Source organism: Xenia sp. Carnegie-2017, unplaced genomic scaffold (genome assembly GCF_021976095.1).
Source record: "Xenia sp. Carnegie-2017 unplaced genomic scaffold, XeniaSp_v1 HiC_scaffold_20, whole genome shotgun sequence".
NCBI lineage: Eukaryota > Metazoa > Cnidaria > Anthozoa > Malacalcyonacea > Xeniidae > Xenia > Xenia sp. Carnegie-2017.
The window spans coordinates 2562924-2692729 of record NW_025813483.1 but is presented as its reverse complement, the minus strand read 5'-3'; the positions used below and the strand labels follow the sequence as shown (position 1 = coordinate 2692729).

The window sequence follows — 129806 nt, the reverse complement described above, 5'->3', positions numbered from 1 at the left end:
TCTCACAGGAAACCACAGGTTTCTATTCTGGGCCTTTGTTATTCTAATATATTTCAACGACTTGGCTAATGTGAATCAACTTAATTTAGGTGATGAGAACTTACAATATAAAGAAAGTTTATAATGCTTAGCACAGAAATAGACATTATTAATCTGAATGCCATTTTAATAAATGCTGCGTCGTTTATGTTCAAAATAGTGCGCGAAAATGATAAAAAATGAATCCTTGAGGATCAATTTTTCCTCATTCATGGAAGTTGTAAATGTCAAATAATTTCAAATATTGTCAAAGTTGAAAAATGAGACATCACCATGAAATATGTGATAGTCAGTCAACAAACCAGGAAAATCAAGTAGGCTTACCTTTTCATGTTGATGGAAAAATGCTCAAAAGAGTGAAAAGAATGCACGACTTTGACCGGAGATACAACGCGCATTTCACTTATTTTCTTCAAAATCACAACAAACAACATAACCTTCCATAGCTAGAACCTGAGATACTTTTTTTAAATATTTAAAACTGCAGTTATTTATTCAGTAATTTACACACACATCAGCAAGTAAAAGTTGGATTATCTTTTTGCAAAACACCCTATCAAGAACTTGGTCCCCAGACCGTGGGGTTCCCCTTTGGATAAATCAACTTAAATGTATATTTTATTAAATACGTGTATAATTTACTGAAAATAAAAAATATAATCAAAGTTATCAAGAATTCAGTCCTTTAATAACACCATGACAACTCGTAGCGTATAGCCAAGTCTACCAGTGCTATGAAAATAAATATTTTCTTGTTCAATTACTTTTCGTTACTCACCACACTACATATGAGATGACAACAGTAAATATGGGCCAGACACACACATAATTAAGTAAAAGCATTTTTCTTGGCACATCACTACCTAAAACTTACATAAGATAAATTACATTGTCAGGTGGTCTGTGCCAGATCTATCAAAACGCTTGTCAGCAAAGTTTTTATTATTGATTTGAAAGTCTTTGCAGAAAGGAATGGATTTGTGGCTCCATTTCAGGAACAAGATTCTTTTGTTAGCCCTGGCTTTTTGGGTATGTTTTTCTTTCTTTAGCTGACCATCAACAGTTGTCTTTTCAATTTCTGTGACAAAGGTTTAAATGGAGTGTGGATTTGGTTCTTTTGTTGTTTAATAAGAAAAATCTTAACATGTACATTATTTACATGTAAAATTTATAGTGCTTAGTAAGTTTTCACAAAAGCCCAAACACTGGCTTTGCTGTGTAACTATACAATTTCCGTTACTGTGATATTAATTGAAAATATAATTTGTATTTAAAAAAGAATTGTGTGTGTAGAAGGTCCAATAGATTTATTTCACCAGTTCAACATTTTTCTTTCTATTTATTTACGGTTGGGGGTTTACACATTAATTGTTGGGACAATGTTCTTTTTTCGCTTACATTTAAATGTAGTAGATCTCATTTTTAATTTATATTTGTTTTTCTTGGAATCAGACAAAACCACAACATTTTGTATTGTGATTTTGTGATAAAGTCATTTATGTAGCTGGGAGAATCAGTTTTCAAAGCAATGTAAGTATAAATTATAGCAAAGCAGAACATGAATGTCATAGCAATGAAAATGATCATTACTGTCCATATCAGTAGTAAAGAAGACACCAGTAGAAATGACTCATTTACTGTTCTTATCAGTTGTAAAGACATTCCAAAATGTATGGTCATATCATTCTCACTCCTGAACATGGATACATACTTTAAAGGAGGGTGTTGCCCTGAAATATATTCCTAATATAAACTTTTTATAGTTTGTTAGCACAAGTTCTCTAATGTTCAAATAATGTTTTGAAAAAAATAAGAAGTTCCATGCAAAATGAAATACTAACTGGCACACACAATGCCAGGAAGGCTCTTCAAGATGCCTGGGAATAAATGTATATGAACTCTTTATTTTTTGGAGTAGAGCATATTCATACATTCATGTTTTTTCTGCCACATTAAAGTTCCTTTAAAATTCATTGTTTTAAACAGATTAAAGACATGCATACATGAATTTGTGCCCCACAATTAACAGTATCCTGCGCCACTGCTGGGATTTTTATATATTAATAAATCTGGTAGTCTAAAATCTGGTAGTCGATGCCGTGTGGTTGCCGGCTTAAATTGCGCCAACGTATCCTCTGCGTGTCGTAAAGACGACTAAAAGGGTTGGTGTAAGGAAGGGCATCCTACCGTAAAACTTTGCTCCAACAAAATTCATGAACTTTGGAAAGAAGATGGCCCCAGTCCCGGCAGCCCTTCAGTGGGCAGGGGTGCGAAGAATCTCGGATCGAATGTTGGTGGAAGTGTCACCCTTCGGGTAGGCACAGTGAACGTTGGGACAATGAAGGGAAGGAGTGCAGAAGTGGCGGACATGTTGAAGAGAAGGAAAGTTGATGTGTGTGGGTTTCAGGAGGTAAGGTTTAAAGGTGAAGGTACGAGAGTCATAAAGGGTGAAGATAATGGAGCGAGATTTAAGTGGTTTTGGAAGGGAAACGGAAGTGGCACGAATGGTGTTGGCTTTGCGATAAGAGGATTGGGCGAAGTCGGTTGTAGCAGTGAAGAGTTTCGGACAGAGTCCTGAGAGTTGATGTAGTTATTGAGGCCGAAGTTGTGAGTTTCGTTGTGGTGTATGCTCCGCAGGTTGGACGAAGTGCGGAGGAGAAGGAAAAGTTCTACGACAGCGTGTATGCAGTGAGAGCAGACATTAGAGGGCGATGTGTGATGCTTGGTGATTGGAACGGTCATGTGGGAAGCGTAAGAAAAGGATACTGTGCGCATGGAGGTTTTGGAGTTGGTGATATGAATGCTGAAGGCGAGGCGATATTGGAGTTAGCAGCGAGTTGTGGGATGGTGGTAGTGAATACGTGGTTTATAAAGGAAGAAAGCAAGCTTGTGACGTATGAATCTGGTGACAGTAGGACGGTGGTGGATTATATACTGGTGAATGAAGAAGAGAGGAAAAATGTGAAGGATACAAAAGTGATTGCAGGAGAAGAATGTGTGATCCAGCACAAGCTGCTGGTCATGGACTGGAGAATCAGGAGGGTGAAGAGGAGAAAGGTTGAGGTTAAAGGCAGGCTTAAGCTATGGAAATTACGATCAAATGAAGGGAAGCAGTGTTTCCGTGACGAAATTACGACATTGAATGTTGAGGTGAGACGGTGGAGGAGCGATGGACGATGCTTGAAAAGGTGTTTAAAGGCAGCGGAGAAGGTATGTTGTAGAAATAAAGGCGGTGTAGTAGAAGAACAGGCATGGTGGTGGGATCAACGAGTCAGCGAAGTGATTGGCGCGAAAGTTGGCATTTAAAAGGTGGAGAAAGTCGCGGACTGAACAGATAGGATCGATTATCCGATTCAAAAGGCGCGAAAGGAGGTGGCTAAAGCGAAAGACATCAGAAAGCTTAAAAAATGCAGGAGAATGGACGAAAAGCGTTGTTTAGAACTGCTAGAAGAAGGAGAGGAACGATATTTTGGGTGCTCCGGCGTGCAGAACCGATGGGGAGTTGAAGGTGTTATTGGAAGACAGGTTAGAAGTGTGGAGGGCGTACTGTGACCGTTTGATGAATGTAGAGAATGAGTGGAATGGAGAGTTGAAGCGGATGAAGTTTTGGGCCGTGGGAAATAGTGACTGTTGATGAGGTGGCGGCGGCTCTGCGCAAGATGAAAGGAAAGGCGACAGGACCGAGTGAAGTGGGTAGCGAAATGTTGGACAATGAACTATGCGTGAGAGTTGTGTAATGTAGCGAACGAGGTTTTGAGGGGCTCAAAGATGCCGAGTACATGGAGAAAGAGTCTAGTGGTCCCGCTGTACAAAGGAAAAGGAGCAGCGACGGTATGTGGGAATTACAGGACTATTAAGCTGATGGAGCATGCGTTGAAGATAGTAGAGAGTGTTTGAAAGAAGGTTGAGGGAAGTTGTTCGGATGGGGGAAGAGCAGTATGGATTCATACCGGGGAGAGGAACGACGGATGCGTGTTTTGTGTTGAGGCAGCTGCAGGAGAAATTTTTGGAGAAGGACAGAGAATTGTATATGGTGTTTGTAGATTTGGAGAAGGCGTTTGATAGAGTTCCGAAAGGTGATCGAGTACGCGCTGCGTAAGAAAGGTGTGACAGAGAATATGGTTCGGGCAGTTATGGAGACTTATGAAGGTGTAGAGGCGGTGGTTACGGAGGAAGGTGTTAGATCTGGTGTTTTTGAGGTAAAAGTTGGTGTTCATCAAGGTTCAGTCTTGTCGCCGTTACTGTTTGCTTGTGTGATGGATGTACTGACAGAGGAAGTGAGAAGAAAAGGATGCTGGTGTTTGTTGTATGCAGATGACATTGTCTTGGTGGCGGAGTCGAAGCAGAAAGTCATGGAATGGTACCGAGAATGGAAAACGGCAATAGAAGTCAAGGGACTGAAAGTGAATGAGGCAAAGACGAAGGGCATGAGATGCTCGAGGCAGGTGGAGGTGAAGGACAGTGATAAATGGCCATGTGGTGTGTGTGGGAAAAGAGTTGGAGTGAATTCGATAATGTGTGGAAATGCAGTAAGTGGGTTCATGGAAGATGTTCAGGTGTCCGTGGTGCATTGACAAAGTAACTGATTTTGAGTGCGGGACGTGTCGAAGTGGTGGGCGAGTCGCGATTGAACGGTTTGAACTGGGTGACGTGAGTTTGGAAGGTGTATCGGAGTTTAAATATCTGGGCGATGTGTTAAATGATGGTGGAGGGTGCGAGCAAGCGGTGAGGAACAGAGTTCAAGCAGCGTGGTGGAGTTTTAGAGAGTTGTCGGGAATGTTGTGCGGAAAGTCGACTTCGTTGAAGCAGAAGGAGAATTGTATAAGGCATGTGTTAGAAGTGTTTTGGGATATGGAGCAGAGTGTTGGGCGCCGAAAGCAGAGGACCTGAGAAGATTGGCGTCGACGGAAAGGAGAATGCTTAGGATGATGTGTGGTGTAACGTTGATGGATAGGATTCGAAGTGAAGAGATTAGAAAGAGTTGGTGTTGAGTGTATCGAGAATTGGGTAAGACGCCAGCGTTTGAGGTGGTTTGGGCATGTGGAAAGGAGGGAAGAAAGTGCTGAAATTCGTAGAACGTTGCATATGAATGTTGATGGAGTCCGCAAACGAGGTAGACCGAGAAAGAGATGGATGGATGCTGTGAACAGTGATATGAAGGCGATGGGTATAACGAGAGATATGGCGAGAGATAGAGATGTGTGGCGTGGAAAAATTCATGGACCGGTCAACCCCCCTGGCGGGGATTAATACTGGCCGGTATATAAATGTTGTTTGTTTGTTTTGTTTGTAAAATCTGGTAGTCGGACAGTTAAAGTGGTTATATCACGAATTTTAGCCCCCCTTTTTTATTAGCTAAATTGAAAGACCTTATTTCAGTGATTTTAAATCTGCAATTATAATTGAAATTGGATTGGTGAAAGTGATTTTACGGACGTTCAAAGTCACGATTTTCAGCATTTTTTTTGCGAATTTTTTGATCGGTATGCTAATGAGTTGTGACGTAGATAGTTGAACACATATATCAACATGGCGTATTCTACTAGTAATCTTAATAAGAAACGCGGAGGAAAACGCTGTGTTGCTGGCGGACCTAATCAAATTAGTTGCGCCAATGATTCAAAACAGAAGGAATGTCGATGCATCTGTTTCCTAAAAAAGAAACAGAGCCGCAAAGACATAGAAAATGGGTAAATTTTGTGCGTAAACATAGACCGGGTTTTGAGGCTTCCTCTACCTCTTGTCGGTGTTCTGCGCATTTTGAAGATTCTTGTTTTGACCTTAATTTGAGCGTGCAAGTCAAGCTCAAAAGGTTGAAGAAACATGCTATCCCAACCATTGACGTGGCTGGGATTCCTGAACCATTACAGGACGAAATAACCGATCGAAAGCGCAGACAAGTAAGTTAACGCTTGTTTATGTTAATTTTTCTTTTGTCATATGTAAATTCGATATATGTTTTGTAGATTATTCGACATACTCTCAATAAGCCATCGCTGAAGGAAACATGTTCTCTCGATGAGGAAGTACCATCTACTAGTGATGGAGCTGAGCATGTTGAAGTATGCACTGGGGAAGCAAACGATTCGCCATTTGAAGAAGAACTACATGCAGTTGGTGAAGATATTTGTGAATCCCAGTCTCCATGTAAATCGTGCCATCGTCTTAAGAAAAAACTTACATCTTTACAAAAGACTTTAAGCTGGTATAAAAAGACAAAAGTATCTTTGAAGAAAAAGGCCCAGAAGTTGCAAAATGAATATCGACGCGAAATCAGGGAAAATCGTAATACATCCGTGGTTACCAGCATTGATATAGACGATGAAATGCAGGGGAGTGCTGAAGAACTTTTCGAAGAAGAATCATACATGGACTACTCCTCTTTCGAAGAGTCTAGTCAGAGTGAAGATTTAGATGAAGATACCACAAGTAATACAGTCAGGTATTTTATCTTATAAAGAATTAGATCTCTGTTGTATTTCATAATAATGAATTTTCTTAATCGTGTTACAGAATTGATGAAGGAGCAAGCTCGCATGAACAACCTATGTTCATGGTATTTTACATCTCATTGGTTGAGTTGTTTGAAAAATTTTGCTTTAACTGCAAGGCTGAAAATCCAAAGTACACATTAAAACATTGGTTCGATGGCCATTGTAGAGCAAAATTGTGGTAAATGTGTTGAAAAGAACTTTATGTGGAGAAGCCAACCTATGGTTTTAGGAAGATATCCAGCTGGAAACATTATGACTAGTTTTGGTATATTGATGTCTGGTGTCAGTATAAGTCAGGCCATGCTGATGTTCAAGCACATGAATCTCTCAGCAAATAGTGTGTCCACTTATCATGTGCATCAACGCACCTTCTTGTTTCCAGCTATTCTGAAGCATTGGGAAAGCTATCAGTTAAAGTTAATTGAAGATGTGAAAAAAAGTGATGCAGATTTCCAGACATGGTCAGGAGATGGACGCTTTGATTCTATGGGGCACAGTGCGAAATATGGAGTTTACACAATTTGGAGCAACACAACATCAAAGCTGGTTCATTTTGAATTGCTTCAGGTATTATCGAATGATGAAAATCATTGTTTATAGTGTTTTTACTTTCAATGATGGAAGCATTTTATTTTCAAACAGGCCAATGAAGTTGGTAGCAGTAATGCCATGGAACTGGAGGAGCAAAAGATCTTTTCAGTTTCTTGAGAAATCTGGGCTTACCATGGATGTTTTCATCAGTGACAGGCACAAAGGGATTGCAAAGTGGATCCGAAACGAAAAAAAAGAAACAAAGCACTTTAATGATATCTGGCATGTAAATAAAAGTATTGCTAAACAACTTAAGATGGCAGGCAAAGAGAAAGGGTGTGAAATAATCAATGAATGGTTGGGTGGTATTCGCCGACATTTGTATTGGAGTGCTCAAACTACTATACTTGGCTTTGAAGAGCTTATCATTGCTAAATGGAAATCTACTGTGAGACTCATGGCTAACAAGCATGATAACCACCCTGATGCATTATTCCCATCGTGTGCTCATGGTCAGATCCCAGAGCGGAAATGGATACCAATAGGTAACTTAAAATACTCAGCTAATGTGGAAATAGAATAGTACAAGGTTGTATGTCATACTATAGTCACAACTCTATACATGAAACACAATTTCACAACCTTTTAGGAACTATTGCATATGATAAGATATGCTCTATCCTACTCAAGCCAAGCATTTTGAAAGACATCGACAAACTTTCACCAGATGGCCAGACTAGTTGTCTTGAAGGCTTTCATTCCACCTTGAACCATTGGCATCCAAAAATGACTCATTTTTCATGGCTTGGAACATTTTGCAGGTCAGCATTTTAATGCCTTGAAATATATTTTCTCATCTGCTGCGGTATTTTTTTTTATTTTCTTAATTTTTTCTTGATAGACATGTTATTGCCATACTTCATTTCAATGAAAATGTTCATCGTGAGTCGAAAAAATCAAAGGATGGACAAGTGGTGTATAACATAAATTTCCCTAAGTATAAGTTGGGTGAGGAAGTATTGCGGGAAGTGTCTGTGAAGCCATCTTATGGTATGCTAATTTTTAGAATGTTTTGTAGAATATGAGAATTGAAGCATCAGTAAGAAATTATTTTTCATATCAATTTGTAGAATATGTTGAACAAGTAAAGAATGTTCTTTTCATGTCTAATAAACAAGAACTTTCAACTATAATGGAAAGATATAGAGGAAAAGCACCTGAACCTTTGTGCAGCCAGTTTCCCACCAAACGATCCAAGGCTGAGGCAATAAAAAATATGTTGCAAGGAACAAGCATGTCAGTCTTTTATCCGTGCTGTAAGTATGGGATAATGGTATTGTTTACAATTATTTTAGGATGTAATGATCTGCATTTTTTCCTTAGTGGAACAGCAAAGACAGCAGTTACAAGACCTAACAGATGATGCGGATCAAATATTAAATAGCGCTGGGAATAAAAGTACTCGCAAATGTACTAAATGCAAAGCTCCAATGAAAGGACATCCTCGAGGTCAATGCTCCACTGAAAAAGAATAAATTGAAGTTGGTAGATGATAGGGCAGTGGTCAGACATTGCTTGGAGCCTGTCTGGAATGGAGAAGTAAGGCACCTCCTTCCCACCACCAGCCTGAGGGTTCACCTTAGGCAAGTGATAGTACCCTCTAGCCTCCCTATCTGGGCACTGATATACACACCTTTCCTGATGATTACAGTATTAATATAACATTGAATGGTATGTATACTTGTCAGATTGAAGATGACTATCTCACTCGATTGTGCAACTAATTAATTTTATGAATAATTTTTTATTGTAGTTTAATGCTCAACATGCCCTTTGTGGTGCAGTGCACTCAAGTGCGAAGACCTTATAAGATAAGTTCATGTGGCTTGCTATTTTCCATTTTTACATTTATGCTATGATTTAATTCCATATAATTTTTCTTTTTTTTTTCCCAGACTGACATTGAAGAAAAGATTTTCTTTACCATATAGTGCATCCATGTATCTCCAATTTGGTTTTCATCTAGGCATATTTCCTGACCATTCTAAACTCAGCAAAGAAGGCCAACAGTCTCTACAGTGCACAAGTTAAAAGACCTTTCCATCATCGCCCCTCTGATGGTATGTAACCTGTTGTGTTACCACTTGGATATGCTTTCCGAATAAAGTGGTAAACACAAGCAGGTAAAGGCCGAGTATTCTCCCATCCCATAGACCCACAAAACCATCGCATCAACCATCTGTATGCCACAGCTCTCAAGTACCTGAAATAAATAGAAAGGTTGGACTAATTATTGTTGATGAAACAATGTTGATGATAACATTCTTTCTCATACAATTTACAATCTTACATATTTAATGATTGTGATGCTTGGCGGCGATAAGCACGTCCATTCCTATCTCTCAATAGTGGCCCGACGTTTTCAAGGACAGCCTCATGAACTAAAGGCCCAAATTTGGCATGCTGTGTTATGCATGATATTTTCTCAATGCTGCCATCGAATGTCATTTTCTGCAAAGCTGGTCCTATTTCCTTACAGCATCTGTACTCTAATGCGCCTTCTAACAAATCGGTATGACAGCATTGACAATTACACCTGAAACGTGGGAGCATTGTGGTTTATAAAGTAACTTTATGTATATTACAAACAGGAGAAAACAACAACTTACCATTCACCGAGTGGAATTACGCCATCACTTCGTTGTTCTAAGGTCGCAGGAGAATTCCATCGGGATCATCTGGAGTATGCACTTCATCACCATCTCCTGCGAGCGGTTCATCGTCATATGCGAAGTCGTTTAAATGCTCGACATAACCCACGGATTCCGAGCTCGAATCAGATACGCATTCAGACATCGAATTCGAATTATCTGAGCACTGATTTGAGGCCATACTTTCCGGACAACTTGTTTTTTAATATTTTATTGAAAATACTGCCATTATTTGTTTTTAACACAAGAAAAACGACAACAAAATCACCTCCTATAATATAATATTATATTGACGGAAACAGACGTGTTCAACTATCTACGTCACAAGTATCAATATGGCGTCGTAAAAAATTCGCAAAAAGTACCCGACTTTGGAGGCAAAATTAAGGAACTTATATTTATCTGTTTAAGTCCAGCGACATGTCATAGTTCTTCAAATAATCCAAATTTTCAATTAAGCTCATAAAAAAGGGGGGCTAAAATTCGTGATATAACCACTTTAAATGTGTCATTTTCACTTCTGTCAATGCTATGGCAATGATATCCTGCTTTTTCTTCTTCAGGTTATTTAAAACTTTTACTTTACATTGCCTTTATAGTTTGAACTATAATAAAGTATTATTGAATCAATCATTAAATAAATATTTCCTCCAAAGTAAAAAAAAAACAAACATTATCACAACAATTAAGATGTTAGTCCCCAAATCAAGTATGATTGAATCAAATAACAATAACTGCATGTTCATTTCAAACAACTACAATTCTCATAAATAGAAAGTATATTTTGTAAATTTTATGAATGAATAGAAATAAATATAGAAAAGACTGTATTCATACTTATATAGCAAAGCAAATCTTGTGGGCTTTTCAGCATTTCAAAAAGGGATGTTACATGATCATGGTTGCTGTAAGATCAGTATTTACTCTCATTATACAAGAAAATGACCCAACAACATTCATTATAAGGAACTTCACAACTTCTGAATTTCTAGATATTGCAAACTAAACTCATAAATATACTTTAATAGTTCTGTAACGTTGAACCGTATAACGGTCAGATCTGGATCCTCATGTCCCTTGGTATATGCACTTTCGCCAGGAAGTCATACACTTGCACGTATTGTTATTATTATTATATTTAATTATATGAGTTTACATTCAATTCTGCTATCTCTATACATCTCTGGTCTTGTCTTTATATAATAACTAAAGGGAGTGTTCCCCGTCATATCCTGCACGTAATAGTGGGATGACTTAGTTCTTTCTAAGCGCGTTATAGTGCTTTCAGGGCTTGTGTGGTTAGCTTGTAGCGCGTTGTTGTGCTTACTCACATCCTATATCCGTTGACGCACAACAACTATGACTAAGCTTGATTCGTCGCTACACTACCCCCTTCTTAGAGAAAGCATGTCCCATGCGCTGATAAAACTAGTATGTGATATATGTCTCCTAAATCATGCAAAATTCAAACAATTAAAATCATGTTGTCCAGAATATTCAGTTTATGTCTACGTCAAAGTCCGCCATCCATCCGGGAGGTCGAATTTGACGCCGTGGTCGGGACAATGAAGGTTGCCGTTCCTCATGTATGGGTAGTTCGCCCTCACGTATTGGGTTTGTGTACTCGAAGACAGGTGAGTCGTGGGTATACATAAGATCAGTTTCGTCCGGAACGTAACGCTGCTCGTTGACACGATGTTGGTCATCTTCATGAACACTCTGTCCACGCGTTGCTTGAGGGTGACTATTCTCCATAGACTTGATTGTGCAATGTTTCAACCGGTTGTATTGAACAATTTGCTTTCTTCCTTCTCCATTCTCTGCCCCAATCTTGTAATTCACGTCAGAAAGTTTGTCAAGGATGACAAACGGTCCTATCCATGGTGATCGTAACTTGCGTGACTCACCTTGTTTCGTTGTGGAATTGAGAAGCCAAACACGATCGCCGATACCAAAACCATCACCGGTCCCGCGAGCGTCATAATACCGCTTTTGCCGCTTCTGTGCTGTTTTCAGGTGTTCACGAGCTAGATCGTGCGCTGCCACGAGGCTGTCTCTCAACTCCTCGACGTACACGTGCACATCCTTTGATTGGTCAGGAGTGTTTACGAACATCACATCTGCAGGTAAACGGATTTCTCGTCCAAACATTAGCTGGTATGGAGTAAAGCCAGTTGATTCCTGCACACTCGATCGGTAAGCCATCATTACTCGGGGAAGATGTACGTCCCAATCCTTTTGATGTTTTGCTACATATTTGGAAAGCATCGCTTCAAGAGTTCTATTAAAGCGTTCAATCATTCCATCTCCCTCCGGGTGATACGCCGATGTGCGAGTCTTATGGATTCCCAAAAGCTTACAAACTTCTTGGAATAGTGAAGACTCAAAATTCCTACCTTGATCTGCGTGGATGGTATCTGGTGCACCAAAACGGCAGATGAATTCGTTCACCAACTTTTCCGCAACTGTATATGCTTCTTGGTTTGGAATGGCATAACTCTCCGTCCATTTTGACAGGTAGTCGCCAACCACCATGATGTATTTGTTGCCGTTTGTAGACACTGGTAAAGGTCCCAGTATATCGATTGCAATTCGTTCTAAAGGATAACCAGGGGGACAACTTACCAGTGGTGCCCGATTCCCTTTTGTTGCACCCTTACCTACAGCGCACTTTTCACATTTCATCAACCATTCTTCGACATCTTGACGTTGACCAGGCCAGTAAAATCTCTGTCGTACTTTCGAGAGAGTTTTTGTTATGCCCAGGTGACCGGAAGTTGGACTGTCGTGCAGACTTCTTAACACATCGTTCACTAAACAACGAGGTACTACCAACAGGGGCTCCGTCGTTGTGCCATCGTCATTTTCATAACGACGATACAAAACACCGTCACGAATTTCCAAAACGTCCCAATGTGAACACAAATTGTGCACAGCTCGGCTTAATCCTTTTAATTCCTCTTTTCGTGGAGGATCTACCTGGATCTCCTTTTTAGACAACACATAGGAAATCGTAGGGTCAGCTAACTGTAGTGATCGTAACTCAGCGGACGTCCACGTGGGACACCAAGCTTCCTCAGAATTCGTCCGTTTTTCAAGTTCTATATTTCCTACGTTATGAACTTCGATAGACGGGTTGGGCCGTCGTGACAAACTGTCCGCATTTCCATGTCGCTTCCCAGGTCGAGACTGCACCTTAAAGTCAAATTCTGCAAGTTTTTCTAGCCAACGTGCTACTTGCCCGTTTGGTTCTTTAAAGTTCGTTAACCAACGTAAGGCGTCATGATCCGTTCTCGCAATGAAACGCAGTCCGTACAGATAATGCCGAAATTGTTGGGTATAGAAAACTAAAGCCAACATTTCTCGTTTCGTCACTGAATAGTTACGCTCACTCTTACTCAATGTTCTACTAGCGTAAGCAATTACCTTTTCTTCGCCATCTTGTATTTGAGACAGAACAGCACCGATGCCGAAGTCACTCGCGTCGGTGTCAAGAATAAATTCCCCGTCCGATCTTGGATAGCCCAAGACCGGTGCGTTCACTAAACACGTTTTAAGCTCTGCGAATGCACGATCACAGTCAGTAGTACACACAAAGGTTTTCTCGTTACCGACAGTTAATGCATGACGTAATGGAGCTGCAATTGCTGCAAAGTTCTTGATAAACCGGCGATAGTACGATGCTAAACCGAGAAAACTCCGCAGCTCTGTTTTCGCGAGAGGTACCGGCTATTTTGTCACCGCATCTACTTTGCGAGGGTCTGTGGCGACCCCCTCCTTAGAGATGACATGACCCAAAAAAGGCAAGACTCTCCGAAAGAGTTGACATTTCTGCGGTTTAACTTTTAGTCCTGCATCGCGAAGCCTCTCGAGAACCATCTGCAATCGTTCGAGGTGCTCTTCAAATGTCGTACTAAAGATAATAATATCATCCAAGTACACCAGGCATGTTGACCATTGAAGACCTGTTAAGACAGATTCCATCAATCTTTGAAAGGTGCCCGGTGCACCTGTTAATCCAAATGGCATGACACAGAACTCGAACAGCCCTTGAGGTGTTGCAAACGCCGTTTTTTCTTGATCGGACGGTTCCACCTCGACTTGCCAATATCCACTAGCAAGGTCTATAGTTGAAAAGTACTTGGCTCCGCCCAGAGCATCAAGGGTCGAATCAATCCTTGGCAACGGATATGCGTCCTTTCGCGTTACTTCATTAAGGCGACGATAGTCAACACAAAACCTTGTGCTCCCGTCCTTCTTTTTCACCAGCACAACTGGAGAAGCCCAGGGGCTGGAAGAGGGTTGAACTATACCGTCGTTCAGCATCGACGCCAAATTCTTATCCAACTCGTCCTTCTGGTGAATGGGAACTCGCCTTGGGGACTGTTTGATAGGAGATGCATTGCCCGTAGGAATGCGATGTTTTACCCGATTTGTTCTGCCAATGCCCGATAAATCTTTTGACACAACATCCTCGAAGTCATTTAAAAGTTCGTTTACCCGAGATTTCTGTAAACTGCTAATGTCCGTATCGTCCCAGCTGAATAAATGTGACACTGCTGCACGAGATGCTTTTATCGATGGTGCTTTCGATCGCTTATGACGCTTACAGACGGATGTAACTTGACAATCGTTGGTAGTAGACTTTAGAGAGTGGCTCACCTCACATTGAGCAAATGTTCCAAGTGTGCATCCCTTATGTAACACTACTGGCTCCGGAGAAGGGTTGCATAACCTGACAGGTACCTGGTTATCTTTTGGTTGAGTTACTACTCGGGCCACCAAGACTGAGTGCTTACCCAAAAATCTTGGACAGGGCTCTATTAAACCAGTGACAGTATCACTTACCGCCCTAACATTTGCAGACATGATCATTTCATGTCTTCCCGGTATCGTAACCGTTTCCACCAAACTAACCCGACTACGTGTCCAATCTTCCCGCTTACAACCCATGACAACCTCTCTATTCCCAGCCTTAACTACACCAGCCTTAAAATCAATTAAGCAATTGTTTTTACCCAAAAAGTCAACACCGATCAAGCAATCCTGAGTAATGTCATTTGCAACTAAAACATTGTGGTTAGTGCTAATGTCTCCCAAACATAGTTTAACTTCACACGCCCCCAAATTTCCTAATGGTTGACCATTTGCTGAAATGACCTGTTCCTCTACGTCAGACATCTTCTTACCCTTATCAACCTTATCCAATATCCGCTTATGAATGAGAGTTACCGCAGAACCCGTGTCCAAGAGCATGTCTATTTCAACATTACCTACCCACCCAGGGACGTAAAGACTCGCGCCGTCATTGACGCTGTACGAACCTAAAACTTTGAGTATTGACACTCCTGCACCCCCTTCCCAGCTTTTGGAACCTGTTTTATGGGTCTTAGATGAATCATCGGCTGGCACGCGACCCGCGGTGCCAGCCTGGCCTAGTTTTCCTGTTTTTCGTTTGAATCATTGGTAGGGCAATTAGCTTTAATGTGACCTACCCCACCGCATTTCCAGCAAGTTTTCTTACCACCCCTAAACTTATTGCCTGGCCTATGGTTATTTTGGCGAATCTCAGGTTTAGAACGGTCAGTAAGTAGGTTTACGGCCTTTTCAAGTGCTGCAGTCTGCTTGCTGAGCATCTCCAGTATGCGTGAATCGCTAGACCTCTCGACCGCCTGCACCCGAGACGTCTTACTACGAGCAGCACTGTTTTCTGCCTCGTAGATTGCCTCAAGCTGGATCGCGCGACTTAAGCTTTCATCCAGCGTCTTTGGATTGCCTTCCCGCAGCCGAATACGAAGGTCAACATTGTCCAAAGACGCTATAAATCGATCCATAGCCAAACGATCGAGAATGTCTGTCGGTGCGCCTGGAAATGCTCTGCTGGCCATCTTACTTAAGCCTGCTGCAAGCTCACCTAACTTTTCCCCCTGTGCGCGTCGCCTAGCTTGAAACTCAGCTTTATATAATTCTAACCGCTCTGTGGGTGCGAATTTCTTACTGAGGGCTTCAGAAAGTACTTCAAAAGTTCCCGCCTGCGCTTCCTCTGACAAGGAAAAACATGTTTCCTGTGCAGCGCCCCGGAGACGAACGGCCAAGAAATCACGTTTCTCGTCGTTATCCCATTTATTTAATTTTGCGCAATTATTAAAATATTTAAGCCACGAAATCCAGTCTTCTTTTTCAGATGCTGCGAAAGCTTCTGGCATTACAAGTACCCTATGGGGGATGGAATTAGCGACATTGCTGCTACTAGCACCTTCTTCAGTCATGTTTCCGCTTATTTTATTAGCGAGTAACTCTCATTAATTATGCTTAAAAGACACATACGCCCAGACAAAGAACTAACCTAGCAACAGGACCTACAGTGCATATCCAATCCGTTCCTAAAGAATGAACACGAGCCCAGAGTAGCAACTGTCGGTTTATTTAAGCACAAACAGTTCGTCATCCACTGACTCTCTCACTTTAGACTGATTTCAAGGATCCCACCGCTGCCACCAATGTAACGTTGAGCCGTAGAACTGTCAGACTTGGATCCTCATGTCCCTCGGTATATGCACTTTCGCCAGGAAATCATACACTTGCACGTATCGTTATTATTATTATATTTAATTATATGAGTTTACATTCAATCTATACATCTCTGGTCTTGTCTTTATATAATAACTAAAGGGAGTGTTCTCCGTCATATCCTGCACGTAATAGTGGGATGACTTAGTTCTTTCTAAGCGCGTTATAGTGCTTTCATGCTTTGTGGTCGGGCTTGTGTGGTTAGCTTGTAGCGCGTTGTTGTGCTTACTCACATCGTATATCCGTTGACGCACAACAACTATGACTAAGCTTGATTCGTCGCTACAACACCTTAATTGTTGTGACAGTGTTCTTTTTTTGCTAACATTTAAATGTAGTAAATCTCATTTTTAATTTGTATTTAATTTTCTTGGGATCAGAGATAACCACAACATTTTGTATTGTGATTTTGTTGTTAATTCATTTATGTAGCTGGGAGAATCAGTTTCAAAGCAATGTAAAGTATAAACTATAGCAAAAGCAAGACATGAATGTCATAGCAATGAAAATGACTCATTACTGTCCCTATCAGTAGTAAAGACACCAGTAGAAATGACTCGTTTACTGTTCTTATCAGTTGTAAAGACATTACCCAAAAATATCTGGTCATGTCATTCACTCTTGAACATGGATACATAATTTAAAGGAGGGTGTTGTCCTAGAAATATATTCCCAATATAAACTTTTTATAGTTTGCACACAATATCTCTAATGTTCAAATTATGTTTTGGAAAAAAATAAGAAGTTCCTTGCAAAATGAAGTACAAACTGTTACACACAATGGCAGAGCTCTTCAAGATGTCCTGGGAATAAATGGCATAGCAGACTCTTTATTTTGGGTAGGACGCACATATTCATATATTCATGTTCTGCCACATTAAGTTCCTTCGTCATCCATTGTTTTCAACAGATTAAGAAGTGCATATATGAATTTGTGCCCCCCCCCCTCCCCCCCCCCATTAACAAGTGTCCTGCGCCACTGCTGGGATTTTTTATATATTAGTAAATCTGGTAGTCCAAAATCTGGTAGTCTGACACTTAAATGTGTCATTTTTACTTCTGTTAATGCTATGGCAATGATATCCTGCTTTTTCTTCTTCAGGTTATTTATAACTTTTACTTTACATTGCCTTTATAGTTTGAACTATAATAAAGTATTATTGAATCAATCATTAAATAAATATTTCCTCCAAAGTAAAAAAACAAACATTGTCACAACAATTAAGGTGTTAGTCCCCAAATCAAGTATGATTGAATCAAATAACAATAACTGCATGTTCATTTCAAACAACTACAATTCTCATAAATAGAAAGTATATTTTGTAAATTATATGAATGAATAGAAATAAATATAGAAAAGACTGTATTCATACTTATATAGCAAGGCAAATCTTGTGGGCTTTTCAGCATTTCAAAAAGGGATGTTACATGATCATGGTTGCTGTAAGATCAGTATTTACTCTCATTATACAAGAAAATGACCCAACAACATTCATTTTAAGGAACTTCACAACTTCTGAATAGCTAGATATTGTAAACTAAACTCATAAATATACCTTGATAGTTCTATACAAGTTTCTTAATAAAAACTGTTCCAGTAAATAAATGAAAGTTGAAAACTTGAAAATACAAATTTTTGAATATTTTCAATAATATATTTATACCTTTTATAAATATACAACTGTTGTTATTTGAACCTTTGTTAAAAGAAATCTACAATACAACTGTTTCTAATCACCTTTAGTATAAAGAAGACATACCTAAAATGAAAAGAGAAATTGATTTTCTTCTTCATTGAAAATGAGCTACAAATTCATTTCCTCTTCTTCTATCTCCTTGTACGTTTTCTCAAAAACAGGAGTATTTTAGCTTCTAGCAAATAAAAGATAAATAGAAGTCCAAGTGCTTTAGTTTTAATACCTATAGTTTGTTTATAACCAAATGAAGATTACTGTATATTATTGCAATACATGTTCAGGTCCAAATACTTTTTTTTCAATTTCTATCGCTTTAAACTGAAAATACAACTGTATTTTGTCCTTTATCTCGTGAAACGTTTCTCAAATACGAAATACTTTTAGCTGTTTGCAAATAAAAGATAAATATAGAGGTCAAATGCTTCACTTTCAAGTTCTGTCACTCGTTATAAACTTTATTGTGTTGGTTTTTCGCGTTTTTCCTATCACAGTAAATTACAACGTGATTGCTTTCTCATAATATTAACATGGTCATGTCCAAATGTTTTTGTTTCAATTTTCATCGCGCGTTCATAAAAATCTTTTGCTTTTTCGTACTCTCCCATATCTTTGTAAACCGAACCCAGATTCTTGCACGTTGACGCAATCTTAACATGGTCAGGTCCAAATGTTTTTGTTCTAATTTTCATTACTCGTTCATAAAAATCTTTTGCTTTTTCGTACTCTCCCATATCTTTGTAAACCGAACCCAGATTCATGTACGTTGACGCAATATTAACATGGTCAAGTCCAAATGCTTTCGTCTTAATTTCTATCGCTCGTTCATAAAAATCTTTTGCTTTTTCGTTCTCACCCATATTAAAGTAAACCAAACCCAGATTGTTGTACGTTCTCGCAGTATTAACATGGTCAGGTCCAAATGTTTTTGTTTCTATTTTCATCGCGCGTTCATAAAAATCTTTTGCTTTTCCGTACTCTCCCATATCCTTGTAAACAAAACCCAGATGGTTGTACATTGTCGTAATATTAACATGGTCAGGCCCATATGTTTTCGTTTTAATTTCTATCGCTCGTTCACAAATATCTTTTGCTTTTTCGTACTCTTCCATATCTTTGTAAACCAAACCCAGATTGCTGTACATTGCTGCAATATTAACATGGTCAGGTCCAAATGCTTTCGTTTGAATTTTTATCGCTTGTTCATAAAAATCTTTTGCTTTTTTGTACTCTCCCATCTTATGGCAAAACGAACCGAGATTGTTGTACGCTAACACAATATTAACATGGTCAGGTCGAAATGCTTTCGTCTCAATTTCTATCGCTCGTTCATAAAAATCTTTTGCTTTTTCGTTCTCTCCCATATTAAAATAAACCCAACCCAGATTGTTGTACGTTCTCGCAATATTAACATGGTCAGGTCCAAATGCTTTTGTTTGAATTTCTAACGCTCGTTCATAAAAATCTTTTGCTCTTTCGTACTCTCCCATATCATCGTAAACCGAACCCAGATTGTTGTACGTTGAAGCAATATTAACATGGTCAGGTCCAAATGCTTTTGTTTGAATTTCTAACGCTCGTTCATAAAAATCTTTTGCTTTTTCGTACTCTCCCATATCATCGTAAACAAAACCCAGATGGTTGTACATTGTCGTAATATTAACATGGTCAGGCCCATATGTTTTGGTTTTAATTTCTATCGCTCGTTCACAAATATCTTTTGCTTTTTCGTACTCTTCCATATCTTTGTAAACCAAACCCAGATTGCTGTACATTGCTGCAATATTAACATGGTCAGGTCCAAATGCTTTCGTTTGAATTTTTATCGCTTGTTCATAAAAATCTTTTGCTTTTTTGTACTCTCCCATCTTATGGTAAAACGAACCGAGATTGTTGTACGCTAACACAATATTAACATGGTCAGGTCGAAATGCTTTCGTCTCAATTTCTATCGCTCGTTCATAAAAATCTTTTGCTTTTCGTTCTCTCCCATATTAAAATAAACCCAACCCAGATTGTTGTACGTTCTCGCAATATTAACATGGTCAGGTCCAAATGCTTTTGTTTGAATTTCTAACGCTCGTTCATAAAAATCTTTTGCTCTTTCGTACTCTCCCATATCATCGTAAACCGAACCCAGATTGTTGTACGTTGAAGCAATATTAACATGGTCAGGTCCAAATGCTTTTGTTTGAATTTCTAACGCTTGTTCATAAAAATCTTTTGCTTTTTTGTACTCTCCCATCTTATGGTAAACCGAACCCAGATTGTTGTACGTTGACGCAATATTAACATGGTCAGGTCCAAATGCTTTTGTTTGAATTTCTAACGCTCGTTCATAAAAATCTTTTGCTCTTTCGTACTCTCCCATATCATCGTAAACCGAACCCAGATTGTTGTACGTTGAAGCAATATTAACATGGTCAGGTCCAAATGCTTTTGTTTGAATTTCTAACGCTTGTTCATAAAAATCTTTTGCTTTTTTGTACTCTCCCATCTTATGGTAAACCGAACCCAGATGGTTGTACATTGTCGTAATATTAACATGGTCAGGCCCATATGTTTTGGTTTTAATTTCTATCGCTCGTTCACAAATATCTTTTGCTTTTTCGTACTCTTCCATATCTTTGTAAACCAAACCCAGATTGCTGTACATTGCTGCAATATTAACATGGTCATGTCCAAATGCTTTCGTTTGATTTTCTATCGCTCGTTCATAAAAATCTTTTGCTTTTTCGTACTCTCCCATCTTATGGTAAAACGAACCGAGATTGTTGTACGCTAACACAATATTAAAATGGTCAGGTCGAAATGCTTTCGTCTCAATTTCTATCGCTCGTTCATAAAAATCTTTTGCTTTTTCGTTCTCTCCCATATTAAAGTAAACCAAACCCAGTTTGTTGTACGTTGTCGCAATACTAACATGGTCAGGTCCAAATGTTTTTGTTTGAATTTTCCTCGCTCGTTCGAGAAAATCTTTAGCATTTTCATATTCTCCATTGTCCAAAAGCAAGTCACCCAGTTCGTTGTACGAATATGAAACATCAATATGATCAACACCTAACACTTTAGTTTGAATTTCTGTTATTTCATAAAGTACTTCAGTTGCAAGTTTATAGTTGCAAAATCTTTCCAAAACATCTACAAAATATTTGGCAACTTTCCAATTGTTTTCATCAAGTTTTTGTTTTGATGATTTTACATCGATCAATTTATTTAGGAAATGTTGAAATGATGAATTTGTTATGAATTTAATTAGATGTGGAATTATTTTGATTTCATCTTCTCTGTCTTCAAAATGATTTAGTGCCCAAGCAACTAGACAGGCAAGATCAGATGCAGTATTTTTAGAGTTATTTTCGTTTTGTTTACAGCTAAAGCTCTGCAATGAATAATTTACGATGGCTTCGTGTACAACGCTGTGCAGGCGGATGTCGTTGTTTTCCGTTTGAAGGAATAAAGAACAATGCTTTAATTGAAGACAGACATCTTCTGCAGATTTTTGTGGATCAATGCTTTTAATAAATTGTATTATAACATCTTGTGGTAAGGGATCGAAAGATATTATTGAGAAAAGTTTAAAAACATGTTCCAACAAGATGGATTCTTCTGCATTTTTTTGTACTGCTAACATAACAGCTTTCATTCCTAAATAAGCTGAGTTTATTTTTTGAAAATAGCCATTTATGTTCTGTCGCTCTCCTTCATTCAACTTATCAAAATATTGCTCCCAGGTGAATGTCGGATTTACACTTTTTACACTACCTACGTAGGAAGCAGAATTTGCCAGGAACAACGGTTGACGATCTAATTTGTCTGATACATCCTTTAAGAATTTTTCATCTTTATCACGAATATCAGAAAAGACAGATAGAAGTTGTCGACATTCTTCATTGTTCATACCATGAGCAACTGAAATGTGTTTATTTAGATTTCCATCTGGTGGTATAGCATCTGTATTTTGGACAGTTACTATAATTTGACCATTTTTCCAACTATGATCACCAACTTGAGGTAATAATGGATAAATTTTATGAAGTTCAACCACGTTATCTACAACAATCCACCATGTTTGCCAAGATTTCAGTTGTTGTGTCAATAATAATTGAAAATCTTTAATTTTGTCTTCGCTGCTTTTTGCTTCTTTCAGAATATTTTCAATGACAGTTTTATCATTGCTTAATCGTTTAGAAAGGTCTTCATAACTTTTTAAAAGAGAGTCGATATCTTTTCCTTCAAGGGTCATCACAAATGTCGTATTCTTTTCCCAGTTAAACGAGTTATACATTTCTTCACAAACTTGTCTAGCTAATTCAGATTTACCACTTCCAGGATTACCAGAAATATAGTAATATGTTAGTTCATTATTGTTAGTACTGCGCAAGTCATTGAGATCTGCTGTGACTTGATTAAGTAACTTTGTACGTTTAACCACATTGTGATTTGGTTTGCAAGGAAGTTTTTGAAAAGATTTAAATGTGTTTCGTTGACATTTAATTTTATTAATTTCATTAAATGAAAATCCTAGATCTTTAAATGACTTTTCAATATCACAAAGCATTGTTTGAAATTCGTCATCAGCAACGTATCCTTTATTTTCATGGATGAAGTTGTTTCTGATAACACGAAGTTTATCTACAGCAGTCTTAGATTTGGAGTCAAGTTTTGTTCCAACTGAGTTGGAAAACAATATTGCTGCGAACAGTGTTGTACAATCCCACTTACTGGTGTCACCATCTTGAAATTTTGACATAATGTGTTTGTCATGAGGTTTAGGTTTCTTTTTTGTTTTTTCATTATTGAACAACTTCATGCCACTGAGGTTTGTATTTTCCCATTCTCCGTGGTATTTTTTGTAATGAGTGTTCCATTCTTGAATAAAAAGTTCAACAAGTTTCTTTTCAACAACATCTGTAAGTATTTCTTGCAGATACGAGTTATTAATTTTTTCTCTTGACTGCATCTAAAGGTCATAAAATTATTAATGTCAACATAAATTGGTTCTTTAATTTGAATTTATACACATCTAAAATTGTTAAAGATCAAACATAGCTACGTAATGTTACAGTTTTACTTGTACGTGTAAATGAATATCGAGGATGGCAGCTGAAAACAACGCAATTGGAAATTTTAGTTTTCCTGCATTTAGGCATTTGGCTACATTTTGGTAGTTGCGTCGCCAGGATTTTGAGAGTGGAAAGGCACAAAAATTGTTCTAGGTCAGTCACTAGCGAAATGGCGCTAAAAATTGCTTCTGCACTGGGAAAATTTTTCAAATATTTATAACAACATGAATAGTTTCAATTTTTTAACTTCCCAGTTTAACAACATGTTTGTAAATGTAGATCGTCCAGGTTTGTATAGTCCTGAGAAGGACTGTTTTTGTTGTTGTTGACTGACGTTTCGACAACCTTAGCGGTAGTCATCTTTAGAGTCAAATGAGGAGTAAACGTCAAGTTAGCCGTATTTGTTATCTGGTTCTTACGAGGGAATTCAACTCTACTGATGGACACAGGAGCTACAAGCCACATTATTAACGATAAGTCAAAATTTATAGATTTTGAAAGTAAATATGATAGGAAAGCGCATGTTATTGAATTAGCAAATGGCAGTAAAGCCAACGTAGTAGTCGGTAAAGGTACTGCTAAAGTCAAATTAGTTGACTTCTATGGAAATGCGCAGGATGTCTTATTAAGTAATGCCTTATACGTCCCATCTTACGATTAAAATGTATTCTCAGTAAATGCTGCCGTAGAAAAGGAGGCAAACGTCAAATTAGATAAACGCGATAAGCATGTACAGTGCCCTGATGGCAAAACGTTTGGAATAAGACAAAAAGGCAAACTTTACTATATAAATAGCATATCATCTTCAAATAAAAATGCATGTTCTCTTTACGAGTGGCCCAAGGTTCTAGGTCACTGCAACTACAAGGATATTTGGAAACTAAAGAAGGTGGTTAAGAGGATGAAAATCACAGACTTGAGGGAAGTTGAGTGTGAGGTTTGTACGCGAGGTAAAATGTGTCAGACGAAAAGTAAGCTGGAAGATAAAAAGGCGAGAGGTCCTCTTGATTTTATTCACACGGATCTTGCAGGTCCTATTGATCCGGAAGGAAGAGAAGGGTTTAGATATGCATTGTCGTTTTTCGATGATTATTCAGGATTGAATATGGTCTATTTTCTCAAGCATAAAAGCGATACACCACAAGCATTAAAACAGTTTTTAACAGATGTTGCACCTTACGGAAATGTGAAGCGCATAAGAAGTGATAACGGCACTGAATTTTCAAGCGAGAAATTCAAATCGATTCTTAGAGAAAACAAAATTAGGCATGAAACTAGTGCACCCTATTCGCCACAGCAGAACGGCAGAGTTGAGAGATCGTGGTTAACTTTATATAACATGGCTAGGTGTCTATTGCTAGAAGCGGAACTACCAAAGTCCATGTGGACATATGCCGTGATGGCATCTGCTTATATTAGGAATCGTTGTTTTAATTCGAGGTTAAACAAAATTTTGTTCAAAGCGTTTACAGGCTCAAAACCAGACTTGAGCAAAATGCACGTTTTTGGTTGTGTTTGTTGTGGTTATTCACAAAATTCCAAAAAGTTAGACCCTGGACGTAAACAAGGTATTTTCGTAGGGTATGATAAAAATAGTCCAGCATATCTACTATACTACCCTGACATTAACAAGGTAGAGCGTGTAAGATGCGTTAAGTTCTTCAGGGAGGGTAGCAGGGAATTGCCAGAACTAGATGATGAAGAACTTGCACCTCAGATAGCAAAATTGCATGAAAGAAACCCCAAAACAACTAACGAAGACATTAGTACTCCAGAGACATCTAGAGAATCAAGATACCCCACTAGGATAAGAAGTAAGAGTAAATATCTTGACAAGTATGTGACAAAAGAAGTTTCAGGGGAGGATACTGTCTCATATACCGTAGATTATTGCTATATTGTATCCAAAATCCTAACGACCTATTCCCAAGCAATGAACTCCAATGTAAAAGTAAAATGGCAAAAAGCCATGAATGATGAAATGAAAGCGTTAATTGACAATAATATGTTTGAACTTGTTCCACCCCCACCAAACAGAGACATAGGGGGGGGGGGAAATGGGTATACACCGTAAAAGTAGGGCAACATTTTGTAAAATAGTAGCGAGAGACTTGCCGAGCGGAAATCGAATTCGTGTAATAAAAATTAATGCCCAACATAAAGTTTTGATTAGAGCCATAGAAATAGACCAAAAAAATTGTTAAATTGATTTTATTGTAACGTTTCGTCTTTACTCAAGACATCTTCAGACAAATAATAAATAGGATGTTAAGACAAGATATTATATTTACAAAAAGGTGTTAAATTACTACTAAAGGAGGCGGTGTCAAATGGTTTATATGATAAGGAAGTTAGGAAGTAAAATAAAGAGAAATTAAAAGAGGTTAAGTGGAATGGAGTTTCCTTGCACGTTAAGTGAAGGCTTGTATTTATTGATTAGAAGGCTTTCATGAATGGAGAGTTCATAAGAATCGTTAGAAGAGGAGATTATTTTAAAGACGTCTAAGTTGTGGGTGTGTCCAGTTGCGTTAAGCCTTGGTCAAACGAGCGCAACATTTGCATCCAACATCCCCCAACTTTGTTGTGATATAATGTTGGCACCGTTTGACCACTATGAAAAGTAATGTTGGATGATGTTGGATGATGTTGGACAATGTTGGATGAAGTTTGACGCGAGTCAAATTTTCATCCAACATTTTATGCTAATTTTTGATGTTGTAATCGTTTGACCACGTGTGACAACATTTGTTGGCTTTAGGCATGCGTATTTGTCATTGAACTAAATATAACTGGAAGGCTACCTTCTGATATATCGGTAACACACGAAATGAAGCCAAAATTTTGCGTGATCTGACCTCCAGACACGCGTTTCTGGTAGTCAAATCACGCGAGTTCGGCCTCGCGATGCGTGATTGGAAGGAGTGAGTAAAGAGTCTGAACGAATAAACTACATGTTTTGGCCAAGCTTTAGAAAGGAAAATTACTGAATTTATTTAGTTTTGCTGCGTTTTCTTTTGATATTAATACAGGAAATTTCCAACGGGGCATTTCCAATGACTTCTGGTGCCAACTAATAAAAATACTAGTGCCTCAGAAGCCAATTTCTCTGTTTTATGATTAGGGAGTGTATCTCCAAGATTAACAAACCCTGAATACTGGTCATCTTCTGGATTCCATATTGTTTGTTTTCGTATTGACATTGCATCAATAACCAAACAGCAGTCTCTGGAATTTGGGGAAGCAGCAACTTCATTTGATAGTGATTGGAATGCATCTTTAATGAAACCAGGGTCACATTTCATGGACGCAGACCATTTTTTCATCAAAGATGGATTGGGTAGTGGAACAATGGATCGAACATATTTATAAGCTTTTGGAGAATAATATGCCTCTTTTGAATTGATCACCAACTTATCTTTTAAAATCTTGACAACTTCACCCATGGTTTCAACCTTTTGTTTTGTGCGTCTCAGTTGTTGTTGCAAGTTTCGAATTTTTTGTTGAAGCTTATTTTTAAACAAATCTCTTTTTTCTTCTGTAGATGTTTTGGAGATTTTTTTGGGTGGAGAAGTTTCATCAACGGAATCAGAGGTAGCTGCAAAAGGTCTTTTATTTGAAAGCTCGAGTCTATTCAGCAGTGCGTTTGAGTGGGTTGTAGAAGTTGAAACATTTTGAACATGCAAGCTATTGGACATGGATGGTATGGCATACTTTTTTAGTCGGCATTTGCCATTTTGTGAGGGGGGGACAATGTAGTCAGTTAGTTGAAAATGGTCACTGCATATGATGTGCACTTTTGCTGTCCATGGTACTTCAAGATGGTTTACTTGTTGAACAAAATGCTCCCATAATTTTATGGCTGCCTTGTTTTCATGGGAAATCTGTAATACATATAAATATTCATGATCTAGTATTTTAAATATTATACTTCCAGTAATTTCACTACAAATCCTTGTCCAGTTAAATAAAGTTGTAAGCCCTGTACTAACAATATGATACCAGTTATATCTACTTTACACTTTTACTGTGAAAAGTATTATTTTATTGCAATTGTGACCAGCGAAACAAATAAATACTGTATATGACTAAACTGTCAAAATATAGAATTTATATATGTTAGTATTTAACTGAATTTTATTAAAATTTCATTTTGTAGTTGAAGCATGTTTAATCTTTCCAAATTGCAGTTTTGTTTGATGTCATTTTTCAACTTATGTATTGGAATTTTACCTGTGAAAGCAACAGTTTCTGCACCTATGTGGTGAGAAATAGCCCTGTTCCTGCACCCAATTATCACACATGTAAGTGGCATGTTTACTGAACAATCCTGAATACTTATCTTTGTCCTAAAGACGACAATTATGCAGTGAAAATAACTTTTGTTTGCAAAATCAAGGAAATATACGCTCTAACGTTAAAAAAAGGACTGGGGTGAGAAGAAGCTATACTTGTTTTTCTTCGTAAATATTACTTTAAAACATAATTTTGCTAACGTTCTGTTATGTTAATGTCATTATTGGTTTAACGTTTTTTAAGAAATTTTTAAAACAATACCATGCAAATTTGCAAGATGTCAAAATCGCATTTGTCGAGGCTTGTTAAGTTTGTTTTTCAAAAGGGCACGATTGCTTGATTGATCTATTACCGTAATCAAACTTACTATAAATGACCTGGAAAATTTACATTTTTGCAATTTACTTCCAGTTTTTTCATAGTTTTGCAAAATCCGCTGTCAAAATGACTAAAACACTGACATATTTTGTTTTGGTCGTGTTTATCACAAGCGTGGAAAGACTGGGAACGATACTGTCGACTTAGGCTTCAAATTTCCGGGCGAAGGTAGCCTTCCAGTTATATTTAGTTCAATGGTATTTGTTAGTTTAAATTCAAGATGGCCGACGAAACAAATCACGATGTGTTGACAAATGAACAGTTTGAACTGCCTTTGACTGACAATGGCAGCCAAACAGGCCACGTACATGGACGCGATATTGTTATTAGACAAAGTCCAAAAAAGGCAGTTGCTAGAAAAAAAAATAAATCCAGAAAATGGACCACAAATGAAGTTGAATCGTTAATAGATTTGTTCGAGGAACGTGTCTGTTTGTGGGACATCTTTCAAAAAGAATATCATAACAGAGAAGCTAAAGAAAGTGCTTACACCGAGATAGAAGAAATTTTAGGAATATCTGCCAAAGAAATAAAGGCCAAAATTCTTTCCATTAGGGCCCAACTTGGTCGTGAAATTGGAAAGACTAACAACAAAAAATCAGGACAAAGTTTGAGTGAAAATTATGTATCCACCTGGGTGCATTGGGAGCGTCTTCAGTTTCTGCGACCGGTGATGAATGCTGGGAAAAGTAGAGATAACCTGCCATTCACATTGTCACAGTCAAAGGGCTTAAACTCATCCACCATCTTGGTCAATGACTCTCTTAATGAAAGCTTCGATTCAGAGTCGATCATATCATCGTGTTCCACTTCTTCCACCACTTCTAAAACAGCAAGGATGCGGTCCCAAACGGAAGAAAGAAAAAAGGAGCTCCTTGAAACTTGTATTGAAGTTTTAAAAGAACCAACTCACACTGCAAATGACACAAACCATTGTTCCTTTGCAATGTATGTAGCAGATAAGTTAAAAACAATGGATGCAAGAACCAGAACAGTTGCAGAGAAACGCATCCATGATATTCTCTTTGAAATAGAAATGAATGGTATTGGACCTTGTAATCAACAACAAGGATTTAATTTTCCAGTTCAAGCAAATGTTAGACAATACTTCACTCCTGAAAGGCATGATGGACATTCTGTTCCATACTTACCAGATGCTATTCATTTTAATAGCTAATTGCTCTTTTGCTGTTTATAAACTGAAGGTGGACATTTTTTAGTTTTATTAATATTTAATTTATTAGTTTTTATTAAGTTACATGGAATGAATGCTAAATCATTTATATCTATGTTGTTGTTCTCATGATACTGTTTAATAAAATTCAGATCATAGTTTAATAATATAGATGTCTACTCTGCATGAGATAACAATGCAGTAATATTGTTATATCTGTATGTAGTTTAAACTAACATCTGTTCCATTGCCAATCTATGGCACCATCTGTGCAAAAGTATTGCATGAATGATTGTCTGACTTCTTTTGCTTGGTTTGTAGAATTGTGACCTGATGAAGGCACACTAAGGGGTGCAAATGAAGTTGAGTTATCATGTCGCCACTGTCCAGGAACAATATTTCCATTTAAATCTTCAGTGTCATGTAGTCCAACTTGACAGTAAATATTTTTTGATGAGCTCTTGCGTAAATAGTTATGAAGGATGAGTGCTGTGTTTGTTATTGATTGGACTGTTTCTGGGGACAATTGAAGAGGTGTTCTTAAGAATCGCCATCTATTTGCTAGATCTCCAAACAGGTTTTCAACTATACGTCGTGCCCGGCAATGCCTGTAATTATATACTCTTTTTTCAACAGAAAGATTTTGCTGGGGATATGGCTTCATCATGAAAGTTTTTAATGCAAAAGCATCGTCTCCTACAAATACATATGGGAGGGATTCTGTACCACCTGAAAGTGTTTCTGGAGGGGGAAGAGTAATCTGATTTGATTCGATAGCCTTTGCCATACCACACTTATTCCAAACTCCTCCATCAGAAATACGGCCGTTAGTGCCAATGTCAGCATATAGACATTCATAATCTGGGCCAGCAATTGCAAGCAACACAATGGAATTAGTGTGCTTGTAGTTATAGAAATATGAACCAGCATTTGCAGGTGGCTGCAGCAAAATGTGTTTACCATCAACGGCACCAATACAATGAGGATACTGCCATCGGTTTTCGAACTTTTTGGCAACATGTAACCACCCTTCATCTGTTGAAGGGCATTTCATGAACACCGGTCCAACATGACGGTTTATCGCTTCACAAACTTCTTTAATTATGTAAGAAATGGCTGCCCTTGATATTCTAAATTGAAAGCTCAAAGATCTGTAAGATTCACCCGTCGCTAAGAAACGTAACGTCAGTGTAAGCCTTTCTGCAGGTGCAATAACTTTATGGCCACCAATCACTTGATGTGGAGTTATGTCGCGTTCAATATAACTTAATAATGTTTTAAAATCTTCATAATGCATCCTCATCATCTCTTTATACCCTGCAGAGTCTTCAATCGCTATTTCTCGCACAATATTTGTGTACAACCCCTTTTCTGCCCTTCTTTTCATCCATTTCCTCGTTTTCCCCCTTGTCCACTTTCTTTCGTCATCAATTACCTCCAATATGCACAAAGATGCCAAACAACGCCTAATTTTTATTCGTCTGTCATCCGCCATATTGTTTTTAAAATAAATAATATACTACCGGCCAACCCCGTTGATCGACCCACTCAAAATAGCAAAAGTTGGCCCGGTTTGACCAGTTCAAGACAACAAAGTCGCAACATCGGCCAACAAAGTTGCGTGATGTTGGATGCGAATGTTGCGCTCGTTTGACCAAGGCTTTAATGTGAGCAAAGGTGCTTGATAACGCAGGGTGGGAAACTTGGTTGCCTGTAAGGGGGGATATTCCCAAGGGCTCCGAAAATCTGGTGTGTAGATGACGTGTGGTTTGACCCACATAAGAGGCGTTGCAACTTCGACACTTGAATAAATAGACTACTCCAGATCTCAGAGGTTTGGGAATTTTGTCCTTAAAGGGGAAGGAAGAAGAGATACGTTGGGAAGGACGGAAAACAAATTTAATAGATATATGTGGGAAGGCTGCAGCACAAAGGCTATTGATTTGTGTACGAATTTGAAGGGGTATGCCGGTGAAAGGAAGACAAAAATAGTTGGGCATTTTGTGAGCAGTCAAGACAGGTGGTTTGGAGGTGTTGTTAAGGAAGCGACGTGTGATTTGGTCAATTATACGTGAAGGAAAACCATTTTTGGTGAGTGACTTTCTGGTAAATTCGAGTTGTGTATGAAAATTTTCGTAAGTAGAACAAAGGTTCAAGATGCGGTGACCACACGTCATCTACACACCAGATTTTCGGAGCACTTGGGAATATCCCCCCTTACAGGCAACCAAGTTTCCCACCCTGCGTTATCAAACATCTTTGCTCACATTAACGCAACTGGAAACACCCCCAACTTAGACGACTTTAAAATAATCTCCTCTTCTAACGATTTCAATGAACTCTCAATTCATCAGAGTCTTCTAATCAATAAATACAAGCCTTTACTTAACGTGCAAGGAAACTCCATTCCACTTAACCTCTTTTAATTTCTCTTTATTTTACTTCCTAACTTCCTTATCATATAAACCATTTGACACCGCCTCCTTTAGTAGTAATTTAACACCTTTTTGTAAATATAATATCTTGTCTTAACATCCTATTCATTATTTGTCTGAAGATGTCTTGAGTAAAGACGAAAGGTTACAATAAATTCAATTTTACAATATTTTTGGTTTATTTCTATGGCTCTAATCAAAACTTTATGTTGGGAATTAATTTTTATTACACGATTCCGTAAAAGCACTATTGCTAATGCGCATTTAATATACACGACAAGTTTTTTTAAAATAGACATGTTTCGACATCTCATGATGCTATCTTCAGCATGAGTGAAATAATAAGTGATACAAGGTTTATATAAGAGTAATATGATATTCAATATAATATATATTTTATATTACGCTCGGACGCTCCCCATTAATATATCTTATTTCCTTTTTATTGTTGTAACTTATGTATCATATTACTTTTATATAAACCCTGTATCACTTATTATTTCACTCATACTGAAGATGGCATCATGAGATGTCGAAACATGTCTATTTTAAAAACTTGTCGTATATTAAATGCGCATTAGCAATAGTGCTTTTACGAAATTATCCATGAATATCTTATTTCCTCTACTACCTCGTGACCATGCACATGATGTGTATCGATGTAGAACATTACTATTATATAGTAGAAATTTATTTCTTTTTATTATTATATAAAGATATATGAAAGTTAACAAGTTCATTTTCCAAACTTGATTCGAGCTAGTTCCAAATCTCACCAAAATCAACAAATTTATCTTTATAAAACATTTACATACGTACATAGCGCGGAAGTAGAATATTTTACAGAAAAACAAAATAATCGATAAATGGACATGAAACATTAAATCACAAAATCAAAATACAATACAACAACGAAAGGTAAAGTTTAAAATCAACATACCTTCACAAATTCAGAAAGATTACAAGACACAACCAACTACATGATATCTCAGGTGCGGCGTTCTAGTCGATTCTGTGGAATAATTTAAATGATTGACGCTTCCGGTCACGTGAGATATGATACCCTACCCCTAGGAAAAAGGCTCCTACAATATACCGGAAGAAAAACCCTTTCGTTTTACCAACAAACAAATCACTCCATTCGTCTTATGAGACGTGGCTAAAAGCCGGTAAAGTACGGGTACAAAACGTCGGCTGGTAGTCGTGGGAGATACATACGTTGTACTTTGGTCGTTTAACTTATGTTATTGTGTCATTGGTAATATCGATAATATTTTCTCATTTGTGATTTTCTTGCTGGTAATTTTAAAAGATGCCAAGGTACACCAAATAACGGCCTTATAGCTGTTAGACTTTTCAACATTTATTTTCATTTTATAGATTTTTATGATAATTTTTGTAGGAGCAATAAAAGGTTTAAAGCAACTGTAGCTGTCACATATCATGATGAGGATGGCCATGTTGAGAGAGAGGTGGATTTGTCAGAATTGGTTACTGAGGATCATAGAGGAAGCTGTTCTTTTAACAGTCCTGATAATTGTGGTGCATTGGAAGGCCATGAACTGGGAATGGAACAAGATAACAGTGATCTTGAAAGTGATGTTCACCATGATTGTGAAGAATCATCTTCTTATTACCAGAAAGTTGAAAGAAAACAAAAAGCATGGGAAAATTTGCGACATTCAATTATAAAGAATACATTTCAGTTTGCTGGCAAAAATTGGAGCAATCTGAAGTGTATTCATTGTGATAATGAAGCAAAGTTTAGGTGCAGCGATTGTGGTCCAATGGCAAAGTATTGTGAGAACTGTATGTTAAAGATGCACACAACCGTAAATATTTGTCATCATGTTGAAATATTTAAGGTAACCTTTATGAGCTAGATATTATAAAAGTGTTTACAGTTAACTCTCTCAACACTTGCAACAAAAAATGCAAAAATAAAATGAGAGTTTACATTGTGAAACATGCTACGAAGCACTAATCTAATATTTTTTATGAATGCAAGAAAGGGATTGATTACAACTAATTTCTACGAGGTTATTCATTGCTTTGTAGGATGGCATGTTTTGCCATATAAACTCATGAACATGCTGGTGTATGATTGTTCATGCCAAACAGCTCGTCACAAAAGAAGTGTTTCTGTTGTTGATGTTAAAGGTATGTTATATGTAAAATGTGCTGCAAAAGTTTTTTCATTTTAGCTGGGATGGTTCAACACAATTATAATTTTGGATCTTTTTCAATTTTAGGCACCTTTTGTACTGTTGAGGTACAGTTTTGCTCATGCTCTCCAGAGTTTGTTCAACTTCTGCAATTTGGCCTTTGGGTGGAACACCTACAAAACCAAGAATTGCATTTGCAATTGAGTTTTTGAATTGATTCATTCTGTGCAGATGGAATGCCAGGCATCAATAAAAGCATTTGTCAGTCATTTGAAGAGTTTAATCATAACCACATATTCTTCTTATGCAACACCAAAAATGTATCCTGTCATTATAGATGCTTTTGAAGAATATAGGTAACTGCATGTAGGTCACTGATTTATTGCACTGCTGTACTACGTATGAATTGCTGGGAAAGTTGCAGTGAATTTTATAGCCTAAGTATCTCATCTTAAAAGATGTATTTAATTGGAGGAAATCAAAATGATAAAGTTTATGATGGGAAAGGATTTTTCCTCAAGGATTACTGTCTTGCACTGCATTTTGTTTATGCCATTTGTTTAAAAGTGCATAATTGCTTTCTTTGTGTCATTGTTTTTTTCAGAATTTACAGCCATAAACTAAACATGTTGAGCTGTGTTATTCCTGAGCTTGATGAAGGAAATATCTGTCCTACTTGTCCAAAGTGAGTATATTCTTATTACTTGTTTAACAATGACAATTTAGTAAAAAGAACATTAGCAATGCTATCTCAAACACCTTTTTGACTGCATCATTTGCATCATTGAACTCAAATACATTGCATGATTTTATCCTTCACCATTTTATTGAAGACTGATGGTGTGATCTTTGAGTCTCTTGATGCTCTATTTATTGGACGAAGGAAAAAGCTGGGCAGAGTCTTGGAAAACCTCTATTTGGACAGCTGATGTTCTATGATCAGACACATGTTGATCAATTTGTTGCAAATTATACCTCACCTACATCAAACAAGGTCAATGTTGCTTTAATATACTTTGTTATTCTAATGAAAATTCAGGCATGGAAGTTACAGTGCTTTGAATATATTTGACTTTTTACATTCTCTACCACATAGTTTTTATTTTCAATAAATTTGTGCCATGGGCTTTAGGAAATAAAGCTCTTGTATACTTTTTGTTTGTTACATATTGATACTTATAGGAGTGTCATGGTTTTCTTGCTGGGAATGCTGTTCGATCAATGAATCGCTACAGAGCTCTTGATGAAACAGCAATCTTTGGGCAGGCTGTCGACATGAGTTTCCTAAAAATTCTTAAATTTGAAACATGGAGAGAGGTCTGTTACACACATTTTTCTCTATTTTTACCTAAATGTTCTTGGTTTGAAAGAGGTGGTTAGGATGCATGCATTTGATGGTGTAAATTTATTTTTTTCAGTTGGTTTGCTACTTTCAATGCTTTGTGCAAGTGCTGAAGCTTTTTGCATACATGTGGTTGCATTATTTAAAAAAATATTCTACATATTTTATAGATTGAGCTATGCAGTTTATGTTCTCCAAGAATTAGAGAAAGATAATGTTGATAATCCTGCACTCAAAATAAACATATTGTATGATGTTGCATACATGTTGGTGAAACACTTACAGGTAATATTCAATTGACAATAGTTGCTTTGTTACCTGTTTCATTTGTCAATAACTTTCCCTCAACACTTTTTTTCTTTGAAAAGGTAGTCTTTCACATGTTTTTCTTTATTTTGTTTTTTACAAAAGAATTTGGAGGATCCGATTGTTGACATTTTTCAATTTTCAATTCCAATTTTTCACTGCTATGGGCATGTTGGACGATGCCAAGTTAGTTGTTATTGTTTTTATTTTTCATACGTATTAACAGATGGTGATACCTATGCTATCATAACTAATGGTATTGTAGATGATAAAATGATAAAAATTCAATAATTGTTTACTAAATCTTTCTTGTAAAAGGTTAAATTTAGTCCCCGTCGTAAAGAAGGATTTGGCCTAACTGACGGTGAGATGTTGGAGAGATTGTGAGCTTACATTCGCAAATTTAGCAGAATGACTAAAGAAATGCGTCCAAGTCACAGAGTTGATGTACTCAGTGATGCTCTTTTACATTATGGAAAGAAAACGAAGATTAATTTAGGTATGGCTAGTTTTCTCTTTCTTTGTTTGAACATATACATAGCTAACATGTCATCATATTATGTAATAGCAGGTATGAATTAAATTTTGTTTTTTGAGGCAATTTGCTGATGGCAAGGATGAAGCGAGCTGTTGACGTGGAAGAAACTGCAAAATCAGATATTGAAAAGTTATGCAGGTGCTTTCCGTGTGAGTATATGTTTGTATTTGCTGTGTGATTATATTTGACTCTGATTTTGGATATGAACTATTTACGACTCACATGAAAGCAGTAAATTTTCTTTTTTTCATTATCTAAAGCTCACAGGATTTCAATAGATGATATTCGTGAGTGGATGAAGGACGAATCGACTTTTTTTGGTCGTGAAGTTGAGACTGGTTAGTAATTGAGAAACAATGGCTTGTAGCTAAGGAACAGATTTGACACATAATTATTGATGCTCATTATGTGGAAATGTTTTACCCACAGAAAACTTTTTTTAACAAATATACGTAAATCTTGAACAACTTACAGAAGAAGAAGATTGGAAATGCAAGTACGTTATATACCTGGACTTGTACGCTGATCTTTACCATCGATGGAATGGTTGCACTGATCCAAGTGAACTGACTGTTCCATTTAATCAGATGAAAAGTATGTTCGAAAAGTTCAACATGTTTCTAGAGATATTAAAGTCTTAAACAGTGTGAATTTAGAAAAATGAAGTGGGAAAATTTTGAAGCTATGAATGTACGTCGTAACATTGTGAATAATAAGTTGGAATATCGAATAAAAATTATTTCTTAGTTTTATACGTACGTACAAGTAGAGATGTATATGCAACTTGCAGGTGCTTGTCTGACCGTGCCTTATATTTGTAATGATTTGGTATTTACTGTTTAGAATTGACATGCAGTTGAAGATCATGGAAAGGGAAAACTCAATTTCTGCACGCTGTCAAAATACTGACTCAGAGTACGAAAATGCATAGGCTTGGTAATGTTTTATGTTTATATCAATTGTTATCCATTAAGATTTGTTGGGGATGTTAAGAAAGCAAAGGATAGCAAGGGATTGGTTGTGTTTGAAGCTACAAAACGGCGGGCGGGAGATAAGAAGAAGAGAGCGGATAAGGGAGGTCCTGGTGTGATTGATGGATACAAGGGTACGATTACTACAATAATGATAACTTTTGAAAGGTTATCCTACTATCTCTTATTCTCTGTTATCCTATAGGAGCATGGAGTATGTTTGTTGATGAAGAAACTATTGCTAAACCATCTGAGGTATTTCAATTGCCCAAATAAAGAGTTTTATAAAGATATTTTTCAAATCAAACAATTATTTTTCTAGCATTTTACCTTGGTAATTACAGGAAAAGTCGACAATCCTTGAGGAGTATGAATTATCGAAGAAAAACAAATCAAAGAAAGATGATATGAAACCTTCAGAAGAGAAATCCACATTACACAGTAAGTTAAAATTTTCATACTTTCTTGTAGTTTCCTAAACTTTACCAAATGTAATTATTTTTCAGTTAAAGATGCATATGACTATCAAGGAAGATCATATCTTCACATTCCACAAGATCTTGGCATTAATCTCAAGTCAGATACTCCTCCAGAACGTTGCTTTCTACCAAAACAACATATTCATACGTGGTATGTAAACAATTCTCCATTTAGTTCATTTATTCAAAATCAAAAAATGGAAGTTAAAATACCAGAAATGACGTTAAACACGCTATTGAATTTTAGTTGTTCTTGCTTTTGTTTGTTTTCTGTTACTTTACTGTAAAACAAAAACGGAAGAAATATGAAAGTTTACTTACTAAAATGTAATTAGAAACGCCATGGAACGTCTGACTTAGAGTCATCAATATGCTTTAAATTTTGTAGATTTTAAGGAAAACACGCAATAATTGAATTAAGTTTAAAGACAGTTTATGATATAATTCTTGATGGTATTGAGGAAGTTCAATTATACATTACAGTATTCATTAGAGAAAGCGTCTCATCCAAATATAAACTTAAAATATGAGTCAAGAAGGTTTAGGTGATCATTTGATATGTTTATAAAATCATATTTATCAGTGTATTATTTATTATAAAGTAATGATTTGTTCTAGTACTACGTACGTATGTTTGTAGATATTGTATTGGACTTCCTTAGCACTTGTTTTAAGAAACACGGCTAACCTGACATTTACTTATCATTTGACTCTGAAGATGACTACTGCTAAGGTTGTCGAAACGTCAGTCAACATCAACACCAACAGTCCTTCACAGGACTCTACTAACCTCGACAAAACGTAACGATACTTCCTGATGCAAATATTCACTTTATACAGCACTTTTAATAACATTTAAGTATTTGTTTTCCTGTAGTTCATCCTTCTACCGTCGTGATAAAAGAAAGCAATGGAGATATTCTTACTTATGTATTATTGTATTATTTTATCTTTCTCTTAGGTCTGGTCACACTAAAGGTGTTTCTGCAATAAGATTCTTTCCGAAATCTGCTCATCTTCTTCTGTCGTGTAGCATGGATTGTAAAATTAAGGTAAAAGTCATTTTCTCTGTCTTACATGTCGTTGTTCATTTTGAGTTTGGTTGTACATCGTTGAATGTTCCTCCAACATTACTGGAGGTGAGAATTTTAATAAATTACCATCACGACAAGCAATACATTTGAAACAATACATTTCCTTTCAGAAACTGCAAGATGATATTCATGTAAGCGCCAACGGCTCTGTTTTTGTAAAATCTAACATAAGACGAGGAATTTTACCCAGGTAATGTGGGATATTTCACATTCATTTGGTTACAGGTCACATTTTATTGATTCAAAAATTGTTGAAAAATAACATTTGCATTTTGTTGTATATTTTGCAGTGTACATAGCGTTCCTTCTTAAGTCTTTACTGTCCTAAATGGCTCTTGATATCTTTGGCTATTATATGTTCAATAAGTTTGATTTATTTTAGAATGTTAGAGGAGATATTATACACACGTATTATGGTAAAGAAAGCGATGAAAGATTGTAAAGATGATAAAGTAAGTTGGTTTTATTAAACCTTTGTTTTGAAGCGATCTTTGATGTTTTATAAGATCCAGTAGCTAAAACGTCATGGAGTTTTCATCATGTTCAAAAAAGATGCCTTTCCACTCTTCGTTTGTTTTCTTTAATCATTCAATATCATAAATAATTTACATTTTAGACTCTTCTTCAACTTCTTGATGCTCGACAACTTGCTTTAAAGTTGATTGCAAATGTCACTTATGGTTACACATCAGCAAACTTCTCAGGACGAATGCCTTGTGTTGAGGTAACTTTGATCTTGTCATGATAGAAATTTAAACAAACGATAGCTCTCCCCATTCCATCTAAACAGACCGTGCGCCGTAAACTTTGTATTCATGATAGAAATTTAAACAAACGATAACTCTCCTCATTCCATCTAAACAGACCGTGTGCCGTAAACTTTGAATTAATTGATTGTATCTTTATTATATATATTATATATTTACCAATACACATATATATTTGAGATACAATAAATATATATATATATATTTTACAGATAATATTAAATATATAATATATACTAATATAGATACATGTTGATTATTATGATTATCGTGAGCCTGGACTAAGTCACATGCTCAGATTGAAAATCTATCAAGTGCTTATTGTCATACTGGATTCATTTTACTCTTAAAACCATCTGAATATTCTTTTCTGTTTTTCATCAGATTGCTGACGCCATTGTTCGTAAAGCACGCGAGACCCTGGAACGAGCTATTAATCTCGTGAACACAAGGGACGAGTGGGGTGCTCGTGTGGTATATGAGGACACCGGTAATCTTTTTGTATTAGTAAAGGGTGACAGTAAAGAGGAAGCGTTTAAGATTGGAAAAGAAATTTTTGATGCTGTTACTGCAGAGAATCCTAAACCTGTGAAACTAAAGTTTGAAAAGGTTTTTATCTACTGTAAAATTGTATCTATTTGAGAGATTTGGACTTTAAGATACATTTATGTATAACTAGGGATGATTTTTAGGTATATATGCCTTGTGTTCTTCAAACAAAGAAACGTTACGTTGGTTATATGTACGAAACATTAGAACAGAAAGATCCAGTGTTTGATGCGAAAGGAATAGAGACTCTACGGCGAGATACATGTCCAGCGGTCGCTAAGGTATGGAACAATCGACAATATTTACTGTGTCATCCAATCATACAAGTATCTGCAGGTGGGGGGGGGGAGGGGTAGTTTTGAGTTCAAAGCAGTCTGTGATTTTATTTTTCTAACAGATTTTAGAGAAGTCTTTAAGGATTTTATTTAAAGAAAGAGACGTGAGTCTTGTGAAGAAGTTTGTCCAGCGGCAGTTCGTTAAAATGATGAAAGATAGAGTATCGATTCAGGATTTCATCTTTGCTAAGGAATATCGTGGAATGAAAAGATATAAACCAAAAGCATGTGTTCCAGCTTTGGAAATTGCAAGGTTCATTTTATTGTTGAAATGAAAAGTCCTTTTTAGCTATATTGTTGTCATGATTACAGTTTTACTATTTTTTTTATAGACGTCATTTGTCACGTGATCGTCGCGCGCAACCTCGCGTGGGAGAACGTGTACCTTACGTCATTGTTAACGGCAGTCCTGGACTACCATCGATTCAATTGGTTAAAGAGTAAGTTCAAATGTTGCCGTCTTTCATTATTTTACGTTATGTATCATGACAAAAGCTGTTGGAATGTTATTAATAAATACTTTAGTATAAATATGATTGTCTTCATTAAACAATCTTCTTGTTTTAATTTTCTTCAGTCCTATTGATGTGTTAAATGATAAAAATCTACGCCTCAATACCATCTACTATGTTCAGAAACAAATACTTCCTCCATTGGATCGAGTTTTTTCCTTGATTGGTGTTGATGTGTTTTCATGGTATACACAACTACCCCGCTATATCCCTCGACATCGTGTTATTGCAAGGAAACAAAAAGTTAGTTGTCATAAGTACATTCATGAATTGATGTAAAAGCTAAATTAATTTATTTGAACAAATTTTAGCGTTCGATTTCTCGGTTTTTTACAACTCTACACTGTCCTGTATGTGAACAATTAACACAGCATGGTTTGTGTCAAAGTTGTCGTAGCAACCCTCAAAAGTCTGTCTTTATTCTGGCAAGTAGAGTGGGGAACTGGGAAAGAAAATACAGTCATCTTAAAGAGGTATGCATAATAAATAACCTAATAATTATGGTTTGTCTTTTTCATGACATTTAATTTTTTTTCATATTGTAGATATGTTTTCAGTGTTGTGGAGCTAGAGATGAACAACTGAGCTGTATATCACTGGATTGTCCTGTTATGTTTAAACTAGAGAAGTTAAAACAAATATGGAATATGGAATGACATTAAGAGACTTTCAAAAACAATTGAAGAAAGTTATGGTCAGTCAGAGGTAAACAATATAACCACCAAACGTTGATGGTATATTATCATCGTTGAAATCTTGATGAAATAGAGATTTCACATTTTTCACTAGAGCATTTTCTTGGCGAAGCACATTTGTTATAGATTTAACTTTGTGAGGTTAAACCAAAGGCGGCCCAAAAAATCACTTAAATTGTATAAATAAACGATAACTCGCCCCATTCCATCATAACAAACCGCTATTCTGTCAAGGATTGCCTATATATATACAGGTATAAATAAATATGAAATATTTTTTCAATTTAAATTTGGATGTACTAAACAATCTCATTTCATATTCATAAAATTTGTTATTCCACTAACCATTGTTTCATTGTAACTCATTTTTCGATATCATTTATATGCCAGATGCATTTAAAAGAAAAGATGAGATTTTTCTCATTTTCTTTTTTTTAAATGCATTTGGTTCATGTAAAATGCGACGTTTGACAGAACCTTAAATTATGACAACAGCATGGAATTATTCTGAGACATTGCACTTAAGGCATGCCTGAATTTTTGATGAGGGTGGCTGAGGCATGTCTGCGATGTTTTTCAATGCATAATTCAAATTCAAATCGCCACAAAAATTTAGCGGCAGTTTGAATTTGACAAAATAGTACTTCGTAATTTGAAAATAGCGTTACTAACAAATTCCGGCCCTTTAACAGTCATTTCAAAATGCATCAAAGATGGGAGAGCCGGTTTGAAAAAAGAGAATAATTTGTATTTTACTCTTTGTTTTTCTACTCTGGACACAATTTATCATAAATAGCTCGATAGTTTCGCATTGTATCCATAAGTTTTATTTTTATCGTGAAGTGATTGGAATTGTTCCATTGAGTCTTTTTTCCATGTCCTGTGTTGAAAATTCATCCGCCATCTTTTTACCCAAATGCATGATGGGAAATCGCCGGTCAATCTGAGAAACGTTCACATTTAACATAAATAACCAAAATAAGTTCTGTACACCGCCGTTTAGCCGTCGACATGCCGGGAAACTTGAACACAACTCAACTTTTACGGCATTTCAGCGGTATACTGCAGGTAACTCCTACGACTGCCTGAAACATCATTAGTGTGTCAGCGATGAGTTTTTACATTTGCCTTAAGAACAACGCAGGCATCATCACAGGTATGCCTCGGTCATGTCTCAGTCATATGTGAACCAGGCTTTACGCAAGCAGCAAACCTTAAAAATTTAAGCGTTGGCTCATAAAAAATGAAAATAAATGAGATGCAATTAACAAGTCATTTTTACTTGTGTACCATGTAGAATTATGTACACGCCTAAGAACTGACCAATCAGAAAACACACGCTTTCCGCAACTTGTGGCATATTTTAAGATCAACTCAAACTTTCAATGCGTTATTTAAGTCTCTACCTTTCTACATACACCAAGAATATTTGCCGAAAGCGAAATATCTCTTTCACTTTTTGATAACATGTTCAGGTAAATATGATTTTCGATATTCGTGTTAGGAGAGAACTCTCTCTTTGATTGAAGTGTGAAATGTAAACGACAATATCTTTATGCAAAATGTGTGACCTAAATATACGTCTTCTTATAAAGTTTTCGTTTTTGTTAATGTTAATTCTTTGCTTTTTTTTAGACATGAACATTTTTCTGTTAATGCGATCAAGAAACATAGAACAAATGTTGGTGGTTTTAATTCACCATGATGGAGGACTTATATAAATAAAGAAATTGATTATTGACCACGATGAAAACGTATTTGGCTTTTGTTCACCATTCCCTTGAGGCTGAGCTATTTACGAACTGATATTCTACTTCGTCAGAACTGCTTTATAACTGAGGAAATATTAAGATGGTAAGTATCTTTTTCCTCCTTCATCGTTTTTGACAGTAATTTTACAAGACGTATATATATTGTGAGTCCACCAGGCCGTTTACATGGCAAGCTATGAAAGGGAAATTAAAAGATTTTGCTCTTTAGCGATGTTTCAATCTCCAGTGTCTCCAACGATAACACGAAGTTTATCCACAGCAGCCTTAGATTTTGGGTCAAGTTTTGTTCCTACTGAGTTGGAAAACAATATTGCTGCGAACAGTGTCACAATCCCACTTACTGGTGTCACCATGTTGAAATTTTGACAGAATATGTTTGTCATGAGGTTTCTTTTTTGTTTTTTCAATATTGAACAACTTCTGACCACTGACGTTTGCATTTTCCCATTCTCCGTGGGATTTTTTGTAATGAGTGTCCCATTCTGAATAAAAGGTCAACAAGTTTCTTTTCAACAACATCTGTAAGTATTTCTGCAGATACGAGTTATTAATTTTTCTCTTGACTGCATCTAAAGGTTATAAAATTATTAATATCAAATTGGTTCTTTAATTAGAGTTTTGACAACTAAAATTGTTGAAGATCAAACATAGCTACGTACAGTTTTACTTGTACGTGTAAATGAATATTGAGGATGGCAGCTGAGAACAACGCAATTGCACATTTAAGTTTTCCTGCATTTAGGCATTTGGCTACATTTTGGCAGTAGCGTCGCCAGGATTTCATGAGTGGAAAGGCACAAAATTTGTACCAGGTCAGTCACTAGCGAAATGGCGCTAAAAATTGCTTCTGCACTGGGAAATTTTTGAAATGTTTATAACAACATGAATAGTTTCAATTTTATAACTTCCCAGTTTAACTACATGTTTGTAAATGATGATCGTCCAGGTTAATAAAGTCCTGAGAAGGACTGTTTTTTGTTGTTGACTGACGTTTCAACAACCTTAGTGGTAGTCATCTTCAGAGTCAAATGAGGAGTAAACGTCAGGTTAGCCGTGTTTGTTATCTGGTTCTTACGTCATTGTATTGTGTGTACATGAAATGTGTATTGTCATTGTGAATGTGCGAGAAAAATCGCCAGTAAATTGAAAGACAAAATAAGAGAAATAAACGGTGAGATCGATAGAAATGAATTGAAACAATTACGAGACGGGTTAAATGATAAAATTGCAACATTGAAAGTCTTTGATGAAACGGTTATCGAACCCTGAGCGAAATAATGGAAGAAAATGTGGAAGAAGAACTGGGTAAAGTTATAAAAGATGCGGATGAGATACGAGCGGATTTCGAGAGACTTATTTTGGATTCAAACGATATCATCAAGGAGTCAATTCCCCCAGTTGAAACGGCAACAAGGACATTGAACGACACATTAAATAGCAGTTCGAGTAGTGAGACGCAAAGAGTTATTCGAGCAAAACTCTTAAAGCTGAAAGTAAAGAAATTTAGCGGACGGTTACAGGAATGGCAAGAGTTTTGGGATTCGTTCGACAGTGCGGTGAATAGCAATGATGGATTGGCGGACGTAGACAAGTTTGCGTACTTGAGGAGTCTTTTACTCGAACCCGCAAGATCGACAATATCGGGATTTGCGTTAACTTCGGCGAACTATCACGAAGCAGAAGAATTATTGAAAAGTAGATACGGCAAAAAGAACGTGATCCATAAAGCACACATCCAGGAGCTGATGAATGTTAAATCCATAACGGACGAAGGAGATATCGACAAGCTACGGCGGTTATACGACACCTGCGAGACGAACTACCGTGGGTTAAAAGGCCTAGAGTGGACAAAGCTGCGTATTCAGCAATCGTAGTACCAGAAGTTATTGCGAAGTTACCGGACGGCTTTCGATTGACGATTACAAGAGGTCACTATTTCGCTGAGTGGTCAATGAAAGATGCGTTAAATGCGATTCTTAAAGAGTTAGAGCTTCGAGAAGCTCACAAGCCGATCGGAAAAAGGAGCAAGGGAAATGACGGGGAGAAACAAAGAGAAAGATCGAGACATTATAGACAAATCGGGTCGGCGTCAGCGCTTCACGCAAAACACGAAGGTCGCAACGAAGGGTCAACAAACGATAAAGCAGCACGAAACTGCGTTTATTGTCTCGGGGAACACAGACCGGAGGAATGTAAGAAAGTCATTGATTTAAATGAGAGAAAACAGCTGATTCGTAAGTGCAGAAGATGTTTTATTTGCTTGAAGAAAGGACATGTCAGTAAAATTGTAAAGTAATGATAAATGTAATGCATGTGGGAAGGCACACCATAGATCAATTTGTGAAGCGAATGGGATTCTTTCAGGCGATGTTCAAACCAACCATTCTACTTTGGGATCTCATTTTAGGGTAGCATTACAGAGAGCACAGGCTTTTATTAAGGGAGATAAGGGAAGTGTTAGAGTCAGAGTCTTATTTGATTCCGGAAGTCACGAGTCATTTGTGAAAGGTAAGATAATACAGAGCAGGCATTCAGCATGAAAGCTAGAAACGATTTAGATAACTTGCACTCAAGTAAACATCATTGCTCATGAAAGCTCTAAATTTGGATATGAATGTCAATTGCTTGTGGGATTTTGAACTTTATGAATAGTTAAAGAGACGAGATTCACGAGTCTTTGAAGGATGCGAAGACAACCAAGGTACGAGTTATTCATGATGCGTCATGTAAAGAGTCACCAAAGATTCCTCGCTTATTGGCTGTTTGCATGTGGGACCCAAATTAGCACCATTGTTATTTCACATTTTGATAAGGTTTAGGGAAAAAGAGTTGCGTTAGTGGCAGACATTGAAAAGGAATTTTGAACATTGCAGTTGACACTTTGGACAGGGATTGCCTAAGATTTTCATGGGTAGATGATGTGAATAGTGAAAGGGTAAGACCTGTGGAATACCGGTTTTGTAGAGTAATGTTTGGGGTTAATTGCTCTCCATTTTTGTTGAATGCAACGCTACAGTATCATTTAGACTCATTCATGGAAGTAGATAGAGAATTTGTTAGGAAACTCAGAGGCAGTTTTTATGTAGGATGACCTTGTGTCAGGTTATCAATCGAGGAAAGCAGCAATCATGTTATATGAGACAGCAAGTAAGCAAATGGCTGCAGGGGGATTTAAGCTTAGGAAGTGGCTCAGTAATGATGAGAGTGTTCTTAAAGAAATATAAAGGAGAGAAGGAAGCAATTTAGAAGGAGAAAGGTAGATGTAGTTATGAAGAATGTGGTTGATGATCAAACTTACGAAAAGCATCTGTTGGGGAAAATAGTAGTAGTGGAAGTTTTGAGAAGGTACTGGGATTGGGATGGGTGTGTAAATCAGATCAATTTGTGTTTTGCCTGTGGAAATTGGCTGAAAGAGCAAAACACTCATTCCTAGTAAGCGAAACATACTAAGTGTTCTTGCAGGATTATTTGACCCGTTGGGTATTGTAAGCCCAATCATAGTTTGTGTTAAGTTATTGTTTCAGGAGTTGTGTATTGAGAACATTGAATGGGATAAAGAGTTGGATGGTGACAGGAGGAAATGGTGGGAGGTGTGGATAGAAGAGTTAGAGCAAGTAAGGGACTTAGTAATGACGAGATGTGTTTATGGTAGTTTTATTGGTGAGACAAAAGTTACTTGCATGGGTATGCAGATGCCAGCCTGAAGGCATACTGTGCAGTAATATATTTCGTAACAGAACTAAATGGGGCTTATCATGTAGAATTGCTTACTGCGAAAACTAGGATAGCGCCACTGAAATCGCAGACCATTCCCAGATTAGAACTTATGTCGGCGTGGATACTGGCAGTGTTAATGGACACAGTGAAGTCAGCGTTGGGAGGATACGTACAGTTTATTGGAACATACTTTTGGTTAGACAGTATGACTGCATTGTGCTGGATCAGTAATAAGGGAGAATGGAAAAAATTTGTACGCCATAGAGTTAACGAAATTTTAAAATTGAGCAGAAAGGATGATTGGAGACATTGCCCAGGTGTAGAGAACCCAGCTGACTTAGGTTCTAGGGAGTTGCAGCATCGCAATTAAAGGAAGTGAGCTTTGGTGGAAAGGACCAAGGTGGTTGTCAGGTTCACAGTGCAAATGGCCAAGGGCAAAAGAGGTTAATAATACAGAGGAAAGTCTTGCTGAGGTAAAAAGGACTGCATTAGTTGCAACACAGGTAGTAGAGAGTTCAGTGAAGTTTTGGGATTTTAGTGATATGAAGGACTTGTAAGGGTCATGGCATTTGTTCAACGGTTTGTAGACAATTTGAAGGCAAAAGTTAAGTATGAGGCAGGGAATACGGGAGCATTGAGAGTATCAGAGCTGGTGATCGCAGAGCAAGTGTTGATAAAATGGGCTCAAAATGAAGTAAGGAAACGTAGTGATTATGAGCAAATAGTCAGACAATTGAACATAGTGGAGCGTAATGGAATGATTAGATGTAAGGGTAGACTTGGCAATTCAGAGTTAGAGTTAGAAGCGAGGGAACCAATTTTATTGCCTAAGGATCACCACTTACCAGAATTAATCATTAAAGATTGCCATAGGAAGGTTCACCATAGTGGGGTGAGAGCGACCTTTGCTCAGCTAGACAGCAAATTTTGGGTGCCTCGAGGTAGACAGTTTGTGAAAAGGGTGATTGGTAATTGTATGATTTGTAGAAGGCATCAAGGCCAGGCTTACAAAACACCAGTGCAAGCAGATCTGCCAGACTTTAGAGTACAATATTCCCCTCCCTTTTCTAAGGTAGGTGTGGATTTTGCGGGACCATTGTTTGCAAAAGAAGGTGGGCAGATGGTTAAGGTGTACATTGCATTATTTTCTTGCTGTGTGACAAGAGCAATTCATCTTGACTTAGTGGATAGTTTAAGAGCACGTTGTTTTTTGAATTGCATGCGAAGGTTCACCGCTAGAAGGGGAACACCTTCGCTAATGGTTTCGGACAATGCCAAGACGTTTAAAGCAACTGAGAAAGCATTGAAGGGGATTTATGATAGCAAGGAGGTGAAATCATTTTTGGAAGTTAATAGGTTGGTGTCGAAATTTAATTTGGCAAGGACACCTTGATGGGGTGGATTTTTTGAAAGAATGAAAGCGTTGGTGAAAGGTTGTCTGAGGAAGATATTGGGTAATGCTAAATTGAATAGGGAAGAACTGTTGACGACATTAGTAGGTAGAAGGTACGTTAAACTCAAGACCATTGACGTATGTGTACGATGATGAAGTAAATGTGGATGTACTGACTCCTTCCCATCTCATGTTTGGAAGACAATTAGCATCTATTCAAGACGAGGAAGTTCAAAACGTTATTAGGGATGAAGATGAAGGAGAGATAAAACGTAGGTTTAGATATTTAGCGAAATTGATGACACATTTTTGGTCAAGGTGGAGGAAGGAGTTCTTAAAAAATTTAAGAGAATACCAAAAAGTCGGAATAGGAAGGGGTTTTTAAAGGGCAGCCAGCCTTTTACAGGCAAGATAGCTCAAAAATTAAAGATTTATAATTTAGGAAGTTAAGAAAATCGATAAACAGAGTTTCTCTAAAATTGTCAGCGTTCCAACTTTGAAACGTTGTCAATGAAGTTTTGTCATTTTGTAAACTTTTGATGCGGATAAACAAATAATTTGATCAGGGGCGTGAGAAGCAAGTAAAAGTTTGGGGCTTAAGTTTTAGGGCAGTCTTCATTTAAAAAGGGAATTTCAAAGTAATTACTCTCGAAGTCTCTAATTTTGAATAGTTTGTCACATCTCAGTAATCAGAGACACTTCATCATGCAAAGTTTTGTCATTTTGTGAACTTTTGACGCAAACAAATATTTTAAATAGTCTATCTTACAACAAGTTGAACAAATATAGACCAAAAATATAATCACGTGTACTATCACGTGAAAAAGTGATCTTTTCACTCCAATAAAGCGCAATTTTAAAGACATACCTAGCAAATCGTTTTTATGTCATCATCTGTGGTACGAATAAGATGAAGAGATAGATGACTGTTTAAAAGGAAAAAATTCTTCTTGATAAAAGCCATGTTATAAAAATAAAATCATTCCGCATTTATGAGATGCATAACTGAAATTCTGTGACGTGTCATGATTTTGATTCATCTTGTTGATTTTAGCCCTGCCGTACCAATGATATTTGAAAAGACTAGCAAAATTAATTGTTGGTGATAATGCAAGAAAGGTCAGTATTTTGAAATGATAAATTATCCAATGTGTTATTGGGAAAATCCCACCAAAATCAACAGATGTATCAATATAAAACATATGAAGCGCGAATTCCACCAAGAAAATGACATTCAGGTTTTAATGACAAATATAACAAAATTTTAGACATAAGAACAAACAATGACACTATGATAGGTAAACTTTATAATCAACATACCTTAACCAATTCAGAAAGATTAAAGAAGACACAACCAGCTACGTGATGCCCTTGCTTCTGCTTGATAATAAAGAAATCGGAATGTTCAATAAATGTTCAATTTTAATCACCTGCTGTTTTTATTGTAAAATATTGAATTCTGTTCATACCCAATAAAATATGAAATGCAAATTTTTTATTTTAGCTATGACTGAAGTAAACACAAAGAAGTTTTGACTTGGAAACTTTATGCCAATAAACCTTTAACAGTTTACTGTTATTTATTTCAATTATTGAACATCCGGACTTACATGCAAACTAACTGAAATAATCATAAAGGAAGACGGGCAGCCAGCCTTTTAAAAGTAAGATAGCTCAAAAATTATAGATTTATAATTTAGGAAGTTAAGAAAATCGATAAACAGCGCTTCTCTAAAATTCTTAGCGTTCCAACTTTGAAACGTTGTCAATGAAATTTTATCATTTTGTAAAGTTTTGATACGGATAAACAAATAATTTGATCATGGGAGTTAGAAGCGAGTAAAAGTTGGGGGGCTCAAGATTTTAGGGGCAATCTTTATTTAAAATTGGAATATCAGAGTAATTAATCTCGAAGTCTCTAATTTTGAATAATTTTGTCACATCTCAGTAATCATGGATACTACAAAACTGATAACGTTTGGACTTGACACTTCATCATGCAAAGTTTTGTCTTTTGTGAACTTTTGACGCAAACAAATATTTCAAATAGTCTATCTTACAACAAGTTGAACAATAATAGACCAGAAAAATCACGTGTACTATCACGTGAAAAGTGAGCTTTTACTCCAATTAGGCGCAATTTCTAAAGACATACCTAGCAAAACGTTTTTATGTCATCATCTGTGTCAAAATAAGATAAATAGATAGATGACTATATAAAGAGGAAAAATTCTTCTTGATAAAAGCCATGTTAGATAAAGTTAAAATCATTCCGCATTTATGATATGCATAACTGAAATTCTGTGACGTGTTATGATTTTGATTTATTTTGTTGATTTTTTAACCCTGCCGTACCAATGATATTTGAAAAGACTAGTGAAATTAAGTGTTGGTGATAATGCAAGAAAGGTCAGTATTTTGAAATGATAAATTATCCAATGTGTTAATGGGAAAATCCCACAAAAATCGACAGATGTATCAATATAAAACTTATGAAGCGTGAAGTCCACCACGAAAATGACATTCATGCTTTTTATGACAAATATAACAAAATTCTAGACATAAGAACAAACAATGACACTATGATAGGTGGACTTTAGAATCAACATACCTTTACAAATTTAGAAATATTAAAGAAGACGCAACCAGCTACTTGATGCCCTTGCTTCTGTTTGATAATAAAGAAATTGGAATGCTCAATAAATGTTCAATTTTAATCACCTGCTGTTTTTATTGTGAAATATTGAATTCTGTTCATACCCAATAAAATATGAAATGCAAATTTTTTATTTTAGCTATGACTGAAGTAAACACAAAGAAGTTTTGACTTGGAAGCTTTATGCCAATAAACCTTTCACAGTTTACTATTATCTATTTCAATTATTGAACATCCTGACTTACATGCAAACTAACTGAAATAATCATAAAGGAAAAAGGGGAACCAGCCTTTTACAAGTAAGATAGCTCAAAAATTAAAGATTTATAATTTAGGATGTTAAGAAAATCGATAAACAGAGCTTCTCTGAAATTCTCAGCGTTCCAACTTTAAAACGTGGTCAATGAAATTTTATCATTTTGTAAACTTTTGATACGGATAAACAAATAATTTGATCAGGGGCGTGAGAAGCAAGTAAAAGTTGGGGGGCTTAAGATTTTAGGGGCAGTCTATTTAAAAAGGGAATTTCAAAGTAATTAATCTCGAAGTGTCTAATTTTGAATAATTTTGTCACATCTCAGTAATCATAGATACTACAAAACTGATAGCGTTTGGACTTGACACTTCATCATGCAAAAATTTGTTATTTTGTGAACCTTTGACGCAAACAAATATTTCAAATAGTCTATCTTACAACAAGTTGAACAATTATAGACCAGAAATAAATCACGTGTACTATCACGTGAAAAGTGCTTTTACTCCAATAAGGCGCAATTTCAAAGACATACCTAGCAAAACGTTTTATGTCATCATCTGTGTCAAAATAAGATAAATATAGATGACTATATAAAAGAGGAAAAATTCTTCTTGATAAAAGCCATGTTAGATAAAATTAAAATCATTCCGCATTTATGATATGCATAACTGAAATTCTGTGACGTGTCATGATTTTGATTCATTTTGTTGATTTTTAGCCCTACCAAAATATTTGAAAAGAAAAGTGAAATTAATTGTTGGTGATAATGCAAGAAAGGTCAGTATTTTGAAATGATAAATTATCCAATGTGTTATTGAGAAAATCTCACGAAAATCAACAGATGTATCAATATAAAACATATGAAGCGTGAATTCCACCACGAAAATGACATTCAGGTTTTTTATGACAAATATAACAAAATTCTAGACATAAGAACAAACACTGACACTATGATAGGTGAACTTTATAATCAACGTACCTTAACAAATTTAGAAAGATTAAAGGAGACGCAACCAGCTACGTGATGCCCTTGCTTCTGCTTGATAATAAAGAAATCGGAATGTTCAATAAATGTTCAATTTTAATCACCTCCTGTTTTTATTGTAAAATATTGAATTCTGTTCACACCCAATAAAATATGAAATGCAAATTTTTATTTTAGCTATGACTGAAGTAAACACAAAGAAGTTTTGACTTGGATTCTTTATGCCAATAAACCTTTCACAGTTTACTATTATTTATTTCAAATATTGAACATCCTGACTTACATGCAAACTAACTGAAATAATCATAAAGGAAGACGGGCAGCCAGCCTTTTAAAAGTAAGATAGCTCAAAAATTAAAGATTTATAATTTAGGAAGTTAAAAAAATCGATAAACAGAGCTCTTCAGAAATTCTCAGCGTTCCAACTTCGAAACGTTGTCAATGAAGTTTTGTCATTTTGTAAACTTTTGATACGGATAAAAAAATAATTTGATCCGGGGCGTGAGAAGCAAGTAAAAGTTGGGGGGCTCAAGATTTTAGGGGCAATCTTTATTTAAGAAGAGAATATCAGCGTAATTAATCTCGAAGTCTCTAATTTAGAATAATGACAAATGCATATCAAACTCATCAACACTTTGTTACGCCACATGTAATTAAACTGTCATTGTTGGAGATGTTTTTATTCTTCTCCACAACTTTGTGTCTGCATATTTTGTGCATAAACATTGCTGTAGTATTTATGACAGACATTGTACTTCGTAGATTGAGGTAGAAGAAATACTTTAAAATGAAACTTCCAAAAGTGACACAAAATCAAGCGGCCAAGTTAAAGATAGCTTGATGAAATTGAACCTAGTTCATGTACCTAGCGTACGCTCGAGAGTTTTGGATGAGGACTTGTTGACCAATGAAAACACTCATGATTTCAAGCATGTTGACGACGATGAAAGCTCTAGCGAGGACGAGGCTCCAATGCAAAAACAACCATTAATACTAAGGAGTCTACTGAAGATATGTTAAAAAGAAATATCGATGAATTACATCTACAGTTTGGAAGCTAGTTGGCTCACATGGTATATAGTTGTGGGACCTGCTAAAAATATGTAAAAATAACTTCCAGCGTCTCTCCTTTAGGACGAAGAATCTGATTTGAAATTGAAGAGGAAGCTATCACCAAAAGAGATTTGCCAGAAAATTCAAAGTTTACTCCCCAAGGTTTTTACATGCAGATGGAGTATTGTGAGAAGAGTACTCTAAGGAATGTTATTGACGAGGATAGTACAAGGACCAACAGAGAATGTTGCGGCTTCTCTGGGAGATTGTAGGAGGATTAGTTCACCTTTATTCACAGGTAGAAAATTTCCATTACTGTTGTAGCCAATGTGGTTGTGCTACTGCTAGAAATAAAGTTGAAGATCACATTCAACGTCTTAAAACATTTAACCGTCCGCCTGTTGTGCATACTTGTGGTCCTTTACTTGAAGTTTTAAGCACCTATCAGCGCTACAATGAATTAGTTGATGAGTTTCATCCATTTTTTACAAGAAAAGTTCATGGACGTTTGATATTGTCTAGTGGGGACGTTAAAGTCATATCTTTGTATCTAAATATTATATGACATTGCAATATTGTATTTGTTGTTTGTGGTGAAATCCATAATATACTGTGGAAACCATTTATTTACCAGCTGATTGGTTAATTAACTGTATTATGTAAAAAGTATAAATACCTGCTTTAGTTTAGCATTCAGTCTGGATATTTTTTTGGCAACAACCATGTAGGATTTTTCATCACTTCCTTAACAGTATTGTAACGTATAAGAGTGCTTGTAGTTTTGTTTTAATAATTCCCACTAAAGTAATACTATATTGCTTCTTCCATCTTGAGAATGTAAGCTCGAAATATTAAACTGCCTGCAAATTGTGATGTAAACTGTCTACTTATTGTTTTGTCATTGTTAAAGTAAGCAGAATATGGACTGGCGTTAGTGTATTTCCATTTGTGTTCGTGTAGTGTACTTATGGGCCACCATGTCTACCACAGAACGTATCCTGATCTATTTTACCATTAACACCCGGGAATCGATTTTGCTCCACAAAAGACATTTTAGACTAAGGATTATAATTATATGACGATGCCACCGCGCGTGTATTGACCAAGGTAGGGCAAGGAATATATAAAAGTGTACCATTGTAATTTACTGCGTACAAACGTAGTTTTATAAATGCACTTGGTCTCACTCTGTTTGAAGTACAAATCAGTAGAAACTTTCCTTATATCGTCATTTCCTTGTAACAAATATTTGAGATCATGCTTGCCTGTAAATAATCACTTTGCTTAAATCCTTTGGGCTGTTTGTTTATATTGTACTGTCTGCCATCAGTTGTCAAACTCTTTGTATCAGGCAGTGGGGTCAAGTTATGCATGCTTTTTTACATTTTGTCCCTGGTAGACAGGGAATCAAGTTGTGGATGTGTGTTCACTCTCTTCATCTCTGACAGGGGGTCTGGTATGCATGCATTGTTCACACATTGTCTCTGACAGGGGGGTCAAGTTGTGCATGCATTGTTCACATATTGTCTCTGACAGGGGGGTCAAGTTGTGCATGTATTGTTTACATATTGTCTCTGACAGGGGGGTCAAGTTGTGCATGCATTGTTCACACATTGTCTCTGACAGGGGGTCAAGTTGTGCATGCATTGTTCACACATTGTCTTTGACAGGGTGGTCAAGTTGTGCATACATTGTTCACACATTGTCTTTGACAGGGGGTCAAGTCGTGCATGCATTGTTCACGCATTGTCTTTGACAGGGGGGTCAAGTTGTGCATGCATTGTTCACACATTGTCTCTGACAGGGGGTCAAGTTGTGCATGCATTGTTCACACATTGTCTTTGACAGGCAGCCAGTTCACACCACTTTGAGTACCATTATACATGGTGATGCTGAACATTTTGATAACTGTGCTCATTAATTTGTCACGTATTCACTTTGACTTTGGTTTATTAAATATGTAAGCTGATCAAAAGCTTATTCAATGTTTAATTTTAATGCAGCTGTTGTGGGTCATCATTTTGTAAATTAAAAAACCTTCAACATTCTTTTGGTTTATCATTTCTAGTCTGGTTTGGCATGGGCAAGAGCATCAGCTGCAGTTATTAATTTCAATTGCTTTTTAATTCTTCTTCCTGTCTGTCGAAACATGTTGTCATTTCTTCGAGGTGTAGATGTAAGTAAGTCAAATAGTTGTCATGGTTACAACACATAAGTAATTGCTAGCATATGTTCGATGCTCTTGAGAAATTATTTGTTAAGGTTATTTGAGTTAAATATACATAAGTGTAACATGATAAAATAGTATGAAGTTTAATGAAACTGGAATTTGAGAGGAAAATTAAAAACTTAAGGTTTTTAAAGAGATTTTAAATACAGTGGCTGAAGAATTTTAGTATTTTTATGTTTGTAGCGTTTCAGGAACTGTGGGGTCAGAGAGACATCCCACCCCCTTACACTTTTTCCATAGAACATATATTTATTGGTTAAAAGTCAGCATGTCATTTCTAAACTATAAAATATATTCTTATGCCTTTCTTTCCCCTCTTAAGCAACCTTCATGGTCACTTTATCAAAAGTTCATACCATTATGAAAAATATAAAGAAAATAAATTGCTCTACATGTGTAGTTCTGAGGATTAACTATTGTGTTGAATATAAATTTGAAGTATTACTCCAGTAACTTTACAAAGCTCAGAGCATCGATATGAAGTATTACTCCAGTAACTATACAAGTTCAGAGCATCCATATGAAGTATTACTCCAGTAACTATAAAATGTTCAGAGCATCCATATGAAGTATTACTCCAGTAACTATACAAAGTTCAGAGCATTCATATGAAGTATTACTCCAGTAACTGCAAGCAGAAGAACAACTGCAAGCACTATTAGACCAGGTTGTGGAAGCGAGCGCTGAAATGGGCCTGACTATCAACTGTGATAAAACCAAATCGATGGTAGTCAGCAAACTTGCAGAAAAGCCCCACTGTTACTTGAGAATTGGCAACGACCATATTGAGGAGAAGGAAAGCTTCAACTACCTTGGAAGTCTGCTGACGACCGATGTGAGATGCAAAAGGAAGTGAAGAAGAGAATTGCTGTTGCAAAATTGAAATTTCAAGAGATCCATCTTTGTCAACCGAAACTTATCAATGCCACTCAAAATACGATTACTCAAATGCTACATTTGGTCAATCTTGACTTACGGCTGTGAAGCCTGGACTCTAACTGCTGACCTGAGAAAAACTTAGAAGCAGCAGAAATGTGGTTTTGAGAAGGAAAGTGTCATTTATTGATCACGTCTCAAATGAAGAGGTTATGAGAAGAGCCGGTGTGAAGAGAGAACTACTCTCGTAATAATCGAGAGACAACTTCGTTTTCTTGGCCACGTAGTTCGGAAGGAAGGCCTGGAATGTGTTGCGCTGCAAGGAAAATCGAAGGAAAAGAGCACGAGGCCGTCAACGCATAACGTATTTGGACAGAGTTAAGAAAGTTACCGGAATCGCCAACACTGCAGAAATCTTTGCCTGTGCTCGTAACCGTCAACGTTGGAGAGACATGGTAGCCCAAGCATGCATCATGCATGGCACCTGAACAGAACAGAACTCCAGTAACTATACAAAGTTCAGAGCATCCATATGAAGTAAAGCTGTCAATGATAACCTAACCATAGAATTTAAGACATTTTTATGACATAATTTTTTTGTGATATTTCAACTTTAGTGTTGTGGAATGGGTCACAATTTACAACGTTTACTTGATAAAAATATCACATTTCATCGAGTCATTGCCTACGCGATTTGTTTCTTCACCAGTAAGTTGTTCTTCATGTATAAACTTTTACTAAATAATGGAAAAATCAAGACATCATGAAAAAGTTTTGAAAATAGAATTTTTGAAAAATAGGGTTTTGTTATTGGGTGTGGTATCTCAAAAGGAATAATATCCCCCTCCCCCTCCTCCCACCCCCTTCCCATATGGCTATTGGATACGTAAAGTTTTGTTTCATGTTTAAATTTAATGTATTAAAGTTGATTTAAAAATAAGATGATTGAAATTCTAAACATTTTTAAGTATGGAAAAATACTTTGTCTGTTTACATAAATTTCAGCCATTCACATCGGAGCACATCTTTTCAACTTTGAGAATCTTATTGATGCTTATGGTCGTGGCTCTAAGGATCTACCGTTTCATTTAAGTGATCTGGGGGATTCTGGGAATGATACTTACATAAACCCTATAAGAAAACAAGACGCAGTAAGACCGCCTGACGTCATCAATAATTTTATTCATCACGTGACCATTAACATAATATTACGTCATTATTTTTACAGGACCCTCCAACTGAAGTCTTAAGACTGGTAACTATACTTTTACTTACGAAACTGAGAACCTTAGATAACATGAAAACATGACAAGATTTACGCTGTGTAATTTAAAATTTTAATCTTGATTTGTGGGAAGAATTCGCTTTCCTTTGCACTTGGTGTAAATGCGACGTTGAATTTTAACCAAAAACAAGATAGAAACTTGTTTGTAAATTTTCAGGTTTCAATACTCGTTATTTTTGCTTATTGTATCATCTAAAGCTTTCTATAAATTGTGAAAGTCATAATTAACATTGAATTGTCGTTGCTTTAAAACTACTATTCACTTTTCCTTTTTTCATTAGTTGCAGGTGTTTCAGGCTTTATAATGACATTAGTACTGGTACTCATGGTAAAAAATTTATATATTGAACATTTTAGATACGTAAAACATTTGCTTTTACGCCGAAAAAAATATCTTTGTTTCATGATTTGATTTTTTTTTGTCAACTTCTGTTTGTTATAGCTACTAAATCATCAACATTTTTTGCTCATTCAACTCAATTCCTTTCCCTGACTTACTACGTACAACAGCTTTAGTTTCATCTTATGTCATACATCTTTATTGCAAATATATTTTGCCTAGATGGAAACAAATTCTTTTCATGAATACTACTGCACAACAATTAACTTAGAACTTTAAAATAAGCCCGTTACATATTACATAATTAACGGCCTTTTTCGAAATTTCATCTTGGGCATTCTTGTTTGATTCCTATTTTGATTTCTGTTTTCTAGGTTACGTCATCAACAGGACTTCTAAGGTGTGAAATGATTGGTTTTTTCATCCACCAATCATCTGCTCACAAACGTGAATTTCTTGCAGACGTTCGTATTTTGAATTCTTTTGGTTCACCTATCATTTATTTATTATTTTCTTTGTTGGTTTGATTGTTCATAGCATGCAGTAAGTTGGAAAAATAACATCGACTTGTTACTCTAAGGAACATCATTTGATCTAGTCCCCAGGCTCTTCTCTTGCAATAGCTCGTACTAATCTTTTTTTAGAGGTTTAATACGTCGACAGACAAATGTTAAGGATCACGATCCTGAATTTTGTCAATTATCACCAAACTGTCAAATTGATCCTCATTTTGAGTCCGCAGGACCACAGGTCAGCAAATCTGTTGTTTAAATCAACATGGAAACGTATCAAATAGAGATATTTTCTTATTTTAGTCGCGGAAGTGGATAGTAGCTCCGTTGTCATTATATTTCATTGAAAGATTTATTCGTTTTCTTAGATCTTTACAAACTGTCACTGTAACCAAGGTGACTGTTTTGCTGTCGTCATTAAACCATTCCACCAATACGACTATCCATTTCTTTATTGTTGTTGTTATTTAAAGATTGTGAAACATCCATCAAATGTTATTGAAATTCAAATGAAGAAATCTGGGTTTTCATATTTACCTGGTCAGGTTAGGTCATAAAATGTTCACATATTTCTTCATAACCGTCATTTTTATGCATTTTTCACTGCTTCAGTGTACACCAATAATGATTTTGTTGTGCAAAAATATTATGTTGACTGTCAATGGTTTGATTATTGAGGGACTGGGGCTTTCTTAATTATTGAAAAATAACTTTTTCGCTGTGATCTTTGATCTGACGTTCTACATTTATTATAAATTATTCATTGTCGTATTGTACAAAATGTGACATTTTGACATGCTATGGTCAGCGAGTTGTTGATTTCTCAGGTCAACGGTGTTCTTTCTTTAAATTTTTGGACCCCTTCTCGAGGCCTTCCCTGTAACCGACATCTTGTGGACAGTCATTCATTCATATGTTTTATAAACTTTATTTTACAGTATGTGTTTCTTCAATGTCCAAAATTTCTCATTTGGAATGGCATCCATTTACTTTAACCTCCGTACGTGCTTACATTTGTCGCTAACATAAAGTATTTGTCCATCGACGTATATGTACAACTATAAACTTTATTTAGAGCCCAGAGCAAGAGACGTTTAGCGTTCATATTCGCACTGCTGGCGACTGGACAAGTTTGTAGTTTGACTCTGAAACTTTTTCATCATTATTGACTAATTTTATGAAAATTCTTCTTTTGTGTAGTTGCTCTATCAAATACCTGCACTGGAGAGGAATAGAAACAAATAATCTTAATGTTGTACCAAAGTTTACTATATTCTTACTACAGGTATTGTTGTTATCTTTACAAAAGTTCAAAAATATTTTATGATTAGGATAGAGATGACACAAAAAAAACCCAATAAAATCACACTTCTAGTCAACTATTGTTTTGATCGACGAAAATTGAAGTCAATGACGAAAGATAAAACAAATCCATGTTTTAAATAATTATTAAAGCGTATTATATTTGAGATATAGAAACAAATTTAATGCTAATTAAGGGTTTCAAAATCTAGTACAACTTGATTAACAGCGGGTAAAACAGTGCTCTATGCTTTTATTTCTTCCAAATGCGTCACAGTGTAGTTAAACACCTCGATCGATTTCAGCGTAGTGAGCGTACACTTGATGATCTTTGCAAATTTTTTGTAATCAAAATATCTTACAATATGTCTCAAAAGAACTGGTCATCTTTGAAATCAGCCGATAGTTTGAAATTTGCATGATTCAGCGGCAATGATTGATCTCCACGCTAGGAGGTATAAGTGTAATTAAAATAAGTTTCTTGACTGGGATTTTTAATGCATTGTAGCTTCTATATTATACGTATGTAGTTATTAATTTATTATGTATTTAACTACGTTTAATTAAGTCTCCTTGAAGATCAATTTTTGCTGAATCATGGAAATTGTAAATGTCAGATAATTTCAAATATTGTCAAGGTTGAAAAATGAGACATCACCATGAAATATGTGAAAGTCAGTCAACAAACCAGCAAAATCAAAGTGAAGCACCTTTCATGTTGATGGGAAAATGCTCAAATGTGAAAGAATGCGACTTTGATCAAAATTTTTCAACGCGCTTGCATTTCACTCATTTTCCTTCCAAATCTCAACAAACAACATAGCATTCCATAGCTAGAACCTAGAACTCTTTTTTAAATATTTAAAACTACAGTTATTTATTCAGTAATTTACACACATCAGCAAAAAAGTTGGATTACCTTTTTTGAAACACCCTGTATCAAGAACTTAGATCCCAGACCGTGGGGTTCCCTTTGGATAAATCAACTTAAATGTATATTTTATTAAATACGTGTATAATTTACGGAAAATAAAAAAATAAGAATCAAAGGAAGATATCAGAATTCAGCCTCTAATAACACCATGACAACTCGTAGCGTATAGCAAGTCTACCAGTGCTATGAAAATAAATATTTTGTTGTTCAATTACTTTTTCGTTACTCACTACACTACATATGAGATGACAACAGTAAATATGGGCCAGACACACATAATTAGAGTAAAAGCCCCATTTTTCTTCGCTACATCACTACCTAAAACATACATAAAGATAAATTACATTGTCAGGTGGTCACCAATGCCAGATCTATCAAAACGCTTGTCAGCAAAGGATTTTTATTGTGTTTAGTCTACAGAAAAGAACGGATTTGTGGCTCCATTTTAAGGAGCAAGATGCTTTGTTAGCCCTGGCTTTTGGGTATGTTTTCTTTCTCCTTTAGCTGACCAGCAACAGTTGTATTTTCAATTTCTGTAAGCAAAGGTTTAAATGGAGTGTTTGTTTGGTTCTTTTTGTTGTTTAATAAGAAAAATCTTAACATGAGCATTATATACATGTAAAATTTATAGTGCTTAGTAAGTTTTCTAAAAAGCCCAAACATTGGCTTTGCTGTGTAAATATACAAATTTCTGTTCACTGTGATAAATGGTAAAATAGAATTTGTATTTAAAAGAATTGGGTATGGAGAGAAGGTCAATAGTTTGGTTACTTGATTCAACATTTCTTTCTATTTACAGTTGGGGATTTACACCTTAATTGTTGTGACAATGTTCTTTTCTCACTTACATTTAAATGTTGTAAATCTCATTTTTAATTTATATTTGATTTTCTTGGGATCACAGATAACCACAACATTTTGTATTGTGATTTTGTGGTAAAATCATTTATGTAGCTGGGAGAACCAGTTTCAAAGCAATGTAAAGTATAAACTATAGCAAAAGCAAGACATGAATGTCATAGCAATGAAAATGACTCATTACTGTCCATATCAGTAGTAAAGACACCAGTAGAAATGACTCATTTACTGTTCTTATTAGTTGTAAAGACATTAGCCAAAAATGTCTGGTCATGTCATTCACTCTTAAACATGGATACATACTTTAAAGGAGGGTGTTGACCTAGAAATATATTCCTAATATAAACTTTTTATAGTTTGTACACAAATTCTCTAATGTTCAAATAATGTTTTGGAAAAAATAAGAAGTTCCTTGCAAAATGAAATACTAACTGTTACACACAATGCCAGAGCTCTTCAAGATGCCCTGGGAATAAATGGCATAGCAGACTCTTTATTTTGGGTAGGAGGCACATATTCATATATTCAAGTTCTGCCACATTAAGTTCCTTGAAATCCATTGTTTTCAACAAATTAAGACATGCATATATGAATTTGTGCCCCCAATTAACAAGTATCCTGCGCCACTGCTGGGATTTTTTAAATATTAGTAAATCTGGTTGTCTAAAATCTGGTAGTCGGACAGTTAAATGTGTCATTGTCTCTTCTGTTAATGCTATGGCAATGATATCCTGCTTTTTCTTCTTCAGGTTATTTATAACTTTTACTTTACATTGCCTTTATAGTTTGAACTATAAAAAAGTATTATTAAATCAATCATTAAATAAATGTTTCCTCCAAAGTAAAAAAAAACAAACATTGTCATGACAATTCAGGTGTTAGTCCCCAAATCAAGTATGATTAAATCAAATAACAATAACTGCATGTCCATTTCAAACAACTACAATTCTCATAAATAGAAAGTATATTTTGTAAATTATATGAATGAATAGAAATAAATATAGAAAAGACTGTATTCATACTTATATAGCAAAGAAAATCTTGTGGGCTTTTCAGCATTTCAAAATGGGATGTTACATGATCATGGTTGCTGTAAGATCAGTATTTACTCTCCTTATACAAGAAAATGACCCAACAACATTCATTTTAAGGAACTTCACAACTTGTGAATAGCTAGATATTGTAAACTAAACTCGTAAATATACTTTGATAGTTCCATACAAGTTTCTTAATAAAAACTGTTCCAGTGAATAAATGACAGTTGAAAACTTGAAAATACAAATGTTTGAATATTGTCAATATTATATTTATACCTTTTATAAATATACAACTGTTGTTATTTGAACATTTGTTAAATGAAATCTACAATACAACTGTTTCTAATCATCTTTAGTATAAAGAAGACATACTTAAAATGAAAAGAGAAATTGATTTTCTTCTTTATTGAAAATGAGCTACAAATTCATTTCCTCTACTTCTATCTCCTTGTACGTTTTCTCAAAGACAGGAGTATTTTAGCTTCTAGCAAATAAAAGATAAATAGAAGTCCAAATACTTCAGTTTCAATTTCTATAGTTTGTTTATAACCACATGACGATTGTTGTATATTATTGCAGTGCATGTTCAGGTCCAAATGCTTTCGTTTTAATTTCTTTCGCTCTTTCTTTAAACTCTTTTGCTTTTTCGTACTCTCCCATTTCACGGTAAACCAAACCTAGATTGTTGTACGTTCTCGCAATATTAACATGGTCAGGTCCAAATGCTTTCGTTTCAATTTCTATCGCTCGTTCATAAAAATCTTTTGCTTTTTCGTACTTTCTCATATGTTTGTAAACCAAACCCAGATTGTTGTACGTTGTCGCAATATTAACATGGTCAGGTCCAAATGCTTTCGTTTCAATTTCTATCGCTCGTTCATAAAAATCTTTTGCTTTTTCGTACTCTCCCATATTATAGTAAACCGAACCCAGATTGTTGTACGTTGTCGCAATATTAACATGGTCAGGTCCAAATGTTTTTGTTTCAATTTTCATCGCTCGTTCATAAAAATCTTTTGCTTTTTCGTACTCTCCCATATTATCGTAAACACAACCCAGATTGTTGTACGTTGTCGCAATATTAACATGGTCAGGTCCAAATGCTTTTGTTTCAATTTTCATCGCTCGTTCATAAAAATCTTTTGCTTTTTCGTACTCTCCCATTTTACTGTAAACCGAACCCAGATTGCTGTACGTTGTCGCAATATTAACATGGTCAGGTCCAAATGTTTTGTTTAATTTCTATCGCTCGTTCATAAAAATTTTTGCTTTTTCGTACTCTCCCATATCTTCGTAAACCAAACCCAGATTGTTGTACGTTGTCGCAATATTAACATGGTCAGGTCCAAATGTTTTGTTTCAATTTCTATCGCTCGTTCAAAAAATCTTTTTTTTCGTACTCTCCCATTTTATGTAAACCGAACCCAGATTGTTGTACGTTGTCGCAATATTAACATGGTCAGGTCCAAATGTTTTCGTTTCAATTTCTATCGCTCGTTCATAAAATCTTTTGCTTTTCGTACTCTCCCATTTTTCTGTAAACAAACCCAGATTGTTGTACGTTTCGCAATAATATACATGGTCAGGTCCAAATGTTTTGTTTTAATTTCTATCGCTCGTTCATAAAATCTTTTGCTTTTTCGTACTCTCCCATATCTTTGTAAACCAAACCCAGATTGTTGTACGTTGTCGCAATATTAACATGGTCAGGTCCAAATGCTTTTGTTTGAATTTCATCGCTCGTTCATAAAAATCTTTTGCTTTTCGTACTCTCCCATATTATGTAAACTGAACCCAGATTGTTGTACGTTGTCGCAATATTAACATGGTCAGGTCCAAATGTTTTTGTTTGAATTTCTATCGCTCGTTCATAAAAATCTTTTGCTTTTTCGTACTCCCCCATATTATAGTAAACTGAACCCAGATTGTTGTACATTGTCGCAATATTAACATGGTCAGATCCAAATGCTTTTGTTTGAATTTTCATCACTCGTTCATAAAAATCTTTTGCTTTTTCGTACTCTCCCATATGTTTGTAAACCAAACCCAGATTGTTATAAGTTGTCGCAATATTAACATGGTCATGTCCAAATGTTTTCGTTTTAATTTTCATCGCTCGTTCATAAAAATCTTTTGCCTTTTCGTACTCTCCCATTTCACTGTAAACCAAACCCAGATTGTTGTACGTTGTCGCAATATTAACATGGTCAGGTCCAAATGTTTTTGTTTGAATTTCTATCGCTCGTTCATAAAAATCTTTTGCTTTTTCGTACTCTCCCATATTATCGTAAACCGAACCCAGATTGTTGTACGTTGTCGCAATATTAACATGGTCAGGTCCAAATGTTTTCGTTTTAATTTCATCGCTCGTTCATAAAAATCTTTTGCTTTTTCGTACTCTCCCATTTTACTGTAAACCGAACCCAGATTGTTGTACGTTGTCGCAATATTAACATGGTCAGGTCCAAATGCTTTCGTTTCAATTTTCATCGCTCGTTCATAAAAATCTTTTGCTTTTTCGTATTCTCCCATATCTTTGTAAACCAAACCCAGATTGTCGTACCTTGTCGCAATATTAACATGGTCAGGTCCAAATGCTTTTGTTTCAATTTCTATCGCTCGTTCATAAAAATCTTTTGCTTTTTCGTACTCTCCCATATTATTGTAAACCAAACCCAGATTGTTGTACGTTGTAGCAATATTAACATGGTCAGGTCCAAATGCTTTTGTTTCAATTTCATCGCTCGTTCACAAAAATCTTTTGCTTTTTCGTATTCTCCCATATCTTTGTAAACCAAACCCAGATTGTTGTACATTGCAGCAATATTAACATGGTCAGGTCCAAATGCTTTGGTTTCAATTTCTATCGCTCGTTCATAAAATCTTTTGCTTTTCGTATCTCCCATTTTACTGTAAACCGAACCCAGATTGTTGTACGTTGTCGCAATATTAACATGGTCAGGTCCAAATGTTTTCGTTTCAATTTCTATCGCTCGTTCATAAAAATCTTTTGCTTTTTCGTACTCTCCCATATATCTGTAAACCGAACCCAGATTGTTGTACGTTGTCGCAATATTAACATGGTCAGGTCCAAATGTTTTGTTTGAATTTCATTGCTCGCTCGAAAATCTTTAGCATTTTCATATTCTCCATTCTTCCAAAGCAATCACCCAGCTCGTTGTACGAATATGAAACATCAATATGATCAACACCTAACACTTTAGTTTGAATTTCTGTTATTTCATAAAGTACTTTAGTTGCAAGTTTATAGTTGCAAAATCTTTCAAAACATCTACAAAATATTTGGCAAATTCCAATTTCTTTCATCAAGTTTTGTTTTGATGATTTTACATCGATCAACTTATTTAGGAAATGTTGAAATGATGAATTTGTTATGAATTTAATTAGATGTGGAATTATTTTGATTTCATCTTCTCTGTCTTTAAAATGATTTAGTGCCCAAGCAACTTGACAGGCAAGATCAGCTGCAGACTTTTAGAATTATTTTCGTTTTGTTTACAGCCAAAGGTCTGCGATGAATAATTTATGATGGCTTCGTGTACAACGCTGTGTAGGCGGATGTCGTTGTTTTCCGTTTGAAGGAATAAAGAACAATGCTTTAATTGAAGACAGACATCTTCTGCAGATTTTTGTGGATCAATGCTTTTAATAAAATGTATTATAACATCTTGTGGTAAGGAATCGAAAGATATTATTGAGAAAAGTTTAAAAACATGTTCCAACAAGATGGATTCTTCGGCATTTTTTGTACTGCTAACATAACAGTTTTCATTCCTAAGTAAGTTGTTTATTTTTGAAAATTGCCATCCATGTTCTGTCGCTCTCCTTCATTCAACTTATCAAAATATTGCTCCCACGTGAATGTCGGATTTACACTTTTACACTACCTACGTAGGAAGCAGCATTTGCCAGGAACAACGGTTGACGATCTAATTTGTCTGATAAATCCTTTAAAAATTTTTCATCTTTATTATGAATATCAGAAAAGACAGATAGAAGTTGTCGACATTCTTCATTGTTCATACCATGACTAACTGAAATGTGTTTATTTAGATTTCCATTTGGTGGTATAGCATATGTATTTTGGACAGTTACTATAATTTGACCATTTTTCCAACTATGATCACCAACTTGAGGTAATAATGGATAAATTTCATCAAGTTCAACCACGTTATCTACAACAATCCACCATGTTTGCCAAGATTTCAGTTGTTGTGTCAACAAAAATTGAAAATCTTTAATTTTGTCTTCGCTACTTTTTGCTTCTTTCAGAATATTTTCAATGACAGTTTTATCATTGCTTAATCGTTTACATAGTTCAGCATAAGTTTTCAAAAGAGAGTCGATATCTTTTCCTTCGAGTGTCATTACAAATGTCGTATTCTTTTCCCAGTCAAACGAGTTATACATTTCTTCGCAAATTTGTCTAGCTAATTGAGATTTACCACTGCCAGGATTACCAGAAATATAGTAATATGTTAGTTCATTATTGTTAGTACTGCGCAAGTTATTGAGATCTGCTGTGATTTGATTAAGTAACTCTGTACGTTTAACCACATCGTGATTTGATTTGCAAGGAAGTACTTGAAAAGAATTAAATTTGTTTCGTTCACTTTTTATTTTGATAATGTCAGTGAATGAAAATCCTAGATCTTGAAATGACTTTTCAATATCACAAACCATTGTGTGATAATCAGCATCAGATAATTTACCATCTTGATTATGAGCGATTTTGTTTCTTACTTTACGAATTTCATCCACAGCATTTTTAACTTGTGGATCAATTTTTGTTCCAATTGAGTAGGTATACAATATTGCTTTACATAATGCTGTACAATCCCACTTACTTGGGTCACCATCTTTAAATTTTGACAAAATTTGTTTATCACAAAATTTTTTCTCTGACATTTCAATATTGAACAACTTCTGACCACTGATTGAATTATCCCATACTCCGTGGTCTTTACTGCAATGAGCGTTCCACTCTTGGATAAATAAATCAACAAGTTTCATTTTAACGACATTTTTGAGTATTTTCTGCAAGTAGTTGTAATTCTTTTCCTCTCTTGACTCCATCTAATGGTCATAAAAATGTTAATATGAACATAAATTGTTTGTTTAATTTGAATTTATACACAACTAAAATTGTTGAAGATGCAACATAGCTACGTAATGTTACAGTTTTACTTGTACGTGTAAATGAATATCGAGGATGGCAGCTGAAAACAACGCAATTGGACATTTTAGTTTTCCTGCATTTAGGCATTTGACCACATTTTGGTAGTGGCGTCGCCAGGATTTTGCGAGTGGGGGGAGCACAAAATTTGTACCACGTCCGTTGCTAGCGAAATGGACCTAAAAATTGTTTCTACACTGGAAAATTTTTGAAATGTTTATCACAACATGAATGGTTTCAATTTTTTAACTTCCAGTTTAACCTTGGCGGATTTGTACATTCTTCGTGTTATAACGTTACGTAGATTGATTATTGATTTTAATGAAATGTTTTCATATTATAATACTACAAGAATTGTAGTATTTTAATGAGCCTTACTCTTAGTCATTGCTATATTTGTTTTTTTTTCTGTTTCAAAACTGACTAACGCTTTTGCTGAGTTCGTCCAATGTCTGGACTATAGAAGTTTGTCTCTTGTGATTCGGGAGGCGAAAGACAATGGACGGAGAGCTTTAGAAATCCTCAGACATCACTATCAAGGCAGAGAAAAACCTTGCATTATCGTTCTTTACACGGAACTCACTTCGCTGAAGAAAAGTGACGACGAGACTGTCACAGATTATATATTGCGAGCGGAACGATCGGCAACAGCCTTAAGAGAAGCCAAGGAGATAATAAGTGATGCACTACTCATTGCAATGGTTTTAAAGGGTCTGCCAAGCACGTACGACGTCTTTGCTACCGTAACAGTTCAAAGGGAAAGACAAATGACATTTACGGAATTTAAGAACTCGTTACGAAGTCATGAAGAAAATATCAAACCACTGTCACAACAAACTGAGGTAGGTGACAAAGTTATGTTTGTAAAAACCAAAATTTGACGGAAATTGTTTCAAATGTGGAAGAGAGGGACACAAAATCTCACAAAGCCCAGTGAAGGGGAACAAATGGTGCTCCATATGGAAGACCAAGACCCACGACACGAAAGATTGCCGAAAGACGAAAGAAACGTCCAAGTCAGCTAAAGACGGATAGCGCTGTGCCAGTGAATGGCAACACTTCTTTTTATTCGTGTCAAAGGATGAAGAAGAGAACGCTGAAGCAGACGTGAAGGATAAGGATCAAGCGAATTTAACTCTACTGGTGGACACAGGAGCTACAAGCCACATTATTAACGATAAGTCAAAATTTATAGATTTTGATAGTAAATTTGATAGTAAAGCGCATGTTATTGAATTAGCAGATGGCAGTAAAGCCAACGTAGTAGTCGGTAAAGGTACTGCTAAAGTCAAATTAGTTGACTTGCATGGAAATGCGCAGGATGTCTTATTAAGTAATGCCTTATATGTTCCATCTTACGATCAAAATATATTCTCAGTAATCTCAGTAAATGCTGCCGTAGAAAAGGGGGCAAAAGTCAAATTAGATAAGCACGATAAGCATGTACAGTGCCCTGATGGCACAATGTTTGGAATAAGACAAAAAGGCAAACTTTACTATATAAATAGCATATCATCTTCGAATAAAAATGCATGTTCTCTTTACGAGTGGCAAAAGGTTCTAGGTCACTGCAACTACAAGGATGTTAGGAAACTAGAGAAGGTGGTTAAGGGGATGAAAATCACAGACTCTAGGGAAGTTGAGTGTGAGGTTTGTACACAAGGTAAAATGTGTCAAACCAAAAGTAAGCTGGAAGATAAAAAGGCGAGAGGTCCTCTTGAGTTTATTCACACGGATCTTGCAGGTCCTATTGATCCGGAAGAAAGAGAAGTGTTTAGATATGCATTGTCGTTTGTGGATGAGTATTCAGGATTGAATATGGTCTATTTTCTTAAGCATAAAAGCGATACACCACAAGCATTAAAACAGTTTTTAGAAGATGTTGCACCTTACGGAAATGTGAAGCGCATAAGAAGTGATAACGGCTCTGAATTTACAAGCGAGAAATTCAAATCGATTCTTAGAGAAAACAAAATTAGGCACGAAACTAGTGCACCAAATTCGCCACACCAGAACGGCACAGTTGAGAGATCGTGGTTAACTTTATTTAACATGGCTAGGTGTCTATTGCTAGAAGCGGAACTACCAAAATCCATGTGGACATATGCCGTCATGGCATCTGCTTATATTAGGAATCGTTGTTTTAATTCGAGGTTGAACAAAACTCCGTTCGAAGCGTTTACAGGCTCAAAACCAGACTTGAGCAAAATGCACGTTTTTGGTTGTGTTTGTTATGGTTATTCACAAAATTCCAAAAAGTTAGACCCTAGAAGTAAACAAGGTATTTTCGTAGGGTATGATAAAAATTGTCCAGCATATCTACTATACAACCCTGACATTAACAAGGTAGAGCGTGTATGATGCGTTAAGTTCTTCAGAGAGGGTAGCAGGGAACTGCCAGAACTAGATGATGAAGAACTTACACCTCAGATAGCAAAATTGCATGAAAGAAACCCCAAAACAACTAACGAAGACATTAGTACTCCAGAGACATCTAGAAAATCAAGATACCCCACTAGGATAAGAAGTAAGAGTAAATATCTTGACGAGTATATGACAGAAGAAGTTTCAGCGGAGGATACTGTCTCATATACCGTAGACTATTGCTATAGAGTATCCAACATCCCAACAACATATTCCCAAGCAATAAGCTCCAATGAAAAAGTAAAATGGCAAAAATCCATGAATGATGAAATGAAAGCGTTAATTGACAATGATACGTTTGAACTTGTTCCACCCCCAACAAACAGAGACATAGTGGGGGAAAATGGGTATACACCGTAAAAGTAGGGCAACATTTCGTAAAATAGTAGCGAGAGACTTGCCGAGTGAAAATCGAATTCGTGTAATAAAAATTAATGCCTAACATAAAGTTTTGATTAGAGCCATAGAAATAGACAAAAAATATTGTAAAATTGAATTTGTTGTAATGTTTCGTCTTTACTCAAGACATCTTCAGACAAATAATAAATAGGATGTTAAGACAAGATATTACATTTACAAAAAGGTGTTAAATTACTACTAAAGGAGTCGGTGTCAAATGGATTATATGATAAGGAAGTTGGGAAGTAAAATAAAGAGAAATTAAAAGAGGTTAAGTGGAATGGAGTTTCCTTGCACATTAAGTGAAGGCTTGTATTTATTGATTAGAAGGCTCTCATGAATGGAGAGTTCATAAGAACCGTTAGAAGAGGAGATTATTTTAAAGTCGTCGAAGTTGGGGGTGTGTCCAGTTGCGTTAATGTGAGCAAAGATGCTTGATAACGCAGGGTGGGAAACTTGGTTGCCTGTAAGGGGGATATTCCCAAGTGCTCCGAAAATCTGGTGTGTAGATGACGTGTGGTTTGACCCACATACGACGCGATGCAGCTTCGACACTTGAATAAATAGACTACACCAGATCTCAGCGGTTTGGGAATTTTGTCCTTAAAGGGGAAGTAAGAAGAGATACGTTGGGAAGGGCGAAAAAAAAATTTAATAGATATATGTGGGAAGGCTGCAGCACAAAGGCTATTGATTTGTGTACGAATTTGAAGGGAGTGTATGCCGGTGAAAGGAAGACAAAAATAGATGGGCATTTTGTGAGCAGTCAAGACAGGTGGTTTGGAGGTGTTGTTAAGGAAGCGACGTGTGATTTGGTCAATTATACGTGAAGGAAAACCGTTTTTGGTGAGTGACTTTCTGGTAAATTCGAGTTGTGTATGAAAATTTTCGTAAGTAGAACAAAGGTTGAAGATGCGGTGACCACACATGCGGTGACCACACGTCATCTACACACCAGATTTTCGGAGCACTTGGGAATATCCCCCCTTACAGGCAACCAAGTTTCCCACCCTGCGTTATCAAGCATTTTTGCTCACATTAACGCAACTGGACACACCCCCAACTTAAACGACTTTAAAATAATCTCCTCTTCTAACGATTCCTATGAACTCTCCATTCACGCATGAGAGCCTTCTAATCAATAAATACAAACCTTCGCATTAACGTGCAAGGAAGTTCCATTCCACTTAACCTCTTTTGATTTCACTTTATTTTACTTCCTAACTTCCCTATCATATAATCCGTTTGACACGGCCTCCTTTTGTAGTAATTTAACACCTTTTGTAAATATAACATCTTGTCTTAACATCCTATTAATTAATTGTCTGAAGATGTCTTGAGTATAGACAAAACGTCACAATAAATTCAATTTTACAATTTTTAGTCTATTTCTATGGCTCTAATTAAAACTTTATGTTGGGCATTAATTTTTTATTATTTCGTAAAGCACTATTGCTAATGCGCATTTAATATGACAAGTTTTTTAAAATAGTGTTTCGACATCTCATGCCATCTTCAGTATGAGTGAAATAATAAGTGATATGGTTTTATATATTAATAAAATAATATAGATAATATTATAACAAATATTGTATTGAATTTAAAACTTGAACTCAATGTTCTCAACCCTGACCTTGTTGAAGTTATAAATTCAATACAATATTTAGTTTATAATACGTCGGACGCTCCCATTAATTTATCTTATTTCCTTTATTGTTGTAATTTATGTATCATATTACTTTATATAAACCTTGTATCACTTATTATTTCACTCATACTGAAGATGGCATCATGAGATGTCGAAACATGTCTATTTTAAAAAAACTTGTCGTGTATATTAAATGCGCATTAGCAATAGTGCTTTTACGAAATTATCCATGAATATCTTATTTCCTCTACTACCTCGTGACCATGCACATGATGTGTATCGATGTAGAACATTACTATTATATAGTAGAAATTTATTTCTTTTTATTATTATATAAAGATATATGAAAGTTAACAAGTTCATTTTCCAAACTTGATTCGAGCTAGTTCCAAATCTCACCAAAATCAACAAATTTATCTTTATAAAGCATTTACATACGTACATAACGCGGAAGTAGAATATTTTACAGAAAAACAAAATAATCGATAAATGGACATGAAACATTAAATCACAAAATCAAAATACAATATAACAACGAAAGGTAAAGTTTAAAATCAACATACCTTCACAAATTCAGAAAGATTAAAAACGACACAACCAACTACATGATATCTCAGGTGCGGCGTTCTAGTCGATTCTGTGGAAAAATTTAAATGATTTACGTTTCCGGTCACGTGAGATATGTTACCCTACCCAAGGAAAAAGGCTCCTACAATATACCGGAAGAAAAACCTTTCATTTTACCAACCAAACAAATCACTTCATTCGTCTTATGAGACGTGGCTAAAAGCCGGTAAAGTACGGGTACAAAACGTCGGCAGGTAGTCGTGGGAGATACATACGTTGTACTTTGGTCGTTTAACTTATGTTATTGTGTCATTGGTAATATCGATAATATTTTCTCATTTGTGATTTTCTTGCTGTTAATTTTAAAAGATGCCAAGGTACACCAAATAACGGCCTTATAGCTGTTAGACTTTTCAACAGTTATTTTTATTTTATAGATTTTTATGATAATTTTTGTAGGAGCAATAAAAGGTTTAAAGCAACTGTAGCTGTTACATATCATGATGAGGATGGCCATGTTGAGAGAGAGAAGGTGCATTTGTCAGAATTGGTTACTGAGGATCATAGAGGAAGCTGTTCTTTTAACAGTCCTGATATTTGTGGTGCATTGGAAGGCCATGAACTGGGAATGGAACAAGATAACAGTGATCTTGAAAGTGATGTTCACCATGATTGTGAAGAATCATGTTCTTATTACCAGAAAGTTGAAAGAAAACAAAAAGCATGGGAAAATTTGCAACATTCAATTATAAAGAATACATTTCAGTTTGCTGGCAAAAATTGGAGCAATCTGAAGTGTATTTATTGTGATAATGAAGCAAAGTTTAGGTGCAGTGATTGTGGTCCAATGGCGAAGTATTGTGAGAACTATATGTTAAAGATGCACACAACCGTAAATATTTGTCATCATGTTGAAATATTTAAGGTAACCTTTATGAGCTAGATATTATAAAAGTGTTTACAGTTAACTCTCTCAACACTTGCAACAAAAAATGCAAAAATAAAATGAGAGTTTACATTGTGAAACATGCTACGAAGCACTAATCTAATATTTTTTATGAATACAAGAAAGGGGATTGTTTACAACTAATTTCTAAGAGGTTATTCATTGCTTTGTAGGATGGCATGTTTTGGCCATATAAACTCATGAACATGCTGGTGTATGATTTTTCATGCCAAACAGCTCGTCACAAAAGAAGTGTTTCTGTTGTTGATGTTAAAGGGATGTTATATGTGAAGTGTGCTGCAAAAGTTATTTCATTTTAGCTGGGATGGTTAAACACAATCCTAATTTTGGATCTTTTTCAATTTTTAGTCACCTTTTGTACTGTTGAGGTACAGTTTTGCTCATGCTCTCCAGAGTTTGTTCAACTTCTGCAATTTGGCCTTTGGGGTGGAACACCTACAAAACCAAGAATTGCATTTGCAATGGAGTTTTTTGAATTAATTCATTCTGTGCAGATGGAATTCCAGGCATCAATAAAAAGCATTTGTCAGTCATTTGAAGAGTTAATCATAACCACATATTCTCTTCTTATGCAACACCAATAATGTATCCTGTCATTATAGATGCTTTTGAAGAATATAGGTAACTGCATGTAGGTCACTGATTTATTGCACTGCTGTACTATGTATGAATTGCTGGGAAAGTTGCAGTCAATTTTATAGCCTAAGAATCTCATCTTAAGAGATGTATTTAATTGGAGGAAATCAAAATACTAAAGTTGATGATGGGAAAGGATTTTTCCTTAAGTATTACTGTCTTGCACTGTATTTTGTTTACGTCATTTGTTTAAGAGTGCATAATTGCTTTCTTTGTGTCATTGTTTTTTTCAGAATTTGCAGACATAAACTAAACATGTTGAGCTGTGTTATTCCTGAGCTTGATGAAGGAAATATCTGTCCTACTTGTCCCAAAGTGAGTATATTCGTATTACTTGTTTAACAATGACAATTTAGTAAAAATGCTATCAATGACAATGACAATTTAGCAATGCTAAATTGTCATTGATCAATTGTCATTGTTAAATTGTCATTGATGACACTTTAACAATGACAATTTAGCAATGCTATCTCAAACACCTTTTTGACTGCATAATTTGCATCATTGCACTAAAATACATTGCATGATTTTATCCTTCACCATTTTATTGAAGACTGATGGTGTGATCTTTGAGTCTCTTGATGTTCTATTTATTGAATGAAGGAAAAAGCTGGCAGAGTTTTGGAAAACCTCTATTTGGACAGCTGATGTTCTATGATCAGACACATGTTGATCAATTTGTTGCCAATTATACCACACCTACATCAAACAAGGTCAATGTAGCTTTAATATACTTTGTTGTTCTAATGAAAATTCAGGCATGGAAGTTACCGTGCTTTGAATATATTTCATTTTTTTACATTCTCTACCACATAGTTTTTATATTCAATAAATTTGTGCCATGGGCTTTAGGAAACAAAGCTCTTGTATACTTTTTTGTTTCAGCAACTACAACAGAAACGGGCTCGCCCGTTTCTGTTGTAGTTGCTGAAATTGTAATGCAATCTATAGAGGAACGGGCACTCATGACTTACAAACATGCACTACCTTTTTGGTTTCGCTACGTAGATGACACAATCACAGCACTACATGCAGACGAGATTGATGACTTCCATACTCACATCAACAAACAGAACAGCCACATACAATTTACCAAAGATGTCGAAGAAAACGGAACTCTTCCTTTCTCGACTGTTTGGTAAAACATGACAATCAAAAACTAGGAACAACAGTTTATCGCAAGCCAACACATACTGACCGACTACTAGACCAATCATCTTACAACCCTACATCACACAAAGCCACCACAATCAGAACATTAACAAGACGTGCACAAATCATATGTGATTCACCGGACGCTCTACAAAACGAAAACAACTATCTCAAACGTGTTTTGACAAAACAACTATAACTCTGACTTTATCAAACGCAACACTTACAAACCCAACGAACCCAACGAAACGAACAACTCAGTGACAACAGCAACGATACCTTACATCAAAGGTACGTCTGAGACTATCTCGCGTATCTTACGACCATACAACATACGTGTCGCACATAAACCAATCACAACATTACGACAAGTACTAACGAACATAAAGGACAAAGAACAACCCAACGAACGACAAGGTGCAGTTTACAAAATAAACTGCTCCGACTGCCACGCCTCCTATATCGGGGAAACTGGCAGGAACTTAAACATAAGACTTACTGAGCACAAACGAGCTACTAAGAAACAAGACAAAACTAATCACATTGCCGAACATCACCGAATCACAAAGCACAACATTGACTGGGACTCGGCAAAATGCATCACTTACAGTACTATAGACAACGGCTTACATTAGAAAGTTGGTATACCAACTTGGAACAAACCCCCCTGAACAGATCACAGCAATTACCGGCACCTTACAAACGACTTATTCACAATACAAACAAACGATCAACTAAAAACATTACACTTCAAACTAATTCACAATGACAATACACAATTGACACCCACACATTACAACTAAAAACGTCACACCTAAATCACACATCACAACTAAAAATAAAATATTTCACTTCACACTAATCCACAATGACAATACACATTTCCTGCACATTTCCTGTACACACAATACAATGACGTAAGAACCAGACAATAAATACGGCTAACCTGACGTTTACTCCTCATTTGACTCTGAAGATGACTACCGCTAAGGTTGTCGAAACGTCAGTCAACAACATCAAAAACAGTCCTTCTCAGGACTTTATTAACCTGGACGATCATCATTTACAAACATATAACTTTTTTGTTTGTTACATATTGATACTTATAGGAGTGTCATGGTTTTCTTGCTGGGAATGCTGTTCGATCAATGAATTGCTACAGAGCTCTTGATGAAACAGCAATCTTTGGGCGAGGCTGTCGACATGAGTTTCCTAAAAAATTCTTAAATTTGAAGCATGGAGAGAGGTCTGTTACACAAACTTTTCTCTATTTTTACCTAGATGTTCTTGGTTTGAAAGAGGTGGTTGGGATGCATGCATTTGATGGTGTAAATTTATTTTTTTCAATTGGTTTGCTACTTTCAATGCTTTGTGCAAGAGCTGAAGCTTTTTGCATACATGTGGTTGCATTATTTAAAAAAATATTCTACATATTTTATAGATTGAGCTATGCAGTTTATGTTCTCCAAGAATTAGAGAAAGATAATGTTGATAATCCTGCACTCAAAATAAACATATTTTATGATGTTGCATGTATGTTGGTGAAACACTTACAGGTAATATTCAATTGACAATAGTTGCTTTGTTACCTGTTTCCTTTGTCAATAACTTTCCCTCAACACTTTTTTTCTTTGAAAAGGTAGTCTTTCACATGTTTTTCTTTATTTTGTTTTTTACAAAAAGAATTTGGAGGATCTGATTATTGACATTTTTCAATTTTCAATTCCAATTTTTTCACTGCTATGGGCATGTTGGACGATGCCAAGTTAGTTGTTATTATTTTTATTTTTCATACGTATTAACAGATGGTGATACCTATGCTATCATAACTAATGGTATTGTAGATGATAAAATGATAAAAATTCAATAATTGTTTACTAAATCTGTCTTGTAAAAGGTTAAATTTAGTCCCCGTCGTAAAGAAGGATTTGGCTGGCCTAACTGACGGTGAGATGTTGGAGAGATTGTGAGCTTACATTCGTAAATTTAGCAGAATGACTAAAGAAATGCGTCCAAGTCACAGAGTTGATGTACTCAGTGATGCTCTTTTACATTATGGAAAGAAAGCGAAGATTAATTTAGGTATAGCTAGTTTTTCTTTCTTTGTTTGAACATATACATAGCTAACATGTCATCATATTATGTAATAGCAGGTATGAATTAATTTTTGTTTTTTGAGGCATTTTGCTGATGGCAAGGATGAAGCGAGCTGTTGACGTGGAAGAAACTGCAAAATCAGATATTGAAAAGTTATGCAGGTGCTTTTCGTGTGAGTATATGTTTGTTTTTGCTGTGTGATTATATTTGACTCCGATTTTGGATATGAACTATTTACGACTCACATGAAAGCAGTAAATTTTCATTTTTTCATTATCTAAAGATCACAGGATTTCAATAGATGATATTCGTGAGTGGATGAAGGACGAATCGACTTTTTTTGGTCGTGAAGTTGAGACTGGTTAGTAATTGAGAAACAATGGCTTGTAGCTAAGGAACAGATTTGACAGATAATTATTGATGCTCATTATGTGGAAATGTTTTACCCACAGAAAACTTTTTTTAAAAAATATACGTAAATCTTGAACAACTTACAGAAGAAGAAGATTGGAAATGCAAGTACGTTATATACCTGGACTTGTACGCTGATCTTTACCATCGATGGAATGGTTGCATTGATCCAAGTGAACTGACTGTTCCATTTAATCAGATGAAAAAGTATGTTCGAAAAGTTCAACATGTTTCTAGAGATATTAAAGTCTTAAACAGTGTGAATTTAGAAAAATGAAGTGGGAAAATTTTGAAGCTATGAATGTACGTCGTAACATTGTGAATAATAAGTTGGAATATCGAATAAAAAATTATTTCTTGTTTTTATACGTACGTACAAGTAGAGATGTATATGCAATTTGCGGGTGCTTGTCTGACCTTGCCTTATATTTGTTTTTACTGTTTAGTATTGACGAGCAGTTGAAGATCATGGAAAGGGAAAACTCAATTTCTGCACGCAGGCAAAATACTGACTCGGAATACGAAAATTCATAGGCTTGGTAATGTTTTATGTTTATATCAATTGTTACCCATAAAGATTTGTTGGGGATGTTTAGAAAGCAAAGGATAGCAAGGGATTGACTGTGTTTGAAGCTACAAAACAGTGGGCAGGAGACAAGAGGAAGAGAGAGGATAAGGGAGATCCTGGTGTGATTGATGGGTACAAGGGTACGATTACTACAATAGTGATAACTTTTGAAAGATTGTCCTACTATCTCTTATTCTCTGTTATCCTATAGGACCATGGAGTAAGTTTGTTGATGAAGAAACTATTGCTAAACCATCTGAGGTATTTCAATTACCCAAATAAAGAGTTTTATAAAGATATTTTTCAAATCAAACAATTATTTTTCTGGCATTTTACTTTGGTAAATACAGGAAGAGTCAACAATCCTTGAGGAGTATGAATTATCGAAGAAAAACAAATCAAAGAAAGATGATATGAAACCTTCAGAAGAGAAATCCACATTACACAGTAAGTTAAAAATTTCATACTTTCTTGTAGTTTCCTAGACTTTACCAAATGTAATTATTTTTCAGTTAAAGATGCATATGACCATCAAGGAAGATCATATCTTCACATTCCACAACATCTTGGCATTAATCTCAAGTCAGATACTCCTCCAGAACGTTGCTTTCTACCAAAACAACATATTCATACGTGGTATGTAAACAATTCTCCATTTAGTTCATTTATTGTAAAACAAAAACGGAAGAAATACATGAAAGTTTACTTACTAAAATGCAATTGAAAACGCCATGGAACGTCAGACTTAGAGTCATCAATATGCTTTAAATTTTGTAGATTTTAAGGAAAACACGCAATAATTGAATTAAGTTTAAAGACAGTTTATGATGTAATTCTTGATGGTATTGAGGAAGTTCAATTATACATTACAGTATTCATTAGAGAAAGCGTCTCATCCAAATAAAAACTTAAAATATGAGCGTTTTTTTAATACGATGCTTCTGTTTGAGTCGAGACGTTTAGGTGATCATTTGATATGTTTATAAAATCTTATTTATCAGTGTATTATTTATTATAAAGTAATGATTTGTTCTAGTACTACGTACGTATGTTTGTAGATATTGTATTGGACTTCCTTAGCACTTGTTTTAAGAAACACGGCTAACCTGACATTTACTTATCATTTGACTCTGAAGATGACTACTGCTAAGGTTGTCGAAACGTCAGTCAACATCAACACCAACAGTCCTTCACCGGACTCTACTAACCTCGACAAAAACTTAACGATACTTCCTGATGCAAATATTCACTTTATACAGCACTTTTTAATTACATTTAAGTATTTGTTTTCCTGTAGTTCATCCTTCTACCGTCGTGATAAATGAAAGCAATGGAGATATTCTTACTTATGTGTTATTGTATTATTTTATCTTTCTCTTCGGTCTGGTCACACTAAAGGTGTTTCTGCAATAAGATTCTTTCCGAAATCTGCTCATCTTCTTCTGTCGTGTAGCATGGATTGTAAAATTAAGGTAAAAAGTCATTTTCTCTGTCTTACATGTCTTGTTCAAGTGGTTTAGTCAACGCAGGGAGTGCACAAATTTTCATTTTTAACTTAAATTTTATTCATATAGTTGAAACCAATTTTTCCTTCACATGCATGATCGTTCATTTGTAATGATTGATTTCTTTTATGAACACATCAATACTTTTTCTTTTCATGATAAATTTTTATTTCATTTTTTAGCTATGGGAGGTTTACAATAACAGAAGAATTGTGCGAACATTTAACGGTGAGTTTGGATATAATTTCTTGATTTTTTAAATTCAAGTGAAAAGACAAAGATGGGAATTTATTCGTCTCCTGTCAAAGTTATGTTGATGTTTTGCTTTTCTTATAACAGTGATTTATGATTTTGATCCATACATAAAAAACCATTTCTGTTTTATTGTATCGTTTTCTAGGCCACAATAAAGCTGTTCGTGATATATGCTTCAACAACGATGGAACTTCATTTTTAAGTGCAGCTTACGACAGATACTGTAAAATGTGGGATACGGAAGCAGGTTTGTTTTATTTTTCTTTTTTTGTTGTTGTGTATGTGTTCATGTTTAAGAAAATACTGAATTTTCTCGTTATTTTTACGTCCAGGTCAATGTTTAGGAAGATTCACGAACAGGAAGGTGCCATATTGTGTGAAGTTCAGTCCAGATGAAGTACGTACGTCATTTTTATAGCTCAGCTTGTAAATATTTGTAAATATTGTTTGCGTAACGGAAGAAGCATAAATTTTCATTTCAAATCAAACATTGACAATAATGTCGTGTTTAATGTCTGACAAGAAAATATTGACGGTATTTTGATATCAATGATATTTTATTGATTTTATGAATAACATTTATATGAATGAAATTTCATCGAAATAAAATATCGTTTTTTAGTGGGATACAAGATCTAATGAAATTATTCAAGAATATGACAGGTATTATCGCCATATTATATAATACTAATACTATGGTGTACAAATGCATCAAGGTTCCTACTCCTAGATGGGGGAGGGGGCAGGTCTTTCCTTAGTTTCAACCTCCAGATGGTTAAGGGGGGAGGTCTTTCCTGAGGCTCAACCTCCAGATGGGTGAGGGGGAGGTCTTTCCTGAGCCTCAACCTCCAGATGGGGAAGCAAATCCACGTTTAAGGTCTTTGTTTGAGAGAGCATCTAAACTAGTTCATTAAACTGAACAACTCTTTGTGCCTTCAGTTGCGAATGTTTAAGATTGTAACGTCATAGGTTCCAGGATCATGACGTCATAGGCTCCAGGATCATGACGTCATAGGTTGTTAAGATATAGGTTCTGAGCGAAAGCTTAATCATTGTGTTGCTTTGATTATATCTGCTAACCTTAAGTAAAATTAATTTAGATCGTGAGGACCTGGCAAAGAAGTGAGTTTATGTATTTACATTTGGTATACTGTTAAACAGAAGAGTAAAACATACTCTAAACATACTGTTAAACATACTCCGTCATTATTTACTAGATCGAATAAAAATTATTTACATATAATCTATACGATTCCGACTCACGTATCTATCGGACTGCTAACCTGAACTTACTTATCCACTTACTTATGTATTATTGTAATATTTTATCTTTCTCTTAGGTCTGGTCACATTAAAGGTGTTTCTGCAATAAGATTCTTTCCGAAATCTGCTCATCTTCTGTCGTGTAGCATGGATTGTAAAATTAAAGTAAAAAATCATTTTCTCTGTCTTACATGTCGTTGCTTATTTTGAGTTTGGTTGTATATCGTTGAATGTTCCTCCAACATTACTGGAGGTGAGAATTTTTAATAAATTACCATCACGACAAGCAATACATTTGAAACAATCAATTTCCTTTCAGAAACTGCAAGATGATATTCATGTAAGCGCCAACGGCTCTGTTTTTGTAAAATCTAACATACGACGAGGAGTTTTACCCAGGTAATGTGGGATATTTCACATTCATTTGGTTACAGGTCACATTTTTATTGATTCAAAAGATTGTTGAAAAAATAACATTTGCATTTTGTTGTATATTTTGCAAGACTTTTTTGTCATTTGATGTACATAGCGTTCCTTCTTTGTCATTCGATGTACATAGCGTTTCTTCTTTGTCATTCGATGTACATAGTGTTTCTTTGTCATTTCTTTCATTGATTAGCGTTCCTTCTTTGTCACATAGTTCCTTCTTTGTCATTCGATGTACATTCTTCTTTGTCATTCGATGTACAGCGTTCCTTCTTTGTCATTCGATGCGTTTTTGTCATTCGATGTGTTCATCTTTCTTCTTCTTTGTCATTCGATGTACATAGCGTTCCTTCTTTGTCATTCGATGTACATAGCGTTCCTTCTTTGTCATTCGATGTATAGCGTTTCTTCTTTGTCATTCGATGTACATAGCGTTTCTTCTTTGTCATTCGATGTACATAGCGTTCCTTCTTTGTCATTCGATGTACATAGTTTCTTCTTTGTCATTCGATGTACATAGCGTTCCTTCTTTGTCATTCGATGTACATAGCGTTCCTTCTTTGTCATTCGATGTACATAGCGTTCCTTCTTTGTCATTCGATGTACATAGCGTTCCTTCTTTGTCATTCGATGTACATAGTGTTTCTTTTTGTCATTCGATGTACATAGCGTTCCTTCTTTGTCATTCGATGTACATAGCGTTCCTTCTTTGTCATTCGATGTACATAGCGTTCCTTCTTTGTCATTCGATGTACATAGTGTTTCTTCTTTGTCATTCGATGTACATAGCGTTCCTTCTTTGTCATTCGATGTACATAGCGTTCCTTCTTTGTCATTCGATGTACATAGCGTTCCTTCTTTGTCATTCGATGTACATAGCGTTCCTTCTTTGTCATTCGATGTACATAGCGTTCCTTCTTAAGTCTTTACTCTCCTAAATGGGTCTTGATATCTTTGGCTGTTATATGTTCAACAACTTTGATTTGTTTTAGAATGTTAGAGGAGATATTAGACACACGTATTATGGTAAAGAAAGCTATGAAAGATTGTAAAGATGATAAAGTAAGTTGGTTTTATTAAACATTTGTTTTTGAAGCAATCTTTGATGTTTTTATAAGATCCAGTAGCTAAAACGTCATGGAGTTTTCATCATGTTCAAAAAAGATGCCTTTCCACTCTTCGTTTGTTTTCTTTAATCATTCAATATCATAAATAATTTACATTTTAGACTCTTCTTCAACTTCTTGGTGCTCGACAACTTGCTTTAAAGTTGATTACAAATGTCACTTATGGTTACACATCAGCAAACGTCTAGGGGCGAAGGCCTTGTGTTGAGGTAACTTTGATCTTGTCATGATAGAAATTTAAACAAACGATAGCTCTCCTCATTCCATCTAAACAGACCTTGCGCCGTAAACTTTGTATTCATGATAGAAATTTAAACAAACGATAACTCTCCCCATTCCATCTAAACAGACCGTGCCGTAAACTTTGTATTCATGATAGAAATTTAAACAAACGATAGCTCTCCCATTCCATCTAAACAGACCGTGTGCCGTAAACTTTGTATTCATGATAGAAATTTAAACAAACGATAGCTCTCCCATTCCATCTAAACAGACCTGCGCCGTAAACTTTGTATTCATGATAGAAATTTAAACAAACGATAACTCTCCCCATTCCATCTAAACAGACCGTGTGCCGTAAACTTTGTATTCATGATAGAAATTTAAACAAACGATAGCTCTCCCCATTCCATCTAAACAGACCGTGTGCCGTAAACTTTGTATTCATGATAGAAATTTAAACAAACGATAACTCTCCCATTCCATCTAAACAGACCTTGTGCCGTAAACTTTGTATTCATGATAGAAATTTAAACAAACGATAACTCTCCCATTCCATCTAAACAGACCTTGTGCCGTAAACTTTGTATTCATGATAGAAATTTAAACAAACGATAGCTCTCCCATTCCATCTAAACAGACCGTGCCGTAAACTTTGTATTCATGATAGAAATTTAAACAAACGATAGCTCTCCCATTCCATCTAAACAGACCTTGCGCCGTAAACTTTGTATTCATGATAGAAATTTAAACAAACGATAGCTCTCCCATTCCATCTAAACAGACCTTGTGCCGTAAACTTTGTATTCATGATAGAAATTTAAACAAACGATAACTCTCCCATTCCATCTAAACAGACCTTGCGCCGTAAACTTTGTATTCATGATAGAAATTTAAACAAACGATAACTCTCCCATTCCATCTAAACAGACCTTGCGCCGTAAACTTTGTATTCATGATAGAAATTTAAACAAACGATAACTCTCCCCATTCCATCTAAACAGACCTTGCGCCGTAAACTTTGTATTCATGATAGAAATTTAAACAAACGATAACTCTCCCCATTCCATCTAAACAGACCTTGTGCCGTAAACTTTGTATTCATGATAGAAATTTAAACAAACGATAACTCTCCCCATTCCATCTAAACAGACCTTGCGCCGTAAACTTTGTATTCATGATAGAAATTTAAACAAACGATAGCTCTCCCCATTTCATCTAAACAGACCTTGCGCCGTAAACTTTGTATTAATTGATTGTGTCTATATTATATATATTATATATTTACCAATTCATATATATATTTTAGATATAAGAAATAAATAGTATATTTACTGCAGATAATTGGTAAATATATAATATATATAATATAGATACATGTTGATTATTATGATTATCGTGAGCCTGGACTATGTCACATGCTCAGATTGAAATTCTATCAAGTGTTTATTGTCATACTGGATTCATTTTACTCTTAAAACCATCTGAATATTCTTTTCTGTTTTTCATCAGATTGCTGACGCCATTATTCGTAAAGCACGCGAGAGCCTGGAACGAGCTATCAATCTCGTGAACACAAGGGATGAGTGGGGTGCTCGTGTGGTATATGGGGACACCGATAGTCTTTTCGTATTAGTAAAAGGTGCCAGTAAAGAGAAAGCGTTTAAGATTGGAAAAGACATTGTTGATGCTGTTACTGCCGAGAATCCTAAACCTGTTAAACTAAAGTTTGAAAAGGTTTTTATCTATTGTAAAATTTTTTCTATTTGACAGATTTGAACTTTAAGATATATTTATGTATAACTAGGGATGATTTTTAGGTATATATGCCTTGTGTTCTTCAAACAAAGAAACGTTACGTTGGTTATATGTACGAAACATTAGAACAGAAAGATCCAGTGTTTCATGCAAATGGATAGAGACTGTACGGCGAGATACATGTCCAGCGGTCGCTAAGGTGTGGAAAAATCGACAATATTTACTGTGTCATCCAATCACACAAGATTCTGCAAGGGGTTATTTTGAGTTTAAAGCAGTCTGTGATTTTATTTTTCTAACAGATTTTAGAGAAGTCTTTAAGGATTTTATTTGAAGAAAGAGACGTGAGTCTTGTGAAGAAGTTTGTCCAGCGGCAGTTCGTAAAAATGATGAAAGATAGAGTATCGATTCAGGATTTCATCTTTGCTAAGGAATATCGTGGTATGAAAAGATATAAACCAAAAGCATGTGTTCCAGCGTTAAAAATTGCAAGGTCCATTTTATTGTTGAAATGAAAAATCCTTTTTATATTGTTGTCATGATTACAGTTTTACTATTTCTATTTTTGTATAGACGTTATTTGTCACGTGATCGTCGCGCGGAACCTCGCGTGAGAGAACGTGTACCTTACGTCATTGTTAACGGCAGTCCTGGACTACCATTGATTCAATTGGTTAAAGAGTAAGTTCAAATGTTGCTGTCTTTCGTTATTTTACTTTATGTATCATGACAAAAGCTGTTGGAATGTTATTAATAAATACTTTAGTATAAATATGATTGTCTTCATTAAACAATCTTCTTGTTTTAATTTTCTTCAGTCCTATTGATGTGTTAAATGATAAAAATCTACACCTCAATACCATCTACTATGTTCAGAAACAAATACTTCCTCCATTGGATCGAGTTTTTTCCTTGATTGGTGTTGATGTGTTTTCATGGTATACACAACTACCCCGCTATATCCCTCGACATCGTGTTATTGCAAGGAAACAAAAAGTTAGTTGTCATAAGTACATTCATGAATTGATGTAAAAGCTAAATTAATTTATTTGAACAAATTTTAGCGTTCGATTTCTCGGTTTTTTACAACTCTACACTGTCCTGTATGTGAACAATTAACACAGCACGGTTTGTGTCAAAGTTGTCGTAGCAACCCTCAAAAGTCTGTCTTTATTCTGGCAAGTAGAGTTGGGAACTGGGAAAGAAAATACAGTCATCTTAAAGAGGTATGCATAATAAATAACCTAATAATTATGGTTTGTCTTTTTCATGACATTTAATTTTTTTTCATATTGTAGATATGTTTTCAGTGTTGTGGAGCTAGAGATGAACAACTGAGCTGTATATCACTGGATTGTCCTGTTATGTTTAAACTAGAGAAGTTAAAACAAATATGGAATATGGAATGACATTAAGAGACTTTCAAAAAACAATTGAAGAAAGTTATGGTCAGTCAGAGGTAAACAATATAACCACCAAACGTTGATGGTATATTATCATCGTTGAAATCTTGATGAAATAGATATTTCACATTTTTCACTAGAGCATTTTCTTGGCGAAGCACATTTGTTATAGATTTAACTTTGTGAGGTTAAACCAAAGGCGGCCCAAAAAATCACTTAAATTGTATCAACAAACGATAGCTCGCCCCCTTCCATTGTAACAGCATGTATTTCATCCTCCGACGAGGACAAGGCGCTCTGCTCACTCTCCTGTTCGGAACCGCTTTCTTCGCTTGTTTCGGCCTTCATTTCAGGTTCATATTGATAGGGCAGAACCTCACCCGGTTGATTTTCGTGTATGTCATCCGTTACAGCAAAAAAATCCCGTAAAATACGCTTTAAATGTGTTGTAACGGAGTCAATCACAAACTATATTGTATTGTTGTTTTGACTGCTCACCAGCCAATGACGTCACTACCGCTCGAGAAAATTTTTTCAAAATTTTATCCAAGATGGCGCAATTTATAAAACTTTTGCTGCAAATATCTCAGCAACAAAATATTTGTGAGGAAAAATTTTTCTATTTTAGTTGTTAGACATCACAAAGGTTCAAAAATATGCCATAAAAATTTTCGTTGCCAATGTCCTTTAAATTGTATAAACAAACGATAACTCGCCCCATTCCATTGTAACAGGCCATGCCCCGCAAACTTTGTATTGATTAATTGTATCTATATTATATATTCATTTATGTATTTGTTTTTATTATTTATTAATATATTTTTAGGTAAATATATAATATAGATACAATCAATCAATACAAAGTTTGCGGGGCATGGTTTGTTACGATGGAATGGGGCGAGTTATCGTTTGTTTATACAATTTCAGTGATTTTTGGGCCGCCCATGGTTAAACTTTGTTATTTAAACATTCATATTTTTATAGCACAAATCGAAAGGGTTTTGGAGTTCCAGTAATTTATAATGGATCATAATGGATCACAATTTCGCTATTCTGTCAAGGATTGCCATCTAATCCAGGTATAAATGTACATAAATGATCACAAGAAATATTTTTTGTTCAATTGACTTAACTTCTTTGCATGTACTAAACAATGTCATTTTTATTATTCATAAAATAGTCTTTTGTTTTTGGACCACTGACATTTTTTCATTGTAACTCATTATTTTCGATATCAACAGACACATAAATGCAAGCAAAAGATTAATTAAGCATAGACGGACAAACAACGAAGCATGCAACATAGATATCAAAATAAGCCGAATAACAAATAGGGACTTTTAAACAACTTTCACGTTAATAAAATTTTTATTTCTTCAATTCATTTACCGTTTCACCAGCTTGGTTGCTGACGCATTCGAAAATTGTTTGTTTGATGTGCTTATAAGCATTTTAAAGTTTCCTTCTAATAATTATACAGGATGTATCATTGAAACATTTTTTATACAATGATAATTTCTAAAAAATAGGCACTCGATGAGTACGTAAGGATTTGCTTTTTTATGATTGACAATTACAAAATACCAGTATGATTGATATAATTTGACAAAAATGGGTGAGAACTCAAAATGTTGGGTATCAAAACACAACACCATAACAAGGTTTTGCCAACACAACCACTACAACTTTGTTGTTTACATTTTCTATGTTATGTATCTGCATAATGTCAAAAACATCTCGCTATTGCCTGCGTTTCACTAATCTATCGAACATTGGTGTCTACTATCAAATCTCTGAACAAACAAACGTTTCAATTAATAAAAATTTGGGAATGGTATATAAAAAAGTTGAAATATAAATTACACTATATCTTAGTAATGAGATGCCCTGATCCTCGTCGAAGACATTTCTCAATACTGCCTTTGAAAACGTTTTAACCTATGAATTAAAAAGCAAATAATGTTTCCTTACCATTATGTTATTTGCTTATATATTTTCAAAATTAGCACTGTTCTTCATCAGAAAATTTTAAATAATGACAAACATTAATGTCGAAATGTACGTTCAGGCGGTTAACGAATATTCGAGTTCTCGGAAAATACCGCCATTTTTTAAGTGCTTTTTATGTCATTGAGTTTACTATTTATCTTAGGTTTGTTTGAAACGTCGAATTTTACATGAGCCGAATGCATTTAAAACAAAAGATATCGAGGATTTTTTCTCATTTTCTTTTGTTTTAATGCATTTGGTTCATGTAAAATGCGACGTTTAAAAGAACCTTACCTTTAACGACATAAAGAATTTTCTGCTTAAGCCTGGTTCACATATGACAGAGACATGACTGAAGCATTATTAAGGGCAAGCCTGAGATGCTTTCTGATCTTGTGGCTGAGGCAGACCTGAGGCATGTCTGCGATGCTTTTTAATGACATAATTCAAATCGCCGATTGACCACAAAAATTTAGCGGCAGTTTGAATTTGACAAAATAGTGCTTCGTAAATTGAGAATAGCAAATTATGCGGCCCTTTTAACAATCATTTCAAAATACATCAAAGATGGGAGAGCCGGTTTGAAAAAAAGAAAATAATTTGGATTTTACTCTTTGATTTTTGTACTCTGGACACGATTTATCATAAATAGCCCGATAGTTGCGTATTGTATCCATAAGTTTTTATTTTTATCGTAAAGTGATCGGAATTTTTCCATTGAGTCTTTTTTTGGTTCCATGTCCTGTGTTGAAAATTCATCCGCCATCTTTTTACCCAAATGCATGATGGGAAATATTGCCGCCGGTCAATCTGAGAATTGTTCACATTTAACATAAATAACCAAAATATATTCCGTACACCGCCGTTAAGCCGCCGACATGCAGGGAAACTTGAACACAACTCAACTATAATGGAATTTCAGCGGTATACTGCAGGTAACTCCTACGACTGCCTGAAACACCATTAGTGTGTCAGCCATGAGTTTTTACATTTGCCTTAAGAGCAACGCAGGCATCGTCACAGGTATGCCTCAGTCATGTCTCAGTCATATGTGAACCAGGCTTTACGCAAGCAGTAAACCTTAAAAATTAAAGCGTTGGCTCATGAAAAACAAAAAGAAATGAGATGCAATTAGCAAGTCATTTTTACTTGTGTACCATGTAGAATTAAGTACACGCCTAAGAACTGACCAATCAGAAAACACACGCTTTCCGCAACTTGGGGCATATTTTAAGATAAACTCAAACTTTCAATGCGTTATTTAAATCTCTACCTTCCTACATACACGAAGAATATTTGCCGAGAGCGAAATATATCTTTGACTTTTTCCATAACATTTTCAGGTAAATGTGATTTTTGATATTCGTGTTAGGAGAGAACTCTCTCTTTGATTGAAGTGTGAAATGTAAACGACATTAATATCTTTATGCAAAATGTGTGACCTAAATATATCTTCTTATAAAGTTTTCGTTTTTGTTAATATTAATTCTTTGCTTTATTTTAGACGTGAACATTTTTCTGTTAATGCGATCGAGAAACATAGAACAAATGTTTGTGGTTTTAATTCACCATGATGGAGGACTTATATAAATAAAGAAATTGATTATTGACCACGATGAAAACGTATTTGGCTTTTGTTCACCATTCCCTTGAGGCTGAGCTATTTACGAATTGATATTCTACTTCGTCGGAACTGCTTTATAACTGAGGAAATATTAAGATGGTAAGTATCTTTTTCCTCCTTCATCGTTTTTGACAGTAATTTTACAAGACGTATATATATTGTGATTCCACCAGGCCGTTTACATGGCAAGCTATGAATGGGAAATCAAAAGAATTTTTTCTTTAGCGACGTTTCAATCTCCAGTGTCTCCAAGTCAAATACAGTTTATTGGTCTTTGGCTGTTTTAAAACGTTTTCCTGAGCATTTTTCTTTCTTAGATCACGATTCATGTCTCGACAATTGATCGAAAGACAAGTCACTTTTAACCAACGATTTATAATGGTAAAATTTTTACAGCAACAAAATAAACTCATGAGAAAGTTATGTTTATCTCAGGTGTTTAACTTAGCTATTGTAACTTTACACAATTTCATTTTCTTTACAGATGAATAAAATTACGCCAACTTGATTAGTACAATCTAGTACAACTTGATTAACCGCGTGTAAAACAGTGCTCTATGCTTTTATTTCTTCCAAATGCTTCACAGTGTAGTTAAACACCTCGATCGATTTCAGCGTAGTGAGCGTACACTTGATGATCTTTGCAAAATTTCTTTTGTAATCAAAATATCTTACAATATGTCTCAAAAGAACTGATCATCTTTGAAATCAGCCGATAGTTTGAAATTTGCATGATTCAGCGGCAATGATTGATCTCCACGCTATGAGGTATAAATGTAATTAAAATAAGTTTCTTGACTGGGATTTTTAATGCACTGTAGCTTCTATATTATACGTATGTAGTTATTAATTTATTATGTAATTAACTACGTTTAATTAAGGCTCCTTGAGGATCAATTTTTGCTGAATCATGGAAATTGTAAATGTCAGATAATTTCAAATATTGTCAAGATTGAAAAATGAGACATCACCATGAAATATGTGATAGTCAGTCAACAAACCAGCAAAATCAAAGTGAAGCACCTTTCATGTTGATGGAAAAATGCTCAAAGGTGAAAGAATGCGACATTGACCAAAAATATTTTCAATGCGCTTGCATTTCACTCATTTTCCTTCCAAATCGCAACAAACAACATAGCATTCCATAGCTAGAACCAAGAACTCTTTTTGTAAATATTTAAAACTACAGTTATTTATTCAGTAATTTACACGCATCAGCAAGTAAAAGTTGGATTACCTTTTTTTGAAACACCCTGTATCAAGAACTTAGATCCCCAGACCGTGGGGTTCCCTTTGATAAATCAACTTAAATGTATATTTTATTAAATACGTGTATAATTTACGGAAAATAAAAATAAGAATCAAAGGAAGATATCAGAATTCAGCCTTTAATAACACCATGACAACTCGTAGTGTATAGCAAGTGTACCAGTGCTATGAAAATAAATATTTTGTTGTTCAATTACTTTTTCGTTACTCACTACACTACATATGAGATGACAACAGTAAATATGGGCCAGACACACATAATTAGAGTAAAAGCTCCATTTTTCTTGGCTACATCACTACCTAAAACATACATAAAGATAAATTACATTGTCAGGTGGTCACCAATGCCAGATCTATCAAATCGCTTGTCAGCAAAGGATTTTATTGTGCTTAGTCTTTACAGAAAGGAATGGATTTGTGGCTCCATTTCAAGGAACAAGATTCTCTGTTAGCCTTGGCTTTTGGATATGTTTTCTTTCTCCTTTAGCTGACCAGCAACAGTTGTATTTTCAATTTCTGTAGGCAAAGGTTTAAATGGAGTGTTTGTTTGGTTCTTTTTGTTGTTTAATAAGAAAAATCTTAACATGAGCATTATATACATGTAAAATTTATAGTGCTTAGTAAGTTTTCTAAAAAGCCCAAACATTGGCTTTGCTGTGTAAATATACAAATTTCTGTTCACTGTGATTAATGGTAAAATATAATTTGTATTTAAAAGAATTGTGCGCAGAGAGAAGGTCAATAGTTTGCTTACTTGATTAAACATTTCTTTCTATTTACGGTTGGGAATTTACACCTTAATTGTTGTGACAATGTTCTTTTTTTGCCTACATCTAGATGTAGTAAATCTCATTTTTACTTTATATTTGATTTTCTTAGGATCAGAGATAACCACAACATTTTGTATTGTGATTTTGTGATAAAATCATTTATGTAGCTGAGAGAATCAGTTTTAAAGCAATGTAAGGTATAAACTAAAGCAAAACCAAGACATGAATGTCATAGCAATGAAAATGACTCATTACTGTCCATATCAGTAGTAAAGACACCAGTAGAAATGAGTCATTTACTGTTCTTATCAGTTGTAAAGACATTAGCCAAAAATGTCTGGTCATGTCATTCACTCCTGAACATGGATACATACTTTAAAGGAGGGTGTTGCCCTAGAAATATATTCCTAATATAAACTTTTTATAGTTTGTACACAATTTCTCTAATGTTCAAATAATATTTTGGAAAAAAATAAGAAGTTCCTTGCAAAATGAAATACTAACTGTTACACACAATGCCAGAGCTCTTCAAGATACCCTGGTAATAAATGACATAGCAGACTCTTTATTTTGGGTAGGAGGCACATATTCATGTATTCATGTTCTGCCACATTAAGTTCCTTTGAAATCCATTGTTTTCAACAGATTTAGACATGTTAATTAGGGGGGGGGGCACAAATTCATATATGCAAGTATCCTGCACCACTGCTGGGATTTTTTATATAATAGTAAATCTTGTAGTCTAAAATCTGGCAGTCTAAAATCTTGTAGTCGGACAGTTAAATGTGTCATTTTCACTTCTGTCAATGCTATGGCAATGTCCTGCTTTTTCTTCTTCAGGTTATTTATAACTTTTACTTTAAGTTGCCTTTATAGTTTGAACTATAATAAAGTATTATTGAATCAATCATTAAATAAATATTTCCTCCAAAGTTAAAAAAAACAAACATTGTCAAAACAATTAAGGTGTTAGTCCCCAAATCAAGTATGATTGAATCAAATAACAATAACTGCATGTCCATTTCAAAAAACTACAATTCTCATAAATAGAAATTATATTTTGTAAATTATATGAATGAATAGAAATAAATATAGAAAAGACTGTATTCATACTTATATAGCAAAGCAAATCTTGTGGGCTTTTCAGCATTTCAAAAAGGGATGTTACATGATCATGGTTGCTGTAAGATCAGTATTTACTCTCATTATACAAGAAAATGACCCAACAACATTCATTTTAAGGAACTTCACAACTTCTGAATAGCTAGATATTGCAAACTAAACTCATAAATATACTTTGATAGTTCCATACAAGTTTCTTAATAAAAACTGTTCCAGTAAATAAATGACAGTTGAAAACTTGAAAATACAAATGTTTGAATATTGTCAATAATATATTTATATCTTTTATAAATATACAACTGTTGTTATTTGAACCTTTGTTAAAAGAAATCTACAATACAACTGTTTCTAATCAGCTTTAGTATAAAGAAGACATACCTAAAATGAAAAGAGAAATTGATTTTCTTCTTCATTGAAAATGAGCTACAAATTCATTTCCTCTTCTTATATCTCTTTGTACGTTTTCTCAAAGACAGGAGTATTTTAGCTTTTAGCAAATGAAAGATAAGTAGAAGTCCAAATGCTTCAGTTTCAATATCTATAGTTTGTTTATAACCAAATGAAGATTGTTGTATATTATTTCAGTACATGTCCAGGTCCAAATGTTTTTGTTTTAATTTCTATCGCTCGTTCATAAAAATCTTTTGATTTTTCGTACTCTCCCATTCGACTGTAAACCAAACCCAGATTTTTGTACGTTTTCGCAATATTAACATGGTCAGGTCCAAATGTTTTCGTTTGAATTTTCATTGCTCGTTCACAAAAAGTTTTTGCTTTTTCGTACTCTCCTATATTACTGAAAACCGAACCCAGATTGTTGTACGTTTTCGCAATATTAACATGGTCAGGTCCAAATGTTTTCGTTTGAATTTCATCGCTCGTTCATAAAAATCTTTTGCTTTTTCGTACTCTCCCATATTACTGTAAACCGAACCCAGATTGTTGTACGTTTTCGCAATATTAACATGGTCAGGTCCAAATGCTTTTGTTTGAATTTTCATCGCTCGTTCATAAAAATCTTTTGCTTTTTCGTACTCTCCCACTTTATCGTAAACTGAACCCAGATTGTTGTACGTTGTCGCAATATTAACATGGTCAGGTCCAAATGTTTTCGTTTCAATTTCTATCGCTCGTTCATAAAAATCTTTTGCTTTTTCGTACTCTCCCATTTCATTGTAAACCAAACCCAGATTGTTGTACGTTGTCGCAATATTAACATGGTCAGGTCCAAATGTTTTCGTTTCAATTTTCATCGCTCGTTCATAAAAATCTTTTGCTTTTTCGTACTCTCCCATTTTCTGTAAACTTAACCCAGATTGTTGTACGTTGTCGCAATATTAACATGGTCAGGTCCAAATGCTTTTGTTTTAATTTTCATCGCTCGTTCATAAAAATCTTTTGCTTTTTCGTACTCTCCCATATCTCCGTAAACCGAACCTAGATTGGCGTACGTTGTCGCAATATTAACATGGTCAGGTCCAAATGTTTTCGTGTAAATTTCTATCGCTCGTTCATAAAAATCTTTTGCTTTTCCGTACTTTCCCATCTTTTTGTAAACCAAACCTAGATGGACGTACGTTGTCGCAGTATAAACATGGTCAGGTCCAAATGTTTTCGTGTAAATTTCTATCGCTCGTTCATAAAAATCTTTTGCTTTTTCATATTCTCCATTCTCCCAAAGCAATGAACCCAGCTCGTTGTACGAATATGAAACATCAATATGATCAACACCTAACACTTTAGTTTGAATTTCTGTTATTTCATAAAGTACTTTAGTTGCAAGTTTATAGTTGCAAAATCTTTTCAAAACATCTACAAAATATTTGGCAAATTTCCAATTTCTTTCATCAAGTTTTTGTTTTGATGATTTTACATCGATCAACTTATTTAGGAAATGTTGAAATGATGAATTTGTTATGAATTTAATTAGATGTGGAATTATTTTGATTTCATCTTCTCTGTCTTCGAAATGATTTAGTGCCCAAGCAACTTGACAGGCAAGATCGGCTGCAGACTTTTAGAATTATTTTCGTTTTGTTTACAGCCAAAGGTCTGCGATGAATAATTTATGATGGCTTCGTGTACAACGCTGTGCAGGCGGATGTCGTTGTTTTCCGTTTGAAGGAATAAAGAACAATGCTTTAATTGAAGACAGACATCTTCTGCAGATTTTGTGGATCAATGCTTTTAATAAATGTATTATAACATCTTGTGGTAAGGGATCGAAAGATATTATTGAGAAAAGTTTAAAACATGTTCCAACAAGATGGATTCTTCAGCATTTTTGTACTGCTAACATAACAGTTTTCATTCCTAAGTAAGCTGAGTTTATTTTTGAAAATTGGCATCCATGTTCTGTCGCTCTCCTTCATTCAACTTATCAAAATATTGCTCCCACGTGAATGTCGGATTTACACTTTTTACACTACCTACGTAGGAAGCAGCATTTGCCAGGAACAACGGTTGACGATTTAAATTGTCTGATAAATCCTTTAAAAATTTTTCATCTTTATTATGAATATCAGAAAAGACAGATAGAAGTTGTCGACATTCTTCATTGTTCATACCATGACTAACTGAAATGTGATTATTTAGATTTCCATTTGGTGGTATGGCATCTGTATTTTGGACAGTTACCATAATTTGTCCATTTTTCCAGCTATGATCACCAACTTGAGGTAATAATGGATAAATTTTATGAAGTTCAACCACGTTATCAACAACAATCCACCATGTTTGCCAAGATTTCAGTTGTTGTGTCAGCAATAATTGAAAATATTTAATTTTGTCTTCGTTGCTTTTTGCTTCTTTCTGAATATTTTCAATGACAGTTTTATCATTGCTTAATCGTTTACAAAGTTCAGCATAAGTTTTCAAAAGAGAGTCGATATCTTTTCCTTCGAGTGTCATCACAAATGTCGTGTTCTTTTCCCAGTCAAACGAGTTATACATTTCTTCACAAATTTGTCTAGCTAATTGAGATTTACCACTGCCAGGATTACCAGAAATATAGTAATATGTTAGTTCATTATTGTTAGTACTGCGCAAGTTATTGAGATCTGCTGTGATTTGATTAAGTAACTCTGTACGTTTAACCACATCGTGATTTGATTTGCAAGGAAGTACTTGAAAAGAATTAAATTTATTTCGTTCACTTTTTATTTTGATAATTTCAGTGAATGAAAATCCTAGATCTTGAAATGAGTTTTCAATATCACAAACCATTGTGTGATAATCAGCATCAGATAATTTACCATCTTCATTATGAGCGATTTGTTTCTTACTTTACGAATTTCATTCACAGCATTTTAACTTTTGGATCAATTTTGTTCCAATTGAGTGGGTAAACAATATTGCTTTACATAATGTCGTACAATCCCACTTACTTGTGTCACCATCTTTAAATTTTGACAAAATTTGTTTATCACAAAATTTTTCTGACATTTCAATATTGAACAACTTCTGACCACTGTTTGTATTTTCCATTCTCCGTGGTTTTTGTAATGAGTGTTCCACTCTTGGATAAATAAATCAACAAGTTTCTTTTAACGACATCTTTAAGTATTTTCTGCAAGTAGTTGTAATTTTTCTTCTCTTGACTGCATCTAAGGGTCATAAAATATTAATATCAACATAAATTGTTTGTTTAATTTGAATTTATAGACAACTAAAATTGTTGAAGATCAAACATAGCTACGTAATGTTACAGTTTTACTTGTACGTGTAAATGAATATCGAGGATGGCAGCTGAAAACAACGCAATTGGACATTTTAGTTTTCCTGCATTTAGGCATTTGACCACATTTTGGTAGTGGCGTCGCCAGGATTTTGCGAGTGGGGGGCACAAAATTTGTACCACGTCCGTTGCTAGCGAATTGGACCTAAAAATTGTTTCTACACTGGAAAATTTTTGAAATGTTTATCACAACATGAATGGCTTCAATTTTTTAACTTCCCAGCTTAACCTTGGAGGATTTGTACATTCTTCGTGTTATAACGTTACGTAGATTGATTATTGATTTTAATGAAATGTTTTCATATTATAATACTCCAAGAATTGTTGTATTTTCAAGAGCCTTACTCTTAGTTATTGCTATATTTGTTTTTTTTTCTGCTTCAAAACTGACTAACGCTTTTGCAGAGTTCGTCCAATGTCTGGACTACAGAAGTTTGTCTCTTGTGATTCGGGAGGCGAAAGACAATGGACGGAGAGCTTTAGAAATCCTCAGACATCACTATCAAGGCAGAGAAAAACCTCGCATCATCGTTCTTTACACGGAACTCACTTCGCTGAAGAAAAGTGACGACGAGGTTGTCACAGATTATATATTGTGAGGGGAACGATCGGCAACAACCTTAAAAGAAGCCGAGGAGATAATAAGTGATGCACTACTCATTGCAATGGTTTTAAAGGGTCTGTCAAGCACGTACGACGTCTTTGCTACCGTAACAGTTCAAAGGGAAAGACAAATGACATTTACGGAATTTAAAAACTCGTTACGAAGTCACGAAGAAAATATCAAACCATTTTCACCAAAAACTGAGGTAGGTGACAACGTTATGTATGTGAAACCAAAATTGGACGGAAATTGTTTCAAATGTGGAAGAAAAGGACACAAATGCTCACATTGCCGAGTGAAGGGGAACAAATGGTGCTCCATATGCAAGACCAAGACCCACGACACGAAAAATTGCCGAACAACGAAAGAAACGTCCAAGTCAGCTAAAGACGGGCAGTGCTGTGGCAGTCAACAGCAACACTCCTTTTTATTCGTGTCAAAGGATGAAGAAGAGAACGCTGAAGCAGACGTGAAGGATAAGAATAAAACGAATTTAAGTCTACTGGTGGACACAGGAGCTACAAGCCACATTATTAACAATAAGTCAAAATTTATAAATTTTGATAGTAAATTTGATAGTAAAGCGCATGTTATTGAATTAGCAGATGGCAGTAAAGCCAACATAGTAGTCGGTAAAGGTACTGCTAAAGTCAAATTAGTTGACTTGCATGGAGATGCGCAGGATGTCTTATTAAGTAATGCCTTATATGTTCCATCTTACGATCAAAATATATTCTCAGTAAATGCTGCCGTAGAAAAGGAGGCAAAAGTTAAATTAGATAAGCAAGATAAGCATGTACAGTGCCCTGATGGTACAACGTTTGGAATAAGACAAAAAGGCAAACTTTACTATATAAATAGCATATCATCTTCGAATAAAAATGCATGTTCTCTTTACGAGTGGCACAAGGTTCTAGGTCACTGCAACTACAAGGATGTTAGGAAACTAGAGAAGGTGGTTAAAGGGATGAAAATCACAGACTTGAGGGAAGTTGAGTGTGAGGTTTGTACGCAAGGTAAAATGTGTCGGACGAAAAGTAAGCTGGAAGATAAAAAGGCGGGAGGTCCTATTGAGTTTATTCACACGGATCTTGCAGGTCCTATTGATCCGGATAGAAGAGAAGGGCTTAGATACGCATTGTCGTTTGTGGATGATTATTCAGGATTGAATATGGTCTATTTTCTTAAGCATAAAAGCGATACACCACAAGCATTAAAACAGTTTTTAGGAGATGTTGCACCTTACGAAAGTGTGAAGCGCATAAGAAGTGATATCGGCACTGAATTTACAAGCGAGAAGTTCAAATCGATTCTTAGAGAAAACAAAATTAGACATGAAACTAGTGCACCATATTCGCCACACCAGAACGGCACAGTTGAGAGATCGTGGTTAACTTTATTTAACATGGCTAGGTGTCTATTGCTAGAGGCGGAACTAGCAAAATCTATATAGACATATGCCGTCATGGCATCTGCTTATATTAGGAATCGTTGTTTTACTTCGAGTTTTAACAAAACTCCGTTCGAAGTGTTTAGAGGCTCAAAACCAGACTTGAGCAAAATGCACGTTTTTGGTTGTGTTTGTTATGGTTATTCACAAAATTCCAAAAAGTTAGACCCTAGAAGGAAAGAAGGTATTTTCGTAGGGTATGATAAAAATAGTCTAGCATATCTACTATACTACCTTGACATTAACAAGGTAGAGCGTGTAAGATGCGTTAAGTTCTTCAGGGAGTGTAGCAGGGAACTGCCAGAACTAGATGATGAAGAACTTGCACGTCAGATAGCAAAATTGAATGAAAGAAACCCCAAAACAACTAACGAAGACATTAGTGCTCCAGAGACATCTAGAGAATCAAGATACCCCACTAGGATAAGAAGTAAGAGTAAATATCTTGAACAGTATGTGACAGAAGAAGTTTCAGGGGAGGATACTGTCTCATATACCGTAGATTATTGCTATAGAGTATCCAACATCCCAACAACATATTCCCAAGCAATAAGCTCCAATGAAAATGCAAAATGGCAAAAAGCCATGAATGAGGAAATTAAAGCGTTAATAGACAATGATACGTTTAAACTTGTTCCACCCCCAACAAATAGAGACATAGTGGAGGAAAATGGGTATACACCGTAAGAGTAGGGTAACATGAAGAAGAGACACATAAAGCCCGTTATGTAGCAAAACGATACTCGCAGACTCCCGGTATTGACTACAACGAAACCTTTTCGCCAACTGCACGCATGTGTTCTATCCGTGTATTGCTTCAACACGCTGTTCAAAACAACATGTTATTGCATCAGATGGATGTAAAAACAGCTTATCTTAACGCCCCAATGGACCGCGAAATTTATATGCAGTAACCTGAAGGATATGAGGAAATAGATAAAAAAGGTGAAAATGTTGATTTTTTAGCCTTGCCGTACCAATGATATTTGAAAAGACTAGTGCAATTAATTGTTGGTGATAATGGAAGAATAGTCTGTATTTTGAAATGATAAATTATCCAATTATCTATGAAAGGTGAAATTAAAAATCAATATACCTTAACAAATTTAGAAAGATTAAAGGAGACGCAACCAACTACATCATGTCTTTGCTTTTTCTTGATAATAAAGAAATTGGAATGTTCAATAAATGCTTGATTTTAATCACCTGCTGTTTTTATTGTAAAATATTGAGTTCTGTTCATAACAGCGAGACGATAAAATGAGATGGGCAAATTTTATATTTTAGCTATGACTTATGAGAATACATGAAGAAGGGATGATTTATAAATTTAACAACAAATTATGTTTCAGTTAAATTTGATAAACCTTATACACAGTTTACATATATTTATTTGAATTATTGAAATGCTCTGGAAAACTAAACTATTAACAAACGCAAAGTTGAGGCAGCGAGGCAAAATATATAATACCATTTTTACCAATAAGATAGCTCGAAAAAATTAAGATTATAAACCACAACTTTTCTTATAATTATTTTTGACGACTGATACTAGGTAAGACGAATAATTTTCTCACATCTCAGTAATCAGAGATACTTCAAAACTGATAGCGTTTGGACTTGACAGTTCATCATGCAAAGTCTTGTCATTTTGTGAACTTTTGACGCAAACAAATATTTTAAATAGTCTATCTTACCACAAGTTGAACAATTATAGACCAGAAAAAATCACGTGTATTATCACGTGAAGATGTGAGCTTTTTACTCTAATTAGGCGCAATTTCTAAAGACATACCTAGCAAAACGTTTTTATGTCATCATCTGTGTTAGGAATAAAATAAATAGATAGATGACTATTTGAATGCGGAAAAAATTCTTCTTGATAAAAGCAATGTTAGTTAAAATTAAAATTTTTGCACATAATGATATGCATAACTAAAAGTCTGTGACGTGTCATAATTTTGATTCATCTTGTTAATTATTTAGCTTTGCCGTACCAATGATATTTGAAAAGACTATTGAAATTAATTGTTGGTGACAATGCAAGAAAGGTCAGTATTTTGAAATGATAAATTATCCAATGTATTATTGGGAAAATCCCACCAAAATCAACAGATGTATCAATATAAAACATATGAAGTGCGAATTCCACCACGAAAATGACATTCAGGTTTTTTTTGAAAAATATAACAAAATTCTAGACATAAGAACAAACAGTGACAGAATGATAGGTGAACTTTATAATCAACATACCTTAACAAATTTAGAAAGATTAAGGGAGACGCAACCATTCACATGATGTGTTTGCTTCTGCTTGATAATAAAGAAATTGGAATGCTCAATAAATATGGGGCGCGAAGTGTTTCTTTATTATTTACGGAATTTTTAATGTTTAATTTCATTATTTATTAAATAACCAAACGTAATAGGTTGGTTATTTCAAATAATCAATTGACAAAATTTGGTTATTTAATAAATAACCATTTTTATTTCGGCGCCGATTTGGTTATATCAAATAACCAATTTTACGCTAATTGGTATTTAATAAATAACCATTTTTAATTCGGTAATCAAATTGGTTATATCAAATAACCAATTGTACGCTACTTGGTTATTTATTAAATAACCATTTTTAGTTCGGTACCGATTTGGTTATATCAAATAACCAAATAATTTTGTTACACTTGGCACACTTGAGATGACGTAACGTTCGTGTTCTACTTACCCTCCCCCCTGAGGAAAGTTCTGAAACATGGCTTCCGGTTTAATATTATACACTGATTTAAGCAGAAAGCGCGCAAAACAAGGAATGGCGGATAATAGAAATGATATTTCGAGAAGGCTGACAGAAGCGATAGGAAGGGTAAGCTCATCTGTGAAATTTGTTTCAAATCAACAAAGACAGACTACTGTTGGATTGATATAAACTAAATGCGAAATAACTCGCTCATTTACCTCTCTTGTACCCAAAGTTTGCGTGATTACCCTTCCTATCGCTTCTGTCAGCCTTCTCGAAATATCATTTCTATTATCCGCCATGCCTTGTTTTGCGCGCTTTCTGCTCAAATCAGTGTATAATATTAAACCGAAAGCCATGTTTCATAACTTTCCACAGCGGGGGAGGGTAAGTAGAACACGAACGTTACGTCATCTCAAGTGTGCCAAGTGTAACAAAATTATTTGGTTATTTGATATAACCAAATCGGTACCGAACTAAAAATGGTTATTTAATAAATAACCAAGTAGCGTAGAATTGGTTATTTGATATAACCAAGTCGGCGCCGAAATAAAAATGGTTATTTATTAAATAACCAAATTTTGTCAATTGATTATTTGATATAACCAAACTTATGCTAGTCCAAAAAATGGTTATTTGAAATAACCAACCTATTACGTTTGGTTATTTAATAAATAATGAAATTAAACATTAAAAATTCCGTAAATAATAAAGAAACACTTCGCGCCCCATAAATAAATGCTTGATTTTAATCACCTGCTGTTTTTATTGTAAAATATTGAACTCTGTTCATAACAGCGAGACGATAAAATGAGATGGGCAAATTTTATATTTTAGCTCTGACTGATGAGAATACACGAAGAAGGGATGATTTATAAATTTTACAACAATGTATGTTTCAGCTCAATTTGATAAACCTTATACACAGTTTACATATATTTATTTGAATTAATGAAATGCTCTGGAAAACTAAACTATTAACAAACGCAAAGTTGAGGCAGCGAGGGCAAAATATATAATACCATTTTTACCAATAAGATAGCTAAAAAAAATTAAGATTATAAACAACAACTTTTCCAATAATTATTTTTGACGAATTATACTAGATAAGACGGTTAATTCTCTCACATCTCAGTAATCAGAGATACTTCAAAACTGATAGCGTTTGGACTTGACAGTTCGTCATGCAAAGTTTTGTCATTTTGTGAAATTATGACGAAAACAAATATTTTAAATAGTCTATCTTACAACAAGTTGAACAATTATAGACCAGAATAAAATCACGTGTACTATCACGTGAAGATGTGAGCTTTTTACTCCAATTAGGCGCAATTTCTATAGACATGCCAAGCAAAACGTTTTTATGTCATCATCTGTGTTAGGAATAAAATAAATAGATAGATGACTATTTGAATGAGGAAAAATTCTTCTTGATAAAAGCAATGTTAGATAAAATTAAAATTATTGCACATAATGTATGCATAACTATAGTTCTGTGACGTGTCATAATTTTGATTCATCTTGTTAATTATTTAGCCTTGCCGTACCAATGTTATTTGAAAAGACTATTGAAATTAATTGTTGGTGACAATGCAAGAAAGGTCAGTATTTTGAAATGATAAATTATCCAATGTGTTATTGGGAAAATCCAACCAAAATCAACAGACGTAGCAATATAAAACATATGAAGTGTGAATTCCACCACGAAAATGACATTCAGGTTTTTTATGACAAATATAACAAAATTCTAGACATAAGAACAAACTATGGCACTATGATAGGTGAACTTTATAATCAACATACCTTAACAAGTTTAGAAACATTAAGGGAGACGCAACCATCTACATGATATCTTTGCTTCTGCTTGATAATAAAGAAATTGGAATGCTCAATAAATGCTTGATTTTAATCACCTGCTGTTTTTATTGTAAAATATTGAATTCTGTTCATAACAGCGAGACGATAAAATGAGAAGAGCAAATTTTATGTTTTTGCTATAATTGAAATATATACGACAGGGATTAATTTAGAAATTTTATTGCAAATTCAAATTCAGTTCAACTCAATCAACTCATAAATGTTGTACACATTTAACTATTATTAATTTTCAGTATTGACATGGCTGTACGGGACCAAAACATCAGGATGCGGACACTATTTTGCTCGACGAAAGCGGGAATCCTTTACATGCAATGTCGTAGTTAGACATGAAGAAAGACATGAACTTCTGGGGAGCATATTTTCTAACGCCAAACGTGTGAGCCTTTCTAGCGAGGTCTATAAAGTCATGCTCACCCTTGGAAAATTTCTAAATCCCATCTAATCCCAAAAAGGTGATTACGATGATTTGGTATAAGGGTTTGATTATAAAATCTTGGATTGGCTAATCTATAATCTAAAACAAATATGGCGGATTCAACTCTCGTCTTTCGTCTTTCAAAAATTTTAATTGACGATATATTTTCTTACATGGAACAACAGAATGTTTTCTGTTAGGATTGTAGATGCAGATTTTTACGTGGGAAAACCTATAGATGGCTTAGACATTTTGTTTTCTAAATTTCATGAGGCGAATGTTAACCGTGTTCCTGTTTTGAGGATATTTGGCTCAACTCCTGGTGGACAGAAAACTTGTGTTCATATTCATCAAGTATTTCCTTACTTATACATACCTTACGATGGAACTAAACCCACAGATAAATATCTGAAACAATTTACGACAAGTGTAGACTTTGCTGTTCAAGTTGCGTTTGGTAGAACATCATCTTCTATGAAATATGTTCATAAAACTGAAATTGTTAAGAAAATGTAAGTTATTTTCCTTGTTTTCTCCTCATGTTGACAAAGCTTACTATTATTAAATCTTTTTTACTCTCTTCTTTACATCACAATACAAAATCTTCCATTTTCGACCCAATAACGTTTCAATATTATTCACCCAAAATGATTTTATTTTTTAGACCATTTTATGGTTATCATGAGAACGAAGAAGAGTTTATTAAGATGGAGTTGTACAATCCAAGAATAATTCCCAAGTAAGATATATTTTTCATGTTGTTCTAACATAAAACGACATCAAAATTTTTCATTTTTTTCAGACTTGTTGATCTTCTTCAGAATGGAGCTATATTGAACAAGTCATTTCAACCACACGAAGCTCATGTTCCTTATATTCTACAGGTAATTATTGTTTTTTATTATTAATGAGGAAAAAACACATCTTCGATTGTTATAACCCAGACTGGAGTGGTTAGTTTGTAAACTGTGCACCAGACAGGTGGCAAGGCCTGCAAAGTTTGTTGTTTATTTATTTCAAAATTTATCCCATTCATTGTTTATCAAAGTAATTGACCACAGCAACATTTGCATGTACGTAAAGGTGCCCATAATTGTGCATTAGATCTCAGATGTCCAATAAAAACATTCCATTATGGATTATAGCATTTCAATTTCATTTGCAAAACATTTTGTCAATAAAGTGAATGGTTTGAACACATTGTGGAAGTATAGCTGCATGTTTGTTGATGTTGATCATAAAGGATACTACAGTATTGAGAAGGACTGTTGGGGGTAGTCTTGATTGATGTTTTCACATCTAGATGAGATGATTACTGGTAACAATGTTAAAATGTCATTTAAACACTAATGCCACTGACCTTCTTTAGTCTTTTCCTACCTGGATGGTCAACTTCTATAGATTTTCACTAAGTTACATTATAAGAATTATATTGAAATATCGTTTATTTTAGTTTCTAATTGATTACAATCTTTATGGTATGAACTTACTTCATGTAAGAAAAGTTCATTTTAGAGGAATTTCTTCAAAAACAGGAAAGTTTCATTATTGATTTTTTCAGCATTCTATAAAAATCTAACACCACAAATGATTATTTACCATCAAATTGAATTTTATAGATAAAAATCTTTCATATAATAATAAATCAATTCCACTTCATGGTTCATCTCCAAATTCATTTCTCAATTTTCCTTCATCTCAACACTGGAATGAAGACACTATTCCTAGGTTTGTCTGATTCATATATTTTACACTTGAAGATTAATTGAAACCAAAAGGATTTGTGTAAATCCTTAATCCTAAATTTGACACATGTGTATGATTTATCCCAAGATTTAGAGTCAATGCTCAATCCAGATTACAGAATTTACATTTAAAAAATTAGTTTAACTTTGGAATGATTCTTTGTGATAACTATCTTTACAGTTGATATTTATCATTTTAATGTTTGTTATTTGTCATTATTTAGAAATTTATGCCTGGATCCTACTGTGAACAAAGTCAGTCGTTGTGAACTTGAAGTTGATGTAATTGCTGAAGACATCTTGAATCAAATAAATGTTGAAAGTAAAATTTACTTATCTTTATGTCTTCATTTTACTGTTTATACATCTTTAATGAGTTTATTATGTTTATGAAGGTTGTGTTGGTCATAATCCTGGTACAACTGCTATGTGGGAAGATGAAAGACAACGAAGACGAGATATTGGACTATCTTTACAAGTTGCTCTTCCTGTTTCACAAGGTAAGGTACAAAAAAATACATGTCACATCATTGTATAGCTCACAATACATTTCATGTATTTTATATTGTCATGGTATTTATGATTTATGAGGCTGAGACTTATATATCCCAAAATGCAGCTGTTTTCAAGTGCATAAAATTTCATGTTTTCTTAAGTTTAAACATTGTCATCGTTACATGAAGATGTGTACAACTGCTCCTTTATTAATTTTCTTTTACTTAACAGTGAACAATACGTAGGTAAAAATTCAACTTTTTTTGTCGTTAGATCGTATTCAGTGTGCGAATTAGTTAAGAAAAAACGATGTGCAATTTTTTTTGACAAAAGTGTTTCTTTAGAGGCATAATCAAATCGATATTACGTTAAATATTATATAGCGCTAATTGCTAAATTAATATTTTTAAACGTGAATAAATTCATATGATTTACGACAGTGTTTTTCGTTACAATCGCTGATCCAGTTACAAATGTATGAAAGAAATTTTTTGCGCATGTTATTCTCTCCTCTTTTTTGTGCAAAAGTGAAAAGACAATAACCGAATATACTTTTTCTTTCTGATTATTAACGGTAACATCCTTTATGTTTACTTACGATAAAAAACATATTTGTTCAAGGTTGCCAGTTTGGCTTAATAATTTGAGCCAAATTTCGCTTCTTTTTCTCACGTTAGGCTTATTTAAAATCAAAATTCCCTTTGGTTTATTTTTCAAATTTGGCTTATTTAAGTTTTTTTTGTCTTCTTTTAAGAATCAAAATCAAAATGTTTCCTGATTTTACTGAAAATACTCAAAATAGCTATGATGCCAAAAACAGTACGTAACGTTTTACAAAACAACGCAAATGCAAAAATTGACATTAATAATGTATTACACCCCTATTGTCATAAGCATATAAGCACCATGTATGTTGACTGTTGACAGACTTCCTAGTCTCAGTGACAACGTCTTTGAAACTTGATGACATAGTGTGAACATGGATTTTAATGTCGTGCAACGCACTCGTTTATAAAGTAAAGATCTGTAAAGATTAAGCTTGAAAACTTTTTTCAATTTATGTGGTGGTAATCAGTAAAGAAGTTTTTTGCATATCGTTTCAAAAAGTGATGTGTAATTGTTTTCATTTTAGCTAAAACGATGTGTAAATTGCACATTTCACACCGTTAATTCGCACACTGCCATGATTAGACATGGATATCAATGGTGATTGTGTACAGTTTCATTTGTGTTTAGTAAAATGTGTCTTATATGAAGTTTTTCAATCAATCTTTTTTATTTTATTTTTTATTGAGAAGGTAGTGATGATGAACATGATGAAGATATTGATGAAGATAAAGAATCAATATTAATGTCACAGCCATTTTGGAAAGATGATGAAGAGGAACATGATTCCCAAAGGTAAAAGTATCCATTTTTGTTTATAAAATAAAGACAGAAAAATGCGTGCGTTGATTTGTCTATAGTTGAGTTAACATTAGCAAACTTGGCATGAGCGAACCTATCTGAGCTCAATCAATTAAAATCAATCAAAGAGAATTATCAAATCAATCATGAATACATGTTACAGGAAAAATTAAAACATTTGTTTTTAATTTGTTTGTTTTGTATTATCGTTGTTTTATAAAAGAAGTAAAAGATGTTTTTTGTGTTTACACAGGCTTATGCAAACCTCGGAGACGTTTGTGAGAACTTTGGAGCAGGTGCAAGCCTTTGACTCTGGTCATGAATGATCGAGTTCTCTCAAAGTTCTCCTTGCTTTTCATAATCCTGTGCAAACACTGTAAACATCTTAAATGAAAAATAGTTAATCTTTTCTAAAGTTTTTAGTAGCTGTCCTCTTCACTTGCAGTTCGGAGGATGAAGAGGAAGTGGACTGGAAAGAACCTTTACGTATGCCTTAAGTGGATGGCACGCGTGTCTGGGTGTAAGATTTGGCTTTAATTATTTGCTTCAGGTAGCGTTCCATGTTCAATGGTAACAACATACATCATCTTAATGCAATTTAATTTGTTTAATTCCCACGCAGGCAGAAAGTTCTCTCTCGTCCTAAATGTACAGCAGCCGTTCGACAAACATCATTTAGTAAAGATGGAAGGTAAATTTTACATGTTACGTTTCATCTCACGGGAACAATTTCTTTGTTTACCCATGTAAAATTATTGTTTTTTGAACATTTTTCAAAGTCAAGGAAAGCATGTGAAAAGAACATAGATAACATTTTCATAATGATAAAATAACATGTTTTTCTCATTAAAACTTTCACTTTGCGAAGATATTTTACTATTTGTTTTCTTATGGCACATTTTTCATTTATCTACCAAGAGCCCATTTCCAACGCGAAATTGGAAGTGACCGTTTTCGTTCATTCGTCATTGAGAAAAAGTTTTTTGCGAGATTTTAGAGGTGATTTCACAGTATTTGCACCTTGTAAATTGTCAAGTTTCTTAGAGCAAAGTCCACTATGACTGGATGCTAAATAATTTGCACAGCGATTATTTAAATTTCGACAACCTTAGCGGTAGTCATTTCACTCTGAATTAAAACACGAATTTAAACATGTTAACGTTTCTTTAATTGACTTCATAACTAAAATTATTATTGTGATTTGCTCCTTAGGAGCATGTCACCTTTCATTAAGACAAGTAATCCTTTTTTGTTTGTTTCAAACATTGCATTTTACATGCGCCAATGCATTTAAAAAAAAGATAATGAGATAAAATTCCTTATTATCTTTTGTCTTAAATACATCGGCACATGTAAAATGCAATGTTTGAAACAGGCCTTAAAACGCATTGAAGGATTACTTTTGTCTTTGTGAAAGGTGACATGCTAAGGAGCCAATCATAATAATTTTAGTTATGACGTCAATTAAAGAAACGTTAACATGTTTAAATTCGTGTGTTTTACTTCAACAGAAAATTACTCACTTTAACGTTGTAGGAAGAAAGGTAAATTCTGTCTTTTTACTGACAAATACTGAAGTATGAGTTACATGGAATAATGAACTGGTCTTGGTGTAGACCTCGTAATTTGAAAGCTTTCACTGTAAAATGCTTTCATCACGATTATAAGCCTTTGATCGTACGAAACTTGTTACATCGTTCAAGATCAACTCACTAAAGCTATTCGTGCAATGAAGGTGAATGTTCTACCATTTGAATAGTTAAACATAAAACATATAACAATTTGCTCATTCTCAATATATCTGATTAAGAATTTAAAACTCAAACTAACGTCATATGCGGAGTTATTCATCATGAAATTTCATACATGTGTTTCATATTTTCTTATATTGTAGATCCCACAAGGATGGAGTTGTGAAAGTCCCTTTACCACATGTGTCATTCACTTCAATTACTCTTACTAGTTTGTCATTATTTATGTGTCATGGTGATTCATGGCCAAGAATGCTCATTTGTAGTTTAGATTCTTTGTTGATGTCAATTGTTGGTTCATATAATAATGATGATGGGCCCCATTGTTATATGAACCCACCTAAAGGTGGTCAATTGATACTCACAAAAGATCAACTTTGCACTAAGCATTGAGTAATGATATAACTAGGGTATTGAAGGGCGGTCCCTTCTCCTTCACTTGAAGTTACCATAACAGTGCATCGTGGAATGTTGTCTATCAAAATGGCGATTCATCATATCAGTAGCTTCTTTGTTGGTTGACGATGCTCGTTACTTCGTGTATGGAATGGTTTTGACATGTTGAATGGACATCGCATAACGGCATATGTACGTATGAACATTTACATTGAAGTGATTGCACTATAAAAATGGACTACATTCTACGAAGATGGAAAACAAGCGAGTGGAAAAACACGATCTATATCTTGTGGTTTGTAAGTTGAGTAGATATAAGTGTTAAAATTAACTTGTATGAGTAACTGCATGAGATAGTTAAAAAGGATCCTGATGGTCTATCTTTATAATTTGAAACTTAACCATGAAAAACACCCAACTTAAAAAAGTGTCAATAAAAGATGTCACTTGCTGTGAGAAAATAGCTGGCTTTCACTCGCTACTTTTTAGTAATTTTATTTAACGTTTATTAAGAAAATTGCAATGATGCAAGTAGGGTTCATTGAATTACTAAGATAAAAATTTTACAATTAATTTCAACGATACAACGTAAAAACTACGCGATGAAAAAAACGGAAGAGACCGACCAAGTCCCCTGGATCGAACTGACCAGGAGAACAAAAAAAATCAGGTATTAAAGTTTTATTCTTTTCAATATATTTAATTTCTGTTTTTGTTCCTTTATTATGCTGACATTTATAACTTGTTTTTTATAGAGTAGTTATGTCTGTTGGCCTTCTAACTGGACAATGAATGAACGACGAAGTTGGGCAAACATACCAAGAAACAAGCGTCGTTATTATAAGATGCACAATTTTCAAATTCGACCGTTAAAAATTTCCGTATAACTAAATGTTCACAATTGTTAAACTTTCTGAAAAAAACATACGAGTGAAAGCCAGCTATTAATTAACGAGGCAACAGAAAATTTCAATTGAATAAAGTCAAGCAGACATAAAAAATTATTTTGTGCAAGTAATAACGTCTCTTTAATCGTTTCATTTTTAATTGTTATGGGAGGTGAATGGTCAGGTTCCTACGTACTGAATAATTTTTATACATGATTTATATATGGCTGGTATTAGTTTTCGTTTTTCGTCTATTGATTACAATTTTTGTTAACACTCTGCGCTATTTCATTTTTGTGCTCTACAAAGTTTGCGTTTCTTTGTACGAACAAAAATATTTGCTGTGTCAATAGGGTAGTCAGCCCACATTTTATTGCTCCGTAAATTTAAATTTTTATACGACTGTATAAGACGCACGATCTGACTACGCTGCATGTTAAAGTAGATCATCGGGATCATTGAAAACAACAAAAATATAAAACATCATAAAACACTACAAAAATTTGAGGCAATTCTTGTAAATTTTTTATTTCTTTTATTGGAGGGTTTTTTACCGGATCCGCCAGTTTTCCCTCCCATTTCGTTTTGGTTTGGAAAAAAAACAGTGTCCACATTTGGGGCCAAGTGAAGCCATTTGTCATAACATTATTTATCGTAGTTCTCATGAATTTTCACGTTTCTTTTTCATTTCTTGGCTTTTGGGTACATCTCCCAAAACACTGCGTTTATTAAATACAATGGCATACATTTAAAAAAATTGGCACGCAATTCATACATGTTGGTAGCCTGCAATTATTTAGCTACTGAATGAAGTAGATTTAATCAACATAGTTAAAATAAAATTATATATTTAATATTATTTTACGTCAAACTTTTTCAAGATTTGAAAATGCCATTTAGTTTTATGATCAAGTAATTTTCTAATCCTGGAATCCAATGTTCTACACAGTAAAAATAGATTGGTCAAAATGACAAAAAAATTGGTCATTTGAATTCACCTGAGAAGAACAATTTTTACAGGTCAAAACAACCAATTCCTAAATTGGTCAAAAATACCAAAAACAAAAATGGTTAAATTTACCAATTTTATTTGTTTGTTTTTACCATTAAATAAGCATTTTTTTCAGGTGCATATCCATGACCATTTGACCAATATAGAGGATATTTTTAACTAAGCTAAAGAAAATCAATCACACAATTATAAATAGCACATTTTCTGTAAACACAGAATACTTAAAATCTCTACTACATGCCATTAATTAACACTACAAAAGTTTTCTACTTCATAGAAGAAATAAAATGATCGACAAAAGTTGGCAATTGAGCCTTACAATTGCATTTTGAATTTAAAAGCAAATGTTCTAAAAGAATAAATACATTTTTGCAATGTCCATTAACGCCTTTAGGATACTCAGCATTAAAAGTATAAAAAGAACTAAGTAAAATAATAACTGCATTGACAATATTTTCCATTTTCAGCTTTGCCACAATCATCCCCTCAGCCACCAACATTATTGAATGAATGTTTCTTAATGTTCCTGTTGATAGGAGTCTAGGAGACGAACTTTTGTTAATGATCTCTTGAACTTCCCCCAAGCTTTTACCCTTCAACAGAGATAAAATTATTTATCAATTTTTTCACACATTTATGCAGAAAATATTATTTGTGACAATATCAACTCTTACATCAACAATGTCCCAAAATAGCTTTTTGTTCATATCTCGATGGGTGCATTGGTCATCTAACACTTAAGGGAAATATGCCATTATACACCGGTTCTTGACCTCTAAAATAATCAACATAGCATAGAATGAATATATTACCATTATCACTCTCTAAAGCATTAACACTTCAGTATAAATAGGGATTTTAACTTATTGATTTTTACACCAACCTTTCTCATCTTACACTGGACAATCCTCCAGCTCTTCAAGGATACTGCTGACATTCTTTTGCTTTGTCTTTTTAATAACAGACAGCATTTTATATTTGTGCAAATTCCATTGTTCCTTCATGTCTTGCACAACATCACTTTTCTCCAAAATACATCCTAACTCTGCTTTCAGCTGGAAAAAATTAAACCAAAAAACTAATTATCTTTCTCTAAGTAATTGTGATTCAACAGACAGTTTTGCTACAGCATACATACTCATGGACAGCGGCAGATTAATAATTGGCAAAAAACTCATATTCATAAATTCATATGCTACATATAATCTGTTGAATTAAAATTGCTTGTAGTACTAGAATCTAGTAAAGTATACCATGCACATATGAATATTACCCTCTCATCAGGCTAACATGCCTGATACTTCAACCCATACCTAAACCATTTTATGTAGAAAACCTGTAAGGTTTCAATTTACCTTTTGAGTAACGTCATTTCAAATACACGTAAACTTCTTGTGAAGTTTTATTCGAGGAATCATCTGATAAATATCATGTGGTTCTAAATTGAAAAAATCCTCACCGTCGACTTGATTAGCTTTAAAAATATAAGAAGCAAAACGTCAATGAAATTACGTTATTGCTGTTGGTATTCTCTAAAAGCGCTCGACCAAATCTGCCTGCTAGCAAAACGTAAACAAGGCAAGTCATCTATAAATCTAATTTTGAATTATTTTCTACACTAGATTTATGCACGAGACAACAACCCTCACACATGCGACCTACATTTCAGGATGAGACAATACCTTTAAAATCTTCGACAATTTCATCCAATTTGTTGTTTTCAAAAAGAATAATGTCAGCGACAGATGATTGTTTGTTGATTTCCATTTTGCCCACAATAGAAGAGTTTAAACGCTTAAATGCACTTCAACAAAGCACAAGAAGTTTAGAAACACGCCACGCGACTACATACATCGGCAACAGGCAGTCAGGCACGTGCCGCTTTGCGTAATGGGATGTCATGTGACCAAATCGACCAATCGCCGCAAGTTCGCAACTAATTGGACAAAGAAATGCACTTAATGACACTTAATATTGATCTGATTTTACTTATTCATTGCTCTAACAAACGGTAACGGAGTTGTCACTTGACTAGTGACGCAAGAATATTCGTAAAAATCAATTAATTATGCCACGATTGTGTTGTCAGGTATGTGCAACGTTTTTTTCAACGTCTGTCGCTGGAATGTTGCATCATTTGGTCGCTGTTCATGAACACGATGCCAGATTGCTTATTATCTGCGAAGTGTCGGAATGTAATTCAACCTTCGCTAAGGTAAGCTTTTCATTCTTGATACGACACTGATTTGTTTGTTATTTGTTAAAAATATTTACTTATTCAGTGCGTTCACGGATTTGTTGTTTAGGTTAACTCTTACAAAAGTCATCTTAGAAGAAAGCACGCCAATGTTGACTTAAACTCAAGTCATCTATGTTGCGTTGAATCAGCGAGTAGCACTCACAACAATTTTGTCCTGATGAGGATGGCCTTGAACTCTTAATTGATGAATTCAACAGGAAAATGAACTTGATGACTCTGTTCAAGCAATGGAACACAAAAGGCTCAATTTCTTCTAAAACAAAAGAAATCAATCTGCTCACAAAAATGTGTGGATAACATTGTAGAAGATTCCACTGAACTTGTCCAAGGAACAGTCAAAGCAATTAAACACGGTTTGCAAAATTGCTTAGAGAAAGCTGGATTAAATTATAATGATGTGCCAGGTCTTGATGAATTATTTGATGAAGGACATGCTATCTCAAATCCATTCAAACATATTTCCACAAAGTATAAACAGAATGCTTATTTTGAGGAGCATTTTGGCTTAGTTGTAAGTTTTATTTCTATGTTTTTGACTTTTTAGAATGTTTAGAGTTTTGGATAAAGTTTTTGAGATTTTTAACATATTTGAGCCAGCTGCTCTTTAGTGCTTGTTATGCATAATCATTATTTTAATTGTAGCAACCCAGACGAATTAAACTTGGACACAGAGTTGTGAAAAGACGTTCAAGGACTGTGTACAAAGAGGTTATTAAAGATGACAAAATCATGTACATACCACTGCTTAAATCCTTGGAAAAAATGCTCAATGTAAAAGGAGTACTTGAACAGGTCAGATTGTTAATAGCATGGTTGTGTTTTTTTTTATGTTGGCAAGTTTATCAAACTATGACAACTACATCTTTGCAAGTACCCATATCAATAACAGGGTTGCAAAATATTAATACATGTTCTATGTATAACTATAAAAGGAACTTTATGTGTGTTTTACTGTGTTAGTTTCCATGAAAGAAAAAACAATGATGACTTGCGTTTATTAGAGCACATTTCGAAAAATATACTCCAATTATTTCATGAAAATATGAAAATAGCCAGATTTTAACTTGAAATGTCTGATGGTAGGAAGGCACCCATCCTACCACCAGACATTTCCATTACTGGTTAATAATAAATTTAATATTTTCATTCTTTGATTTCAATTTCAGCTAAACCATGGTATCTTCGGCAACATAAACATGATGATGTGATTGAGGATGTTTGGATGGCCAGTATTTCAAAACCCATCCTCTGTTTTCCAAGGACTCAACTGCTTTACAAATCATGCTTTACTATGATGAGTTCGAAATTGCAAATGCCCTTGATAGTAAAACTGGAAAGCATAAGTTAGGTAATGGTTTAATGACATCATAGTGACTAAATCAGTCACTCAAATGTAAAAAAGTGTATGAGCAATGAAAGGCTATAAGAAGCTCTTATTACATCATATGCCATTATTTCTGTATGACAGGAGTTGTTTACTACACAACTGGAAATATTGATCCTCGATATCGATCCCAGTGTGATAACATTCACCTACTCCTTATGGCAACAGTTCCAATTATCAAAAAATATGGCATTGGCATTCTCTTGGAGCCTTTCATGAATGACCCTTGAATACCACTGAATAAATAAAGCAGAAGGTATGTATGTTTATGATAATACATTATTAACCTGTTTCAACATAGATCAAATGTTTTATTATGGTTTTTAGCAGACCAGGAACATACACTTTAAAGTAAGTCTTTCAGTTTTGGAAAACATTTTACACTTCAACTTGTGCTGGTCATGACCGCCAATGTGAACTGATTGAAGAAAACCCAGAACTGAGTAAAGCATATGGGCTTTGCAGGAGATCAATTCTTCGCAACTCTAGGTATTTTCATGTAGCAGATGGCATGCCAGGTGATGCAATGCATGATATACTAGAAGGAGTACTTCAGTATGTATGTAAAGAATTGCTGAAGGACTTCATATTTAAAGAAAAATTTTTAACAGTGGAGCAACTTAATGAAAGAATTAACTCTTTTGATTATGGATATTTTAATGATAAAAACAAGCCATCACCAATCACCCGGACAACTTTGAAGAGTGAAAACAATAGTTTAAAGCAAAAAGGTAGGGTGTAGTGATTGTCACAAGCATTAATACCATCACCCTTGATTTAAGTGATTGGTTTTTCCTTTTATAGCAAGACAAATGTGGTGCCTTGGAAAATTCCTTCCTTTAGCTCTTGGCAGTGCCATTCCTCAGGATGAAGAAAAGTGGATGCATTTTCTGTTGCTCCTTAAAATTGTTGACATTGTTTTTTCACCAATCACAAACACCGATGAACTTTCTATCCTGGAAGGATACCTGAAGGAATTTTTGTGGAAATTCACCCAGCTTTATCCTGGGCTTTCAGTTCTACCCAAGATGCATTACTTGGTTCATTACCCAACTCATATTTACAGGTATGATTTTGCTGGTTTGTATCTTAGTTCATAAATAAAAATATGGTATGTAACTCAAAATGCATGTAAAAATTACATCATTGGTTTCCCTCCAGCTAACATAAGTCCTTGATTTTTTTAGATTTGGAGCAATGATTTGGAGCTGGTGCATGTGATATGAAGCAAAGCACAGTTACTTTAAAAGATTGGCTTCATACCTTGGAAACTTCACTAATGTTGCACTTAGCCTTGCTGAACGACATCAAACCAGAAGTTGCTATCTAAGAAATCAACCCATTGCAAAAAAGCCTAAAATTGGTAGGATTTTTTTGAATAGATTGATTTTAATTCTAAAAACAAAGAGGTCAATTTTTAGTAAGATAATAAATTGATGTTTGTTTGTTTCTCTTTAGATTCTGCAAAAGAAATTGTTGCTAAGGATAGTGAACATTATTATTTGCTCAAAGAGAAGGAACCTAACTTAAGTGACATTAGTATTTTGTCAAGGTAAAGTACACATAGTGATTATTTTTATTACAGAAGATGGTGACTATTGCGAGAAAACATAGCTAGTACTTTATAAAATGAAACCATGGCTGTAATCTGACTCTTAGACAATTTTAGATCCAACCCAGATCCTGTGGGTTTTGCACCCATTATGCGCTTAATTTGCGTCTTAGTAAGCATAAGCAAGTCAAGGCCGTCAAGTGCTTTTTTGGTAAGTCGTATAGTCACTCCGGTTCCGTCTCTGACTGCCTTTGCCAGGTTATTTTTCTGAGCCGTTGAAAGTGTAACGCCGTGAACTGTGTAGTTATTACGTCCACCACCTTTAGCAGCTGCACCACCTTTCCTAACTACACCACTACCAGCAACTGCTTTTTGCGTGCTGCCGGTGATAGCACCTGATATAGCTGCTAGGCCTAGAGACAGTAGCTCTTTTGGTGATGAGTTTAGTGACCGTGGGTAAGAGTTTTCCAATAAGATTTCTAATGAAGCTACCGCCTTCTATACCTCTTGACCCAGGAAGATAAATACCAGCGCCTTTAAATTCCTGAGTGATTACTCGTTCCATGGCGGGTCTGAGAGCTTCAACAAATATTGCGTTATTAACGCCCGACTTTTTTGTGCACATGCAAAACAATTTGCGTATATAAACAGTCGAAAAAATTTTTGTGTTTTTAATCTTAGAAATTATTTTTAAATAATAACATATCACATCAAACAAACAGTCTAAACGATTATGTCCATTTTACCGTTTATCCCATTAAGTCGAATAAATCGTTCGCTAAGCACCAAGCAGAACATGTTATACGCATTGCTGCCACCAGCATTAATCGCGCTACGAAAAGCTTGGTTCAAGGTCCAACGAATTCTAATGTTTGCCTCTTTTTTTCTCAAAACATCGGCATAATGACTTACATCGAAATGGTAAATAGGAAATAGGCTTGCAAAGTCTCCTAAGCTTACTTGAGAGCCTGTATCTGGATCGCTGTACTTCATTTCAGCGTCTTGAAACATCATGTAGGCTCTGCTGTAATTGCTGTTAGGAGCTGTTTAATTAACATCAAGCTCTTTTTCAGGATACTTTTGAGTGTTATTGATCTCAACATAAATTCGACTTAAATTAGCATGTTCAAAGACATGTATAGTTTGTTCTTGATTGTTAAAGCGTCCAGCGTCTTGGAAAGGCACAAAGATGTGAGTTGGTAGCTCTTCACTACTGTTTGTTGTTACAAACCACGATCCAATGGTCTGATTAGGGCCAAATTTTTTTTGGTTATACGACTTTGCTCGAAATACAGCACGCGTGTGTATCCAGCGACCAACTTGCTTTCTATCATAGTCTGCACTTCGATTGAAGGCCTGATGAAAGGAACCCAAAGCGAAAGATGAATATTCGAAAGGCATATTTTAAGATCAACACAAACTTTCAATGCGTTATTTAAATCTCTACCTTCCTACATACACGAAGAATATTTGCCGAAAGCGAAATATATCTTTCACTTTTTCGATAACATGTTCAGTTAAATGTGATTTTTGATATTCGTGTTAGGAGAGAACTCTCTTTTTGATTGAAGTGTGAAATGTAAACGACATTAATATCTTTATGCAAAATGTGTGACCTAAATATACGTCTTCTTATAAAGTTTTCGTTTTTGTTAATGTTAATTCTTTGCTTTATTTTAGGCGTAGACATTTTTCTGTTAATGCGATCGAGAAACATAGAACAAATGTTTGTGGTTTTAATTCACCATGATGGAGGACTTATATAAATAAAGAAATTGATTATTGACCACGATGAAAACGTATTTGGCTTTTGTTCACCATTGCCTTGAGGCTGAGCTACTTACGAATTGATATTCTACTTCGTCTGAACTGCTTTATAACTGAAGAATTATTAAGATGGTAAGTATCTTTTTCCTCCTTCATCGTTTTTGACAGTAATTTTACAAGACGTATATATATTGTGAGTCCACCAGGCCGTTTACATGGCAAGCTATGAATGGGAAATCAAAAGATTTTTTTCTTTAGCGATGTTTCAATTTCCAGTGTCTCCAAGTCAAATGCAGTTTATTGGCCTTTGGCTGTTTTAAAACGTTTTCCTGAGCATTTTTCTTTCTTAGATCACGATTCTTGTCTCGACAATTGATCGAAAGACAAGTCTGTTTTAACCAACGATTTATGATGGTAAGATTTTTACAGCAACAAAATAAACTCATGACAAAGTTATGTTTTTCTCAGGTGTTTAAATTAGCTATTGTAACTTTACAAAATTTCATTTTCTTTACAGATGAATAAAATTACGCCATTATCAAACACCAAATTTCGACATTTTTTAATGTGAAAATCTTGTGGGATAAAAACATAGAATTTATCTCTATCAAAAAAGAAATTATAAAAATCCTAATTTTCTTACTGCAGTCAATATTTTCAATTTCATGCCGTGTGCGACATGCACAGTTGTAAGAAATGGCCAATCTTGCTTCTGTACTTGCCGTCGTCGACATGAAACTGAGGATGTTTGTCAGAAAGCCTGGAAATTAGCTAGATACGATGGTTAATATCGTCCATTCTTTTTCTTCCAAAACAAGTTTAACTGTTTTCAGTTTGTTGGTCCAAATGTCTAAAATCAAATGAAAAAAATAGAAATGTATATTTTTGTGAAACTACAATCCTTGCACATTATAATGTGTTTGTCTGACTTTAGTCTTTACGTCTACTTTTGTGTCTACCTTTTTGTTTCTATTAGTCTTCGTCTTTTTGTCAATCTTTCGTGTATCTTTTTGTATATCTTTTCGCCTTTATTTGTGTTAACTTTTTGTCTATGTTTTTGTCCACTTTTGGGTCTACCTCAGTGTCTATACCTTTGCGTCTCTCTTTTGTTATATATACGCTTTATAATATGAAGAGTTATATCACAGGAAGAAGAAAGTCTCACAGGAAACACACAGGTTTCTATTCTGGGCCCTTTGTTATTCCTAATATATTTCAACGACTTGGCTAATGTGATACAATCCTTTAGTTAGGTGATGAGAACTTACAATATAAAGGAAGTTTATAAATACCTTGACACAGAAATAGACAGTCTTAATCTGATATCCATTTTAATAAATGCTGCGTAGTTTATGTTCAAAATAATGCGCGAAAATGATAAAAAACGAATCCTTGAGGATCAATTTTTGCTAAATCATAGAAATTGTAAATGTCAGATAATTTCAAATATTGTCAAGGTTAAAAAATTAGACATCATCATAAAATATGTGATAGTCAGTCAACAAACCAGCAAAATCAAAGTGAAGCACCTTTCATGTTGATGGAATTATGTTCAAAGGTGAAAGACTGCGACTTTGACCAAAATTTTTCAACGCGCTTGCATTTCACTCATTTTCCTTCCAAATCGCAACAAACAACATAGCACTCCATAGCTAGAACCTAGAACTCTTTTTTTAAATATTTAAAACTGCAGTTATTTATTCACTAATTTACACACATCAGCAAATAAAAGTTGAATTAACTTTTTTTGAAACACCCTGTATCAAGAACTTAGATCCCCAGACCGTGGGGGTTCCCCTTTGGATAAATCAACTTAAACTTATATTTTATTAAATACGTGTATAATTTACGGAAAATAAGAATCAAAGGAAGATATCAGAATTCAGCCCTTTAATAACACCATGACAACTTGTAGCGTATAGCAAGTCGACCAGTGCTATGAAAATAAATATTTTATTGTTCAATTACTTTTTCGTTACTCACTACACTACATATGAGATGACAACAGTAAATATGGGCCAGACACACATAATTAGAGTAAAATCTCCATTTTTCTTGTCTACATCACTACCTAAAACATACATAAAGATAAATTACATTGTCAGGTGGTCACCAATGCCAGATCTATCAAAACGCTTGTCAGCAAAGGATTTTTATTGTGTTTAGTCTTTACAGAAAGGAATGGATTTGTGGCTCCATTTCAAGGAACAAGATGCTTTGTTAGCTCTGGCTTTTGGGTATGTTTTCTTTCTCCTTTAGCTGACCAGGAACAGTTGTATTTTCAATTTCTGTAGGCAAAGGTTTAAATGGAGTGTTTGTTTGGTTCTTTTTGTTGTTTAATAAGAAAAATCTTAACATGTACATTATTTACATGTAAAATTTATAGTGCTTAGTAAGTTTTCTAAAAAACCCAAACACTGGCTTTGCTGTGTAAATATACAGATTTCTGTTCACTGTGATAAATGGCAAAATCTAATTTGTATTTAAAAGAATTGTGTGTGGAGGGAAGGTCAATAGTTTGGTTACTTGATTCAACATTTCTTTCTATTTACGGTTGGGGATTTACACCTTAATTGTTGTGACAATGTTCTTTTTTCGCTTACATTTAAATGTAGTAAATCTGTATTTTGATTTATATTTGATTTTCTTGGGATCGGAGATAACCACAACATTTTGTATTGTGATTTTGTGGTAAAATCATTTATGTAGCTGGGAAAATCAGTTTCAAAGCAATGTAAAGTATAAACTATAGCAAAAGCAAGACATGAATGTCATAGCAATGAAAATGACTCATTACTGTCCATATCAGTAGTAAAGACACCAGTAGAAATGACTCATTTACTGTCCTTATCAGTTGTAAAGACATTAGCTAAAAATGTCTGGTCATGTCATTCACTCCTGAACATGGATACATACTTTAAAGGGGGGTGTTGCCCTAGAAATATATTCCTAATATAAACTTTTCATAGTTTGCACACAATTTCTCTAATGTTCAAGTAATGTTTTGAAAAAAAAAAAATAAGAAGTTCCTTGCAAAATGAAATACTAACTGTTACACACAATGCTAGAGCTCTTCAAGACGCCCTGGGAATAAATGGCAAAGCAGACTCTTCATTTTGGGTAGGAAGCACATATTCATATACTCATGTTCTGCCACATTAAGTTCCATTGAATTCCATTGTTTTCAACAGATTAAGACGTGCATTTATGAATTTGTGCCCAATTAACAAGTATCCTGTGCCACTGCTGGGATTTTTATATATTAGTAAATCTGGTAGTTGGACAGTTAAATGTGTCATTTTCACTTCTGTCAATGCTATGGCAATGATATCCTGCTTTTTCTTCTTCAGGTTATTTATAACTTTTACTTTACATTGCCTTTATAGTTTGAACTATAAAAAGTATTATTGAATCAATCATTAAATAAATATTTCCTCCAAAGTAAAAAAAACAAACATTGTCACAACAATTAAGGTGTTAGTCCCCAAATCAAGTATGATTGAATCAAATAACAATAACTGCATGTCCATTTCAAACAACTACAATTCTCATAAATAGAAAGTATATTTTGTAAATTATATGAATGAATAGAAATAAATATAGAAAAGACTGTATTCATACTTATATAGCAAAGCAAATCTTGTGGGCTTTTCAGCATTTCAAAAAGGGATGTTACATGATCATGGTTGCTGTAAGATCAGTATTTACTCTCATTATACAAGAAAATGACCCAACAACATTCATTTTAAGGAACTTCACAACTTCTGAATAGCTAGATATTGCAAACTAAACTCATAAATATACTTTGATAGTTCCATACAAGTTTCTTAATAAAACTGTTCCAGTAAATAAATGACAGTTGAAAACTTGAAAATACAAATGTTTGAATATTGTCAATATATATATTTTATAAATATACAACTGTTGTTATTTGAACCTTTGTTAAAAGAAATCTACAATACAACTGTTTCTAGTCAGCTTTAGTATAAAGAAGACATACCTAAAATGAAAAAAGAAATTGATTTTCTTCTTCATTGAAAATGAGCTACAAATTCATTTCCTCTTCTTCTATCTCCTTGTACGTTTTCAAAGACAGGAGTATTTTAGCTTCTAGCAAATAAAAGATAAATAGAAGTCCAAATGCTTCAGTTTCAATATGTATAGTTTGTTTATAACCAAATGAAGATTGTTGTATATTATTGCAGTACATGTTCAGGTCCAAATACTTTCGTTTGAATTTCTATCGCTCGTTCATAAAAATCTTTTGCTTTTTCGTACTCTCCCATATTATTGTAAACCAAACCCAGATTGTTGTACGTTGTCGCAATATTAACATGGTCAGGTCCAAATGTTTTTGTTTCAATTTCTATCGCTCGTTCATAAAAATCTTTTGCTTTTTCGTACTCTCCCATTTTACTGTAAACCGAACCCAGACTGTTGTACATTGTCGCAATATTAACATAGTCAGGTCCGAATGTTTTCGCTTTAATTTCTATTGCTCGTTCATAAAAATCTTTTGCTTTTTCGTACTCTCCCATATTAATGTAAACCGAACCAAGATTGTTGTACGTTGTCGCAATATTAACATGGTCAGGTCCAAATGTTTTCGTTTCAATTTCTATCGCTCGTTCAAAAAAATCTTTTGCTTTTTCGTACTCTCCCATATTATGTAAACCAACCCAGATTGTTGTACGTTGTCGCAATATTAACATGGTCAGGTCCAAATGTTTTGTTTCAATTTCTATCGCTCGTTCATAAAATCTTTTGCTTTTTCGTACTCTCCCATATTATGTAAACCGAACCCAGATTGTTGTACGTTGTCGCAATATTAACATGGTCAGGTCCAAATGTTTTTTTGAATTTCTATCGCTCGTTCATAAAATCTTTTGCTTTTCGTACTATATGTAAGGTCCAAATGTTTCGTTTGAATTTCTATCGCTCGTTCATAAAATCTTTTGCTTTTCGTACTCTCCCATATTATGTAAACCAAACCCAGATTGTTGTACGTTGTCGCAATATTAACATGGTCAGGTCCAAATGTTTTCGTTTGAATTTCTATCGCTCGTTCATAAAAATCTTTTGCTTTTTGTACTCTCCCATATTACTGTAAACAAACCCAGATTGTTGTACGTTGTCGCAATATTAACATGGTCAGGTCCAAATGTTTTGTTTCAATTTCTATCGCTCGTTCATAAAAATCTTTTGCTTTTTCGTACTCTCCCATTTCTGTAAACCAAACCCAGATTGTTGTACGTTGTCGCAATATTAACATGGTCAGGTCCAAATGCTTTCGTTTCAATTTCTATCGCTCGTTCATAAAAATCTTTTGCTTTTCGTACTCTCCCATATTACTGTAAACCAAACCCAGATTGTTGTACGTTGTCGCAATATTAACATGGTCAGGTCCAAATGTTTTGTTTGAATTTCCATTGCTCGCTCAGAAAATCTTTAGCATTTTCATATTCTCCATTCTTCCAAGCAATAAACCCAGCTCGTTGTACGAATATGAAACATCAATATGATCAACACCTAACACTTTAGTTTGAATTTCTGTTATTTCATAAAGTACTTTAGTTGCAAGTTTATAGTTGCAAAATCTTTCCAAAACATCTACAAAATATTTGGCAAATTCCAATTTCTTTCATCAAGTTTTGTTTTGATGATTTTACATCGATCAACTTATTTAGGAAATGTTGAAATGATGAATTTGTTATGAATTTAATTAGATGTGGAATTATTTTGATTTCATCTTCTCTGTCTTCAAAATGATTTAGTGCCAAGCAACTTGACAGGCAAGATCAGCTGCAGACTTTTAGAATTATTTTCGTTTTGTTTACAGCCAAAGGTCTGCGATGAATAATTTATGATGGCTTCGTGTACAACGCTGTGCAGGCGGATGTCGTTGTTTTCCGTTTGAAGGAATAAAGAACAATGCTTTAATTGAAGACAGACATCTTCTGCAGATTTTTGTGGATCAATGCTTTTAATAAATTGTATTATAACATCTTGTGGTAAGGGATCGAAAGATATTATTGAGAAAAGTTTAAAAACATGTTCCAACAAGATGGATTCTTCAGCATTTTTTTGTACTGCTAACATAACAGTTTTCATTCCTAAGTAAGTTGAGTTTATTTTTTGAAAATTGCCATCCATGTTCTGTCGCTCTCCTTCATTCAACTTATCAAAATATTGCTCCCACGTGAATGTCGGATTTACACTTTTTACTCTACCTACGTAGGAAGCAGCATTTGCCAGGAGCAACGGTTGACGATTTAATTTGTCGGATAAATCCTTTAAAAATTTTTCATCTTTATTATGATTATCAGAAAAGACAGATAGAAGTTGTCGACATTCTTCATTGTTCATACCATGGCTAACTGAAATGTGTTTATTTAGATTTCCATCTTGTGGAATGGCATCTGTATTTTGGACAGTTACTATAATTTGACAATTTTTCCAACTATGATCACCAACTTGAGGTAATAATGGATAAATTTTATGAAGTTCAACCACGTTATCTACAACAATCCACCATGTTTGCCAAGATTTCAGTTGTTGCGTCAGCAATAAGTGGAAATCTTTGATTTTGTCTTCGCTGCTTTTTGCTTCTTTGAAAATATTTTCAATGACAGTTTTATCATTGCTTAATCGTTTACAAAGTTCAGCGTAAGTTTTCAAAAGAGAGTCGATATCTTTTCCTTCGAGTGTCATCACAAATGTTGTTTTATTTTCCCAGTCAAACGAGTTATACATTTCTTCACAAACTTGTCTAGCTAATTCAGATTTACCACTGCCAGGATTACCAGAAATATAGTAATATGTTAGTTCATTATTGTTAGTACTGCGCAAGTTCTTGAGATCTGCTGTGATTTGATTAAGTAACTCGGTACGTTTAACCACATCGTGATTTGGTTTGCAAGGAAGTACTTGAAAAGAATTAAATGTGTTTCGTTGACATTTAATTTTATTAATTTCAGTGAATGAAAATGCTAGATCTTTAAATGAGTTTTCAATATCACAAAGCATTGTTTGAAATTCGTCATCAGCAACGCTTCCTTTATTTTCATGGATAAATTTGTTTCTGATAACACGAAGTTTATCCACAGCAGCCTTAGATTTGGGGTCAAGTTTTGTTCCAACTGAGTTTGAAAACAATATCGCTGCGAACAGTGTTGTACAATCCCACTTACTGGTGTCACCATCCTGAAATTTTGACATAATGTGTTTTTCATGATGTTTCTTTTTTGTGTTTTCAATATTGAACAACTTCTGACCACTAACGTTTGTATTTTTCCATACTCCGTAATTAATGTTCCACTCTTGGATAAATAACTCAGCAAGTTTCTTCCTAACAACATCTGTAAGTATTTCTTGCAGATACGAGTTATTAATTTTTTCTCTTGACTGCATCTAAAGGTCATAAAATTATTAATATCAAGATAAATTGGTTCTTTAATTAGAGTTTATAGACAACTAAAATTGTTGAAGATCAAACATAGCTACGTAATGTTACAGTTTTATTTGTACGTGTAAATGAATATCGAGGATGGCAGCTGAAAACAACGCAATTAGACATTTTAGTTTTCCTGCATTAAGGCATTTGGTTATATTTTGGTAGTTGCGTCTCCAGGATTTTGCGAGTGGAAAGGCACAAAATTTGTACCACGTCAGTCGCTAGCTAAATGGCCCTAAAAATTGCTTCTGCACTGGGAATCTTTTGAAATATTTATCACAACATGAATAGTTTCAATTTTTTAACTTCCCAGTTTAACTACATGTTTGTAAATGATGATCGTCCAGGTTAATAAAGTCCTGAGAAGGACTGTTTTTGTTGTTGTTGACTGACGTTTCGACAACCTTAGCGGTAGTCATCTTCAGAGTCAAATGAGGAGTAAACGTCAGGTTAGCCATATTTGTTATCTGGTTCTTACGTCATTGTATTGTGTGTACAGGAATTGTGTATTGTCATTGTGTATTGTCATTGTGTATTGTCATTGTGAATGTTTGTATACATTTCCTGTACACACAATACAATGACGTAAGAACCAGATAACAAATACGGCTAACCTGACGTTTACTCCTCATTTGACTTTGAAGATGACTACCGCTAAGATTGTCGAAACGTCAGTCAACAACAACAAAAATAGTCCTTCTCAGGACTATACCAACCTGGACGATCATCATTTACAAACATGTAACGATACTCCCAGGTTCAAACCATTTACTTTATTCCCAGTTTAACCTTGGCGGATTTGTACATTCTTCGTGTCATAACGTTACGTAGATTGATTATTGATTTTAATGAAATGTTTTCATTTTATAATACTCCCAGACTTGCAGTATATTCATGAGCCTTACTCTTAGTCATTGCTATATTTGTATTTTTCTGTCTACAAGTTTGAGTCTACGAGTATACTTGTCCACGATCTTATACAAGTTCTATGATATGGTGTAATGTGATTCATGATAAGCATCACAATAGTACTTGTTCTTCCTTGCCCACTAGAGACTTGAATTATTGTACAAGTATTGTGTAGTTTTTTCTTTTTTAAGGCATTAAAATCTTCACCACTTGGCTAACAACCCAGAGAGGGTAAATGCAATGCAATTTAGTCTGCTTATCTAATAAAATGCTTCCCGTTACAGTAAAGTTGTGTGAATTCTGTAAGTACTACATTAATGCCATGTGCTTCTTTTTCAATCTTGAATGATGCATATGAAGGCTCTTATTTAAAATTCAAATGAGGAGCACTTGGGGGCACAGTCAATTTTTAAGAGGGCACGTGCCCCTTTTCCCAGGCCCCCTTTATCGACGCCACCGAATGTTGGAGTGAAAAAGGAGATACTGAGTTATATAATTACTTAGGAAGGTGTTTAGCAATTTGTCTAACTGGCACACAAAGTTTGTACAGGCAGTCTACTTAAATACAATGACTACTTAGACAGCTGTACAATGAAAATATATATGAAGCAGAGTGTTCTGTAATTTAGCCTTTGCATTTAAAAAAGATTCCTATTTTTTATAGATGATTTGATTGCCTTCTAGAATTAATTGTAAAGACAACCTTGAGAAATTTTTCAAGTATTCTTCCTTTTCAATAAAAAATCATGTAAAATATAGGACATGTCTTGTAAGTCATGTTTTATAGAAAAAAAAACAAAAAATTCATTCTAGTTGTGTAGAATGCAGAATTGAGACAGTGTCCAGGCGGACATTTAAAAAACCAATTAATTACACACTCTAAAATATTGTGGTAAATTCTGTTATTACCATTTTATAGAATTCTGTATGTAATCGACATGCAAATTTCATGTAAATGCCATAAAATGTAAAATTTACTTATTGTGTTTCTTTGCATCCATTTAAAGTTTCTTAAAACATGCCTAACACTTGAAATGTTTTGGAAAATCTAGAAAATAACAAAAAAGCTCAAAAAATCTGTCTTCCATTTTATTGAGTCATAAACCACAGAAACATGTTAAGGAAATAGTATGTGTGTAGTTTGGTTTACCAATGTATCCGTTTTCACACGGCTAACAGCCAAGGAACAGTTATTGACGTTAGTTAAATTTCCTTATGTACCATGTATAGCTTAAATAGAGGAACTATACCGACCAATAATAATATCTGTTATTTGTAATAAATACTATAAATACTGCTCTGTAAAATAATAAAAATCAGTTTGATCATTAAGTTCACTCGTGGTTGTTACTGAAGGTATAAAGTGTATTACGAAAAGAGATATGGCGAGTAACTCGAACTCAACAGGTTATATACTCAGGAGAGGTTTGCATTTCGATGGAAGCGAAAGCAAATACGAGTTTGGAAAAAAAATTCTTTGGGCTATATGTGCGTATTCAAAAATTGTACAACGTATTTATCGAATCAGCTAGTGAGAGAGAAGAACCAGCAGCTTTAAAACTGGCTGACGCTTTTGCAGAGTTGAACCAAAATTTATAGATTTTGATAGTAAATTTGATAGTAAAGCACATGTTATTGAATTAGCAGATAGTCCAGCATATACTATCCTGACATTAACAAGGTTGAGCGTGTAAGATGCGTTAAGTTCTTCAGGGAGGGTAGCACGGAACTGCCAGAACTAGATGATGAAGAACTTGCACCTCAGATAGCAAAATTGCATGAAAAAACCCCAAAACAACTAATGAAGACATTAGTGCTCCAGAGACATCTAAAGAATCAAGATACCCCACTAGGATAAGAAGTAAGCTTAAATATCTTGACGAGTAGGTGACAGAAGAAGTTTCAGGGGAGGATACTGTCTCATATACCGTAGATTATTGCTATAGAGTATCCAACATCACAACGGCCTATTCCTAAGCAATAAGCTCTATTGTAAAAGTAAAATGGCAAAAAGCCATGAATGATGAAATCAAAGCATTAATTGACAATGATACGTTTGAACTTGTTCCACCCCCAACAAATAGAGACATAGGGGGGGAATGGGTATACACCGTAAAAGTAGGGAACATGAAGAAGAGACCCATAAAGCCCATTATGTAGCCAAAAGGATACTCCTAGACTCCCGGTATTGACTACAACGAAACCTTTTCGTTAACTGCACGCATGTGTTCTATCCGTGTATTGCTTCAACACGCTGTTCAAAACAACATGTCATTGCATCAGATGGATGTAAAAACAGCTTATCTTAACGTCCCAATAGACTGCGAAATTTATATGCATTAACCCGAAGAATATGAGGAAGTAGAGAAAAATGGTGGAAAATTTGTGTACAAGTTAAAAAAGTCTTTGTATAGATTAAAACAAAGTGGTAGGAATTGGAATAACGTATTCCATGAACATTTAATCGGGAAAACTTTCAAACAATCGTTACTCGACAAATGCGTTTACACGTGACTTGAAGGAAAAGATGTTACTATTCTAATAGTATGGGTAGATAATATTATCATAGTTGCTAACAATGACACGTTAATGCAGAGTGTCAAGAAAATCTTAAGCGACCGCTTTAAGATGAAAGATTTAGAAATGTTGTCCTGGTTCATAGGGACTAAATTCAAATACTCAGAAAGTGAAATAACAATGAGTCAAAGGCAATATATTATTAAGTTACTAACAAAATTTGGCATGGCGGAGTGTAAACCCAAACCCACTCCATCATCTTCCGATAAAAACAAAATGTCGCATGATCAATCGCCTCAGTTAGAAGA

General features: G+C 34.8%; 9 protein-coding genes, 13 long non-coding RNA genes and 1 pseudogene across 31 annotated transcripts; 16 read left to right on the top strand and 7 right to left on the bottom strand.

The window, feature by feature from the left end:
* Positions 1–6040: 6040 nt before the first annotated feature.
* On the top strand, positions 6041–8903 carry LOC124441126. Its single transcript, XR_006946878.1, has 3 exons — positions 6041–6244; positions 8448–8795; positions 8878–8903. It is a non-coding gene; the product is annotated as an uncharacterized LOC124441126 (long non-coding RNA).
* On the top strand, positions 6260–8253 carry LOC124441125. The gene is given in 8 exon segments (XM_046991559.1): positions 6260–6481; positions 6553–6678; positions 6680–7100; positions 7176–7213; positions 7215–7609; positions 7714–7885; positions 7966–8038; positions 8195–8253. Coding segments are annotated over 8 exon segments (1359 nt in total). The 5' UTR covers positions 6260–6365; the 3' UTR covers positions 8213–8253.
* A 4515-nt stretch (positions 8904–13418) lies between the features above and the next one.
* LOC124440960 lies at positions 13419–16044 on the bottom strand. The gene is made up of 2 exons (XM_046991385.1): positions 15300–16044; positions 13419–15219 (listed from the first exon to the last, which is right to left on the bottom strand). Exons 1-2 carry the CDS (start codon positions 16042–16044, stop codon positions 13505–13507), a joined length of 2460 nt encoding a protein of 819 aa, XP_046847341.1. The 3' UTR covers positions 13419–13504.
* A 1601-nt stretch (positions 16045–17645) lies between these two features.
* LOC124440954 (nephrocystin-3-like) lies at positions 17646–20284 on the bottom strand. Its single transcript, XM_046991379.1, has 3 exons — positions 20277–20284; positions 19836–20025; positions 17646–18923 (listed from the first exon to the last, which is right to left on the bottom strand). The coding sequence occupies exons 1-3, from the start codon at positions 20282–20284 to the stop codon at positions 18528–18530; spliced, it is 594 nt and encodes a 197-aa protein (XP_046847335.1). The 3' UTR covers positions 17646–18527.
* Positions 20285–23079: 2795 nt separating this feature from the next.
* On the top strand, positions 23080–49110 carry LOC124442129. 2 transcript variants are annotated; one of them, XR_006947144.1, is made up of 3 exons: positions 23080–23115; positions 43653–43722; positions 49075–49110. It is a non-coding gene; the product is annotated as an uncharacterized LOC124442129 (long non-coding RNA). The 2 variants fall into 2 exon arrangements; XR_006947145.1 differs by lacking the exon at positions 23080–23115 and adding an exon at positions 43567–43579.
* LOC124442022 (DNA polymerase zeta catalytic subunit-like) lies at positions 34149–41236 on the top strand. The gene is made up of 24 exons (XM_046992518.1): positions 34149–34235; positions 34384–34544; positions 34733–34867; positions 35063–35177; positions 35304–35384; positions 35517–35697; positions 35796–35885; positions 35997–36074; positions 36211–36330; positions 36580–36672; positions 36913–36962; positions 37052–37148; positions 37214–37337; positions 38148–38325; positions 38391–38470; positions 38663–38732; positions 38897–39004; positions 39432–39656; positions 39740–39877; positions 39994–40184; positions 40264–40371; positions 40509–40686; positions 40755–40916; positions 40989–41236. Exons 10-24 carry the CDS (start codon positions 36660–36662, stop codon positions 41097–41099), a joined length of 1833 nt encoding a protein of 610 aa, XP_046848474.1. The 5' UTR covers positions 34149–34235; positions 34384–34544; positions 34733–34867; positions 35063–35177; positions 35304–35384; positions 35517–35697; positions 35796–35885; positions 35997–36074; positions 36211–36330; positions 36580–36659; the 3' UTR covers positions 41100–41236.
* LOC124442086 lies at positions 42809–43556 on the top strand. The gene is made up of 2 exons (XR_006947099.1): positions 42809–42992; positions 43119–43556. It is a non-coding gene; the product is annotated as an uncharacterized LOC124442086 (long non-coding RNA).
* Positions 49111–52227: 3117 nt separating the features above from the next.
* Positions 52228–53849, top strand: LOC124442148. The gene is made up of 2 exons (XR_006947163.1): positions 52228–52990; positions 53052–53849. It is a non-coding gene; the product is annotated as an uncharacterized LOC124442148 (long non-coding RNA).
* Positions 53850–53954: 105 nt separating this feature from the next.
* Positions 53955–56935, top strand: LOC124442115. Its single transcript, XR_006947131.1, has 3 exons — positions 53955–54077; positions 55039–55146; positions 56694–56935. It is a non-coding gene; the product is annotated as an uncharacterized LOC124442115 (long non-coding RNA).
* A 678-nt stretch (positions 56936–57613) lies between these two features.
* LOC124442122 lies at positions 57614–58178 on the top strand. The gene is made up of 3 exons (XR_006947138.1): positions 57614–57689; positions 58076–58101; positions 58164–58178. It is a non-coding gene; the product is annotated as an uncharacterized LOC124442122 (long non-coding RNA).
* A 161-nt stretch (positions 58179–58339) lies between these two features.
* LOC124442101 lies at positions 58340–59433 on the top strand. Of its 2 annotated transcripts, none has more exons than XR_006947118.1 (4): positions 58340–58609; positions 58687–58758; positions 59152–59213; positions 59289–59362. It is a non-coding gene; the product is annotated as an uncharacterized LOC124442101 (long non-coding RNA). The 2 variants fall into 2 exon arrangements; XR_006947117.1 differs by lacking the exon at positions 58340–58609 and adding an exon at positions 59414–59433 and having other exon boundaries at positions 58631–58758; positions 59289–59343.
* A 213-nt stretch (positions 59434–59646) lies between these two features.
* Positions 59647–60856, bottom strand: LOC124442136. Its single transcript, XR_006947152.1, has 2 exons — positions 60794–60856; positions 59647–59963 (listed from the first exon to the last, which is right to left on the bottom strand). It is a non-coding gene; the product is annotated as an uncharacterized LOC124442136 (long non-coding RNA).
* Positions 60857–72787: 11931 nt separating this feature from the next.
* Positions 72788–74896, top strand: LOC124442052. Of its 2 annotated transcripts, XR_006947085.1 has the most exons (5): positions 72788–72956; positions 73039–73504; positions 73699–74167; positions 74416–74497; positions 74786–74896. XR_006947085.1 is itself a non-coding variant. In XM_046992571.1 (3 exons), the coding sequence occupies exons 1-3, from the start codon at positions 72878–72880 to the stop codon at positions 73843–73845; spliced, it is 630 nt and encodes a 209-aa protein (XP_046848527.1). In that variant the 5' UTR covers positions 72788–72877; the 3' UTR covers positions 73846–74065. The 2 variants fall into 2 exon arrangements, 1 of the variants encoding a protein (XP_046848527.1); XM_046992571.1 differs by lacking the exons at positions 74416–74497; positions 74786–74896 and having other exon boundaries at positions 72788–72894; positions 73699–74065.
* Positions 74897–76741: 1845 nt separating this feature from the next.
* LOC124442070 lies at positions 76742–79574 on the top strand. Of its 2 annotated transcripts, XM_046992605.1 has the most exons (8): positions 76742–77099; positions 77232–77416; positions 77514–77603; positions 77715–77792; positions 77929–78049; positions 78289–78550; positions 78622–78671; positions 78761–78804. In XM_046992605.1, exons 2-6 carry the CDS (start codon positions 77329–77331, stop codon positions 78374–78376), a joined length of 465 nt encoding a protein of 154 aa, XP_046848561.1. In that variant the 5' UTR covers positions 76742–77099; positions 77232–77328; the 3' UTR covers positions 78377–78550; positions 78622–78671; positions 78761–78804. The 2 variants fall into 2 exon arrangements, 1 of the variants encoding a protein (XP_046848561.1); XR_006947087.1 differs by lacking the exons at positions 76742–77099; positions 77232–77416; positions 77514–77603 and adding exons at positions 78923–79046; positions 79469–79574 and having other exon boundaries at positions 77617–77792; positions 78761–78857.
* A 205-nt stretch (positions 79575–79779) lies between these two features.
* LOC124442025 lies at positions 79780–90493 on the top strand (annotated as a pseudogene).
* Positions 90494–91414: 921 nt separating this feature from the next.
* On the bottom strand, positions 91415–93787 carry LOC124442085. Its single transcript, XR_006947098.1, has 2 exons — positions 93519–93787; positions 91415–91548 (listed from the first exon to the last, which is right to left on the bottom strand). It is a non-coding gene; the product is annotated as an uncharacterized LOC124442085 (long non-coding RNA).
* A 10050-nt stretch (positions 93788–103837) lies between these two features.
* On the top strand, positions 103838–109534 carry LOC124442030 (DNA polymerase zeta catalytic subunit-like). 2 transcript variants are annotated; one of them, XM_046992528.1, is made up of 11 exons: positions 103838–104475; positions 104628–104702; positions 104766–104847; positions 105417–105498; positions 105583–105691; positions 105933–106030; positions 106104–106208; positions 107502–107604; positions 108056–108160; positions 108233–108301; positions 109505–109534. In XM_046992528.1, exons 1-9 carry the CDS (start codon positions 104150–104152, stop codon positions 108105–108107), a joined length of 1032 nt encoding a protein of 343 aa, XP_046848484.1. In that variant the 5' UTR covers positions 103838–104149; the 3' UTR covers positions 108108–108160; positions 108233–108301; positions 109505–109534. The 2 variants fall into 2 exon arrangements, with proteins under 2 accessions (XP_046848484.1, XP_046848485.1); XM_046992529.1 differs by lacking the exon at positions 109505–109534 and having other exon boundaries at positions 108233–108481.
* Positions 106869–114663, bottom strand: LOC124442137. The gene is made up of 4 exons (XR_006947153.1): positions 114652–114663; positions 114348–114350; positions 110920–110927; positions 106869–107140 (listed from the first exon to the last, which is right to left on the bottom strand). It is a non-coding gene; the product is annotated as an uncharacterized LOC124442137 (long non-coding RNA).
* LOC124442087 lies at positions 111417–113377 on the bottom strand. Of its 5 annotated transcripts, none has more exons than XR_006947102.1 (4): positions 113339–113377; positions 113012–113130; positions 112331–112711; positions 111417–112249 (listed from the first exon to the last, which is right to left on the bottom strand). It is a non-coding gene; the product is annotated as an uncharacterized LOC124442087 (long non-coding RNA). The 5 variants fall into 5 exon arrangements; XR_006947103.1 differs by having other exon boundaries at positions 113012–113094; XR_006947104.1 differs by having other exon boundaries at positions 113012–113094; positions 113319–113376.
* On the top strand, positions 114163–115556 carry LOC124442089. Its single transcript, XR_006947106.1, has 4 exons — positions 114163–114427; positions 114559–114708; positions 115083–115264; positions 115385–115556. It is a non-coding gene; the product is annotated as an uncharacterized LOC124442089 (long non-coding RNA).
* A 137-nt stretch (positions 115557–115693) lies between these two features.
* LOC124442062 lies at positions 115694–116702 on the top strand. Its single transcript, XM_046992587.1, has 3 exons — positions 115694–116031; positions 116105–116366; positions 116488–116702. Exons 1-3 carry the CDS (start codon positions 115812–115814, stop codon positions 116519–116521), a joined length of 516 nt encoding a protein of 171 aa, XP_046848543.1. The 5' UTR covers positions 115694–115811; the 3' UTR covers positions 116522–116702.
* A 3401-nt stretch (positions 116703–120103) lies between these two features.
* On the top strand, positions 120104–120986 carry LOC124442105. The gene is made up of 2 exons (XR_006947122.1): positions 120104–120838; positions 120914–120986. It is a non-coding gene; the product is annotated as an uncharacterized LOC124442105 (long non-coding RNA).
* Positions 120987–124379: 3393 nt separating this feature from the next.
* Positions 124380–126199, bottom strand: LOC124440948. The gene has a single exon (XM_046991373.1). It carries the CDS (start codon positions 126027–126029, stop codon positions 124380–124382), a length of 1650 nt encoding a protein of 549 aa, XP_046847329.1. The 5' UTR covers positions 126030–126199.
* Between the last annotated feature and the right edge of the window lie 3607 nt (positions 126200–129806).

Excerpts from the sequence above, each read along its gene's own strand:
- LOC124440960 (XM_046991385.1), bottom strand. The coding sequence starts at position 16,044 with ATGACTGAAGAAGGTGCTAGTAGCAGCAATGTCGCTAATTCCATCCCC. Across the intron at positions 15,220-15,299 it reads AGGCAATAAGTTTAGGGGTG|GAAAACTAGGCCAGGCTGGC; the intron begins GTAAGAAAACTT and ends AACGAAAAACAG.
- LOC124442030 (XM_046992528.1), top strand. The coding sequence starts at position 104,150 with ATGTTTTCTGTTAGGATTGTAGATGCAGATTTTTACGTGGGAAAACCT. Across the intron at positions 104,476-104,627 it reads ACTGAAATTGTTAAGAAAAT|ACCATTTTATGGTTATCATG; the intron begins GTAAGTTATTTT and ends TTTATTTTTTAG. Across the intron at positions 105,499-105,582 it reads AGGAATTTCTTCAAAAACAG|ATAAAAATCTTTCATATAAT; the intron begins GAAAGTTTCATT and ends TGAATTTTATAG.
- LOC124440948 (XM_046991373.1), bottom strand. The coding sequence starts at position 126,029 with ATGCAGTCAAGAGAAAAAATTAATAACTCGTATCTGCAAGAAATACTT.
- LOC124440954 (XM_046991379.1), bottom strand. Across the intron at positions 18,924-19,835 it reads AAACGAAAGCATTTGGACCT|AATCTGGGTTTGGTTTACTT; the intron begins GACCATGTTAAT and ends AGAACGTACAAC.
- LOC124442022 (XM_046992518.1), top strand. Across the intron at positions 39,657-39,739 it reads TGAAACTAAAGTTTGAAAAG|GTATATATGCCTTGTGTTCT; the intron begins GTTTTTATCTAC and ends GATGATTTTTAG. Across the intron at positions 40,687-40,754 it reads TTATTGCAAGGAAACAAAAA|CGTTCGATTTCTCGGTTTTT; the intron begins GTTAGTTGTCAT and ends AACAAATTTTAG.
- LOC124442062 (XM_046992587.1), top strand. The coding sequence starts at position 115,812 with ATGCCAGGTGATGCAATGCATGATATACTAGAAGGAGTACTTCAGTAT. Across the intron at positions 116,032-116,104 it reads CAATAGTTTAAAGCAAAAAG|CAAGACAAATGTGGTGCCTT; the intron begins GTAGGGTGTAGT and ends TTCCTTTTATAG. Across the intron at positions 116,367-116,487 it reads TACCCAACTCATATTTACAG|ATTTGGAGCAATGATTTGGA; the intron begins GTATGATTTTGC and ends TGATTTTTTTAG.
- LOC124442070 (XM_046992605.1), top strand. The coding sequence starts at position 77,329 with ATGACTAAAGAAATGCGTCCAAGTCACAGAGTTGATGTACTCAGTGAT. Across the intron at positions 77,417-77,513 it reads GAAAGCGAAGATTAATTTAG|GCATTTTGCTGATGGCAAGG; the intron begins GTATAGCTAGTT and ends TTGTTTTTTGAG. Across the intron at positions 78,050-78,288 it reads CCATTTAATCAGATGAAAAA|TATTGACGAGCAGTTGAAGA; the intron begins GTATGTTCGAAA and ends TTTACTGTTTAG.
- LOC124442052 (XM_046992571.1), top strand. Across the intron at positions 73,505-73,698 it reads ATCATGTTGAAATATTTAAG|GATGGCATGTTTTGGCCATA; the intron begins GTAACCTTTATG and ends ATTGCTTTGTAG.